Source organism: Periplaneta americana, chromosome 12 (assembly GCF_040183065.1).
Source record: "Periplaneta americana isolate PAMFEO1 chromosome 12, P.americana_PAMFEO1_priV1, whole genome shotgun sequence".
NCBI lineage: Eukaryota > Metazoa > Arthropoda > Insecta > Blattodea > Blattidae > Periplaneta > Periplaneta americana.
The window spans coordinates 38,740,170-38,884,348 of NC_091128.1; the positions used below are offsets into that span (position 1 = coordinate 38,740,170).

General features: G+C 36.1%; 1 long non-coding RNA gene across 1 annotated transcript; it reads left to right on the forward strand.

Annotated features, from left to right (window-relative positions):
• The first annotated feature begins 15,261 nt into the window (after positions 1-15,261).
• Positions 15,262-91,003, forward strand: LOC138710029 (uncharacterized). Its single transcript, XR_011335025.1, has 5 exons — positions 15,262-16,346; positions 36,130-36,212; positions 36,576-36,683; positions 66,147-66,319; positions 90,468-91,003. It is a non-coding gene; the product is annotated as an uncharacterized lncRNA (long non-coding RNA).
• Positions 91,004-144,179: the final 53,176 nt, after the last annotated feature.

A 144,179-nucleotide genomic window follows, 5' to 3' on the forward strand; every position in this document is an offset into this window, starting at 1 on the left:
AGAAACTACAGACATTAAGACACATTTTGCAATAGAAATCCAGATATTTATAAAATGGTGGTTGGTTCCATATTGCATAAGTGCATCCAATTAATATGTCCCTCGTGCTAAGCACTGACTACTAATAGTTTAAATAAATTGAATATTTATTGCTACTTTGCGTTGTATTTTACAGAATGTTTACTGTAACCCTCATTACCCATTTTTGACTTACACCACTTCTGCTCTGAACGGCTCATATTTATGGTCATAATTAGAGCCGGATTTTATACAGTATAAAAATACAACATATGTAGCCAAAAATGGCAAAATATGTACTTGCTTACATACAAATGACTTTTAAGGAACCCGCAGGTTCATTGCCGCCCTCACATAAAGCCGCCATCGGTCCCTATCCTGTGCAAGATTAATCCAGTCTCTATCATCATATCCCACCTACCTCAAATCCATTTAATATTATCCTCCCATCTGCGCCTCGGCCTCCCCAAAGATATTTTTTCCTCCGGCCTCCCAACTAACACACTATATGCATTTCTGGATTCGCTCATCTCAAACGTCTGGATTTAATGCTCCTAATTACGTCAGGTGAAGAATACAATGCGTACAGTTCTGTGTTGTGTAACTTTCTCCATTCTCCTGTAACTTCATCCCTCTTGGCAACAAATATTTTCCTAAGCACCTTATTCTCAAACCAAACACCCTTAACTTATGTTCCTCTCTCAAAGTGAGGGTCCAAGTTTCACTACCATACAGAACAACCGGTAATATAACTGTTTTATAAATTCTAACTTTCAGATTTTTTGACAGCAGACTGGATGACAAAAGCTTCTCAACCGAATAATAACAGGCATTTCCCATATTTATTCTGCGTTTAATTTCCTTCCGAGTGTCATTTTAAATATGTAATAAATAAAAATATATGTAACCTAAAATCTAAGCTTTATTAGATATATTTTGCACACGGAAAAAGAATTACAGGTTCACATGTGATTGAAGCCCTTTTAATTATTGTTTGAGACGCAATTAACAATTAAATATTTTTTCCATATTTTCTGCGGTCATTGAATTTCTAGTGAACGGCAACCAATACGTAGGAATCGCGAAGTTAAGCTCTATTCGCTTCCATTATGGCAATGTAGCAGGATTTCAAATAATTTTTCCGTAGTGTTCATTCATCCGGAATACAGTAGCGGCCGGTGATCCAAATTCTCGGTGAGGCCAGATGCAACTAGTTTAAGTGCCTCCGATAGAAAATGTTTATTTATGATATTAATTATTATTGTTGTTATATTATTAATATCATTATTACTGTATTATTATTATTATTATTATTATTATTATTATTATTATTATTAGTCTATTATTATTACTACTAATGAAAAATAATAATTTCACTCACCAAATAAGTTGTTATGCTGCAAGTTTCAGTGATTGTTTCAGTGTGATGAAGCAACCCATATTATGTGTTGAAATTCCCCTTTCTTTCTTTCTTTCTTTCTTTCTTTCTTTCTTTCTTTCTTTCTTTCTTTCTTTCTTTCTTTCTTTCTTTCTTTCTTTCTTTTCTTTTTATTTTTTTCCTTTGACAGCAACGGACAAGGCCAACAGAGAAGTTTATTTTGCTCCACATTACGACTTAACCATTTATGTTGCCCATACCAGGATGCAATAGAAACTCGCGTTTTAAGATTATCTGTCAGAAAAATTGTCAGCGATGTCGTAGGTATCTCGGTCGGCTCTCTCTTTATTTAAAACTTCCTTTCTTTCAATATTATTTCTTCTCGAAAAAGGACACTCTAACAATGAATTAACTACACCAGCATTATTTCTTGCATTTCTTTCTCTTTATATTTTGCCGAAATACATAACAACATTGGCCGAGATTCACTACTGTACTACGAAGTACAATAGTACAACACCCTCGCTTAAGTCATAAACTAAGACATAAGAGGAGAGAATAGTGTGGGTCTCTGCCTGCCAAAGATTTTTTTTTTTTTTTTTTTTTACCTTGGGGATTTAGTGAAGTGAATTTTTAATGGCAGGCAGAGTAACTATCTCATGCCCCCATGTTTTAGATTGCTACCAGTGCACTTCATTAGAACCAGGTACCCAGCTTCGAAGCCGTTAGCCCTGTGAACTTACAATATATTTATGTTCCCCTATTATCATAATTCAGGGTTGGTATCTAAGAAATTAGCAAGTTCTTTGTGATAGTAGAAGAGAAAGAGTGGGGGAAGGGAAGTGGTCCGTGGCCCATTTCTTTTAGGCCTCATCCCGACATTTGTCTATTGCTCAGGGAAACCACGGAAAAACCTAGAGCAGGATGAGATGTCGTGCTGACGACAAGCCAATTGGCTATAGTGGGGTCAGAATATGTTCAGGTGGGAGGTTTTAGTTTAATCATGATTCAAAGTACAAATACATTAAAGGTACATAAAAATTGTTTGCAATAAGAGCAATGTGTCTATGCTGCCAATAACGTGATGACCCTGAAACAGAGAAATAACATTATTAGTGCATTAATAGACTTGCCTGTGTGTAGAGTCAAGTGGTTATTTAGTGTTCAAGTTGGTATTCGTCTTGTACGTTGTCGTTCCAAGCTAGAGGGTGGAGTACGCTCTTAGGTCTTTTGTGTTTGTCTAATGCAGGATTGTAATTTCCTAGTGAAGAAATTAGTGGGTTTGTGCTGCTGTACGACTTGGTGTACGTGTAGAAGGCTTGATTTGAAATAAATTCTTGAATTGTTGGAATTTCTAGTTCTTCATGAATCAATCTAACTGGAGTTACTCTAGGAAGTCCTGTGATGAATCTTAAAATTTTGTTTTGGAAAACTTGTAATTTTTTACGGACTGTAATAGGTGCATGTCCCCAAGCAGGACAAGCATAGAGTATTACTGACCTAATTAATGTTTTATACAAAGTTAGAGCTGTGTGTATGTTTAGATGACTGCTTTTATTTAATATTGGATAAAGCTCCACCAATCTAGCATTGGCAAGTCTGAGTTTTTGTAGTACGTGTTCGGAGAAGGTGAGCCGTCTGTCTAGTGTTACTCCGAGATATTTTACTGAAGTTTTCCACTCGATTTGTGATCCATTTATGGCTAATTTTGTGGGATTTATGCCCGGTCTATTGAATTTATTTCTCCTGCTAAATAATATGGCTTGTGTTTTTGATATATTTAATTTAATTCTCCATCTGAGGAGCCATGGTTCAATGTCACGTAAGTGACCTTGTAGCCTATTAATGGCAACATTTGGCTTCCACGATGCCGTGAGAAATGCCGAATCGTCCGCGTATAGCGCTAGAATGCTATTGTTGAAATTTTGATGAAAAGGTAGGTCATTAATATAAATTTGGAAAAGTATCGGTGCCAGAACGCTGCCCTGAGGCACTCCAGCGTTAATACCTCGCGACGTGGAGTGCACGTCGTTCAGTTTAACCTGGAACGTTCTGCCCCGAATATAATTGTCCAACAGCTTCACTAGGCGGCAATTTAAGTTGTTGTTAATTAATTTATGTATCAAGCCCGCATGCCAAACTCTGTCAAAGGCTTGTGTGTAATCTAGGAATATAGCCGCTACTGTTCGATTTAAATTAAATGCAGTGGTAATGAATTCCGTTGTGCGCAACAATTGCTGTGTGCACGAATGACCTGAACGGAATCCAAACTGTTCGTTTCGGATTAGATCATTGTTTCCGATTTCGGATTTCAATCTTTTTTGTATGATCTTTTCCGCAACTTTACCTAGAACATTTAGTAGACTAATGGGTCGATAATTACGTGGATCACATTTATTCTTTCCTGGCTTGGGAATTTGAATAATATGCGAGTGTTTCCAAATTTTAGGAAAATAGCCTATCCGAAAGATAGCGTTTATGATACTTGTAAGCAGTTTAAACGATTTTTGTGATAATTGTTTCAGTACTTCAGCCTGTATGCCATCGGGGCCAGGGGCTTTTTTATTTGGCAAGTGTCTAACTTGCCATTTTATCTCGTGAACACTAGCAGGACGGATCAGTGGTGCGTCGTTATTGTTGAGGTCCACGTTTTGTAGGTACGTAGTTGTGTCTTGTGTTATTCTGTCATGTATTTGTCTGTCATGTAAGTCTCGAGGACTTCCGCGAAAATAGTTGCCTTCTCCTCTGGACTATTGTACGTTGTCCCATTGTGCTGGATGGGAGGGATGTCACTATATGGCTTAGTGAAAAACTTCGTAATTTTCCACACTTCGCTCATATTGTCGGTATCTAATTTACTAAGTTTTTGAGTCCAGGCTTGGATAATCTGATCGTTTATTTTCTGAGAAATTTCCCTTTTTAAACGATTTATCCTTGGTCTTAGGCGAGGGTCCAGCGTTCTTTGCCAGGCACGTCGACAGTCATTTCTTTCCCTTATTAATTTTAAAGTATCATGTGGAAGTTCTAATTTCCCCGGAGTAATAGTTTTCGTTGGAATTACCGACATAGATTCCTGTATAGCATTCGTTAGCATTTTAGCAGCTTCTTCGATCTCAACAGATGATGTAGCAACCAAGTCATCTGTGAGAGCGTCCAATTTATCTCGAAAGAGTTCCCAGTCGGCTGCTTTGTAGAGTAGCACAGTTTTTGGAGGGGATAATTGTAGTTGCGCTCGAAACGTAATGATAACAGGTTTATGATCTGAATTTGCTAACGAGTCATGTACCGAAAGTTTGCTGTGAAAATTAATATTTTTGAGTAATGCAATATATAAAATGTCTGGTTGATGGTTAGCATTGTCTGGGATGTGTGTGGGTGTACTCGGGGCAGAAACAACATAGTCACTCCTAAGGGAGTGGCGATAAAGCTTACTGCCGTCCGAGTTGCCCACACGACAGCCCCAGACAGTGTGTTTTGAGTTTAGATCTCCGCCGACTACCATCTTTCGCCCAGTATCCATGAGGATGTCTAAGTCCCTAACCTTAAGTGAGTGGGGTGGACAATATACAGCTATAAACGTTACAGGTTCATTTAAGATCTGTAAAGTTATAGCGGTGGCTTCCAATTTTTCTAGTTGAGGGAGCAGTTGCTCATAGTGAGGAATTCCTCTTTGAATTAGTATGGCAGTGCCCCCTCCCCTGACTGCCGCGTCCTGTCCCGGATCGATTGAACGATCCGTACGGTACACTTTGTAATTTGTAATTCTAAACTTATCGGAAGGGCGGAGATGGGTTTCCGATATGAGCGCAATTTTTATATCTTTAGCTTCTAAATAATGCCTAAGCTCGTTTTTATTTGCGCGTAATCCTCGAGCGTTCCATATTAGGACGCGAAAATCACCATGGCGATCTCCTCGCGTTCCTTCTTCCGCCGGCAGGTCTACGTGGTCTCGTCGGTGTGGCTGTAGCCCTACTGATCGTCTGGGCTGCTTGGAATAGGTAAGGATTTTCCCCAGATACGCGCTCATTTGTTTCAATATCTGAAACATGAGAGACAGCGTAAACTGAGGGTCCCAAGTGGCTGCCTGCTGTTTGAAAGCATTCGCCCACTCTCGGTTTGTTTGAGGGAGGTTTGGGCGAGGTGCTGGCGGGGCGGTCGTAACCTGGCTAAAAGTCCGCCCGCTCTCATTGGGTCGCCTATAGTCAGTAGACGTACCCGGTTGAGAGGTGAGTATGAACACCTCTTTATCAGCAGATTTCTCTTTGGCTGCTGGTTTTGTGGCAGTAAGGGGAACTTTGCTAGTAGCAACATGTGCTACAGCGCGTTTCCCCTTCTTACCTTTGTTCCCGGCAACCTGCCATTCGCCTTCTGAGGGCGCTGCAGGAACTTGTCGGGAGGGAGCAGGTTCTGGTTCTGCGACCTGTGAGGGAAGCAGTACTGGAAAATTATCCAGGTTGTTAACCGGAGCAGGAGGGGGAGGGGGAAGTCGAGCAGAACCGGCAGTCTGACTCGTTATGCCAAGCCTTCTCTGGTGCAGATTTTTGTAGGCTACATATTCCCTGCAACCTCTATATGTTGCAGGGTGTTCGCCCTGACAGTTTACACACAAACGTGTGTGCGTCGGCATCATGCACGCAGATGTTACGTGCTGTCCGGCGCATTTCCTGCACCGAGCTGGTGCTTTACACTGTCTAGCAGTGTGTCCGAATCTCCAGCAGTGAGTACACTGTGGAGGAGTGGGCCTCTGAAAATACTTTTCAACCCTGATAGTCGTAAACAGTAGGTTAGTTAGGTCGAGAATCGATCTCGCCCTCTCATTGTCAGTGAGCTGTATCTGAAACATCCCGTTTTGGGCCTTACGGTAGTTGTCATACATGACAACTGTGTTCCGCACAGGAAAACCTAGCCGAGTCAGTTCTTGTGTCACGGTGTTGGGGTTCGTCCTAGGATGAAGCCCCTTCACCACGGCCTTAATGACCTTCTCGTTTCTGGCTTCCACCAGATGAAAAGGAACATTGTTCTGCTCTAGGAATTTGATCAGTGAAGCATAGTCACGTTGCGTGAAAGTCTTCACTCCGAATCCTGACATTAACCGCTTACAGCTAATGTCCATCGGATCATGCTCGTCCCGGTACGTCATGAGCATAGTGACCGGGTCACCATTGTAATCATTTGCGATGATTACAGGAGGAATATCATCCCTCCTCGTGGTCAGAAAGTCATTCGCAGCAACTTCGGGATTAACCGTCTCTGGCTGAGTGGGTGAGCGTGTTGCAGCTGCACCCGTCTCGTTGACTACTAGTGTAGATGGAGGCTGTAGAGATGGAGGACACACTAGTCCTCCTTGCTCTCGGGGTCTCACCGCCCACTGAGGGCGATGGTGGAGCCCCTATTGACGATTCGGAAGCTGCCGGTGAGGGCAGACTTTCCGAAGAGTCGGCAGTACTTGATGCCGGAGATGATCCCGGCGAATCAAGCTTCTGCCTCTGCTTTACCTTGACAGGAAGCTTTGTCTTTGTCTCTACTACAGCTCTGGACGATCTCGCCCTAGTCGCTGCGGGTGATGTCTTGAGTCCAACGCGGCCCTCCATCACAGTCTTCAACTTACGTGTGGTTCTCATTGTGATTTTTGTGATGCACAGGCTTACCTCCTGGCAGAGCACATGGTTTTGTTATAGGGATGTACTATGTAGTAGCCCTGAGAAGGGCAGACTACAGTAGCACTGCAGTTGCAACTGGCCCTCAGAAGGGCCAGCCGCGGACGATGCTCTTTTTGAAGTTGAGAGGGTGTTAGTCCCACACGTAAGTGAAGTAAAAAATTAGAAATCTATAGGGCGCACGCCCTGGTGCAGCTCAGCTGCTTACCACTCAATCGGCCCAGCCGGGCAGTGAGTGGCAGCTGCTATCCTAACAAGTCCCCCAGTTAACACCGCTAGGTGGCCGGACTTGTTAGAACACCGGTGGGTAGGCACACCGTATAGTTCCCTTCTTCACGCTGAGCCTCCTGGCCCAGCTAGATTCCCAAAACTGCAAGGCCTCCTCTTCGTTGTCGCCGCACCCAATAAGCAACACAAGCAGCGCCGAACCGAAGAACCGGCGAAGGCGGCAGAAGGTGCGAAGAAGCGGAAGGTTGTGGACTGGTGGCTCTGCTCAGATCTGCTCTCTCTGAAGTCCAAACAGCAAGTCCCGCCTGCCAAAGAGCTGGAATGTTTGTTATTTATGGCCTATTTAGGAAGACAAGTAGACCTTTATGCAAGACCTTTATAAACAATTTTAAGCTAAGTCGAGGGAAAATTGGTGAAAAAAGAAGTGTATTCTTTCAAAATATGCAATGTCCTTCAAAATTTATAACACGTGTAATGTATGCCATAATATTTATTATGCACCAGAATATGTAAAAATATGTAACTTAAAATTTCGGAATAATGATTCCTTTGGTGTGATTCCCCGACATTTTTGCTTTCTTTATAGCTACATATATAGGAACAGAATGTGTAATTGCATAAAATCCGGCTCTAGTCATAATTTAATGGACATTTTATGTAATGACTATAAGAAAATGGACACTACATTTTGGATGTTACGAAATTTACGAACTGGATCTCGTGTCTGTGTTCATTGTACTGTACATTATGGAGTTCAATGTTGGCATAGAATTGATAGTTTTCCATTTTATGTAGCCATAAATGTGGAATATCATGTACCTACTTTCTTGTTTGAACTCTAATTGTCATTCGATATTTTTGGGACTGCATTATGACTTTAACTCCCACCCGGTGCAAAGCATGTGAAGCTGGTTTTTCCCTCTGTTGACTGAAGTCAGAGCACAGCTTTCAGCATGCCTATAAGCAGTTGAATGAGATACGAATTCACATCTTCACTGTGTCAACCATAGAAGAATGTAAATCTGCTAATGGGTATTTACATTCACTTCAGAATTATTTTCTTTTTGCAGTGATTTATATATTTTTTCTTTGATGCTGCTGTATCTATTCTATTGTGTACATTAAATAGTGTCTTTTATTTTGCTCCGACTTGAAAGAAGTTTCCGGGAAATAATATTATTAGGAAGGAAAGAAAGAAAGAAAGAAAGAAAGAAAGAAAGAAAGAAAGAAAGAAGTGAAGTGGCGTTCACATCAACGCGTTGCTGTGTAAGGGGAACATCGGCGTGGGATGCAGCAAGACCATTTATGCTTCATAAAATACTTGCTGATCAACATAGATAGATAGATAGATAGGTAGATAGGTAGATAGGTAGGTAGGTAGGTAGGTAGACAGACAGACAGACAGACAGACAGACAGATAGATCAACATACAGTAAGGAAAGGGCACATTTCTTACGATATATTGCATATGGGGTGGAAGCATTATTTGCCGAACTGCTAGGTTAGCGGCTTTCTACTTTGGAGACCCGGTTCAAATCGGAAAGAGTCCGAGTGAAATAAACTTGTTTGGTGAACAAAAATATCTACTTCTCTGCCTGTCTGTCTGTTTAGGTCTGTCTTTCTGATCTGTCTTTTCTTGTCTATCTGTCTGTTTTGGTCTATCTGTTTGTTCTAGCCTGTCTGTTCCGATCTGTCTTTTGTTCTGGTCTGTCTGGTCTGAATAATAATAATAATAATAATAATAATAATAATAATAATAATAATAATAATAATAATAACAATAATAATAATAGTAATAATAATAATAGTAATAGTAATAATAATAATAATAACAATAATAATAATAATACCGTCATGATTACCGTATCAAGAACTCTGCTCTATTCCACATAAGTATGGTCTAAAACATTAGAAGTGTATTGAGCTGTAACTAATAGTTACTAATAGAAATGTGTTCCGCAAAGGTTTCTTGTAGATTTGTACTTTATTTCTCCATACTTAAAGCAGTAGAAGCGATTTCTACTGCCGCGTTCCGGAATCTAATAGAAACTGCTAGTATTGAGTGTCCACAACAATGGAAAAATATTCTTGGCCCTTACGGTGCCTACGTTACGGAGCTATGTGACGAACGAATGCGATTGTTGACTTTTAGCCACATTTAGAACATTGTTTTATCGCTTTGCATATTACTTTACTTATACTGTACTTTTAACCTTTGTTTGTGTAATCGATAATAATAATTTGTTTGTATACTTACTTAGGCCCTACTTACTTACTTACTTAATTACTTACTTACTGGCTTTTAAGGAACACGGAGGTTCATTGCCGCCCTCACATAAGCCCGCCATTGGTTCCTATCCTGAGCAAGATTAATCCATTCTCTATCATCATATCCCACCTCCCTCAAATCCATTTTAATATTATCTTCCCATCTACGTCTCGGCCTCCCTAAAGGTCTTTTTCCCTCCGGCCTCCCAACTAACACTCTATATGCATTTCTGGATTCGCCCATACGTGCTATATGCCCTGCCCATCTCAAACGTCTGGATTTAATATTCCTAATTATGTCAGGTGAAGAATACAATGCGTGCAGTTCTGTGTTGTGTAACTTTCTCCATTCTCCTGTAACGTCATCCCTCTTAGCCCCAAATATTTTCCTAAGCACCTTATTCTCAAACACCCTTAACCTATGTTCCTCTCTCAAAGTGAGAGTCCAAGTTTCACAACCATAATTTGTTTGTATAGTTTAATTATTTTAATGCAAACTTGATGGATTTTCTTTATTTTTAATAATATCGGTGTAATATTGTAATAATTATTGTAATTCCATAGTTCTAATGTAGACCTGTAAAAGTTCTTTAATTTTTACAAACCCATCGTTTTTCTTTTTTTTTTTTTTTGCCTGACCGGTTTAAGCGAAGTCCAGCTTATCGGGGTCCGGATTAAAGAGGTTTTATTGTATATGAATAATTTAAAATCAATCAATATTAAATAATAACGTGAACATGTTATAAAAGTCGTGTTAGTATGTTTTAAAAAACTAACCTCAGGAAAATAGATTTCCACCTCGCCGTGTTTGCTGAAGTCTTCGAAAACGATTTAATTTCTTATCGGAATTTCTTTTGCAGCCAAGTGTACTGTACTACTAGCATTACTATTCATACTGTTACCACAAATTAATGTTATCAGTACTACTACTACTACTACTCCTACTACTACTACTACTACTACTACTGCTACTCCTACTACTACTGATACTGATACTGCAGCTCAGTGGCGGTCGGTTCATTGAAGCGAGGGAAGCTGAGCTTCCCTCCTCTTCCCTCCTCACCATGCACGATTATGTGCACAATAGTATAATAATTGTAATCTATTAAAAACTGCAAACGATTCTGTTGTTGAACGATTATGCTCTTGCGCTGGAGCCCGATCCGCCGTACATGAAGTGAGTGCTCACTAAGAACATTGCCGCTGTCGTATTACGCTAAAGATGAATGACAAAGAACTGTACAGCACACTCACAATGCTCAATATACACAATGTGTTTATTAAATCTATTAAATGAAGTTAAACAAAAAGTTGAAAAGTTAGAAAGTTAAAAATGTAGGCCTAACAATTAAAATATGTAATCTATATAAAATGAATAATTAATACATTTATAGATAAAAAGGTTTAATAATGATGGTTACTTTAAATCATTTTCATTTACATCATATTATTAAACGTGTGAAGTGTATTTTTTACTGTACCTATATATTTCAATTTTAGCACACATTTCAACAGTTTTTTTTATTACATAGTGCATGCATATTTTCAGGTCTTTATTGCATTAAGTTTCGTCGTATAAATAATAATAATAATAATAATAATAATAATAATAATAATAATAATAATAATAATAATAATTTCATCCTATTAGAGATCCCGAAAGGCTTTTGTTTGACGAAGTATTAAGGCTTCCCACCCCAAGAGACGCTCTGTGTGGTGACAGGATTGAAGAATAGTCCCAAAGTGCCCATGCATGTCGTAAACGGCGACTAAAATGGGTACCCAGTGCTAGGGGGTATAACCGAAAACATAAGTGTGGAGACCTGGTCCTCCAGGTTGGTGGTTGGGCATGAAGGTTGAGAACCTCACACCGTAAAAAGCCATTGTCTCGAAACTTCAAGGCTGAAACCCCAGGAAGAGATGGGAAGATGAAGTCAAACATGATGCCTTTAAACTACTGGGGATACGAACATGGAAACCAAAGTTTAGAGATAGTACTGTACTCTAACCAGGAGAAAATCTCAGGGGAATGAGACGCAGCGGGGTGATGCTCTGAATGAATGTTGATGTCATAAGATGTCTTATGATCACACACGTGGGTACACGTATCTCCATGGGTAACTCTCTAAGCACAAACGATAACACTTATACCACATATTTATACTACTGTGGCGATGCTGATGATTACGATTATGCTAACGATAATTTTGAATACACTCCTATGATTATAATCACGACTATCATAATCATGATAATGATGCTGCAGATTCTAATGTTAAAGATGATGATGGAGCTGATTGTTCTACTAATAGGTTAATTGTAACTACAACGGCAATGTTGACCGTGACTATGGCAATGACAATGTGGAATATAACTATGGTAATGACGATGTTCTTGATGCAGAGTCCGTTTGTGCTATGACTATCTATTGTGCGATTATAATATGCTGATTGAGAGTGTGAATTCGATACCGCTAGTTATGGGTATGATACTGATGGTACTGCCGCTCATTGTAAAGGTGCTGATGATTATCAGTAGAATGCTGCTGATTACCAATGTGATGACGTCGATCACGAATGTGATTCTGATTAGAAATGTGACGACTGCGATTACCAATGTGATGAAGCCGATTATGATTGTGATGACTCCGTTTATGAATCTGATGACGCCGTTTATGAATCTGATGACGCCGTTTATGAATCTGATGACGCCGTTTATGAATCTGATGACGCCTATATCGAATGTGACGATGCCGATTACGACTGTGACGATGCTGATTATGAACATGATGACGCCTATATCGAATGTGACGATGCCGATTACGACTGTGACGACGCCGATTAAGAACATGATGGCGCCTATATCGATTGTGACGACGCCTATATCGAATGTGACGATGCCGATTACGACTGTGACGACGCCGATTATGAGTATGATACTGATGGTACTGCCGCTCATTGTTAAGGTGCTGATGATTATCAGTAGAATGCTGCTGATTACCAATGTGATGACGTCGATCACGAATGTAGTGATTCTGATTAGAAATGTGACGACTGCGATTACCAATGTGATGAAGCCGATTATGATTGTGATGACGCCGTTTATGAATCTGATGACGCCTATATCGAATGTGACGACGCCTATATCGAATGTGACGATGCCGATTACGACTGTGACGATGCCGATTATGAACATGATGACGCCTATATCGAATGTGACGACGCCTATATCGAATGTGACGACGCCTATATCGAATGTGACGATGCCAATTACGACTGTGACGACGCCGATTAAGAACATGATGACGCCTATATCGAATGTGACGACGCCTATATCGAATGTGACGATGCCGATTACGACTGTGACGATGCCGATTAAGAGTATGATACTGATGGTACTGCCGCTCATTGTAAAGGTGCTGATGATTATCAGTAGAATGCTGCTGATTACCAATGTGATGACGTCGATCACGAATGTAGTGATTCTGATTAGAAATGTGACGACTGCGATTACCAATGTGATGAAGCCGATTATGATTGTGATGACGCCGTTTATGAATCTGATGACGCCTATATCGAATGTGACGATGCCGATTACGACTGTGACGATGCTGATTATGAACATGATGACGCCTATATCGAATGTGACGATGCCGATTACGACTGTGACGACGCCGATTAAGAACATGATGGCGCCTATATCGAATGTGACGACGCCTATATCGAATGTGACGATGCCGATTACGACTGTGACGACGCCGATTATGAGTATGATACTGATGGTACTGCCGCTCATTGTTAAGGTGCTGATGATTATCAGTACAATGCTGCTGATTACCAATGTGATGACGTCGATCACGAATGTGGTGATTCTCATTACAAATGTGACGACTGCGATTACGAATGTGATGAAGCCGATTACGACTGTGACGACGCCGATTATGAGTATGATACTGATGGTACTGTCGCTCATTGTTAAGGTGCTGATGATTATCAGTACAATGCTGCTGATTACCAATGTGATGACGTCGATCACGAATGTGGTGATTCTCATTACAAATGTGACGACTGCGATTACGAATGTGATGAAGCCGATTATGATTGTGATGACGCCGTTTATGAATCTGATGACGCCGATTATGAACCTGATGACGCCGATTATGAACGTGATTATGCCGACTGGTTAGAAATTAATTTATTATCATTTATTCCTCTAATATCAACTAATAAAAATGTATACATAACAGAAGCCTCAATAAAGTACAAACATAAAATATACCAATTAATAAAAGTAAAGATGCCAATAAAGTGTAAAACAATAAATAAATACCGGACGGTTTGCGTGCTGTTGCTCAAACAATTTCCTATGAAGTTAGATTAGCTTTAATTTTGTTATCTTTTGTATTTTTAGTGGGGATGAATGTGATGACTCCGATTATGAACGTGATGACGCCGATTATGAACATGATGACGCCTATATCGAATGTGACGATGCCTATATCGAATGTGACGACGCCTATATCGAATGTGACGATGCCGATTACGACTGTGACGACGCCGATTATGAATATGATGTTACCGATTACGAATGTGATGACGCCGATTATGAATATGATGACGCCGATTATGAACGTGATGACTCCGATTATGAACATGATGACTCCGATTATGAACGTGATGACTCCGATTATGAACGTGATGACTCCGATTATGAACCTGATGACTCCGATTATGAACGTGATGACTCCGATTATGAACATGATGACTCCGATTATGAACGTGATGACTCCGATTATGAACATGATGACTCCGATTATGAACGTGATGACTCCGATTATGAACGTGATGACTCCGATTATGAACGTGATGACTCCGATTATGCAGATTATGAATGTGGCGACTCCGTTTATGAATGTGATGACTCCGATTATGAATGTGATGACGCCGAATACGAATGTGATGACTCCGATTACGAGTGTGATGACGTCGATTATAAATGTGATGAAGCCAATTATAAATGTTATGAAGCCAATTATAAATGTGATGAAGCCAATTATAAATGTGATGAAGCCAATTATGAAAATTACGACGCCGATTATAAATGCGATAACGCCGATTATGAATGTGATGACTGCGATTATGAGTGTGATGACGCTGATTGTCAATGTAATTTCACCCGATTGTCAATGTAATGGCTTCGATTACTAGTATGATGCCGCCGATTACGAATCTGACGACAGATTATAAATGTGATGACGCCAATTAAGAATACAATGCCACCGATTACGAATGTGATGCCGCTAGTTACGAATGTGATGACGCCGATTACGATTATGATACTGCCGATTATGAATATCATGCCACCGATTACGAATGTGATGCCACTAGTAACGAATATGAAGCCGCCGATTCTGATTTTGATGCTGCCCACTATGATTATGAGCCCGCTAATTATAGATATGTTACTGATTATTACGAATGTGCATGTTGTTTATGGTTATGCTTGTTATGATTGAAATGTTAATTACGATTAAATTGCTGTTAATTGTGAAGGGTATTTTCATTTCATTTCATTTCATTTTATTTCATTTCATTTATTATATTGCATAAATCTTACATTAGCAATGAAGCTTTACGATATGGAACAAGTCAAAATTTTACAAGATTACAATTACAATTTTACAAATTTTTTACAATTTTTAATTTTTTTACACGTTTTACAATTTTACAATTTTGCAATTTTCTACAATTTTTTGGCGAGATGTATTGAGTTGAGGACAGTGTTAATTAGTATAATACTCCTTTTCAACCTTCCAATTTTCAGACCACCAACTCTTAATTCATCGTACGTTTCTCTTCATTAATTTTCCAAAATATATTCCACAGAGTGGCGTAAGAATGCCGTGTCATATATATAGCCATCCAGATATGGTTACCTATCTATCGAATTAATATTGTATTTAGAATTAATATTATATATTATTAATCTGTATTGTATTCATGGAACAAGCTGAGTCTGGTTATCACGAGGAAATGAAGTCGCCCGGCTGAGTAATTTATAGTGCACGTGTATAAACAATCTTAAATCACGCGCAGAGGGCCACAATAACATTAACTCTCTCATCACAAGTAAGACGGTCAGAGTAAACAGCACTCATGTGATAAACTTAAAAGATGTTATCCATACATGCCTACTATTGGCTATTAATGACCTCATGGTTAAAAATACATCTACCCCCAATTGGCTGCCGATGACCTTATAGGGTGGAGTTTTTCATTTCCTCGGATAATATAAGCATGGAATTCATTACCAGAGGGGCCTTTTGCCACTGGGAGCTCTACAGTTGAGTTCAGTATTTGTATTTTGTATATATTATAATAAATATACTCTACAATTTCTTCGAGTCATCATTTCGGGACTTAGGTTCCGAACGAACCCTAATATTTATAGGTTATGTGACTACACCACATAAACCATCTTGGTGGCAGCGACGGTGTGATGATGATCGACATATTAACAACTAATTCATCGTAGAGGGTATTCTTTTCAACACTTTGCTGTTTTCATCGATCCTGGTTGTTCCACGACGAAGAAGTTACAACAGCCCTAGCTGCGAGCAGGTTGTTCCTGCTTCAGCTCTTCCTCTTCGGGGTGCCCGTCACTCATCAAGGTTTCCGGCACTTCCAGCCGTTGGCGACCCGCGTAGCAGCCTCACTGGACGACTGCCCTGACAACCGAAGTCCGAGGATCCACGTTCGATGGGAGCGCGCCTTCGTTCAACAGTCACTAGTTACTGGGTGAGTTTTGTCTACTAGTTCCGAGGAACGTCGTCAATCCTTCATATATCTTCCTAAGATTATAGTATATATCACAGAATACAAAGGGCCCGTTAGATCTACAACAATGGCAGAACCAAATAATTTGATACCTGAAAATGAAGAACGCATAGCACTTCTAGAAGAACAAATAGCAACTTTGTTAAGACAACGTCAAGTAACAAATGAATTCTCTATTACTGCGGCAGCTAAATTATTTGAGAAAGGTTTCTCAGGCGAACCTTCTACCTTAAGTGAATTTATTGACAATGTAGAGGCAGCAGAATCACTTGTTCATGTTGATCAAAAACCTATTTTAGTAAAATACATTTTGGCCAAAATTACTGGTAATGCTAAACGTACTTTGAACATTCGTCCATCCACTATAACGTCTTGGGCTGAAATAAAAGATAAACTTGAAACTCATTTTTCTGTTCAAAGAACTTTTGCTTACTATACTACTCAATTGTGTCAAGTGAAACAAAACCCAATGAAAGCATAGGGGCTAGAGTGGAACAGTTGATTCAAGCCACAATTGATAGTACTGCCCGTTTTACAACAGAGTGGAGTAATGCAGAGAAACAAGGAGGACAGAATATTATTATTAAACTAGGTAGAAATGTATTCATAAATGGAATTTTGCATGATGCAGTAAGAGAAGCAGTTAAAATGGTATCGGAGAAAATGTCATTGAAAGAGGTAATAGATAGAGCAGTCATTGAGGATTGTGACCGTAGATCTAACGTAAAAATACAGGATAAGGGCATGAATGCCGTACAGAAACGTTTCCCACAGAACGTTCAAGGAAATAGGATTAAAAGAGAAAATGTTCACATGGTGGACACAAAGGGATGTTATAAATGCAATAAGATAGGACATTTAGCGAGGGAATGTTCCACACCAGTATGTGACTATTGCAAACGCATAGGGCACAATACAAGGGATTGTAGATCAAATAGGGGTGGTCTACGAGGAAACCGAGGATCTTCCAGGGGAAGTAACTCAAGTCAGGGAAACTAGATATCGACACACCTGAGCAGTCGAGGCTGTGTTGTTGTACTACGCAAGACTGTCAACAACAGCACGAATTTCTAATAAAGTTAGAAAATAAGGACATAAAGGGGATATGCACTGCATTAATTGATACAGGGTCTGGTCTTTCATTCATACTAGTTGACAAAGTACATTCACATATTTCAACTAATGTTGAACCCATGGAAGTGAAGGGGATTACGGGTAAAACTATGAAAATAAAAGGATGGGTTAGTATGGAAATAGCGGGAGTTAAGACAAAATTATATGTTATACCAAAATTACCAAATTCAAACATTCATATGATATTAGGTAGAGATTGGATAAGGCAATCCAATAATGAAAGAATTCCACAAACATACCTAATACCTAAAATGAGTGAAACTATTATCGCATTTCATACCCAAGAAATAGGAGACAGATATTGTCCTAAACAACAACTTAATGACACAGTGTATGTCGCGGAACGTATAGTATCTTGCACGGATAATACATTTATGGTCTCTGTAATTAACTTGTCAGAAGAAACCATAACGGAAGTCCCAGTACTAGAGAAATTATTGTGTAATACTCATCTTAAACCGCTATATGGAAACGACCGACTAAAACATTTACAGCAAACTATCAGACTAGCACACGTGAAAGAAGGGAAAGAGGAACTATTATCTTTATGTCAAGAATATAATGATATATTCAGATTGCCAGGAGATAGATTAACCGAAGTAAAAGGTTTGGTACATACTATTCCAACTCCTCATATTAATCCGCATAAACCTCTGACATTAAAGAATTATAGGTTAACAAAAGCCCATCAGGATGAAGTACAAAAACAAGTAGAAATTATGTTAAAACAGGACATAATCAAACCAAGTCCATGGAATTTTCCACTGTTAATAGTACCGAAGAAAATAGATGCGTCGGGGAAAAGAAAATGGCATATCTGTGTTGACTTTAGACAATTAAATAACGAGACGATAGGGGATAGTTTCCCACTGCCAAATATTCAAGATATTTTAGATAAATTAGGAAGGGCACGATACTTTTCTGCCTTAGATTGTGCCAGTGGATATTGGCAAATTCCTTTAGCAGAAGAAGATCAGTGCAAAACAGCATTTAGTACAACGAGCGGACACTTTGAATTTAAGAGAATGCCGTTTGGATTAAAATCGGCTCCAGCCACATTCCACATGATAGGGACACGTTGTTTTGTTTATGTAGATGATTTCATAATAGCTGGAGAAACATTAGAGGAACATCATACACGATTGCGATCTGTATTTGACCTATTCCGACAGTACCAAGTTCAGATAGAGCCAGACAAATGCGAATTTCTGAAAGAAGAATTAAAATATTTGGGACATATTATAACCTAGGAAGAGATTAGCCCTGATAATGATAAAGTAAAAGTAATTCAAGAATTCCCTACACCCAAGAATGCTAAAGATGTAAAGTCGTTTTTAGGACTAGCTGGGTATTATCGAAAATTTATAGTGAATTTTAGTAAAATTTCCAAATCTTTAAATGATCTGTTAAAGAAAGGTAAATCATGGCAATGGTCTGAAGAAGAAGAGAAGAGTTTTCAAAGACTGAAACGAGCACTATCGGAAGCTCCCGTTCTTCAATTTCCTGATTTTACAAAACCATTTGTATTAACTACGGATGTTAGTAACGTGGCAATAGGAGTTATCTTAAGTCAAGGAATACTTGGAAAAGATAAACCGATAGCTTATGCATCTAGGACCTTGAATGGAGCAGAATTAAATTATAGCACAACAGATAAAGAGTTATTAGCCATAATATGGGCTTGTAAACATTTTCGACCAAATTTGTTAGGGTCTAAATTTACATTAGTAACTGATCATCAGCCCTTAAAATGGATGATGAACGTAAAAGATCCAGGTTCAAGAATATTACGATAGAGGCTTTTGTTAGAGGAATATGACTTTGAAGTCATTCACAAAGTAGGAAAGAGAAATGTGAATGCCGATTGTTTGAGTAGAATAACTTTCAATGTAGACGTAGAAAGGAAAACTTTGGAAATGGATGAGGACAGAAAATACAGAATAATGAAAGAACTTCACGAATGTCCTATTGGTGGTCATCAAGGAGTGCAAAGGACTTATGAACGAATTAAGTTATATTGTCCTGATATGTTAAAAGACATTACTAACTATATCAGAAACTGTAAAACATGTTAAGTAAATAAAACAACAGGTTATTCCCAAGGCACCAGTGCAAATAACAGACACTCCAGAAAACGTTTGGGATAAAATAGCACTAGATATTGTGGGTCCTTTAACACAATCACTGGACGGTAATAAATATATATTAACATGTCAGGACATGTTAAGTAAATATATTATAGCAGTACCTATGATAGACATGACAGTAGAATCTGTAACTCAAGCTTTTGTAAATAATATAATTTTACAATTTGGAATATGTCATGTAATTTTAACAGATCAAGGAAGCCAGTTCATGAGTAAGGTATTTCATGAAATATGTAAAATTCTTAAGATTGACAAAATTCATACCAGTGCATATCACCCTGAGTCAAATGGAAGTCTCGAAAGAGCTCACAAGGTGTTGGTCGAATATTTAAGATGTTATTGTACTAAGAAACAGGATGAATGGGACAAGTGGTTGCCATTCGCAGTATTTACTTACAATACTACGCCCCATAGTAGTACGAAATATACCCCCTATGAAGTAATGTACGGAAGGATAGCAAATATCCCAGGGAAGTTACAGAAAAAGGCAGGGATTCTGTATAACTATGACGATTTTGTTGTAACGTTTAAACAGAGAATGAGAATAACATGGCAAGAAGCCAGAGAGTTATTAATCCAGAGTAAGGAACATAGAGTTCAAGAATTCAATGGGAAACAAAAGGAGATAAAGATAAAAGTAGGCATGAAGGTCTACGTTAGGAAAGAAAACAGGAAAAAACTGGATCCTTTGTGGAAGGGACCATACGAAGTAATGGGTTTACAAGGAGTAAACGTGGAACTGTGTAAAATAGGTGGAACAGGTCGTAAGAGGTCTATAATGCATATTAACAGAGTAAAAATATGTAAAGAATAACACAATGGGACCATATGAAGTAATGGGTTTACAAGGAGTAAACGTGAAACTGTGTAAAAATAGGTGGAACAGATCGTAAGAGATCTATAGTAGATATTAACTGAGTAAAAATATGTAAAGAATAAGACAATGAGACCATATGAAGTAATGGGTTTACAAGGAGTAAACGTGGAACTATGTAAAATAGGTGGAACAGGTCGTAAGAGATCTGTAGCACATATTAACAGAGTAAAAATGTGTAAAGAATAAAACAATGTTATTTTGTTTGTTGCAGAGCATCATGTGGATGACTCTCTATATAGCAATGATTCTAGGATACATGGGCGTAAGTGAAGGTATTCGAATACCTTACATGAAAATAACGTAACAACCAAAATTAATTTGATAATTAAACATATACAACTAGGATATCATGATTGCTTTGAGTATTACACATTGCTAATAACAATGGTAGTAAATGGAAGACAATGAATCATTCAACCGCAGGTAATAACCTACGTAAAAATTAAGAATCTTTTGGCTAATGCAGTTCCCCCTGAATTGCAATTACCACCTTTTTCAAACGATCAGGTTGACCAAATTCTAACTACAACAATTTTCAAATCTTCTACGTCGTTAGTTTATAGGGTAAAGGTACCACTTGTGCAAAGAGAAAAATTCAGTCTATATGATATGATTCCATTTCCAATAAAATTACCGAATAATAAAACTTAAAAATTTATTCAACCTCACACGGAATACATAGCTACAAACGCTATAAAGACAAAATATGCTTATCTAAATCAACGACAAATTGATCAATGTAAGAAGGCAGGACTACAATATTTAGTATGCATTGAAAATATATCCATAAACTTATTCAATACAAGAGACTGTATTACAGGGCTCATACATCCCTCAACTCAAATTTATCCTGAAGAATGTATAAATCTAGAACAATACATGATGTTAAGCGAAACCATTTGGATTCTTTTGGCAACAAGTAATGAATGGTTGTATGTAACCTCACAAGTAGATGATATAACTTTTGTGTGTGACGATGAAGTGAAGGAAAAAGTGAAATTGTATAAGAGAGGTAAATTGGTACTTCCCATACAGTGTAAAGGAATAACGTCAGTTGGAATGATATTTCCAATAAAACATGAAGTGATGAACCACTCAACAACAGACATTATTCCTCTTGTACCAATGGATATAGATTGTTGTCTCACTGAAATGGAAGAAGAGGTTATTCCAAAAATAAAAATGTCACTTCCTTATCCAAATATCCTTTCATCAACCTCAGACTTTAAGTACATGGGAATAAGAATAGATGACATTCAACAACAAATTAAAAAGGAGGAAGATAAAATAGAATATCAATCATTCTGGTATTCATACTCTACTTGGTTTTACTGTAGTACTGTGTTTGGAATTAGTATTGCATTATGCTTGTGTTGTTGTTCTAGTTGTCGTAAATGTGGGTTATGGTTATTCAGATATTGTAATTGGCAAGATGCAATTAGGGACTGTAAGAAAGGTTGTTCATCATGCTGTAGGCCTATTATAATTAAAAATCAACAGTATGGACAAAATACTACTGTTTGTCAAAAGATTCAGATACTAGTTCGGAAGATGAACATGAAAATATAAAATTAGAACTAATACCAAAATCAAAAAGACAAGACCCTGTAATAATGCAACCAATTCGAAACGAACAAGTATCAGAAATATCATAACAGATTAAAGCTCAATCATTAGAATCACTATCATCAAAAACTCAGTCACGTAGGATGACAAAATTACTTCAAGATCCAATTCACTGGACAAAAAGAAAAGTTTAACTTCACAAAGATTGTAAAACTTTTAATAAGGAGGGGTGTGTCATATATATATATATATATATATATATATATATAGCCATCCAGATATGGTTACCTATCTATCGAATTAATATTGTATTTAGAATTAATATTATATATTATTAATCTGTATTGTATTCATGGAACAAGCTGAGTCTGGTTATCACGAGGAAATGAAGTCGCCCGGCTGAGTAATTTATAGTGCACGTGTATAAACAATCTTAAATCACGCGCAGAGGGCCACAATAACATTAACTCTCTCATCACAAGTAAGACGGTCAGAGTAAACAGCACTCATGTGATAAACTTAAAAGATGTTATCCATACATGCCTACTATTGGCTATTAATGGCCTCATGGTTAAAAATACATCTACCCCCAATTGGCTGCCGATGACCTCATAGGGTGGAGTTTTTCATTTCCTCGGATAATATAAGCATGGAATTCATTACCAGAGGGGCCTTTTGCCACTGGGAGCTCTACAGTTGAGTTCAGTATTTGTATTTTGTATATATTATAATAAATATACTCCACAATTTCTTCGAGTCATCATTTCGGGACTTAGGTTCCGAACGAACCCTAATATTTATAGGTTATGTGACTACACCACAGCCGGTGATGACGATTATGTGTATTTAGTCAGATTACTACTCGACTCAAAACCAGGTGTCGATGATTTAAACATAGCCGGATTATAAAGCCAGATGATCTTTGTTTTTCCGCTACATGGGAAAAATGTCTGGTACTTCCAGCTCTGCAAATTCGCCCTGCTGAGAGTTCAATCATTTCACACATCCTTTCAGAGACTCATAAGCATTTAGCCTATGATGAACTGTGATTTTAGTGCAGTAGGTCTTTCCTCCTCCTCCTCCTTGCAGGAACCATTACTTCATTAAAATGGATCGAGATTTTATGTGCACTCTGTATTGTGAAAGGTGGAAGTATTCATAAAGACAAGAAAAATCTAATAAACATGGGTAAAAAATTAATATATTTGAAGAAACAAGCACTGTGAAATTGGTATTCTAACAACTGCATAGTTCACCGCTGTGAAGTAACGGTTAGCATGTCTAACCGTGAAACGAGCGGGTCCTGGTTCGAAATCTTGTTTAGGACAAGTTATCTAGTTGATCCATTTTGAATCTTGCGTACACTACTTTTAACACTTGAATATAAGTAATTGATTAACTAGCGGACTTCAAAATATACAGAAAACCAACCATCACCACCACACACATACACAACACATCTAACCACCCCATACAACACAAACATGCTGCATTCAGGACAATGGTACACAGATTATTCAACATACCCGTGAACCAAGAACACTACAATGAAGAAGTGAACACAATCAAATACATAGCACAAGAAAACGGTTACAATCCAAACACAATAGACAACATCATAAGAAAGACAAAACAAAAATTTAACAAACACAACACAAACTCAAGAACACAACAAATACATCACACTAACATATGAAAACAAAAGCACACATAAGATCGCATCTTCATTCAGAAAGCAGAAATACAACATAGCATACAGAACAGAAAATACACTACAAAGACATCTCAACACACAAAAAACACAAACAAATAAATACGACCACACAGATGTATACAAACTCACATGTAATAGTTGCGACAAGTTCTACATTGGACAGATAGGCAGATCATTCCAAACACGCTACGAAGAACACATTAAAGCAATAACCAGAGGACACAATACATCTACATACGCCGATCACATAACCAATGCTAACCATATATACAATAACATAAATTCGGACATGGAAATCCTACACATACAACCCAAGAACCAAAAACTCAACACACTAGAACAATATGAAATATACAAACACACTAAAACACACCCTGATCAAATTCTCAACACACAGATCAATTTCAGTACACACACACACACACACACACACACACACACACACACACACACTATTTGACTCCACTTTCCAACACTTTTCAACAATCAAACGCATCCACACAACAGGCAGAGAAGTTCGAGATGACGCCGAGATCTAGTAGGCTCTGAGGATGGTGTGATGAAGCACCGAAACAGCTGTAAGCAGCACAGACTTACATAATTAACACGAGTAAGTCCACTAGTTAATCAATTACTTATCTGGTTGAGACATTTTCTGGGGTGTTCCCACAACTCATTAAGAGCAAATGCTGGGTCATTTTCGGGTCTGGTCCCTGGACTCATTTCGCTGGTATTACTACCTTTATTTCACTCTACCATCGTAGTTAATAAACCAAATAGAAAAACAACAGCATATCGTCCAATGTGAATTAAGAAAAAGGGGTTTAATATTTTGAAATCTAAAAAACATTGGTCCTAAAATTAATATGGTTGAAGAAACAAGGCCTGTGAAATTGATATTATAACAGCAGCCTATTTTCTAATGTGAACTCTTGCTCGTTTCTTCTTGTTGTACTGTAAACAAAAGAGTAAACAGGCAGATATAACACACCCGAAAATAAATGAGCAAACAGCTCACATTAAAATATATGCTGTTGTTAGAATACCAATTTTACAGATCTTGTTTTTTCAAATATATTAGAAGCCATATTTATTAGACTTTTTTCCCTTATATTTAAGAATACTTCCTCCTCTCACAATATTATATTCTTTTTATAAACGTTGTGTACATTTACTAATCATGTCATAGGTTAAAATAAAGGCAGATTTATTAAGCATAAATTTTCAGGGCATATATATATATATATAGAGGGGAGAGTCGGGTAGTATCGGACATCGGGTAATATCAGACAGTGAGTTTCTTTCATCTACCACACGATGATAGTACCTGATTGACGTGGTTACGTTTCTGTGATGTCGCATAGAGAAACGTAACCATGTCTTTCAGGTACTACCATATGGTGGTATATATGGAAGTCGGCCTCGGTAGCGTAGTTGGTATAGCGCGACCTTTATACTGGAGGTTGCGGGTTCGATCCCGGCCCAGGTCGATGGCATTTAAATGTGTTTAAATGCGACAGGCTCATGTCAGTAGATTTACTGGCATGTAAAAGAACTCCTGTGGGACAAAATTCCGGCACATCGGCGACGCTGATATAACCTCTGCAGTTGGGAGCGTCGTTAAATAAACCATAATTTATATATATATATATATATATATATATATATATATATATATATATCAGTGGCGGTCGGTTCATTGTGCACGATTGTGTGCACAATAGTATAATAATTGTAATCTATTAAAAACTGCAAACGATTCTGTTGAACGATTATGGTCTTGCGCTGGAGCCCCGATCCGCCGTACATGAAGTGTGCTGCTTGTGCCTTTATTCCAGCGTAGCCGGCGCATACCCTGCCTGCCAGCCGTCTGGCCGTGCTTGCGCATTTGAGTGACAGTTGTAGCGCTACTATGCAGTGAAGCTAAGTCAGGTTGAGATTCCGTATGATTCCGAGAGAAAGTTAAATATTGTGTATTTTTATGCGTTTCTTCCTAATTGGTGTGGGTTATTGAGTTGTGCAGCATGTTATTATGAATTGCAGATTGAATTACAAAGTATATATTCCACCGATATTAATGTTATTTTGTTATAAGTCCAAATAGCCTTCCATAATGAATTATTCGCCTAGCACCTCAACTTCAAGCGATATGCGTGAAGCTATTCCTAACACTGGTTCCGTTCTCCACGAACATCCTTCGGAAACCTCCGGCGGTAGTCGCGATGTGGCTGATGACGTGAGTGTCTCTGTTTCTTCAGCGAGTTCAAGTGCATGTTGCATTATTGATAGCTTAAGAAAAGTGTCGTTCGGATCACATAATTTTGAAGATAAAAAACTAATAATTATAAATGGTAGGCCTATGCCGAAAATTGATGATTTGAAGACAAAGACGAAATCATGTTTCAAACATTTTAGAGCAGATGTTTATTATGATAAATTTAAATGGCTCACTGCATGTGCAGATTCAAAGAAATTGTATTGCTGGCCATGTTTAATATTTAATACGAACAAAAACGTTTGGAACTCCCAGGGATTTTCGGACATAAGCAATTTCCATAGATCTGCACATCGCCATGAGATAACCCAAAGTCATTTTATTTCTATGACGAAACTTAAAACATTTAGGTTAACAAGAATTGATTTACAGATAGACGATCAATTGAGAGCTGACGTTTTAAAACACAATGCCTTAGTGAAGCATAACAGAGAAATTCTTGCACGCCTAATTACTGTAACATGCTTCTTAGGAAAGAACGAATTGTCATTCAGGGCTCACGATGAATCAAAAGAATCGTGTAATAGAGGGAATTATGTTGATTGTTTGAATCTATTAAGTGAGTATGATGAAAAATTGGCGCAACATATGAAAACCTCTACTTTTACAGGGCTGTCCAAACACACGCAAAATGATTTGATAAATGCGATTGAGGAAGTTTTAATTGAACACATTAAATCAGAAATTAAAAGTTCTCCTTTCATAGCAATTATGCTGTACGAATCTACAGATATTGCATGCAAGTCACAACTAAGTACAGTTATGCGCTATGTGACAGAAAGTGGTAAAATCCAAGAAAGATTTTTAGGATTTACAGACGTCAGTGCAGACAGAACAGCAGAAGGGCTTGCTAAGATAATTTTCAAATGTATTGATGAATATGATATCGGCAGTAAACTAATAGGGCAAACATACGATGGAGCGGCAGTTTTTGCAGGACATGTTAGGGGGCTACAAGCAAAAGTAAAAGAAAAATATCCAGAAGCAAAGTTCGTGCACTGTTACGCCCATAGATTAAATCTTGTATTGTCGCAGGCATTGTGTGCAATCAAGGTTTGCAAAATATTTTTTCAAACGATCTCAGGATTTTCATCCTTCTTTTCTAAGTCAAGTAGAAGGACCGATGCCTTGGATGAAGAAGTAAAGAAAAGATTCCCAAAGGTAGCCCCAACCAGATGGAATTACAATTCTCGACTAGTTCATACCATATATAACAAGGAGGCCCTTAAAGATTTCTTCACTCACATTCGAGAAAATCCTGATAATTGGGATCAAGAAACATTCAATGCCGCCCGCGGATTTCTGTCAGAACTAAATGATTTCAACTTTAATTTCATGCTATTAGTATTTGCACAATTATTTCCATTGACAGACGCATTATTCAACATTCTGCAGAAGAAATCCTTAGTTATTGCTTACTGCTCATCAAAGGTGCAGCAAATAAAGGAATTAGTGAGAAATCAGAGAGATAAATTCAACGCACTTTGGGAACAAATTGACTCGAATGAAGAGCCACTCAAAAAAAGAGCCCGCTCGTCTGCAACTGAAAATGATCGCGACGTTTATAGACGCCTCTACTATGAAATTATTGATAACATTTCTGAACAAATGGAAAGTCGTTTTCTGGGCCTAGAAGCATTATCTTTTTTTGAGCTCTTGGATGTAAGCAAACGGATCACTCATCGCGAAATGTTTCCTGAAAAAGCTTTCACTAGTTTGAAAGATGCCTATCCCAGGCATTTTGAGTTTTCTCGCTGAAGAAGTGAACTGACTGCAATATTTAATATAGACGATTACGCAACCAAATCTGTCAGTGATCTCTTGAAATTTTTGAAGCAATTCCAATTAGACAGTGATACATTCCCGGAAGTTTATAAACTGTGCACACTTATTTCAACGCTTCCTGCAACTAGTGCTTTGTAGAGAGATCATTTTCGGCAATGAAAAGGATCAAAACATACTGCAGGAATATTCAGGGGCAGGAACGACTGTCGGCACTTGGACTGATGTCGATTGAAAAGGAGCTTCTGGTGTCCTTGAAACAGACTTCAAACTTCATTGACAATGTAATAGACATTTTTGCCAGGAAAGGAAGGAGAATGGACCTTATATACAAATAAGCAATAGAGGTGAGATTTTTGTTTTGCTAGCATGAAAATAATGTAGTAAATTGTTCTTTTAATGAATTTCTGCTCATAATTATAAAGTAAAAACGCATTTTGTTATTTACTCGTATTTTGACAGTATTCGGAAGATGTGAAGCAATTTACTCATCGCTTGTCCGATAAAATTGTATCATTTTGATACCTGTGATGTTGTTCTTCTCAATACTGTAAACTATTGAATTAAGGCGCTACCCCAACATTTGTTTAAAGCAGTGGTTTCCAAACTTTTTGAAGCCGCGATCACTACAGTACCAGTTCTTGACTCCATTTCAAAAATAGAACTCCCTGTAAAATTTGAAAAACTGTAAGCAATATTTTCTTGCGTATTTTCCGAAAAAAAAACTCAAAACAATCACGATAGCCACGGATGGATACTAAATCCGTTGCTTTCAACTGGCTGAAATTCTAAAAAAAAATATGTAGGATAAATATGATGGGATGTTGAAACTATAGCCTTTTTCGCAGAGCTTGACTAGTTTTGCATGAAAATAATATCTCGAGCTTGCAAAAGAAGCTCTTATATTTTTTACAACATTTGCAACACCTCATAATTCATGGCAATTAAGTTTCTCGTCTATGATTGCCATCAAAACAAAAGCGAGAAACCTCAAATTTGAAAATGATATCACTGTGTGTGTATCCAATACATAGTCTAGATTTGAGAGGCTACGTTCTGAAAAACAGGCACAGTTAAATAAATTATTTTTACTTTATTATTGCTGAGGCTTTTTTAATTTTTATATTCAAAGTTGTTTAGGTTTATAAATGCAAAATAATTGTATGTTAATAAGGCGTTCTTTTTATTTTGTAAATCATCTCGCGAGTCCCATCACTCTTTACACGACCCCCACTTTGGGAACCACTGGCTTAAAGTAAGTGTGGAGGTCACCTTCTGTTTCTTAAAACAATGCTTTTTTAGTAGCTTCCCTAGGATCCACAGTCACCGACCGCCACTGCTGCAGCTACTACTACTACTACTACTACCGATAATGCTGCTACTACTACTACTACTACTACTACTACTACTACTACTACTACTACTACTACTGATACTGCCGCTACTACTACTAATACTGATGCTACTACTACTACTACTAATACTACTGCTACTACTACTACTCTTACTACTATTACCACTACTACTACTACTGCTGCTGCTACTGCTACCACTGCTGCTACTACTACTACTAATACTACTGCTACTACTGCTACTACTACTACTACTACTACTCTTACTACTATTACCACTACTGCTGCTACTGCTACTACTGCTGCTACTATTATTACTGCTGCTACTGCTACTACTGCTGCTACTATTATTACTGCTACTACTCTCACTACTATTGCCACTACCACTACCACCATCACTACTACTACCATTACTACTACCACTATTACTATTACTACTACTACTACTACTACTACTACTAAACCACTTTTATTACCATTACTACAAAATAGCTAAAAAAAGTACCGGTGCCATGCTCTACTGTATGGGCCTATCGAAGAAACCTGTTTATCCGCTTAATTTCAGACAAAAAAGTCCAAATTTAGGCTAATTAGAGATCCATATTTTACTTAACAACAACTTTGAAGTAAAGAGGTTCGCATGTTGGTATATCGATGTCTGAGAACTAGACTGTTCTAAGTCCATGTTTTTATAAGAAAGAAATCTGTGTTTCATTGTGTTCCAGTTCTTGCCTGGATGTATGAAACGAACAAAATTATAAATATTCCTCTCCATAAGGTTGTTATGAAGCTATTTCAAATTTTTTCATGAAGCTATGAATGTCAGGAGCTTAAAATAGCTGTCCTGAAAAAAATAGTAAAATAGACTTGGAACAGTCTGGTTCTGAGCCATCAATATATATACAATATAAATACAGTAGACCTAATGATGGGATGGATTTCTAAATATACATCGAAAGACATGGAGACATCCTGACAGCAGGGTGCGAATTAACGGGGGGATGGGGGGGATTTCTCCCTCCCCTGTTGGAAAGTTATCCCGCTCTCATAAATTCATATTAACATTCCTGCAGGGATAACTTCTATCCCCCCTCACAAAATATAATTGTTTTAATACGAGTGTACTTTGTAAACTACAGTATAAAGTAAGCAAATAAAATGATATTGATGTATTACCATCACCGGCAAGCTGACAACAATCAATAACTTAGGAATTACACATCTTATCTGAAGCCTGCTCATGGATATTATTATTATTATTATTATTATTATTATTATTATTATTATTATTATTATTATGATCAAGATGCAAGACAAGCAACTCAGCGCGACCAAACGTTGAGATATATCGAATGAGGATAATAATAATAATAATAATAATAATAATAATAATAATAATAATAATAATAATAATAATAACCCGTGGCGCTACAGTCCACGAAGGGCCAAGACCGACCAGCCGGCTGCTGGCCTCACGGCCACATGCCGAAGCAGAGGTGGACGATCACCCAACCAGAATGAAGGTATCGTGTGGTTAGTACGATGTGCCCCCCCAGCCGTTATAGCTTGTTTGCGTAACCGCATTTCGGTACCTATTGTAGCTCCCCAAGTTCATCACGATGCTGGGTGGGCACCGGTCCCATACACTGGCCGAAATTTCATGAGAAAATTTCTTCCCCCATGAGGACTCGAACCAGCGCGCATTCCGTAACGCGAGTCCTATGCAGGATGCCTTAGACCACGACACCACGGCGCGGGACATCGAATGAGGATAATAATAATAATAATAATAATAATAATAATAATAATAATAATAATAATAATTTTATGTGTGGTATTCTCTATATAGGATTCTTTCCCTACCTCATTAGAAATCTTAATTCGCACCCAGCCTGAGAGTAGTTATTGATTTGAAAACCATACATGCTGGGTAACTTTCGGTGATGGACCCCGGACTCATTTCACCGGCATTATCACCTTCATTTCATTCAGACGCTGAATAACCTAGATGTTGATACAGCGTCGTAAAATAACCCAATAATAAAAAAAATAGAAAACCATACATTTTATACACAGGAAATAGGTCTTAGTTTTCGCTATCATAATCTTAATGTATCTCTGCACTTCATGTAGCCTACATCAACAAGTAAAAGCAGTAGTTAAATATGTTATATTACATACCTATTCTGTATTTATATTTAACGATGTTATTAACTATACGCCTTATTGGGCATCAGTATGACGGAAATGGGATTTCAAGGAATAAAAATGCTCGAATAAAACTCTTGCATAGAAAATACAGGAATTAAATTACGGTTCCTTTATTGAATACTGAAACTGATGCATTATAGAGGACCCACTCCGAGTATTCCATAGTTTCGATTATATATTGTATATTTTATATTATTGTATCAAGTATGCCATCTTAACAAAATTAAATACATACTACAAGTATAATTTAATAAAACCAACAACAATGAAATTAAGCTCATATTAGTCACCTTTGTTATACATTATATATTATTCAAAATAAAGTTAAAGAAACAAACCAAAACTAAACTTGAAAACCAGTGACATTAAACTTTCAAATAATACAACATTGGTATTAATACAACAATGAATTTTAGTTCATATTTGTCATCTTTATAAAACATCATAAAATACTAATTTCACTCCATTTATGCTGCATTTTTGGTCCAGGGAGTATACTAGTCTTTCACAAAAACTCTTGTATTTTCTCTGGACCAAAAATTTATATAAAAAATTGGTATAAAATTAGCATTTTAACATTGAAGATGTTCCATTTTCTTCGTTATCCATGTGACTTCACAGAGTGCTACGATTCGACGTTCCTCTGTTTATCATTTAATACCTTGTATTTTCCGTTGACATCACCACATGAGTCCATTTCGTTTACTTTTACACTTCTTCAAACTCATCCCAGAATTACATGTTTCGCAGAACATTTCACTCCTAAGTAAACAACAATCACATAAAAAATATGGAACATATCTGTATTCATGGATAAAGAAAGTAAAAAGGTTCTATTTATAATTCCATAATTTTCATTTCTAGGCTTACATTTTAAACCAACAGGAAGAATTTGAGCCACTCCTTTTTTATATTTAACTATAGCATTCGAAATTGCCGCCATGATTGTGATCGAACTAATTTCAAGCAATATTACTGTTCGCGCAACTTATCTGGGCAGCTAAAAGAGCGGGGAAGCGGGGTGTAGCGGGGTTGCTTGTAGAGAGAGAGAGAGAGAGAGAGAGAGAGAGGGAAGGATGTTCTACTAGGCGGGTAAAATACATTTGCTTGCTTAGTGTGATCTGTACTTACAATAATTTTGCTTTCTGTGAAGACATATTTATGCAATGGCGGGAAGTAATACGAGATGCAACAAGATTATACGCGCCTTCTGTACTCGAGATTGCCGGTTCGATCCCGGCCGAGGTCGATGGCATTTAAGTGTGTGTAAATGCGACAAGCTCATGTCGTAGATTTACTGGCATGTAAAAGGACTCCTGCAGGACAAAATTCCGGCACACCGGCGACGCTGATATAACCTCTGCTGTTGCGAGCGTCGTTAAATAAACCATAATTTAATTTTAATATAGCGTACACAGTAAGTAGAGGGAGATAATAAGGTCAGTGGTTGTTTGTTGCGATCAAGAGGCAAAAAAGAAATATCTTACTTACTTACGGCTTTTAAGAAACCCGGATGTTCATTGCCGCCCTTACATAAGCCCGCCATCGGTCCCTATCCTGAGCAAGATTAATCCAGTCTCTACAGTAATCATATTCCACCTCCTTCAAATCTATTTTAATATTACCCTCTCATCAATGTCTCAGCTTCCCCAAAGGTCTTTTCCCTCCAGCATCCCACTAACAGTCTATATACATTTCTGGATTCGCCCATACGTGCTACATGTCCTGCCCATCTCAAAGGTTTGAATTTAATGTTTCTAATTATGTCAGGTGAAGAATAAAATGCGTCCAGTTCTGCGTTGTGTAACTTTCTCTACTCTCTTGTAACTTCACCCATGTTAGCCCCAAATATTTTCCTAAGCACCTTATTCTCAAACACCCTTAACCTCTGTTTCTCTCTCAAAGTGAGAGTCCAAGTTTCACAACCATACAGAACAACGGATACTGTTTTATAAATTCTGACTTTCAGCTTTTTTGAGAGCTGACTGGATGACAAAATCTTCAACCTAATAATAGCAGGCATTTCCCCTATTTATTCTGCTTTTAATTTCCTCCGAGTGTCATTTACATTTGTTACAGTTGCTGTACTATGTTCTAGTCACGAGACGTAATCATATACTTTGTCTTTTCGGGATTTATTTGGAAACGAATCTCTTTACTTGCTTTAAGTGTTTTCCCTAATAATTTATGGATTTTATAATACGTCTAGACGACACCAGCAGTGATGACTATGATGATGATGATGATGATGATGATGATGATGAAGGGAAGAGGAGGAGGAAGAAGAAGAAGAATACTGATAATGACTGTATGTGAAAATGAACTTTTTGGAAACCCAACAACACAGACCTGTGCTTCTAGTTAAAGACTTCATGCATCGCTTATCATCAGTAGCTCACGGCCAGATACGAATATTGTAATAATTGGAGTTGTGATCATACTGTATAGCACACAGAAGAAGGAAAATGTAATTTATTTATGTTTGTTATTTTGTGAAACCATATACTTTCACCAACCATATCCAATGGAATGGACTGAAATTAAATACCGAATGATGTTTTTGTAACTGTACGTACAACTGAGGCAACGACGGTCAGGAGCCAGCAGATAGCTACAGGGCAGCGAGAGAGCACTAGGGAACCCAGGTGCCTAGATAAGTTGCGCGGACAGACAAAACAGGAATACAATATCGACGGCCGAGTTCGAAAGTGAAACAAATCAACATTTAAAGTTTTGAGAAACCTGCATTCTGAAGCTTTAAGTAGCTGTGAAGATTCCAAGGATCACTGAACTAAATCCAAATTTAAATCATGTGTTATATATGCCGTAAGTTTCACATTAGAGTGTGTTAATTGGAATTTTCACAGCAACATGAAGCTTTGAATTACAGATGTACATATTATTCTCACTGATTATTGTGATTTTCAGTGGTTCAAATAGATACAGTATTATATATAATAACAGTTTTATGTCTCTTCTGAACATTTTGGAAAAATCACAAACGTGATACTAGATCTAGGCCATCGATATGCTAATTTGGGGCTTTATGACACAAACACTGAAAATATGCTACATTGAATGCTGAATAGTCCGTTATATACAGGAACGCCTGAAATATGCACAAATATGTAGGTACAATTAATTTTGACTATTCGTCATTACAGTCGTTCAAAACATTAAAAAAAAAAAAAAAAAAAAAAAAAAGATTTTGTATCACTTGCAAATGGACAGCAAAAAATATACAGTTGCATACGAATCCTTCCTTTATTAATATGCCATTCACTGAAAGCCAGTGATTGCAGTGACACATGCTTAACGATCAAGTTTTTTTGCTTCTTGTCGCCAACTACCCAGAGGCCTTTCGAGCTCCCATGGCAGCATCCATAGGTCCCATACCAGCACCATCATTCGAAAAAGAAGAAGAAGAAGAAAAGGAAAACGAGGAAGATTCCATGTTTGCACTATCATTCGTCAAAGAAGAAGATAAGAGAAGTGCGAAAGGTGACTGCTGTCCCTGTTTAAATAATGTATTTCGTAGGTTTCGTCGTCTTTTTAGACGTAAGTAGTTACAAATTGTAGGCCTATGTCACAGAGCCAGTTTCAGATAGATCGTCCTGCGTGTTTCTGTGTTTCCTTCCCCACTTGAAGCAATTCTGTTGCAGTAATAGTACATTATGTGCAGTCCTTAATGTTACCAACCATTAAAACTTTCGTTTTGTTTGGCGGCCTTTTTCTTCACGTGCTAAAAATATGTCTGAATCTCACGCTCCGTCCCTTGGCTCCACTCAATGTGGCGATAATTAAGCGCGTGTGGTCGCATTTTTCATTTAATTCTTTTGTATCCCGATAGGCACATCACGCCTAGAAATGTTTGGAGCTGTAATATTATGAATTAATCATGTTTATGGCCATGTAACAGGAAAAGAGTGTACCGGTACCTTTTTTCTTGGTTCGTATTTTTTTCACACTTCCGTCCCAAGAAATATCTATTTTCTTGCTGCCACTAGAGTGCACTGAAATTAATGTGTGAATGGCAACAGACTTTCTGCAAGCTAAGCTCATGCATTTGCTTTGTTTTCTTCAATGTAGTCAGTAATTACGAGTGTTCTAGAATTTTTAAAGATTATGTGATACTTTGTCTGAAACTAGATTAACAACTCTGTCCTAGCTTGCCGTTTAATAAGGAAACATGACAAAAAGTTTGAAATATATATATATTTTTTTTACTCAATGTTTGGCGGTAAAATCATTACCACTTAACCAACCCGAACAATCGAGTGCTCAGACTAACAAGGTTCTATCTACTCCTTTGTAAATTTTACCGGAGAGCATTTTTAAAGTTTGTTTAGAAGTAAAATGAAAATGGAAAACATTTTTAATGATCGCTCTGATCTGTTCGCTTCGTAAATGACTTGTTTATTATTTCGAGGACTTAAAATGTCCGGAATAATGTATTTTTTATACTGTACTGAGTTGAAGGCTAGATATGCGTTATAAATAACTTTACTACGTGCTTAACTTTTGATTCCCTTTCAAACTTCACTTTTATGATTTACTTATTGTTAATAGTTTGATGACGTACATATTGTCTACTTACTTAATATACTCCTATTTATCCTGTTCATCACATTAGCTAACAATCAGTTTATTACGACGATTTAAACTCAGAATTATGTTGCATTTTAGGTGGACACGAAGACAGCGAGACGTCGAGCAGTCACGACAAGGACAAGAGAACATCAAGCATAGTCACACCAGTCGCTATGAAGGTACAGTAATTGTTTACATCCTGAAGTGTTGGCGCTATAATCTACGAACAAGTTCAATTTTTACTGTAAATAAAAGAATAAGGATAAATTAATTTCATTCTTTAAACGAAATTTAAAAAATATTCATGCTTTTATTTCATTTAATTTGTTTTCTTTAAGGCTATATGTGCGTTAGAAGTAACTTTACTACGCGCTTCAACTTTTGATTCCTTTTCAAGCTTCAGTTTTATGATTTACTTATTGTTAATAGTTGATAACGTACATGCTGTCTACTTAATATGCTACCTATTTATCCTGTTCATTAGGTTACCTAACAATCAATTTATTACGACGATTTAAAATCAGAATTATGTTGCATTTCAGATATGTCCAAACGGATTCACAAGGAGATGTTGCATGAAGTCAACCCGACGTCGAGCGGTCACCATCTGGGCAGAAAAGCAAGCACGATGACTTTGAGCAGTGAAGAAGGTAGGCTACAGTAATTGTATTGTTTACTTCCTGAAGTGGTGGCGCTTTCAGCTGCGCACAAGTTCCATTGCTGGTAACGAAGAGCAGATTTATAGAGAAGTGCCATTCAGCCAGTTGGCCCAAACCGCTTGTTAAATTTGTCACAGTTCGTAGAACCTGCTGTTAAATATTTGAATTGAGTTCTTTACAGAAAGGAAGAACATTAATTTAATACGCAATTCTCTAGCTTTTAATATGGTAGTAAATGTAATGCTAAAATAAACGACAAAATGCAACTAGAAACGAATGATATTTATTATTACATTTCCTATTCAAGTGTCCAGGCAGTGAGGACAGGAATGTGATAGCCTATTATGCCTGTAGCCTTGAAACACACTTGCGCTTATTTTGGCTGTCGTTTACACCTATACTTTCAACGATAAAACCGCATACACAACAATGAAACGTAGTAAGTCATTCAAAAACATAATTAAAAATAAACAGATTTCCAACTACAAAATGGACTATTGGGGACCGGATTTGTAGGTGTTTGCCTTTTTCTTTTTTTTCCTTAGTTCTCAACTCCTAATCTCTAATACTTTTCCGAATCGTGAAAGTAGGAGTCGTATATGTGAATTCTGTTGAACCTCAAAAAGCCTCAATCGGACTTTAGTACCTAAAATAACCTAAACCATTGTTGATAAGCATTATCTTGCATTTACTGCGTTTTATATTGACTTTTTTTTTCAATTTTGAGAGAAATATCAATACATTGAGAGAGAGAGAGAGAGAGAGAGAGAGAGAGAGAGAGAGAGAGAACACCCTCCACATGGAGGAGGCTGCCTCAATCCCTAAGACAAAATCTGTACTTAGCAGCGACAACATGTATGGCTCCCTTGCTTTCCTCAAGGTACATTTCAGTGACCTTCCGAAATATATTGAGTACTTGGAATCTTCGTCGCCACAACTGAAAGATGCAACTAGTGTCTACAGAAACTAGTACCGTGGGTGAAGCCGTGACTTTAACACTGAAGAAACTATTGCATAGGAATCCAGTTTATATAGAAGAGCGCCTGAAATATTCAAAAATATGCACGAGTAACTTCAAGTATTCGTCACTGCAGACGTTCAAAACATGCATAAAATGTTTTTGCGTGGCTAGCTTACGAATCCTCGCCCTATTACTACGACATTCAATGCAAGCCAGTGAATGCACGCTTAACGATCAAGTTCATTTTGCTCTGTGCAGAAATACTGTTTGTGGACTACGAAGCAGAGCAGAGAAGAAGGAGAAGAAGAAGAAGAAGAAGAAAAAGAAGACGAAAAAGTGTGGTATTTTCTTTAACCTATTTTGTTGTTGTGTGTGTTTGTGTCGTTTCCCTATTCTCCCCGTAATCACCTTCTTCTCTTCCAATTCCTCATGTTCTCCTCCAAGTAGTAGTAGTGATTTTCAAGTGTAGAGGTGTGGCAATTAAATAACGATACTCGCATCTGCTATCGCGCAGCCATATGGGAGGAGGCTGGTACTGGAATGTAGTTGACTTCGATCCTTTCGGAGCAACTATGTTTCATTTCGTCGTTGTGTGTGTTGCCAATTCAGCGATTTTCCAGCTAGATCTAGCGTTTTTAAGTCACCAGCCGCTACTGAACAGCTGTCCGGTATTATTATAGTAAGGTATTTGTTGTACTCTCAAATGCAGGATTCTAGCAATAGAACGTGATGTGTGTGCTAACCGGTATAAAGCTATCGTTTGTCTACAACAGCGCCGGGCATGAGAGCGGCTCCCTGTTGCCAGCCAGAGCTGCTCTCGCTCCGCAAGGCACTTCAATTCCAAGTCGGAGCAGAACGCTCACGCAGTGGCGGACTCACATTACAGCTACCTTCCTGAATTAATGTAACAAGAGCCACGGTTGTTCTATTCATTCAGTCTGTCAGTACATAATAGTTTATAAGGATATTATATCAATCCATTGTACAGTACAGACTTTATAACACTCTTATTAATTTAATGAAATAAACTTCACTTTAAACACATATACACATGGACACACATATCATTAGACTATATGCACAATGCTTTAACAATTACATAAAGGTATTGATAATATAAACATATGTGATAAACGATTTAAATCAGATATCTACTGTCCTTGTAAATTTAACGTTATATTATTGGCTAAGACCACACCGTACATGAGCCTGGCTGTTACGGTAGTGGCTAGAAACACTTTTGTTTTATAAATTTAATTTGTACTCACTAGCTAGCTAGTTAAATAAATAAAATAAACACAATAACAAAATTAATAATAAAAATTCTCTTACACTTTTTTTTTGTATGAATAAACTATTGTAACAAAATCGTACTTCTATCAATCTGAAATCAATAAATATTTGCTATTGAAACAAAACTTTTTCAAACTCAATAACCAAAATAACTATGTGGTTGTTTACCGAGACTTATGAAAACGTTTCATTTGCAGAAGTCGTTTAATGTTTGGAACAAACGAATTAGCCATGTTCAAATTATAATTTAGGTTTTCGTCTGACATAAAGCTTCTCTGGCGGGTGCATCTTCAAAGTTCGCCATCCTACTGCAGAGTCAACCACTGCAATGACAGCAAGTGACGTAGAGTATGCATACGTCACACCGCTCGGGAGAAATGCTCTTTAAAGTAAACAGCGCTCATTTCTCAGAATCACATAATGTGCCCAGCCCTGGTCTACAACAATTAAAATCGCCGCGTTCATCGTCAGAGTGGTTTCTTTACCGGCGAACTTCGTAGGGATAGTAATTTGTTTTATATAGTTGACCATGCCTGATCAACTGATAAGTGGATGATGACATGAGAACGTTATAAGTTTTGCCTTAGTACGGACCTTTAAAGTAGTTAATGTTATGTTTAGAAATAGATATACAGAGGGCTCTTTTAATTCATTGATATTGAGACATCTTGAAAATGATCCCACCAATTTTAAGGAATATTTCAGACTTCCTCCCGAACAATTTCATTTTGTTTTAAGTTTAATTGAAAAATAATGATATTGTAACATTATACACGAAATTTATTCACAAACTAATGAGCCCAGCTGAAAGCTAAGCAGTAACTTTAAGGTAAAAACCAATGACATAAACATTTTATTATTACTTTTTACAATGTTATTTTTTTTTAATTTAAGAGCATTTATTTAGGAAATAAACTGGTCAACAAATTTTAAGAAGTTGTATCTATCGGAAGTAAAACCAATCAATTACAGTGTAATTTGACCTCCTAAATTCGAGAGTGATAACGAAAATGCTTAGTTTAGTAGTATTTTAGTATTATTTATTAATAGTTCAAAAGTACATAAACTTAATCTTAAAACTGATACATTCACAAATAATGATAATACACAATATTTACACAATTTAATAACAAATTTTCTATCATATAATTATTCAACTTATGTTGGTTTAACTTACACTTACTTCTGGTTTTAGTGCAAGTTTTCACCCTATCGCATTTATTTTACACATTCAAAACTTGTTTATTATAGAATAAAAAAAAAATGAGAATTTCAATCTTAGCATGTAAACAAGTGTATATAAATCGTCCCTGCTGCTATATTCATCTAATTATCTTTTACCACAGTCATATTTATATTTAAATTTCAGTTCCTCGTTTACAGAATACTTAACTATTTCATGTAATAAATATCGCATAGAGGTTAGCAGATGCCGACAATATGAGAGCAAACAGAAAAGCTGAATCAGTGCATTCTATGCGTATATGTAGGGCAGTGTCTAACCTCGTGCTTACGCTTGTCAGCAAAATCCTCGACGTAACCTCAATACAGCTGTCAGCTTACTTGTTTAAACACATTATTTGTCAATCTAATTACATGATAACATAAATTCCACTTTAATCAATTCAATCGCATGCACTCATTTACATTCATTGTTATTATGTTTCTAATAAATTTATAACTTAGTACCATCCTGTCAAATTTAAAGAATAATATTTACCAATTTATAACGTCTTAATCTTTTTATCACTTTTTATCAGCTATAATAATTTACGCCGTTATTACTTAATAAATTCATAAAAGTATTATTTTCAATTTTATTTATTAAAACTTCGACACTAATAAATCTTATTTTTAAATGTGTCTATCATTCTTACTTAATTAATTATTAATTTTTCTAATGACAGGAAAGTTTATTCGTTGTTGCTGCCTATCTCTTAGCGAGTAAATTCTTTCAGGAACTATCTCCTTATTCGAATTAGATTGTTCATATCTATTTCTATTAAAGTTCCTATCTGTCATTTTACCTCTGAGCAAATGTTCGTCACCTGCATCCACCTCATCGTTTGATCCAGCAACGCTTCTCCTTACAGTAGACGTTTCACTTCCTCTCAAGCACCACGAACTTCCACCAGACTGTGTCTCCAGATCTTCACTTGCGCTGACCTCATTAGTTGCTCCAAAACCGCTCCTTCTTGCTATACATCCACTCGAGCCCCTCGGACTACCCTGGTAGCCTGTGGTACACCTCCCCTAACAGCATCCTCTCTGGCTCCTTTAACTTCTTCCAAACTAGGTTTTCCTTCTCCACTCTTGTTTCGTCTGTCGGGATTTCTGTTAACATCGTTCTCACTTTTATCTAAGTAGCTTATTAACTCCTTCGCTCCTGTAAGCCCATCCATTCTCCAATTTGTTATTTCAGATTGCTGAAGCCTATTAGTAGCATTACTTATCTGCTCAGTTCTCTCTACACTTCTAAATTTTCTATTTCGTGACCCACTTCTTCTTCTGTTTGCGTGATGTGGAGAGGATGATCTATTTCTATCTGTCGCCATTTTCGTATTTCTATTATTTTTGCAGCTGCTCAATACATCCTCAATATTTTTATCTTTGAGGAATTCTAGGTCGACTATATTCCCATTTATCTTTATTTTATCATTCACTAAGCTTGCTTTAAAGCCTATAAAGCGGGCTTCTTTTAATAATGGTACTAATTTCTTTCGTTTCTCTCTTATTTCTTTCGAGAAGTCATTCTCGATGTAAATCTTAGATCCTTTAAGTTGATTCGTGTTAGCCATAATGTGTTCTTTGATGAAATAACTGTTTAATTTCACGACAATTGGTCTATTCTTTCCTCCCCCAACTCTATAAGCATTATTTATTGCGCTTACGTCCAAGTTAAGTCTGAAAAATTTAGTTAATAAGTCTAACACAACGAAACAAGTGTCACTTCCTTTTTCATAATTCTCCTCTTCCACACCATAGAAAACAATGTTATTTCTTCTGCTTTCAATTTCCCATCTTTTCACTATTGTTTTTAACACCACCTGCTAAGCCACCGGCGTGGCTCAGTCGGTTAAGGCGCTTGCCTGCCGGTCTGAAGTTGCGCTCGGGCGCGGATTCGATCCCTGCTTGGGCTGATTACCTGGTTGGGTTTTTCCGAGGTTTTCCCCAACCGTAAGGTGAATGCCAGGCAATCTATGGCGAATCTCGGCCCCATCTCGTCAAATACCATCTCGCTATCACCAATCTCATCGACACTAAATAACCTCGTAGTTGATACAGCGTCGTTAAATAACCAACTAAAAAAAAACACCACCTGCTCTTGAATGACCTCTTTTAACTTATTTTCCACTTCATTATACCTCTTAACTAGTATATCTAAGTCATTTGAAACTTTATTTAGTAGAACACTTGCTTTCTGTCTGTCTTCTCTCGTTTCTTTCATGTAGTTTATCCATTCTCTTTGAAACACTTCATCACTGTTATCTCTTCCTTCCCTAGAGCCAGGCCCAGGGTTTAACTCCACATTTCCAATAATTAAGAGGATTGATAAAACAGCCGCGGTCAGAAATATATTGAATCTATCTATCACTACAGCATTTTCACATTTTGTATGCCTGTGGTAATGCTCTGCATTATAGCCTCCGATACGCGCTCTTTAGGAAACTAGGTCGTCACCCATAACTTCTTCCACACGCTAACCTACTTATAGACACTGTTTACCACTCGACCGCTCTCTACGACTGCACTTTGTGAACTGAAATGCTTAGTTGGTTCTTGTTTTTAAGATATTTTGAACTTCATAACATATTATAAATAATTTTCTCATTCGCCAACAAATAGGAAGTATTTTTTTTTTCATACCTTCGAGGTCAAGGTAGCTGATTCTTACGGAAATTGATGTGCTGATTCCGAAAATGCCATTGGATGTTTTCTACCGGGTCTTGTTCAAAAGATATTCAAGAAAATATATTCAATAAAAACCAGAAGTCTAGAAATTTGAAATATTATGTTCATACCTTACAGACTCAGACGAGGTTTTTTAGCCTTTCTTCTATATTTTAATTATGGGGCATACCTTATTACTGACAAGCAATCATCGTAGTGCTTCATGTTAATCACTTACTTTTCCGAGATTGTCAGGGAAGAAGTCCAAGTGGAGTGGATGAAATGTATTTTGTGCGAGATCGTGCGTATTTGCTTGGTTTCCGCACAAAACCAATCCGCGGAAAGTCTAAAATTCCACATTCAGTATTCCCAACCTAACACACATAACAATTTCCCTCTTCTTACCGCTTAAGTGACATATTGATTTTACTGCTTTAGGCTTTTAACATATTATTTTTAGAGACGTTCAGTATAGTAATAATTATAAATTGGAAACTTACCACTGCAATTTCACCTAAATTGCACTGTTAATTATTGTTTTTAAATATTTGCAAAAATTAAGTAAACTCTACAACTCCATAAAGTTACTGCATTCGTGATGCAAGTAACATTAAGGAAGCCGTGAAAAAATCAACAAGATTCCAGATATACGTATATCACGGCCTGCTGGAGTATAGTAAACACGGAAAACATTTTAAAGCAACAATGTTGAAGATAGATATTTTTGTTTTGCACATTTGCCGTCATTGAACAGAAACCAAGATGGAGATTTCATTGCAACTAATTAGAAATTCCTCTTTCAGGTATGCAATAAACGATCTTCACACAAAATAATGCACGATACACGAGCGGTATGTTTTCTTTCAATTCTCGGAAATTAAAAAAGCTCAACTACGTTTCGCTTTTTCAAACTTTTCCTCGAACATGAAAACTTCAACATACCGCTCTTGTAACGCATATTACTATTGAGAGACATGTTGCACCCCAGTCTATTGCATGCGATCGGCATATTGTCCACTTATTTCCTGTAATTTGTCACTTTGTTGTTTCCAAGAAATTTATGTACAAGTGGAATGATTCCCAAACGATTTTCTCCTTGCCTGTTAGAAATTCATGAAAATGTTCATCAAGCATTAACTTTCTAATTTGTGGGCCTCTTTGATTTTAGGATCAATGAGTAGTGGAAATTCATGAAAGAGTTACTTAAAAGCTCTTTTCATACCCTTTACATAGTTTTTCATAAGTCCCAGTTTAATATGCAACGCTGGTAACGTTATTTTGGTCTCATTTATCAGTGGCATACGAATAATATTTTTAATGCCTGGTTCTAACTTCTGCCTAAGGGGCCACAACATAGTTGATAGTGTATCTCTTGCACGACTATCCCACTTACACAAAAAGCAACAGTATTTTGTATAACCCTGCTGAAGACCAAATATTAACGCAACTACTTTCAAATCTGAATACACACCACTTGTATTTATCATAATTAAAACAGTTAATTAATACCTTAATGTCAGCACATGTCACTTTCATGGATACTTTTTTTTAGTACGTTATTTTACGACGCTGTATCAACATCTCAGATTATTTAGCGCCAGAATGAGATGGTGATAATGCCGGTGAAATGAGTCCGGGGTCCAGCACCGAAAATTACCCAGCATTTGCTCAGATTGGGTTGAGGGAAAACTCCGGAAAAATCCTCACCCAGGTAACTTTCCCCGACTGGGATTCGAACCCGGGCCACCTGGTTTCGCGGTCAGACGCGCTAAGCGTTACTCCACAGGTGTGGACTTCACGGATACTGAATGTCCGATGGAATACTTGGTAATTTATTGCCATTATGCAGTAATACTGCTTTAAGACTGGCTTTGAGTGAGTTTATAAAAAGGCGCCACTCTGCGATGTGTTGAATCCCCATGGCATCCATGAATCCATCAACATCATTGCAGAATACAAGATTATCCTGCACAGAAAAAAAAAATCTTTCGAGGGGATGCTGACAAACTCGAAATTCGGTAATTTTAACATTTTTTTTCAAGATAATTAATTCAACTGCTTAAGTCGTGACCGTAGTAATTCAGCCTTGTTTTTAGGCAGATCTAAGTCCATAACGAGATCATTTAGTTCAATTTGAGTCATTCTTATTTTAGGAAGGCTTACTTTTATAAGAAATAGCCTATCTCTCGTTGGTTGCTAAGTTGTTAAATAGGGCATATCAGTAAATTTTGTAATTGTGTGATAACTGATTTACAAATGTGTACACTATATATGGTATGGTATGGTATGGTTTATTCTCACTCAAACTTTTGGTCCTGCTGGCCCTTCACATTACAGTATTCGGGCTAGCAGTCCCTTCCATATACTATTTACAACTTGCACAATACTCTATGTTAATGACCGACTTCTCTTCATCATTTAATGTTCACCCACTAAGTCTTTCATGTTCATTCACCACACTTCCTATATTTCTGCGTTTATTAAATATTCCTTCTTTCCCTCTACTCCTACCTTCTGCTATTTCCTATTCCTAATAACAACGTAACAATTACTTTTCTATTCATCATTTTCACAGACCAACTTGTTTAACATATCACTACAATCATTTTACTGTACTATAGTCTTAACTAAGCCTACCCTCTATTATTTGCTTTACATCTATCTATATTACTTCTTTGTCGTACTGATACCTATCTAGTCTAGTCCTACTTTTAGCTCCTCTACTCTTCCTATATTTACAATACATTACTCATTCCTACTAATTAAATAACTCATCATGACCCTTCTCATACTTAACACTATTCACCCATATTCACTGCACCCTTAATTAATCCTTCATTCCACTGACACACCATTTCCTTAGATTGTATGCTGGTTTATCCTTGCTGCTCTCCGCCCTATTTCCTCTATCTGCTCTATTTACCTTCTCTATACTTTCACTTCTTACCCCTAACCCCTCTTTCTTATCCCTATCGTCTTTCTTTTGCACATTAACCTTTCCCAGCTGTTGGTTCACGTTGCCTTCATTTCTTTCGCTGACACCACACACGTCTACATTACCGCTCCTATTAGTTTGACACATTACACCAGACGTCTCAATAGGGTCTTCTCAGAGCACTTCCTCCTCTTTCTCTTTTTCAATGTAAGAGTGGAACAAGGTGCAGGAGCAGTTCGTGTATCTCCGGATGACGTCATTGACCGCGACGTTTGAATAAACATCTGCAACCGCTACGATGTAACAGTCAGTCATTGTGTCCATCTCCGAGGAAAGAATGTCCTTATTACCGCAAATGTATGAAGAAATAAAAACTTTCATAGGGGAAGCGAAATTGTGGGAGACTCAAGTTTCAGTGGGTAACTGTTACCACTTTATTGATCTAAAATTGTTACCTGATTTGAATCAAGACCAGTGTAACAAATATAATGAAATACTCAAGGACTTGAGAAAAGAATTTCAGACCAGATTTAAGATTTGAATAGTTATAATTTAAAAAAATTGCTTGTGAATTTCTAAGATGTTTAGGTTATTTTTAATTATTGAAAACATTACGAAATATATTATTTAACTATTATTGTAATTAATATATTAATATTAGAGTAACGTAAGAATACTTACTTTAACAACCAACAAGTTTAATTGTAATTTTATTATTATTATTTAATTGAATTTTATTTTATTAAATATAGTATAAACTTAAAAAAAAAGAGCGATACCAAAAACCTTTACTAGAAATGAAATATTGTTATTGTTTGGTCAACTGTCCGAAGACAGGTCTGAACCTCACAAGTGATACCAACAAGGCACCACTTATGAGTCAACTAGGCCAGGAAATAATGGAGTAAGGTGGCCAGTTCCTTGTGCTTAAATAATTACGTAACATGTATGGTTCTTCATGCTTCAGATGTCTTCTTTTTACTCATTGATAGTATATAATTAGAAAATAAATGTATTATTATTATTGTTATTGAAAACTACTTAAGAAATTCCTTCCGAAAACAACAGTCTATTGTGACAGTACAACTCAAAAGTGCAGCTTTGTGGCATTTCTCCAGCGACAGTTACAACTTCGCTCGCTCATGCTTGTAACATTAATCAGCGATCGGCTATCTTCGGATATTGCGCTTATCTCTTCAGCTGACTATGTTATCTATACTCGCTCTCTGTGACAACTTTTATGCGTTGGCCTTGAGACGCCTGTATTACACTCTTGTTGTGATCTTGTGGTGACGTCACTACAGATTTCTTCCATACGTTCATGCCACTTTTCCCCTCTCGACTCCTCACGGTCCTCCCTCTATCTTCATCTTTCGTCATCCACCGGGCCGGGGTCGTTCTGCCCATGGTGGAAACATAGTAAAGGTGTGGGATTGCGCATGCTGTTGCGATAGCGGCTGAGGCGGGTGACGTCATCTTCACTGCAGACAGCGATCGCAGCTCATTGCGTTGAGTACATTTTCTTTAATATATACCTAACTAAGACATTAATTACAATACTTAATGAGTTATTGTGCAGTGTACGGTTGCAGTAATCATTGTAGAAAAACCAGAGGCATTAATATTAAATATTTTTCATTCCCGAAAGATAAACATCTTCATGAAAAATGGGAGAATTGTTGCAAACGCCAAGAAGCTCTACCAAAATCAGACGCTCCACATTAATTGAAATTACACAGGAATCACTTTCTAGATCATGGTTTCAACTTGAACGGATTGAACATGTCATCAGAACCCATTCATGAACTTTTACATCCATCCCCGTCCTCTCATGCAAAATTAGCTTACAAGTTAACTCCTTTACACTTGAGTGTCCGTGGTACCCAAAGACAAAAAGTTAGTTTGGCAGCACAACTATTTTCGAACAGGGTAGCAAAGGATTTGAAATGGTATGGTGAAAACGAACTGTTGAAATCAAATGAATGGAAAGAAACTTCAAAGGCAATAAAATTAAATAATGATTGGTTTGATTTATTTAATACCGTTTCTAAATTCGGTACCCACCGTGGGCTGCATAGTTACGGAATAAACCTTCAAGATCAGAATATGTTGTTGTTGTTTTCTAATGCCAGGCGTTTGACAATAAAGTCATTTGATCTCTTGCACTCCAATATTTTTCAAAGATATTATCATGACCAGCCACTGAAGAACAGATTTTGAGGTGTTCCGAATCCATTTCTTGGTTTGAGTTGCACAATGGACAGTTAGGGGACTGATATATTCCAATTCTATGCAGGTGTTTGGCCAAACAATCATGGCCTGTTGCTAATCTAAATGCAGCTACAGACGATTTTCGTGGTAAATCGGGAATTAACTGTGGATTTTGATGCAGAGAGTTCCATTTTTTCCCTTGGGATTGTGTTATCAAATTTTGTTTGTTGAAGTCTAAGTATGTAGATTTAATAAATCTTTTCACAGAGTAATACGTAGATTTAGTAACAGGTCTGTAAGTAGCAGTGCTGCCCTTCTTTGCTAAAGCATCCGCATTCTCGTTTCTCAGGATTCCACAATGGGATGGTATCCATTGGAATACAATTCTTTTATTGAGTGATATTAATTGAGAGAGCATTTTAGTTATTTCTGCTGTTTGAGATGAAGGTGTGTGTTTAGAGACTATTGATAGAATAGCTGCTTTGGAGTCTGACAATATAACTGCATTATTACATTTACTGATGTGGCATAGAAGATTCCTGAGACTTTCAGTTATTGCAATGATTTCTCCATCAAAACTTGTTGTTCCATACCGAAGAGATCTATAAAGTGAGAAGAGACAGCACGTAGCACCTGCACCGGCACCTTGTTCTCTGGAGATCAAGGATCCGTCAGTGTATAAATGAAGCCAGTTTTGTGGAGGGTATCTAATATTAATTGTCTCTAAAGACAATTGTTTTAGTATTTGAGTGTTTACTTCTGATTTTAGTATTTCTTCTGTTAAATTTAGATTATATTCCATAATTAATAGAGTTAAAGGGTTTGGTTTAATTTGTAGGTTTTCTTTTAAATTCGGGATATTGATTTTCTAAGATCAGAATATTATACTATCAGAAATGAATGACTTCATGACCACAGTTAAAGTAGGAGGAGCAAACAGGAAATTACCTTACCAGGAGGGGATTCTGATAAATAAATCATTAACAGGATTGTATGAGGCAATGAAGTGCAAGTACAAAATTGGATACATCATCACAAGAAAACTTAACCAAGATTTGGGAGAAAACTTTTTTTCGGAAATTAGAAGCATGGGTAAAACAAATGATCATCCCTCTGCTTTAGATTTTAAACATAGACTGAAATGGTACATACTAGGTCGAAATCCATTATCTCAGTTTTGTGAGAACAAAAACACCTCCGATTTGCTTTCGGAAGAAGAGGCATTAATAGTGGGTCCTACTACAAGCCAATCAGAAGTCAATGATAATCTGCAGAAATAACTGTGTGCAACGGCAGAATTTCCTAAAGGCATTGTGAAACCGGTTAAATTTAGGCTACCAACAATGGAGATTCTGAAGAAAATATAGGTCTCCCAGAAAAAAATATGTTAAATCTCTGCAAGACAGCGGATATCCCAGGAAGGATTAAAATATATTGCAAGATATAATACCCGAATCTTGGAATTCCCACAAAATTGCCAACTTCTGCTAATCAAAAAGACTGAATTACTACAGTGTCGCGTGGAAACTTAATTCTCCCTTATAAGGATCTACAATTGGTTTCCATGCTTGTTGACAATATATTCTCAGATGTACACGGAGATATTCCGTTTCTCATGAGAAATATATATAATAAAAAGACTGTAAATTTGGTTAATTCTGCCATGAAAAACGAAGCAGAAATCAGTTCTCCTCTTCCGCCAGAAGTAATTACGACATTGGTTAGAACAGGAACATTTATTAGAATTAAAGAACTTAATAAAACAATAAAAATGTCTGGAATTTCAAAGAGAAATATTATAATGAAAATTAAAAAGATTGCATAAGAATAAGTATTTACTTAACAGAGTGGGATTTAGAATAGTGAAATTATATTATGTCGTGAGTGGAATAGTAAGGTAAATAATGTAGTAGAATATAATATATTATATCTCCAATAGCCTAAATATATAAAAATATTTGTTTACTATATAATGAGAAATTATTCCAAGAAATGCATATAGACTACATATACGTCAATGAAGGTTCAAAAGTATTTGAATTCATGTCTAAAATAATGTACTATGTTATAAATAACTGTATAGATCTAAATACGTAAATATTTATTGCACATTGTATTGTAATTTAGTACCTCAGTGGAATAACGGCAGATCCCAACCCGCCGTCAAAATGCATGTTTCACTAGAATTGTACACTGGTACGATCTAGTAACATATTGAGAAACGAGTTGTTATGTTTGGATATGTCGTTCGGCTGTAATCTGTACTCTGCTTCTGCAAAACTGCTTGCCGCGCTCTAGCCTAGTGGAAGATCGGCATATCCCAACCAATCTCAGAATGGCGTCCGTAACGAGTAGAGTGGCTAAGTTGCTGCTGTGAAAGCTAGAAAACGATCACGAATTTCCCAGGATTGGGTGAAGAATAAACGAAAAAATATGTAGAAATAGAGGGGAGGAATATATAAATGCATCGCACAAGCATGTGTTAAAAAAGTGTAGGGTGAATTTGGCCTCGTGTTGTCGAATGTCCGAGTCGGTATGCCAATACAGTAGCCTTTTTATTATTATTATTATTTTAAAGTTAATACTGATTGTGTATATGTATTCAATCTCTCTTTTTTACTTTATTATGTTTATTATTTTTAAGTTAATATTTATGTACCGGTATGTATTTTTCTGTATGTGATTTGATCCTGGTTCAATGGAAGGGAAGGTCTGATGGCCTTAACTCTGCCAGGGAAAATAAAACTATTATTATTATTATTATTATTATTATTATTATTATTATATTATTATTATTATTATTACCACCGAACAAAAAGACACGCTCTTTATAGAGTTCTGTGATACGGGGGACTACAACAGACAAAACACCTAACTTTTTGGCCTTATTGACAAAGGTGTGAAGAGGAAGGCTTGTAAAAAATACAGAGTGAATCCAGACTATTCGCAAAGAAACTGGACTTACAAGTACTGTGTTCCTATTAACAAACGGCGAGTTCCTGTATGCCAGAAAGCCCTGTTGTCAGTATTTTGTGTGACAGTACGGAGACTGCGAACAGTACGAGGTACGCCTATTATTATTATTATTATTATTATTATTAATATTATTATTATTATTATTATTATTATTATTATTATTATTATTATTATTACCACCGAACAAAAAGACACGCTCTTTATAGAGTTCTGTGATACGGGGGACTACAACAGACAGAACACCTAACTTTTTGGCCTTATTGAAAAATGTGTTAACAGGAAGGCTTGTAAAAAATACAGAGTGAATCCAGACTATTCGCAAAGAAACTGGACTTACAAGTACTGTGTTCCTATTAACAATCGGCGAGTTCCTGTATGCCAGAAAGCCCTGTTGTCAGTATTTTGTGTGACAGTACGGAGACTGCGAACAGTACGAGGTACGCCTATTATTATTATTATTATTATTATTATTATTATTATTATTATTATGATACGTGTTTCCTGTGTGAGTTTTACGCGGTTTCCCCGTTCTACGTGAAAATATTAAAACGACACCAACGTCTCCAAAGACCTTCGCAAGATCAGCGAGTTAGGCATACACGTCGGCCACACAAAGTCAAAGATGAGGACAAAGAAGCGATCAGGAAACACATAGGGTCATTTCCAAAGTACCAATCACATTACAGCAGATCAAGAACCCCAAATAAGACGTACATCTCAAGTGTCTATTCAGGAAATGTTTAATTTGTATGAACGTCTCTGTGTAAAGATGAGCCTGAGATTATTGGACTCAGTTATACGTATGGCCATCAAGTTGAGTAGATAAAAGTAAACACAAAAAGAAGGGGTCGACAAGCAAGCACAGTGATCACTTGCAACCTCAGGTGTTTCCTCCTGTTTATCATGACTTTTACAGAAATGTTAAGACTGTAAATGACACAAGTACGGGTGAAAACATCGAATTTATTGATGATGAGACAGTCATATATATGCCTGTAATTCTATCTTCAATTTTGAATAGATACTGATACACTATGTTTACATCTAAGGCACTACCGATTTGCAGTCGTATTTGTACATTTGTCTTCTTTCCTCTAAACCAGGTTTGATATATGTATGTCCTGTACATCAGTAGTAATTTACAATAAACTTTAACTGCAATTATCTCACAATTACTTTGAGTTGGGATCTGCCGTTTTTCCACTGAGGCACTCAATTATTATAAAAGCATGTGTGTATTACAGAAGGCAATTATTAATAACACACTGCCATATCACATTGTTTCTTGAAACTTGGTTTAATATATAATACATCATAATTTTATTACGTTATAATTTCAAGGTAGTCCCTATTGTACTTGAATTCATGTGTAATATAATGTGTGTGTTATATGGGCATAATTTTGTGCATATTTGTAGCATAATATATTACAATTATTATAAAAGTACGTGTATATTACAGAAAGCAATTTTATTATTAACGTTGCACTACCATATTACATCATTTCTTGACTCTTGAATTTAATTTATTGTTCACTATTTTATAATGTTATCACTTCAAGGTAGACCCTATTATATATACTGTAAATATTTACTGAATACACAAACCATGAGTTTTATTTATTCATTTAAATCTATGGACGCAGATCTAACCATCAACAATCTGTTATGTTGACTGTGTCATTCGAGTGCGGCCTGCAGTGAAGGTGACGTCATGCGCAGACTGAACGAAAACACGCACAGCTTGTCCCACACCTCTACTATGTTTCCACCATGGTTCTGCCGCATGCTTCTCTATCGGAATTTGCTGTCCTTGACAAAACTCTGACTTCCGCACTCTCTAGCATGTCAGGTTTCTTGCTCTTCACGCCTTCGTTCCTCGTACTAAATGAGTTTTCTTTCACTATCCCCATTACTTTATCCTTAAGCATTTTTCTTTTTTCTTCGCCTATATTTTCACCTATTCCAGATTTATTTAGGCTGTCCAAACATAACTCTACGTCGAAAGTCTCGCCATTAATTTTTAACTTGTCCTTCACTAGCCTCACGTAGTGACCGTTTGCCCTTGCCGTTTTCAAAACAGGCACTAACACTTTCCTCCTGCATCTCACTTCATAATCAAAGTCACTATCGATGCTAATATTAGAGTCTTTTAACTCACTCTTTTTGCCCATTACACTATATATGTATATATTTCTTACTGTGTCCTTACACTATGTGTTTATCGACATACATGTAAATATAAATAATATATAAAATGTAAATAAAATATCATCTCGAGAAAAATCGAGAAATTCGAGCAAAAATACTATGCAAAATCGAAATGAGAACTAATCCACAAAAATGAACGTCATTTTCGTTTTTAGCACCCCAAAATTAGTAAGAAATGACCAATTTTATCTCCGATAAAAAATAACGTGAGAAGGAGGTTGTTGCACTTCCCCCCTTTGCACGGCATTCCACTTCACTCACTATTTTACACTCAAACTTTTGCTTCAGTACCTAGCTAAATCTGCCGCATGGTGTGTGTCCTTCAATTATGAATCATTTTACTCAATTGTATTAACAGTTCTGGTTGTTGCAAAATATGTTGTTGTTGTTGTTGTTGTTGTTTTCTAATGCCAGGCGTTTGACAATAAAGTCATTTGACCTCTTGCACTCCAATATTTTTCAAACATATTATTATGACCGGCCACTGAAGAACAGATTTTGAGGTGTTCCGAATCCATTTCTTGGTTTGAGTTGCACAATGGACAGTTAGGGGACTGATATATTCCAATTCTATGCAGGTGTTTGGCCAAACAATCATGGCCTGTTGCCAATCTGAATGCAGCTACAGACGATTCTCGTGGTAAATCGGGAATTAACTGTGGATTTTGATGCAGAGAGTTCCATTTTTTCCCTTGGCATTGTGATATCAAATTTTGTTTGTTGAAGTCTAAGTATGTAGATTTAATAAATCTTTTCACAGAGTAATACGTAGATTTAGTAATAGGTCTGTAAGTAGCAGTGCTAACCTTCTTTGCTAAAGCATCCGCATTCTCGTTTCCCAGGATTCCACAATGGGATGGTATCCATTGGAATACAATTCTTTTATTGAGTGATATTAATTGAGAGAGAATTTTAGTTATTTCTTCTGTTTGAGATGAAGGTGTGTGTTTAGATACTATTGATGGAATAGCTGCTTTGGAGTCTGACAATATAACTGCATTTTTAAATTTACTGATGTGGCATAGAAGATTCCTGAGACTTTCACTTATTGCAATGATTTCTCCATCAAAACTTGTTGTTCCATACCCAAGAGATCTATAAAGTGAGAAGAGACAGCACGTAACACCTGCACCGGCACCTTGTTCTCTGGAGATCAAGGATCCGTCAGTGTATAAATGAAGCCAGTTTTGTGGAGGGTATCTAATATTAATTGTCTCTAAAGACAATTGTTTTAGTATTTGAGTGTTTACTTCTGATTTTAGTATTTCTTCTGTTAAATTTAGATTATATTCCATATTTAATAGAGTTAAAGGGTTTGGTTTAATTTGTAGGTTTTCTTTTAAATTCGGGATATTGATTTTCTGTTTTAATTCTTGAACAATGGATATTAAACTTTTTTGAGTTTTCAATCTACAGAGAGGACTGTATGAATGCCAATTGTTTCCTGGTAATCTAATAAGTTTTTCATATTGAATCAGTGCATTTTCTTCTATTGTCATTTTGATGCTGTTAATATTAATGAGGAATCTCATAGAATCTATTGGAGTTGTTTTGATTCCACCAGTAATGAGTCTGAGAGCTTGGTTTTGAACATATTCTATTTCGTTTATGAAAGGTGAAGTAATTAAAATTTCTTCGCAGTATGTCAGCACTGGTTGTATAAACATTTTGTATGTAGTGTTCAAAGTATTCCTAGAGCATCCCCATTTCTATCCTGCTAGTCTTTTTAGAAGGGAGAATCTTTTACGAGCTTTTTCAGAGATGTATTTCAAATGGTTGCTCCATGTTAACTTACTATCGAAAATAACTCCAAGATATTTGGATTCATAAGTCCTAGGAAGGTGTTGGCCATTGTATTGGATATTGAATTCTCTTTCTTTTTTACCAAGTGAAAATATTTGGTAGTTACTTTTGCTTAAATTGAGTGTCATCAAATTTGATGTACAATGCAAATTAAGCTTTCAGGAATAACTCCATGTAAAGTTAATTTGAATAATTTCGAGGGAAAAATTTGTCCGGGGCCGGGTATCGAACCCGGGACCTTTGGTTAAACGTACCAACGCTCTCCCACTGAGCTACCCGGGAACTCTACCCGACACAGATCCAATTTTTCCCTCTATATCCACAGACCTCAAAGTAGGCTGACAACCGTCAAACAATCAACATTTGAGTGCACACTAACTCTGTGTGACTTTAAATTGTGGTTTTCTGTTAGGTACAGTGACGTGTATTATGCAAATTAAGCTTTCCCTCGAAATTATTCAAATTAACTTTACAGGGAGTTATTCCTGAAAGCTTAATTTGCATAATACACGTCACTGTACGTAACAGAAAGCCACAATTTAAAGTCACACAGAGTTAGTGTGCACTCAAATGTTGGTTGCTTGACGGTTGTCAGCACACTTTGAGGTCTGTGGATATAGAGGGAAAAATTGGATCAGTGTCGGGTAGAGTTCCCGGGTAGCTCAGTGGGACAGCGTTGGTACGTTTAACCAAAGGTCCCGGGTTCGATACCCGGCCCCGGAACAATTTTTCCCTCGAAATTATTCAAATTTGATGTATTCCATTCATGTAGTTGATTTAGAGCTTTAAGAGCAGAATTTTGAATTTTATCTCTATGTCTGTAAGATCCGGAAGTCCACAAAACTATATCATCTGCAAATAGTGCTGTTTTCATGTTTGATTCCTCTAATAGGGAGTGTAAGTCATTTATATAAATATTGAATAAAGTTGTGCTGAGGACAGCGCCCTGAGGTAGACCTCGATATGTTTGTCTGTAACTAGAAAGTGATTTATTGAATTTAGTGGCAATGAATCGTTGACTAAGGAATTCTGATATCCATCTGAAAATATTGCTGGAGATACCCAATTTCTGGAGTTTTAGTAATAATTTATTTCTCCAAACAGAGTCATATGCTAGCTGAAAGTCAATAAATATTGCCAAGGTATCTTCTTTCTTGTTAAAACTGTCTTTTATTTCTTGGCCGAGGCGTATGACTTGTTCATTGGTAGAGTGTAGTTGTCGAAAGCCTTGTAGTCTTGGTGATAAAAGATATTGGGATTCTAAATACCAAGTTAATCTGTTGGAGATCATGGACTCCATGGTTTTTGCTATTATGCTTAATAGTGTTATTGGTCGATAAATATTAACATCATGAGCAGGTTTTCCTTTTTTGTGAATTGGTACAATGATTGCTTTTTTCCAAGCTGCAGGAACTGAGGTTTTCCATGATAAATTGAAAATGGATAAAAGTACAGACTTGGCTTTTCCCCTCAGATGTTTAAAAAATTCGCAATGAATGATATCGGGGCCAGGAGATTTCTTGGTTTTTAAATTTTGTAAAGCTAGAGTTAATTCTTTGGAAGTAAAATTTTGATGAAATATTTCAGGTTTTGTACTAGTAATATTGTTTTTATTATTTTTATGTAATTCTCTTTTGATAAATTTGTCAGTTTTTTTGGTATTGGGATGTAATCTGTGAGAGTTTGAGAAGTGTTTATTAAATGCGTTTGCTATATCTCTACTATCTGTTAGTGTTTTGTTATTATGAATAATAGGTTGGCTAGATTTGTTATTCTTTACGTTGGTTATTGTTTTTGGCTCATGTCGAACAGGGATTTGTGTTTAGAAACGTAATCAATTAATATCTGGTCTTCATTTGTGGAGAAAGTGCAGAAAGATTTCTGTTATACCGCCATTATGATATGTATAATGTGTAGATCACATGATATTAAATTATTTAGTTCATGACTTTGGCCTTAGAAATGGATTATTGGAGACGATCAGCAGGCATTGCAAGAAGAGATAGAATTAGGAACGATATAATCGGAGAGAAAATGCAAGTTAAGAATGATATTGTAGAGGATATTTTCACAAAACAACTAATATGGTATGGGCATATGATGCGAATGAATACGGAAAGATTACCAAGGTTGGCATTTGATTGGACCCCATCAAGAAGGAGGAAAAGAGGAAGAAGACCTATGACAACATGGAAAAGGGCATAGGAGAAGACCTATGAAGAGATAGAGGGGAGTGGTACCTTGCAGTGCGACACATTTATCAGTGACTGTAAATTAATATTTGGCTGTCAGAAAATGTCAAAAGGCATTGTAAACTGACTAATATATATAGTTCATGACCTACTGTAATTTTACAATTGGTTTCTCGGCGATGATCGCCAAGTTTTTGATTCGAAGGCAAACTCCGACGATGTTCGTCCAGCCCAGCGATGTTCGTTGACGTTCATGGCTGTAAAGAAACCATGCACATTCAAATCAACGGGACAGAATCCCAGCGAAGATCGTCGGCGAAGATCACAGTAGACAACATGGAAAAGGGCATAGGAGAAGACCTATGAAGAGATAGAGGGGAGTGGTACCTTGCAGTGCGACACATTTATCAGTGACTGTAAATTAATATTTGGCTGTCAGAAAATGTCAAAAGGCATTGTAAACTGACTAATATATATAGTTCATGACCTACTGTAATTTTACAATTGGTTTCTCGGCGATGATCGCCAAGTTTTTGATTCGAAGGCAAACTCCGACGATGTTCGTCCAGCCCAGCGATGTTCGTTGACGTTCATGGCTGTAAAGAAACCATGCACATTCAAATCAACGGGACAGAATCCCAGCGAAGATCGTCGGCGAAGATCACAGTAGACAAACCGTTGCTTAAATGTAGTATGATAAAAACTGTGAAATTTCAACTGTCTACTTTCACTTGTTCCGGAGAAAATGGGGACACATCCAAAGAAAATAAATGTAATTTTTTTAAACCCAAATACACAGTCGAACATGTGAGAAGAACTGTGTTTTCTTAACTGCATCGTCGCACAGTGGTCCGGATCGCTAAAAAGCCGGACAAAAGTTATTTTTCGAACTTCATATTAAAAACACAAAATTACCTCAATAATAATCCTCAATAGTCATTCTAATAAGACCAAGTGTTTTTCGAAGAATACTTCAAAGGTTCTGGTCAATACTTACGGGCAAAAGTGACACAAATCTTTCCTGATTAATTCTGCATTTTTATAAGTGATTTCTGAACATTGTGTATGCCTTAATTATGCAAAGTAAAATGCTAAGTATATTTTTTGTGAAGGTGTTATGGTCTTATGTATTAGGAAAAATTACAGTTTTCAGTACTTTTTGTTTCTAAGTACTGATAATAAATCAAGTTTCTATTGCTCTTGTTTTGGGCAAAAAACAAAATTGTTTTAGTGTTTTAAAAAAATGTTCACCAGTGTACACTGTGAAACTTACATAATGTATATTGGTAGGCATTTATAAGTGTGTCACTGAAGGTTGTTTTTTTTTTTTTTAAAAAGCTTCTCCACTTTATAAGCGGTTGACTTGGATTCTCTTTTTCCATTCTTCTCTGTTATTCAAGGATCCATCTTCCAGGCCTCTAGCTCTCATTGCTTCTATAATTCTCTCCCTCCACATATATCTAGGCCGTCCTCTTTTTCTTCTTCCAGGTGGAGACCAATTCAATACTTTCTTGGGCCACTACTCGTCTGACATCCGTTGCACGTGTCCAAACCATTGTAGTTGTCTTCGTTCCATACGGTCATCTGCAAAACCCTGCAACTCTGCGAATTATGACCTCTGAATCATATCTGTGCGCCTGGTCCGTCAACACGTGTCGCGCCGTACGCACTTACCGAGAGTTATGTTTGATTACTTAAAAGACTGAGGAGTGATTTGTTGGAAGTAAACAACAAAGGCCCTTAATTTTTTCCATATTCAGAGGACTTTTGTTGATTTCAGGTCATTGTATAATGTGTGCATAATGTAGTGCGTAAAAATGAATTTGTGTTAGTTGCGAAGAAATTTACAAGAAAATTAAAGAAAAGGGTAATAAGATTCTTGTGCAACATAAAGAATATGTTGTGTAATATATAAAGAATAAATGTGAATTAAATTTGGACAGTCATAGCACAAATTCACTAGAAAGTGTAATAAGAATGTGGTTTTTTCTTCAATATTATCAGCGTTAGAACAAAATTAGTCACCGCAACGAAACCACGTATCTTCGTAAAAATTCAGACTGATTATACCAAGAGAGTTAGTTACCATTTACAGACATTTCTTCTACTTCTTATTCTTCTGAAAAGTGTTATCAATGATAGCAAGTATAATAATAATAATAATAATAATAATAACAATAATAATAATAATAAAATGGCTTTATTTAACTTGGCAGAGTTAAGGCCGTAAGGCCTTCTCTTACACTCAACCAGGATTTTTCAAAATGTCAATAGGCCTACTGTATGCCACCCAAGTAGGCCTGCATGGGTCTGTAATTGTGCCGGCAGCTCAGTTATTTTATCGGTGCAGAATTATTAGAAGATGCCACTGAGTCTAGAAACTAAGATGTGACAACATTTCGAGACGTTTTATTCGAAGAATTTCAAAACGAGACGACAATTTAGACCTCTTTATCAGATTAATGTTGACTTCCGACCCATTCATTTCCAGTTTGAATAAACCACCAAAAGAAAATAAAAATTAAATATATCTTCGGAAGTGCTTGGTCTTTTGGTAATATCCGAAGAAGAGAAGGGGGAAGAAGACGACGAATTTGAAACATCAGCTTGCGGGGACGAGTGACAGGCTGGAGATCTAAGTTCCTCTTGAAATTCTTTACTTTATCACGTAAGAATATTTTGTCTTCCTTTTTCTAATTCGAATCACTCTTGGTGTAATAATCATGACGAAGATCTGGAACACATTCTTCTATACTGTCCATCCATAAACCATAAAAGAAGTAAATTAATATCATCAGTACCAGTTGCAGAAGACACAGCCTTGCAGTACAGTATATATTGACTACACCCCAACTCTGGCTACTAGCAACAGGAATTTACAATGAACAACGATCAAATACCCCTCATTTCTCATGAAAACAAAAACTGAAAAGACTACAGTGGACTATAGTGGACTTTATGTTGTCAGCAAACAGCTGGATACATTAAGAAGATTGATTGATTGATTGGTGTTTGAATTGCGACCTTCAAACAGTTCTGTATTTCAACTTGTCTGCATTTACAACAATGAAACTAGTCAGTGCACACCTCTCAGATGCAAATGCTCAACATCTTTGTATCAAAATGCATACTTTATTTCTGCTTAGCCATAAACTTCGTAACAAAATGTATAAACAGGTAGATATTCTTATATAATTTCGCACAATAATATAATGGAATTTACAAGTGTGCAAGTACATACAAGTTATATTACCAGTAGTATTAAATGGTACGTAACATTTTGGATACCTCTACAAAACTATGAAAATATTAACGGGTTATTTATGTTACTAAATGTGATAATGGTCCCGCGCCATGGCGTCGCGGTCTAAGGCATCCTGCCTAGGACTCGCGTTACGGAATGCGCGCTGGTTCGAGTCCTCATGGGGGAAGAAATTTTCTCATGAAATTTCGGCCAGTGTATGGGACCGGTGCCCACCCAGCATCGTGATGCACTTGGGGAGCTACGATAGGTAGCGAAATCCGGTTGCGAATACCAGCTATAACGACTGTGGGGATCATCGTGCTAACCACACGATACCTCCATTCTGGTTGGATGATCGTCCACCTCTGCTTCGGCATGTGGGCGTGAGGCCAGAAGCCAGCTGGTCGGTCTAGGCCCTTCACAGGCTGTAGCGCCACGGATTATATAAATGTAAGAATGTACTTACCCACAAAAATACAATCCTTAATTGAATTTCGATTATAACTTATACAGGTTATACAGGGACATCGTTTTATTTTTACTAACATTTTTAATATTAACCTGTCTATACCTTTAGAAAACCGGAAGCACCGCTTGCTCCCCCCTCCAAGACTGGAGTTCGATGATACTGGCGTAAAACACAAATCACTCGACTAGGTATAGGAAGGAAGAAAAGTAGTTCATCCATTTACATAAACTAGGAAATATCGCGATTTTGAGTTTGATAATTTTCATTAGGTTTTTCTTTAATCAAAGTACAGTACTGTATTAAGAATAAGTGTTTTTACTCACGAAGTGAGTTATCCATGCGAACGTATTCATTATGCAGTGTATATTATACTGTCTACAGCACATTAGCGTACAATATAGAGAAAGAAGTTAAATTGAAAAATAATCATAATATGAATATTTAAACACAATTTTGAAAATGGTGGCCGTTCATTTCGATACAGGCTTCAGTTCTTTTGTGCATATTATCGCACTATAGACTATTGCATCTAATTCCAATTGCCAGTTTCGTCCTTCGTACTAGTAACTCATGTTGAAATAATTCTGTGCCTACTCTACGTACTGTAAATTCAATCTTCACTTCTGCCCGACCCGAAAATATAAAATTACTCAGACATGCTATCTACTGTCCGTCCAAGTGGTTATGCCGCAGGATTGTAGAAAGGGAGGAAATCACGTAACAGTTAATTACTTAACGAGGCTCTTTTATTTAAGTTAAATTAAACAGCTGTATAATATTACGTAAACTTCCAATTCCTAAGAGAAATAAATGTTTTCAGATAAGAGCTAAGACAGCCCAGCTATTACAGAGGGGCGAGCAGAAGCAGGTGGGGGAAATCGGGATGCGACGTAGGCAAACGGACAGTACCTGTGCGAAAATATGATTCAATATTGAAAGCTCTTTCGTCACTGGAAAACGCGAACATATTTCTGGAACGTACTATACTCAGTAACTCAGTACTGCTTACTATCTGCGGTCTTGGTTCTGTGTGGAGTTGGAACTTCCTTAGTAGAAGGGGTGGGAGTGAAGTACATTAAAAAACTCAGGTATATAATATATTGCATTTATCGAGTTTTGCAATAAAATAACAGCAGTGTGATAAAAATATCTAATTTGGCCCTTATTAATGAACGCATAATTATCTCACCCCTCAAGAGGGGTAGTTATTCATTTCCAAATGACATTAAAATTTGCACACGTTAGATACATGTTATTAGTAATAAGTGTTCCAAATTTCAAGTTAATATGGCTACTTGAAAAGAAGTTATTACTTTTGTCCGGGTTTTAAGCGATTCGGACCACTGTGCGTCGCAACATTAAGCTTCATCTCCTAACTGTTATGAAAACGCAGCCAGCATAGTAAGAAGGAAGCTTCAGATACAAAATTAATAAACGAATAGGAAGAACATCTCTAAGCTAAAGAGTTTTGAAATTAATATTCTCGGAAAGAGTAAAGATTTGTGATTTTTATACTGATAAGTAACAAGAATGCAGTACGTAATTGCATCATAAAATGTACGTTAGATCAATCTTCAGAAAACTTAAAAATACATTTGAAATATGAAAACGACAGAATTTAAATTCCCTTGCGGCCGGTTGACTACATTTTAAAGTCAGATCGGAAGTTCTCAACCCAAGTAGCCTACTATCAGTTTCCTTATCTACAGCTTCTATTCACTGACGATAGTTCCATTTTTTCATTCTCTATGGAATTCGTGTTCATCGTTCAACGCGTAACAATGCCGTCTTCAACAATGTAAATAACATATTGGACCGCCATTATGATTTTTGGTTTCAATTAAAGCAAGCAAAGATAGCGTTTTATGGAGAATATGTGTATTGTGGAGCTCGGTTCGATTCCCATGGGACAACTAGGATGAATCACTTCCCACCGAGGTAAGATTTCTTAGTTATAGTAAGATTTCTGTTTGAAAACTGCAACAATAAGTGGGGAAGTAAAACATTTACGTTTTGTAGCGTCTATGACAGTTCTAGGAATAAATTTAATGTGTGTACTGGGGGCTTAGAGTTAAGATTCGACTAGAAAGGTACATTTAAAACACTACCGAACGCGCGACGCAATTTAAAAATTACTGAGGACAATGAGGTGTTACGGTTTTAATACATTACGTTGTTTTATGGCCATCCTTCCTTCTCAATAAATACAAACGAAATAAATCGTATAATGCTATGCTTATGAAAGTTTGGAATTCTGTGAATGGTAAATTATATTTAAATACTATCTTAAATTTGGAGAATACTGCAAAATGTATACAAAGTCACGAACATACGAATCAATAAAAAACATGAGACACCACCAATAATAATTAGGCCTATTATGATATAATCGTAATATTAAATAAATAATAATTATTATATTTAATTATTATTCATGTCATTAATACTATTAAAGATCTAAAAAGCATGAAACATAATCAATAATAATAATTATTATATAATCGTAATATTACAAAATAAATATTAATAATTGTATTTTATTATTATTAATATCGTTAATACTATTAAAGGTCTAAAAAATAATAATATTTATAGTTTCATAACTTATCTGGATTCTTGCGTATTTATCCATGAAAATAGATGAACGAAACAAGCTAAATGCAGAAGTAGAAATGGGGCTACAGCTTTCCGCCCTAAAAGCAGATAATTATACAAAAAATGTTCCTTTAAAAAGGAACGTAATTATTCAGCCCACCCACAGAACAATTGAGGACTGAATATGGTGACCGATGAAAGTACCGCGAAGGAAAAGTTTGGGAATCTTGCCAATTTCCCATAATTTGCACCTCATCATTAGCTAAGTCTTACCACAAAAATTATACTAAACCAGATGGATCTAGCATTTTCCACGTTCACCAGGTTACAAAGCACGGCACGCAGGCTACAATCGTTCCAAGCGAAGAAGCGGAAATTGAGATTTGTGACACTTTCCGTCGTTTGCCATATTCAGTCCTCAATTGACTACTAGATTTTATATAATAACGTGTGTGAATAAATACTATCAAAACATATTAACATTTATATAGCTGGTGAGGATTGTTTTCTTTTTTATTCTTTTAAAAATCTTACAAAGTTCATAGTAGGCTTACTGATTACAGCGAATGTGCACTTTAAACTGTATTGAAAATGCGAGTTTTTGACCATTCATTCATTCGTTTAGTGTTCTCCCCAAGGGCAGGTCTTTCACTGCAAACCCAGCTTTCTCCAGTCTTTCCTATTTTCTGACTTCCTCTTTGTTTCCTCATATGACCCATATATCTTAATGTCGTCTATCATCTGATATCTTCTTATACCCCGGTCTCTTCTCCCGTTCACCATTCCTTCCAGTGCATCCTTCAGTAGGCAGTTTCTTCTCAGACAGTGACCCACCAATTCCTTTTACTATTCCTGATCAGTTTCAGCTTCATTATTTCTTCACCCACTCTTTCCAACACAGCTTCCTTTCTTATTCTCTTTGTCTACTTCACACGCTCCATTCTTTTCCATATCCACACTTCAAATGCTTCTATTCGCTTCTCTTCACTTCGTCGTAATGCCCATGTTTCTGCCCCATGCAATGTTACACTCCATACAAAGCACTTCACTAGTCTCTTCCTTAGTTCTTTTTTTCAGAGGTCCCTAGAAGATGCTCCTTTTTCTATTAAAAGCTTCCTTGGCCATTGCTATCCTCCTTTTCACTTCGTGGCAGCAGCTCATGTTATTGCTTATATAGTACGCCCCAAGTATTTGAATATATTCACTTGCTCTACTGCCTCAATTAGAATTCGGAAGTTTCCCTTCTTTATCTTTCTTCCTATGACATGAGCTTCGTGTTATTTGCATTTCAAAATATCCATATTTTTCTTCTTGTCTAATCTAGTATAGCCAGCAGTTCTTCTTAAAAACTCCATTTCATTGGCAGTGATTCGGTGTTCGTCACATTTACGTATGGTCCTCAGCCTGTCCATAGGCTAAAGGTGGCAACCCCCCACTAGACTTGCTTTCATCTCTATTTGTACAACATAAGTTAAAATACTAATTTTTACAAAATTGCAATGTAATAATAATAGCAATAACAATAACAATTACTTGCTTATGGCTTTTAAGGAACCCGCAGGTTCATTGCCGCCCTCACATAAGTCTACCATCGGTCCCTATCCTGTGCAAGATTAATCCAGTCTCTATCATCATATTCAACGTTCCTCAAATCCATTTTAATAAATACCCTCCCATATACGTCTCGGCCTCCCCAAAGATCTTTTTCCCTCCGGTCTCCCAACTAACACTGTATATGCATTTCTGGATTCGCCCATACGTATTACATGCCCTGCCCATCTCAAACGTCTCGATTTAATGTTCCTAATTATGTCAGATGAAGAATACAATGCGTGCAGTTCTGCGTTGTGTAACTTTCTCCATTTTCTTCTAATTTCATCTCTCTTAGCCCCAAATAATAATAATTATTAATAATAATAATAATAATAATAATAATAATAATAATAATAATAATAATAATAATTGTATTTTTGCGAGTGTTGTAAAGGACGAGTATTTTCCCTAGGCCAAAAAAATAAAATACAAATTAAGGAAAAATTACTATTTTACCGTGGACCTACTGAAGCTGTTCATTTTAATTCCTGAGGTTATTCTGGTGGTTAAGAAAACAAGGAGACATGCAATAGCGTTTCTGTGCTCATCATTTACTCACGTTTTTTCTCCTGTGTTTCTTAAAATAATATTTATATTCCACCTTAATTTTTTATTTGTTTTTGCTTACAACGTAAACAATGATACAGAATTAGGCCAACACAAAGAATTATCTTCATAGGTTAGGCCTACACAATCCACGCTATTGAAATTGGATTGGATTGATTTATTAAGTGTAGTATCCAAGACTGATTTAGAAACACGTTAATGGGATTATTCTTGCACCAAATGCATGCGTCATGAACTAAAATTATCATATTCTATTATTTATATACAAGTTAAATTCGGAAACATGTTGAAGGATTTATTCTTGTCCAAAGATGGATGCTGCATGGACCAAATAAGGGCTATTATGTTTTTATTATATAATTATTTCATAAAGTTTGTTCCAGCACGGTTCAGAATCGATTCTGAACTGCCTACTTATGCGTAGTATAGGATTAAATTTCACAACACTTGTTCCATTTAAGATATGTTGATTGTTACTCCATTACCATCATGTGCTTCTTTGCCATGAAAACAGGAAGTCACTGCAGCAGACTGGGCAGGAGTAGTGACTGACGTCAAAAGAAGAGGCATGGACGAAAGAGGGAATATTGGATGAGTGTGTCGAGGAAGTAATTAACTCCCTCAATTCCGGTGATTCCAGCTCTGAAGATCACGGACTCATCACTTGGTGCAGCCCCTTACCATAATGTGAGTAACTATAATCACTATTGTTTTGACACTGCAGTCGCACATTAAAATTTAAGTACCGGTAGTCGCGTGTTATATGTTGGTTTGTATTATTTTTACGCTGTTGCCCAGCTTATCAGTACCTTCCTTAAAGGTGTCGGCAATACGACTACATGATAACTTCCAGTTTATCACTGTCATTTGTTGCGTTAATTTAAATTTTCTAGGCTGGGAGTTCTGTTGACCCCACGCGACTACTAATATCATAAATTAGTCCACAAGTAGTATAGTATTATTTTTGTAATTCTATAAGTGAAATCTCTTACTCTAGAAGATTATGGCAAGTAATGATGCATATGAGTCAGAGTATTTACATTCAGTAGAACCAGGATATTTCGTATTTTAATTCGTGTTTTTAATTGGGGGTCACTCTAACCCCCACGCGACTACTAATGTTACAAATCAGCCCACACGTATTACAGTGTATATACATGCAAATTATTACTGAAGAACATTTTGGTAAGTAATGACCCATAAGAAAATATTCTGAAATTAAAGGATGAGGAAACTAAGCAACGTTATCAGGTTGAAATTTCAAATAGGTTTGGTGCTTTAGCAACTGCTGACGAAGCTGAGGAAGAGTTAGATGTTAATAGTGTGTGGGACAATATCCGAGATAATATCAAAATTGCAGCTGACGTCAAAAGAAGAGACATGGACGAAAGAGGGAATATTGGATGAATGTGTCGAGGAAGTAATTAACTCCCTCAATTCCGGTGATTCCAGCTCTGAAGATCACGGACTTATCAGCTGAGCAGAGCTGAGAGGAAAGTTCAGGATAACACAGAGGGTTTGGAATTGAACGGGTTACATCAGCTTCTTGTCTATGCGGATGACGTGAATATGTTAGGAGAAAATCCACAAACAATTAGGGGAAACGCGGAAATTCTTGTTGAAGCAAGCAGAGCGATAGGGTTGGAAGTAAATCCTGAAAAGACTAAGTATATGATTATGTCTCGTGACGAGAATATTGTACGAAATGGAACTATAAAAATTGGAGATTTATCCTTCGAAGAGGTAGAAAAATTCAAATATCTTGGAGAAACAGTAACAAATCTAAATGACACTCGGGAGGAAATTAAACGCAGAATAAATATGGGAAATGCCTGTTATTATTCGGTTGAGAAGCTTTTGTCATTTAGTCTTCTGTCAAAAAGTCTGAAAGTTAGAATTTATAAAACAGTTATATTACCGGTTGTTCTGTATGGTTGTGAAACTTGGACTCTCACTTTGAGAGAGGAACAGAGATTAAGGTTGTTTGAGATTAAGGTTCTTAGGAAAATATTTGGGGCTAAGAGGGATGAAGTTACAGGAGAATGGAGAAAGTTACACAACGCAGAGCTGCACACATTGTATTCTTCACCTGACATAATTAGGAACATAAAATCGAGACGTTTGAGATGGGCAGGACATGTAGCATGTATGGGCGAATCCAGAAATGCATATAGAGTGTTAGTTGGGAGGCCGGAGGGAAAAAGACCTTTGAGGAGGCCGAGACGTAGATGGGAAGATAATATTAAAATGGATTTGAGGGAGGTAGGATATGATGGTAGAGACTGGATTAATCTTGCTCAGGATAGGGACCAATGGCGGGCTTATGTGAGGGCGGCAATGAACCTACGGGTTCCTTAAAAGCCAGTAAGTAAGTAAGTAATGACCCCATAAGAGCTAGAAAGGTTATGTGGAACAATGAATTTTATATTTTAATTATTCGTATTTTTGCTTGGAGGTCACTTTGATAGTTCGCGAGTACTTAGATGTTGAACGAGGAGCTTCGTTTCAAATCGTATTAGGTACGTCCAACATACAATTTCTTTACACGAATGACGAAAAACTGAATTACTCGTAAACCGGACAATTTTTCAATACACTACACAAAACCATTTTTAAGAATTTGTTTCACAGTTTACAAATATGGCGACTTGGAACCATCAAACTTCACAACATGAAAGATAAAGGAATAGAAAGTAACAAATTTAATTTCGTACACTGGTGGACTTAATACGTGGTCATGAAATCACTGAACAATATGGATACAAATTATTTATCAGAAAATCTGCCGTCTTTATCTGCATTAGCTTTTGCTGATAACATAACTTTGATCAGTAAACAACAATGCTCAATGTGGCAGAGAGCAGTCTGCAGAGTTGGGTTGACAACTAATCCTTCAAACAGTAAAGCTTTAGAACTAAGGAAAGGGAATTTAACACAGGGAAAAATTACAACTTTACAAGGTTGAAAAATTGATTCAATAACAGATAAAAATAGATATCTTGGCATTGATTTTACTGATGAAATTTCAATTGACAAAATCAGAACTTTTAAAAATCTAGCATCTGATCTTAATGGCCTTGTACAAATAAAATTACTTAAATCTGAGCAGAAATTAAAAATTATTAATGAATATGAGTGGCCTAGTCTCATATATCCCTTACAATGTGCGCCTTTAAATCAATTATCCACCGGCTTCTTAAGAGATCTTGACAAAGTAGAAGTGCTGTCAAAGAAATCACGATGTTGCCAGACGACACTCCAAATTCTTTGTTATATTCATCTAAAAACGTCCGTGGACTGGGTATACTGTGTGCGGAATGGGAAGCCAGTATACAGCATTTAATATTAATATTGTAATCGTCTTCAGCCCCTTCATGATCCACATTTACACCACATACGGAATCTTGAAGAAGAGAAAAATGCGACCCTTGGAAAATTTAATTTTACTAAATCGTCTCTTTCTCCAAAGACAAGTGGGAGGGAACTTAGAGAAATTCTAAGAACGAGATCTTTCCAGGCTTGGCGTCAACTGCCACATAAAGGGAAAGGAGTGATTATGTATGCTGAGTGCCCTAAAGCTAATTCATGGCTGTCCAAGCGCTTCTGGCCGCGAAACCAGGTGGCCCGGGTTCGATTCCCGGTCGGGGCAATTTACCTGGTTGAGGTTTTTTCTGGGGTTTTTCCCTCAACCCAATATGAGCAAATGCTGGGTAACTTTCGGTGCTGGACCTCGGACTCATTTCACCGGCATTATCACCTTCATCTCATTCAGACGCTAAATAACCGAAGATGTTGATAAAGTGTCGTAAAATAACCTACTTAAAAAATCCAGCAAAAAACCTCTTTCAACATCTGAATACGTCAATGCGGTGAAGGTTGCTTGCAATCTTATTCCTGGAAGATCCGTTCCTGGCAGATCCTTTAATACAACCCGTTGTAGGCATACTGTCTGCAACGAGGCAGAAACTATCGGTCATGTATTGGGAAAAGCGAGCTGCTACGGAACAACAGACATCACAGAGTGAGGACAAGTATTGCAGAAGTCCTAAGACACCTTGGTTGGGAGGTTCACGAAGAGGTTCATTGCATTTCGGCCGCAGATTCCAACAGGCGCACAGTGGTCTAGAATGCAAATTTAGTGGGACATATTAATAACTTTTCAGCTACCTAACAGATTTTTATGAAATTTTACACAGTAGTTACTGGTAGCATATAAGTTTTGTATGCAAGCTCTCGTTACGTTGGTATAAAGGGAACTACCCCTTATAGGGGGGCGCATTTAGACAAAATTAGAAACTTTTCTCCTATCTGACAGATTTTTATGAAATTTTACGAAACAGTTACAAGTAGCATATATGTTTTGTATACAAGCTCTGATTACGTTCGTATAATGGGAACTACCCCTTATAGTGGGCGCAATTAGACAAAATTAGTAACTTTTCTCATATTTAACAGATTTTTATGAAATTTTACACAGAGGTTACAGGTAGCATATATGTTTTGTATACAAGCTCTCGTTCCGTTGATATAAGGGGAACCACCCCTTATAGTGGGGGCGCAATTAGACAAAATTAGTAACTTTTCTCCTATTTAACAGATTTTTATGAAATTTTACAAAGCAGTTACAAGTAGCATATATGTTTTGTATACAAACTCTGATTACGTTCGTATAAGGGGAACTACCCCTTATAGGGGGCGCAATTACACAAAATTAGTAACTTTTCTCATACTTAACAGATTTTTATGAAATTTTACACAGCAGTTACAGGTAGCGTATATGTTTTGTATACAAGCTCTCGTTACGTTTATATAAGGGGAACCACCCCTTATAGTGGGGGCGCAATTAGACAAAATTAGTAACTTTTCTCCTATTTAACAGATTTTTATGAAATTTTACAAAAGCAGTTACAAGTAGCATATATGTTTTGTATACAAACTCTGATTACGTTCGTATAAGGGGAACTACCCCTTATAGGGGGCGCAATTAGACAAAATTAGTAACTTTTCTCATATTTAACTGATTTTTATGAAATTTTACACAGCAGTTACAGGTAGCATATATGTTTTGTATACAAACTCTGATTACGTTCGTATAAGGTGAACTACCCCTTAAAGGGGGCGAAATTAGACAAAATTAGTAACTTTTCTCATATTTAACAGATTTTTATGAAATTTTACACAGCAGTTACAGGTAGCGTATATGTTGTGTATACAAGCTCTCGTTACGTTGATATAAGGGGCACCACCCCTTATAGTGGGGGCGCAATTAGACAAAATTAGTAACTTTTCTCCTATTTAACAGATTTTTATGAAATTTTACAGAACAGTTACAAGTAGCATATATGTTTTGTATACAAGCTCTGATTACGTTCGTATAAGGGGAACTACCCCTTATAGGGGGCGCAATTAGATAAAATTAGTATCTTTTCTCATATTTAACAGATTTTTATTAAATTTTACACAGCAGTTACAGGTAGCGTATATGTTTTGTATACAAGCTCTCGTTACGTTGCTATAAGGGGAACCACCCCTTATAGTGGGGGCGCAATTAGACAAAATTAGTAACTTTTCTCCTATTTAACAGATTTTTATGAAATTTTACAGAGCAGTTGCAAGTAGCATATATGTTTTGTATACAAGCTCTGATTACGTTCGTATAAGGGGAACTACCCCTTATAGGGGGCGCAATTAGACAAAATTAGTAACTTTTCTCATATTTAACAGATTTTTATGAAATTTTACAAAGTAGTTACAGGTAGCATGTATGTTTTGTATACAAGCTCTCGTTACGTTGGTATAAGGGGAACCACCCCTTATAGTGGGGGCGCAATTAGACAAAATTAGTAACTTTTCTCATATTTAACAGATTTTTATGAAATTTTACACAGCAGTTACAGGTAGCATATATGTTTTGTGTACAAGCTCTCGTTACGTTGATATAAGGGGAACCACCCCTTATAGTGGGGGCGCTATTAGACAAAATTAGTAACTTTTCTCCTATTTAACAGATTTTTATGAAATTTTACACAGCAGTTACAGGTAGCATATATGTTTTGTATACAAACTCTGATTACGTTCGTATAAGGGGAACTACTCCTTATAGGGGGCGAAATTAGACAAAATTAGTAACTTTTCTCATATTTAACAGATTTTTATGAAATTTTACACAGCAGTTACAGGTAGCATATATGTTTTGTATACAAGCTCTCGTTACGTTGATATAAGGGGAACCACCCCTTATAGTGGGGGCGCAATTAGACAAAATTAGTAACTTTTCTCCTATTTAACAGATTTTTATGAAATTTTACAGAACAGTTACAAGTAGCATATATGTTTTGTATACAAGCTCTGATTACGTTCGTATAAGGGGAACTACCCCTTATAGGGGGCGCAATTAGACAAAATTAGTAACTTTTCTCATATTTAACAGATTTTTATGAAATTTTACACAGCAGTTACAGGTAGCGTATATGTTTTGTATACAAGCTCTCGTTACGTTGATATAAGGGGAACCACCCCTTATAGTGGGGGCGCAATTAGACAAAATTAGTAACTTTTCTCCTATTTAACAGATTTTTATGAAATTTTACAGAGCAGTTGCAAGTAGCATATATGTTTTGTATACAAGCTCTGATTACGTTCGTATAAGGGGAACTATCCCTTATAGGGGGCGCAATTAGACAAAATTAGTAACTTTTCTCATATTTAACAGATTTTTATGAAATTTTACAAAGTAGTTACAGGTAGCATGTATGTTTTGTATACAAGCTCTCGTTACGTTGGTATAAGGGGAACCACCCCTTATAGTGGGGGCGCAATTAGACAAAATTAGTAACTTTTCTCCTATTTGATAGATTTGTATGAAATTTTACAAAACAGTTACAAGGAACATATATGTTTTGTATACAAGCTCTGATTACGTTGGTATAAGGAGAACTACCCCTTTTAGGGGGCACAATTAGACAAAATTAGTGACTTTTCTCCTATTTAACAGATTTTTATGAAATTTTACAAAGTAGTTACAGGTAGCATGTATGTTTTGTATACAAGCTCTCATTACGTTGGTCTAAGTGTAACTACCCCTTATAGGGGGGCGCAATTAGACAAAATTAGTAACTTTTGTCCTATCTAACAGATTTTTATGAAATTTTATACAGTAGTTACACTTAGTACATTTGTTTTGTGTACAAACTTTGTTTACGTTGGTATGAGCAGAAGTGCCCCTTACAGGGGGATGCATTTAGACGAAATCTTGGGGGGGGGGGAATGTAACATTTTAGGTGCTATTGCACCTTTTGGACTCTCGGAAAGCTTATTTGGTACATAATTAACAAGCTGTCATCTTGAATTTCCTGAATTATACTGCGGAAGCAGATTCGGTTCACAGATATTGAAATAACTGCAACCGAGAAAAATTGCACTACTGCACCTCGAAAGAATAGTGCTCATAAATTATTACTTCCGCAAATCTGCGCACCTTAAGACTAGATTTAAAATGGAGGTAAATAGTAGAGAAAGTGAAAAAAAAAATCATTTTTGGACGAACCAAAGGGTTTTTTTTTCTCTACCTTAGCAAAATCTGCACTCAATGGTTATATTTATATTTTGTCCCGTGTCCATTCATGCTAATTTGACATGCTATAATAACATTAAATGTAACACAAACAAACAGTGTTACATACCTAAAGAACTACTTGACATGTTGATACCAAATATGAATGAAATCGTCCACTTACAACAGAGTTACAGAACAAAGGTAACGGCAGACTCGCGGCGCTTGCTGAGTAAGAATGCTGGGTGGTGAAATGTGGCATGTTACCGGCTTCTTATCTCGCTATGCAGCCACCTCCGCTGATTAAGATTATCAATTCAGTGTTACTCAGTTATATAGGAAAAATAATTTAAGGGTTTAATTTCATTTTTTTACATGTCATTTTTCTCCATTTGTCCTCCTAAATATGGATTTTAGACCACTGTGAGGCGCGCGGACATCATAGCCATCGGCAGGGTTAAGGATAAGGCCATGGTATTAGATCCAACCATCCGCTTTGAGAGAAACCTCTCAACAAGGAAAAACAAGAAGTAGGCCTACACGAACCATGCCTACCTTTCCTCTCTTCTAAATATAACATACCTGTTAATCAGTGGGTCGTCAAAGGTATGTTATTTGGAGCGAGAGGTTCCCTTCCACAGTCTGCCTGCAACTAGGCTATTAGTGAAATTAAATTCCAAGTCTTTGAAATACGAAACATTTTATTATAAATTCTTAGGGACTCTTTACATATCATTCAATATCATCTATATTTTCAAGAAAGATAATTTTGTCAATATCACATTTTGGCATCAAGCGCATCTCAAATCCAAAATTTAGTATTTTTTTAATTAAACGATTTAAAAAAAACATAACTGTTCTGTATTCTGATCTTTGTGGTCACCCTCACTGGAGAGCTGATGATTTAATCAGTTCCTTCTCTGATGCACTTTTTTCCATTTTATCTTTACTTGCTACTTTCGTATATCAACTCTAGCCAAATGTGTAAGAAGTCTTTGCACATGTGTCCAAGATAAAGAAGCTGTAATGGCAGATAAATATGATCCCTCTTTCACAGTATTATTCATTTCCTTGGGCTTACAGCCGCAAATGTAGCATTTTTGAAATTACATAACTATTACACGCTACACATTGTTGTGTACTATTGTCATAAGGAATTTTAGATTATGTGTACTTGTGTCCTCTGTCAATTAATATCTGGTACCTAATTGTATTTCAAGGCTTCTCACTTCTCTCATGTTTCTTTTTCGTGAAGCAGTTTAATAAGTTTCTGATGGTGTGGAAAAGAAGGCCTGATAGCCTTAACTCTACCAGAGTAAATAAATAAATAAATAAATAAATAAATAAATAAATAAATAAATAAATAAATAAATAAATAAATAAATAAATAAATCTTGCAAAATCTGGCTGACAAAAGCCTTTACTTTTTTCATTCCACATCTTTTTCTTTTTTCTGAATTTTTAAAATATATTTGCAAATATACTGCTAATATTATGACCTTATATTTTAAAATAAATACAGGATTGCTACAACATGTTAGTTCAACTTCAAAATCTTAACAAAACAATTCACATACAGTGGGCACAGTCCCGGCACACTGTGGGATCGAGGGCAACGAACTGGCAGATACACTTGCCAAGACAGGCACAACAATAGGCTACAGCAAATGAAAACGATAAAATCTCCCAATGGCTTCAGTAAAGCGCCTGATCAATTCTGAATTCTCACAGTTTCATATTGAGGAAACAAAAAAACATGCCGAAAACAAAAAATGGAACACCCTAATCTTGAACCCAGAAGTAATCCCAAAGCACCATGGAAAACTGCAGTTGTAGCCTTCGGGCTGATTGCTTGGCAAGCCACTTACATAAACTACAAATCGTGTCCCCTGTGCAACAGTCAAGAGCCACGTGAAGACCTGCAATGCACTATCTGCAGAAGTATTGGAGAGCACAATGCTAATGACTTCGTTGCTAGATGCAAGGCATTGAAACAGCAACAAAATATTTAATTAGAAATATTTGCCTACGAAATTTTTGCTTATGCTACATTATTCATTTATATCTGAAGTCAGGAGTTCTGCCGAAACGATTTCCTATCCTATTCGTTGCGGAGGGCGACGGCCAACTGATCTACTGCGTCCATTCATACTACGTTCATGCAACCTTTACGAGGTTCATATGAACCTTGGTCCTTACATTTATGTCCATTATCATTTATATCCATTATAATATCCATTTATAATAATTATTATACCATGGACAAAACCCACAGTTTGCCTTTCACAAATTAATTTTGTTTCGACAATGATTAGGTTTGAATATATTCGTATTTCTTTGCTTCGAGTCTGATATACTTCGTCAGATCTACTTTGATGACGTCATGAATGCTTTCTCTGGGAAGAAAGCGAGAAGGAAATCGTTATAATTCATAAGTAAGACGCATGTATTTTGATTCCAATAATTTATTGTTTTCTGAATTGTAACATTTCATTTAAAACTAATTTATACTAAACATGACATATACAGGGACATCATTTTATTTTTACTTCAATTTTTATTGTACCTGAGTTTTTTAATGTACTTCACTCCCCACCCCTCTACTAGTAAATTTGCAACCGTCCTTCACACAGAACCAAGCGTATGCAGTCAAAGTCGCCTTACGGTCATAGTAAACACAAACAGTACTGAGTTAGTGGGTATAGTACGTTCCAGAAATATGTTCGCGTTTTCCAGTGACGAAAGAGCTTTCAATATTGAATCATATTCTCGCACAGGCACTATCGTCCGTTAGCATACGTCACATCCCGGTTTCCCCCACCCGCTTCTGCTCGGCCCTCTGTAAAGTCTAGTGGCTGGGCTGTCTTAGCTCTTTTCTGAAAACATTATTTTATGTTAGGAATTGGACGTCTACGTAATATTATACAACTGTTTAAAATGATTTAAATAGAACGGCCTCGTTAATTAAATGTCACGTGATTTCCCTCCTTTGTACGACCCTGCGACAAAACCACTTGGACGGACAGTAGATAGCTTGTCTGAGAAATTTTATCTTTTCGCATCGGGCAGAAGTGAGACAGACAGACAGACAGTAGGTTATTTTACGACACTTTATCAACATATCAGATTATTTAGCATCTAAATGAGATGAAGGTGATAATGCCGGTGAAATGAGTCCGGGGTCCACCACTGAAAGTTACCCAGCCTTTGCTCATATTGGGTTGAGGGAAAACCCCGGAATAAACCTCAACCAGGTAACTTGCCCCGACAGGGAATCGAACCCGAGCCACCTGGTTTCGCGGCTAAACGCGCTAGCCGTTACTCCACAGGTGTGAACGGCAGAAGTGAAGATTGTACTTACAGTACGTAAGGTACTCTTTTATAGAGTAGGTATAGAATTATTCCAACATCAGTTACTAGTACGAAGGACGAAACTGGTAATTGAAATTAGGTACACTATTCTATAGTGCGATAACATGTACAAAAGAACTGAAGCCTGTATCGAAATGAACGGCCACCATTTTCAAAAATATGTTTAAATGTCCATATTATGATTATTTTTGAATTTATCTTCATTCTCCATATTGTACGCGAATGTGCAATAGACAGTATAATGTACACTGCATAATGAATATGTCGGAATGGATAGCTCAGTTCATGAATGAAAACACTTGTTGTTAATACTGTACTGTATTTTGATTAAAGAAAAACCTCATGAAAATTATCAAACTCAAAATCGCGATATTTCCTACTTTACGTAAATGATGAACTACTTTTCTTCCCTCCTGTACCTAGTAAAATGATTTGTTTGTATTTTACCCCAGTATCATAGAACTCCGTGGAAAGGGGTAGCAAATAGTGTTTCCGGTTCTCAACCGTTAATCCAGAGGTATAGCCAGGTTAATATTAAAAATGTTAGTAAAAATAAAATGATGTCCCTGTATAATAGCTGCTCATAAACTGTTTGTGGGAATTGGGGGCAGTAAATTTTAGCACTGTCTAGGGGCGGCACTATACCTAAATCCGGCCCTTGGTTACTGTAGTCATGGTAGTGCAGAATAAGAAATGCATATGTGTATTATTTACAGTTAAGGCCGTAAGACACACCACCAGGCAAATTTGTACAAATTAATACAGTGTTTTCATCATCGTTGCAATTTTATTATGCTCAATGTTCTGTTTCATTGTTTACTGTGACTGTGAGAACGATTTGGTTATACCTATCTCGCTAAATTTATCTAGTCGTAGAAAGGAAAACCTTTGTTATTGTGCAAATTCATACGGCAGGAATGGGCAGGAGAATGGAAATGTGAAAAGAGAGGTACTTATAATGCAATTTGTACAGGAACATCCGAACCTAAAGCTATTAGTTATCTTGAAGGTAATATGAAAATGAAAAAGCAGAAGACGACGTCTGGGTAATTGATTAAGTGGACATAAAATTTGTAGATGGACTTAATTAATTGGACATTCATGCAGTGGACGTACAAGTGTGGACACAACATTTGTGTTTTGGACAAAAATAAAGTGGACATGTACTTAGTTGGCCATATATTTATGGTCATAATTAGAGCCCGGATTTTATATAATATGAAAATACGACATCTGTAGCCAAAAATGGCAAAATATGTAGATCTAGATAAATATGTAATAAATAAAAAATATGTAACTTAAAATATAAGCTCTATTAGATATATTTTGCAAAATTACAGGCGCACATGTGATTGATGCTCATTTAGAGACGCAATTAACAATTAAATATTTCTTCCGTATTTTCTGCGGTAACCCATTGCATAGGAATCGACAAGTGAAGCTCTAATCTTTTCCATTGTGTCAATGTAGCAGGAGTTCAAATAATTTTTCCAGAGTGTTGATTCATCAGAGTTGCAGTATTTGCTTAGGAATGCTTGAAACTCTGGCACTCCTAGTTTATACCACAGTCTACTATATACAGTCACGAAGCTTGAGTTTTGAGGGTGCTAGAAACAATAGACTGTGACGGTACTATTTTGCATTGCCTGTAATGAGGCGATATTAGCGATCCTAGTGGTAAGCAACTACCTAATGTTTGCATATTTACTACGTATTGAGCTTCGCGACTGTATATACTAGACTGTGGTTTATACCCCTTTGCAATGCACAAATCTTTATTAAATTCACTGGTAGAAGGTTGCAGCAGCACTTGTGTAAGAAGAACTTGTTTTTTCGACGGAGCACGTTTTTTATTTGTAACAGTAAGATTTTGTACGGAGCGATTTTGCCGTCACTATAGTGACGGTCACATAAGAACACTTCCTAAACAGCAAATATTGCCGTCTTGTCAGTGTTGCCAACTGTTACCAGATATCAGACGATCCTTCGTACTAAATGACTTACTTGCTTACCGTTGGAAGGTTATTCTAAAAATTCAATAACTTGTAACATATTTTTGTAGGCAAACTATGCGAGAAAGGGATCAACATGTCAAGTATTTTGTCTAGCAATACGAAATTCATTGGTTTGACTAAACAATTCACTTACGAGACCTAACCTAAAAATGTGTTTTGTTTGACCACATGAAATTATTAGTATTAACTCCGAAAACTTACCTGACTACAGTCTTGAATTATAACCACAACGCAACACATAAAATAACTATTATGCATTAATATTAATACTGATATTAATTAATTATTAATATGTTCAAATTTCACTACTTTCCAGTAATAGACTCAGAAATCTAGTACAATTTCAATTTCATGGAACTCCAATATACTAGGTACAAAATCACTGTCATTTGTAGTATTTGTCAGTATCGAGATTCGAAACGTAGTTGGCAAAAGAAAATTCAACCTGCAAACTAGAAAGTCACCACAATCCACTAGCATATGTAGTAAAGGGGGAAAAGTGGTTAGGTTTCACCATTAGGGTATGAAGTAAGCTGACCCGAACCATAGTAAAGGCATCGTCAATTTAACTGCGATCTTTTAACTTGGATGCGACTGGCGCCATAGCAGTAGACTAGCTAGCTGTCATCACCTGATGTCAGAATAAGCTTCTCAAGAAAACTTAAGACCTACTGTTTTCTTTCAGAGCAACTGATTGGGGGTGTTTGTGGCAAACGGTAGCAGTACAATGGCCCATCCCTCGCATTTTTATTTGTTCCTACTTTACCGTTACTTCCTAAGGGATACATAAAATGTTAACATGGCAAAGGGATGTCCATTTTTTGACAGAATGCATTTTTAATTATTAAATTATTTTTATGCACTAGAGACGAAGGAAAAAGCTTTATAAACAACTTTAAAACGTATAACTTATGAGCTAAGTCGAGGGAGAATTTGTGAAAAAGAAGTGTATCCTTTCAAAATATATAAAATGTGTAATGTATGCCAAAATATTTATTATGCACTAAAATATGTAAAAATATGTAACTTAAAACTTCGGAATAATGATTCCTTTGGTGTGATTCGTCGACATTTTAGCTTTTCTTATAGGACCAGAATATGTAATTACATAAAATTCGGGCTCTAGTCATAATTTAATGGCCATAAGAAAGTGGACACTACATTTTTGACTTTACGAAATGGATCTCGTGTCTGTGTTTCGTTGTACTGTACATTAGGGAGTTCAATGTTGGCATCGAATTGACAGTTCTCCATTTTGGGTGTGAAATATCATGACGTATTTTCCTGTTTGAATTCTAATTGCCATTGCATATTTTTGGAACTTAATGCCCACCCGGTGCAAAGCATGTGAAGCTGGTTTTTCCCTCTGTTGACTGAAGTCAGAGCACAGCTTCCCGCATGCCTATAAGCAGTTGAATGAGATACGAGTTCACATCTTCACTGTGTCAACCATAGAAGAATGTTGTTGTTGTTTTCTAATGCCAGGCGTTTGACAATAAAGTCATTTGACCTCTTGCACTCCAATATTTTTCAAAGATACTATCATGACCAGCTACTGAAGCACAGATTTTGAGGTGTTCCGAATCCATTTCTTGGTTTGAGTTGCACAATGGACAGTTAGGGGACTGATATATTCCAATTCTATGCAGGTGTTTGGCCAAACAATCATGGCCTGTTGCCAATCTAAATGCAGCTACAGACGATTTTCGTGGTAAATCGGGAATTAACTGTGGATTTTGATGCACAGAGTTCCATTTTTTTCTCTTGGGAATGTAAAACTGCTAATGGGTATTTACATTCACTTCACAATTATTTTCTTTTTGCAGTGATTTATATATTTTTTCTTTGATGCTGCTAGGCCTATATCTATTCTATTGTGTACATTAAATAGTGTCTTTTATTTTGCTCCGACTTGAAAGAAGTTTCCGGGAAATAATATTATTAGGAAGAAAAGAAAAAACGAATGCAGTTGCTGCGGCGCATGTGTTTGAAAGCTGCGAGGTCTAGGTGAAGCGGCGTTCACACCAACGCGTTGCTGTGAAAGGGAAAACATCGACGTGGGATCCAGCAAGACCATTTATGTTTCATAAAATACTTGCTGGTCAACATACATTAAGGAAAGAGCACAAATTTAACTATATATTGGATATGGCATGGAATCTTATTTGCCGAACGGCTAGGTTAGCGGCTTTCTACGTTGGAGACCCGGTTCAAATCGCAAAGAGTCCGAGTGGAATAAAATTGTTTGGTGAACAAAAATATCTATCTCTCTGCCTGTCTGTCTGTCTATCTGTTCTGATCTGTCTGTTCTGGTCTGTCTGGTTTGTTTCTTTTGGTCTGTCTGTCTGTCTGGTCTGTGCGTTCTAGTCTGTCTGTCTGGTTCGTCTGTTCTGTCTGTCTAGTCTGTCTTTCTAGCTTTCGAGCTTTTTATTATTTCTCTATTTATCTCTCTATCTTACCTTCTCTATCATTACGACATAATCATCATCATCATCATCATAATTCATAGTCATCATCAATATAGATACATTTTCTGTTGTACACTATGATCATTATTATGACTGCAGAGTGCTGTATAGTTTCGATGTATTATTTCTAGAAGGGGACGTTCGAGACCAATTGTTTGTTGTTTAGTCAACTGTCCGAAGACAGGTTTGAACCTCATAAGTAACACCAATAAGGCATCACTCATGAAGCAACTAGGCCAGGAGATAATGGGGTAGGATAGTGAGTTCCAATGAACAATAACAAAGTCGCCGTTGAAAGACTTCTTCTTCTTCTTCTTCTTCTTCTTCTTCTTCTTCTTCATATATTAGGACTGTGTCCTATATTTTTCCATTTTGCTTCACTATGTGTCTGGTGACCATATTCCTTGCCACCGCCTTGATGCCGCCGTAATGGTCGTGATGTATTTGGTGTGTTTGATGGCGATTTAGGTAACCTGTCTTCAGCCATTTCAGCCATTCTGCATACATGGTTTCTCCATCTTTTTCTTCTCTTCCTGATTCATTTAATTACTTCGTTGAAAGACAATATTTTGTGTAATTTTTTTTTTACTTTGAATCGCAATGATAATTCTTCTAACTTGGCACGAAAAGACAAAGATTTATATGAAGATTTTGCCTTCAAGTAAAAAAGAAATTATATTAAACTATAACTCTCCCATTTATATTAACATCCGCCCTTGCTGCTATATACACGTACTTACAACTACAATAATAATAATAATAATAATAATAATAATAATAATAATAATAATAATAATAGCCATCATAATCATCGAACCTTAACAGTTAACTCAGACATCTGCACCAATAGGAGAAATCTCGTGAACGTTTGTCATATATCTGATTCTCATTCGGTTCAAGTTGAAACATGATTAGGGGTTGTAGCTTGGCTTTCTGTAATGGTGGCAAGAATGATTACGAATAATAGAGACGTGCTGGAAATTGTTGGCAGTAATGGAAGTACTGTACTTCGAGAAAATCTAGTTAAAAATTGTAATAAAATTTCTCTATTATTGGAACTACATAGGAAGATACATAAAGCTGTCTTATGTCGTTTTATTAGGAGTGCATCACGTAAATAATATGCGACATTTTGAAACATATTTAGCATCTAAAAGCGGAAGAAAAGAACTGATGGAAATTTAGGTCATATATAATCTATAATCGAACTTCATATCGTTATAGAAAGCATCTTCTTTTTTTTTAAGGGTATATGTACGTGAACGACCACAAATAATATTACAATGTGCAGAACCTAAATTTCTAAAATTTTACAAGAAAATGAACTCACAAGTGGACAAAAATTACAATGTACCATAAAAAGAATTATTAGAACTTAAATAGCTGATAGAAGTATAATAAAAAGTTACAACAATGAAATTTAGTTGATATTAGTCATCTTTATAAAACATTACAAAATACTAATTTTACTCTATTTATACTGCATTTTTGGTCCAGGGAAAATATTAGTCTTCCATAAAAAAAACTTTTTTACTGGTATTTTCCTTGGGTCAAAAAATTGGTGTAAAAATTAGCATTTAACTGGACCTCACTGGAGATGTTTCGTTTAATTTTCTCCGTTATCCAAGTGATTTCACAACGTGCTACGATACGGCGTTCCTGTTATTATCATTTAATACCTTGTATTTTCCGATGACATCACCAAATGAGTCCATCTCGTTTACTTTTACATTTCTTCAAACTCATCCCAGAATTACATGTTTCGCAGAACATTTCACTCCTAAGTAAAACGCAATCACATAAAAAACATAGAACATATCTGCATATATGGATAAAGTAAGTAAAAAAGGTTTTATTTATAATTCCATAATTTCATTTCTAGTCTTACATTTTAAACCATCAGGAAGAATTTGAGCCACTCCTTTTTATATTTAACTAAGCCTATAGCATTCGAAATTGCCGCCATGATTATGATCAAATTAATTTTCAAATAATATTGGTTGGTTGGCAACATAATAAAAACGATACATATCGATGAATTAATTGATCGAAACGCTACTTCCGTTCACCTTTTTTGCGGTTTTGCATATTCTTATATAGCGACATCATTTTATTTTTATATTATCTTAATGTCATCTATCATCTGATATCTTCTTCTGCCCGGAACTCTTCTCCAGTTCACCATTCCTTCCATTTCATCCTTTAGTAGGCAGTTTCTTTTCAGTCAGTGACCCAAACAATTTATTTTTCTCTTCCTGATCAGTTTCAGCATCATTCTTTCTTCACCCACTCCTTCCAACACAGCTTCATTTCTTATTCTGTCTGTTTCACACGCTCCATTCTTCTTCATATCCTCAATTCAAATGCTTCTCCCCTCCCCTCCCCTCCCCCTCCCACCTCCGTCTCCCGCTTCCTCTTCCTCTTCCTCTACCTCTTCCTATTCCTCTTCCTCTTCCTCTTCCTCTTCCTCTTCCTCTTCCTCTCCTCTCCGTTGTAATATTCATGTTTCTGCCCCATATTGGTCTATTTATTTGAAGCTGTTTTTCGAAAAGCTAAACATGAATAAAAATATAGTTTCAGGAATCATTTTGAGATTACGTTAGAGTCCCAATTATTCGGACTTCGATTATCCGGCCGTCCCTGTTACCCGGATTACTTTTTTTAATTGCAGTAGTGTACATTATATACATCACTAAAAAACACAGTTTTTTAAGTTAATTACATGCTGTATTTTTAATAATAATAATAATAATAATAATAATAATAATAATAATAATAATAATTCTTTATTTATACTGGCAGAGTTAAGGCCATAGGGCCTTCTCTTACACTCTACCAGGTCACAAAGTATACAAGCAGTTAGAATTAAAAAAAAAAAGGTGAAAGAAAAGAATACTGACATATTACAAAAAAATAATAATGGCATAATAAAATCGACACTAAACAACATGAAAATAATACCACAATAGAAAAAAAAGAAAGTAAAATACATTGGAATATAATGAAAGCAACTCATTTAGTACAAATGGTTAATATGGAAAAACGTAAGGACGAATATATCAAAATGGAATGTATTACTATGTTATGTAATAAATGTATTATTATGAATAAACACGCTTTTATTATGTGGGCCTACATGTGAGTAACATCTTTCTACATTACTGGGTCCTACCTTCGTCCCTTTAAGACTCGAGATTTTTAAACTAAAATCGGGACATGTCCCGCCAAATCGGGACATCTGGCAACCCTGCCCTCGGCCCGTATAGTCCGGATAATCGGACTGTATTATACAGGGCTCCTACAAAAGATCTTTCCGTTTTCGAACACATGTAATTTATGTTCTATAAATCTGAGGTGCTTGAAAATAGTACCAATGGAAAGAGAAACTCAAAAACTTTACTTTCTTACCTTAAAGATGTTCAATGTGTTCCCCCTTGATAACACGACACACATCAGTCTCTAGTCAAGTGTTCCACGTAGGTACGAGGATTTTCCGATCCCCAGATCCTGAGGTTATGTCTGTTCTCCTTACCAGAAAGATGAAAAGTGGCTTAGTCACAAATCACCAAGGAACGAATCAACTCTCCATCGTTTTCAATTAAAGTCTGCATACTTATGCAGTAGCAGTTTGTTCTCTGGTTTTAGGGCTAGCAGCCAGACAACACACGCCCGTAACTGCCTGCGTCAGGCTTGGCTTCCGGCGCAGCTGCATAACAGGTTAGAATTTAGACTGGCTTATTCAGCCCTGGTTTTATAAGCCAAGTCCAGGCGGGACCCGTGAAAGCCTGCCTGTGTAGTCGTATTGTAGGGTGACTTGCATTCAGATATCCATGAAACAGTACTAGTTTGAAATCTAAGTTCGTTGGCTATTTAGTCACTTCGGAAATCTGTATTTTCTAGTAAAATACGGCAGAAAATTCTTTATTAAAGTAACATAGTTTTACAATTTGTTTCACTACAGAATTTAATAAAAAATAATATAAATATTATACATTTTATTTTCCTGCAAAGTGTAACTGACTCAACTAAATAGTAACATTTCTTAACTTGTGACTATTTAAAAAAAGGAGAGGAAAGGAAAGGAAAGGAAAGGAAAGGAAAGGAAAGGAAAGGAAAGGAAAGGAAAGGAAAGGAAAGGAAAGGAAAGGAAAGGAAAGGAAAGGAAAGGGAAGGGAAGGGAAGGGAAGGGAAGGGAAGGGAAGGGAAGGGAAGGGAAGGGAAGGGAAGGGAAAAAAGATGTTGAAAATACATTGTAACAATTATTGTGAATATCAATATCTATTACAGTAAAAAAAATTCAATTTTAACTTTTTCCTTATCAGAAATTATAAACCTTATAAAGACCTGTAAAATGTAAAAATGTTTTTCGTTCTTCGGAATATTCATTTGCTATTTAACTTCTATCGAATAGATTTCTTTTTATTTATAAAACTTAAAGTTTGAAGAGTTTGCATTAAATTTATATTACTATGATGAAAAGGAAAGTGTAAGTAATTTATAATAGGCCTAACTGTTGGGATTTAATGTATATTATGCTGACGAGAAATAGTTTTCTTTATATTAATTACGTTTCAGAAGACGATAAATTAAGTTTTCAATAGTTTGTCTATATCTGTATTCTTCCTGTCGGGTTTGGATGAGACTTGGTTGATATTTATCCTGCACCTGAAAGCAACACAGTCTGGCGCAGGTCTGCGGAACAAAACCGTCCTTTCTGGTCGCTATTAGGACTGTTTGGGAGTCACGTGCAACCACAAGCCTGCCTGCTTGTGAGAAAAGGTTGACGGCAGGCGAGCGATACCCATGGCCGTGTGCACCATTCTCGATCATCTATCCCGTTTATTAGCAATCACGGAAACATGGTTAATTCTTGACAGTGATCAAGTTACAGATGAGGTGCACCGACATTTTCCCTCGATCAACTCAGTACCGTCAGCTGACGGTACGCTCGCTTGAGAAGAATCATCTGAGCGCTAGGTTACCGCGTGTAAAACAGCGAACTCTGTCAATTATCGCTTCGTTTTTTGTCGGACTGCTTTCAAACATCCTCGCTGTTTTCAAATAACAAGTTTCAATAATCATGGGAGAAAAAAAGAAAAGAGCACCGAACTTCTCACAGTTCGAAGTGGGAATTCCTTTAGAACTCGTCAGCAATTATGCATCCATATTACAGAATAAAAGTACTGACGGAAGTTCTCTAAGAGAAAAGCAGGCTACCTGGTTGGATTTAACCTCACAATTCACATGAGTTATACGTGTTTACATAATTCCACATAATTTGTAACGTAATTTATACAGTGGTTATTTCATATTATTGATAATAATTGGGGAAATTTCAGTATACGGATACCTCACTAACAATTATCTTGAAATAGGCTACTAAAAAGAGCAGATTTGTATGTGTTTGTCGAATGCTCATCATCTTGCTTACGAAAAGACACATTTCAGTGTCAATAATGGGAAAATTTCAGTATACGGATACCTCACTGACAATTATCTTGAAATAGGCCACTAAAAAGAGCAGATATGTAGGCTATGTGTTTGTCGAATGCTCATCATCTTGCTTACGAAAAGACACATTTCAGTGCAATAATTTATGTGGGAAAATTTCAGTATACGGATATCTCGCTAACAATTATTAAAAAAAAAAAGTTTGTGTATGTCGAATACGCATCATCATGCATACGAAAAGGAAGTTTTTAGTGCCAATTTATTTTGTGTGCACAAGGTTGGAATTTTGGAGTAAAAGGGAAAGGAAAGTATCCTTGTTCTGAAATTTATCCATTTATTTTGTGTTCACAAGGTTGGAATTTTGGAGTAAGAGGGAAAGGAAGGTATCCGTGTAATTTCTCTTAATTCAAGCGTAAATAGCCTAATTGTCCAAAACGTCATGTAGGTTTTAATAGTTTCAAACGGCAAATCTATAGCTGATAAGTGATAATCTCGCATTCTACAAAATGGTCATTTAGTTTTGCTATAATATTACCGGCATAGAATAACTACTTTATTATTATGTTAACAAAATTGGACAATTAGGCCTAAATAATATTTTGTCCTCAAGTAAAGTCCCGATCTTCCAAAGCAGAAACATATATAAAACATTAGTCTAGTTTGAGAAAAAAGAACATTTTTATTATTCATCTACAAACTTACTCTTTCTACAATAACACCAATTCTGTTATTTCCGCAGTGATTTGCATGTTCAAGATAAATCATTTCATCTTCAATTCCATCAAGTACGTCAAATCGTGCCGCCATTTTGGTTTTCTCGACTTGACCATGTTCAATTCAAGATAATCGGTCCCACACCCGTGATCAAATTTGATCATCATCAATTCGCTTGTTTAACTTTGATCGAGATTGATACTCCGCAAATTGGCATTGAAGATGGTCAAGTGCCGACTTAACCATGGTCAAATTTTAATCGAGAATGGTGCACACGGGCACCAGTCACGAAGGTAAACAGTTATGGGAGGTCTGAATGAGATTTTGCCTGTCTCCGCTAGCAGCAACTGTAGTCGGTAGGGATTATTATGAACATACGGTAACCATTCATATTCATTAATAAATTTGTAATAATTTTATTGTCAATATTATTTAATACAAAGATTCACGACCATTAAGTGGCATTATTCAGCTATGATACTTGTTACTTGCATTTTTTTGTTTATTTACAGGTATTACATACTTTACAAATTGCTTCATTCGAATTTTTCTTAAAATCTGTAGCTTCTTGAAGCCAGCCTGAAAACATTAATTTCCTGCATTAGGTGTGTCTGTAGTCTAATGGTGCCCAGGGCCGCTTCTCCCACTCATTCTACTTTCTGCACCTCTCATATTTCGGCATCTTCTACATAAACGTTATCACAGTTAGAGAAAGTAACCAAGTGAAAGAATCAGCTAATAGGCCTATGTCCAAGGTAAATTGCTGATTTCCCGCTATTATTAATTAACGGCTTACTGCTCAACATCGTATCTTATTAATTATCAAAGTTTAGAAATTAAGCATAGAAATGGATTACATGTATTTTAAACTAAAAGTTTAATCGGTAATAAAATCCACTTATTTAATCCATTAATGTAATACATTTATAAGCATTAATTCCGTTATTAAAGACATCGTTGTAAATCACAGATCCCCGTGTCATTGCCTGGGAAGCTTTCTATGCAACCTTGAACGTTAGTCTGCCATCTTTTGAAAATTAAGGGGAATGCAATAACTGACGAATATTTATGTTCTGAAGAATATTACGTACAAGGGATCACAGTCACTCTTGTGAAAAAAAAAATGTTTTAATTAAATTATTTTTATAATTTTAACATTAAAGACGCCAGAAAAGTAGCCAGGTCGCCAAGTGGAAATTTTCGTCACCACAAGGAACATAAAAGGCGCCAGAATGGCGACAGTAGCCACATCTGGCAACTGTGGTAGCAGCCATTTCGCCTCAACAATGAATAAATTTGTTTATATGAGCTATTATAAGACAGTGTTACCAGCTAGGAAAACAATGTTGACACAAATAATCTTTCTGAGTTTCTCTTTCCATTGGTGCTATTTCACGCATCTCAGATTCATAGAACGTAAATTACGTGTGTTCGAAACCGGAAAGGTCTTTTTTAGATCTGTATATAAAAAAATCTTATTGTAACACATTGTGCGATTTCAATTTATGAAACGAATTGTTGTAAATCCACAAGCAAGACTTCGTTACATACGATAAGAGAAATGTTAGAGCTGATGTTATGTTACTTATCACAAAACGTCTGTTAAATACCATGATAAACTGAGATGTAATAGACTAATATGATGAATGCTCAATGGGAAAGTTCTATCATGTTTTAGAAATTATGAAATAACAGCAAACCTACTTCAAGAGTTAGGGGTTGCGTTGAACTAAATTAATAGGGAAACGTGAAAGGCCTAATTGAAAGTAAAAAAAAATAATATTGACAAATATATAGCATACTCAGGAAAGCTCCCCATTAATTATTACAAAAAATGAACGGCATGAAATTGGTTTGTTACATCCCCAGCGAAACAAATGCATTTCTTTGAAGATACCTTATCTTGGCCAACAACTGCTAACGTTGAATCACGGGAAAAAGACTTCTAGATGTGAAAAACTAGAAAGTTAAAAAATACTGACTGACTACTGGCTTCACAAAATATAAGAAGGAACTGTAAGAAATTCGACATCCCGTTCGCAGCTCTCTTTATATTGTCATACTTATTTGTCTGTAGCGTTAATATGATCATTATATTAGTGTTAGTGAATAATTCGTTTACAAATACTTTATGAATACTAATGTATTTGTAAGTATTATTCGTATAGGCTAGTACAGCGACTGCGAGCTGGCACTCAATGAGTGCATAAGGTATTTCCCCTCCATTACCCCTTCTACCACTCGCCCCGCTACGCTCACGATTTACGCAACATTACATAGTTTTGAAGTAGTCAGTTATGTACCACAGTCTTATATACAGTCACTAAGCTTGAGTTTATGAGGGTACTAGGAACAAAAGACTGTGCAGGTACTATTTCGCATTGTCTGTAATGAAGTGATAGTAGCGATCCTAGTGGTTAGCAACTATCTATGGATGCATATTTACTACATATTGAGCTTCGTGACTGTGAATGTACTACGTTACCTAAGGAATATGGCACAACCAAAGAGAAAATATTCTTTCCGTAAGGATTGGGAATTAGACTATTTTTGTGGTGAACAAAATGAAAAAGCGTTTTGTTTGATATGTTGTGTACCAATTTGCTTTATTGCACATTTTAACATCAAACGACAGTTCAATACGAAGCATACCAAGAAGTATGGGAAAAGTATAATTTCAGATATTATTTACGGAATGTCATTTCTGTAGAATTATTATAAATTTAATAAAATAAACAAGTAATAAATTACTGAATTGACTTATCAGTTAATATTTAGCTGCGTCAAATGACTGTTTACTAATAAATTTAACGATTAGAGTAGTGTAATTCTACACGACTTTGTATCAACGTTAGAATTTGTTCTCTATTATAGGGGACGAGAGAAAGTAGTTGTTAGCAAATCTGAAAAGGCAAAATACTGAAAAAATCGCACAAGATAGTGAACAAACCACAGCATAAAATTTGGTTCGTGCCAGCTACCGCATTTCAAAATATATTGAGGATAGAATGAAACCATTCGCAATGGGGGAGATTGTTAAAGACTTTAGTGTTAGCTGCAGAAGATGTTTGCCCTAACAATTCAAGTGCATCAGTCTGTCTCCTCACACAGTTGGGGCAGAACAGCGGTACTTAGTTCTGATATAGGGGTACAATTAATGAATAAAATACAAACTATGAAGTGGTACTCCGTGGCACTAAATGAAAGTACAGTTAATAAAGATATTGCTCAATTAACAATATTTAATGTCATTGACTTTTCAGATAATAATGCTACGCCACTGATGCAGACTGTGACTGTGCTGAAGTGGAGCGGCCGTTCATCGACTCAGTGTTGTGTACACGAACAGAAAGTGGAGTGAGGTTGCCATTGAGTTTCCCCTTCAGTACGAGCTCCCTAGGCTAGTATCATAACTTGTTAAAAAAAATGTTATTATTTCTTATAAGTATTAATTGTCACATTTATTATGGTATTAGTATAAAATAATATATGTATTTGAATATCTATTTATGAAAATATTATTTCTGTCTCATTATGTCCCAGCAGATAACATTGTTTGTAGTCCTCAATGTCAATTTTGTTCCAAAAGGCAACATCTCCAAGATACATATATTTACATATTTAAGAGGTTATACCAGGTTTGCAGAACAGGGCGACAATTGTGGCGTTGCGTCATCACTCATCGGAAACGTCACGCATCCCTTCCTTCTACCCCCGCGTCATTGCCTTGGTAGGGGAGGGGATTTGTATTCAGTGTCTGTGTTATGTGATTGCGTAGGGGCGCAGTGACGTCATTCAACCCCAGTGTTCTGTGGGCGGGGAACGAACGCTTTCCACTCCTCTCTTGTCAGTTCTGTAACCCTGGGTTATACACTTAAAAAGAATTTAGGCACATAAAAACAATTCATATTAGTCGCTCTTTATATTGGTAACCTCAATTTGTGTATGGTAATGTGAATTCTGAAAAATACAGTTTTTTATTCTCCTGTAAAATTTGATTTTATGGAGAAGTGGCCTTTTCGAAATAACCGATTCAATATTTGATGTCACCCTTAAATTACTGATACCAATTAGAGATGAGACAGTGTTGCATCAATGAAGTAGACCTAATGGTGGAGTGAGAAATGTTTAGTGAAGTACTCGTAGGGAAATCTGATTCACAACTAATTTGTTTACAAGTCTCATGGTCCGTGTTGAATTTAGAAGCCTTGTCCCTTTGGTAATGATTTACCTGTAGTTTAGTTGCTTCAACTTCACCTTTTATCGTATGAGTATTTTATTTATACCAAACTTGACAAAGGATTGGCAATTCGATACATTAACTTCAATTCTGTCACATTCGAGAACTGACCAAGGTATCGTCACTTACATTTCGACTAATGAAAAAAGTGTGAAATAGATGAAGTGATAAGTAAGAGAATGAACACGGAAGGACACAGTATTGAATAAAGAAAGATAAGTGCATGAGTCGTCCACTATCAAGCAAACGTTCTCATGGGGGCAGATAAAAAAGTTAATTTTTTTTCCTTCCACCATGTTAATAATGTCAAAAGAAGTGCGTATACAAATTCTGGTCACTCAACCGGAATTACAAGATCGTCCAGAAGAGATTTTCTCTCTGGCCGCTCACAGAAAAAAAAGCACAATTGCATGCAAAGATTTATTGAAACAGATACAGCAATTGTTGCGCTATTTGTCAACATATCCCCCACTGGAACTGAGACATTTGCCATACCATGGGATCAATTTCTGTAACCTTTTGTCGCAGAAGTTAGCTACTGAGATCGGAACCAGCGTTTCACAGCCGTCTGCAACTCTCTGTCGCTCCCATGATATGACAAATATCTCAATTCCAGTGGGGAATATGGGGCGTTCAGAGCACAAGGGAATCAAGTCACAAAAATAAACTTTTCAGAAAATTAGACAAAGTCTTTATGTATAGTTAATAACCAATTAAAGGTGAGTATGATTTTAAACATCTGTACCATTGCGAAGATTGTGAGGACATGATTCTTTTATGCTCTGAAAGTATTCCCATCTAAGCTAAGGTATGTACAGACGAAATATATCCCAATTGACCAAAATTGGACTTGATTCCCTTGTGCTCTGAACGCCCCGTATGTTGAAAAATAGCTCAACATTGCTGTATCTGTTTCAAGATAGTTTTCCAATAGGAATTATGTTTTCTTTCTGTTAACGGCCCCTGGGGGACTTATTTTTACGGCCCTCGTAATTGCGGTCGAGTGGCCAAAATTTGTATAAGCACTTTTTTAACATGATGAAAGAAAAAAAAACTTTTTTATCTGCCCCCATCAGAACGTTTGCTTGTAAGTTTAAAATTGATGTAAGTAATGTAAGATTGGGAACGCTGGCCCGAATATAGTAATGTGAAGGGACAGCAGGACCAAACACTTGGGTGACAATAAATCATATCATATCTTATATCTTATGTGGATGACGAATTGATTGATTGATGAATATCAAATTTGATTATTAAAACGTCATCGTAAGCTACAGTTTATCTGAGTTTGTATTTTCTGGAAGAATTTCTCTGTGGGAATCCTGCACTGTTGCTCTCTTGGAAATATGATACAATGGATACGATGCAGTTGTTGTTTCCTATTGCTTTCTATACCGGTTGTAAAAATGATAGTAAATTAAGCAGAAATGCGGAACACTTCCAGAATAATGTAGGCCTATCTGAACTACCACGAATTCGACATGTTCTTGCTGGAATCCTAAGCCAAAGAGATTAAAGAGGCATTGATGTTGATGTCGTCTAGATTCAAAACCCTCCATAATCCTCATACATGATTTTATAGGAATTTCAATGTTTTATAGTTCCATGAAAGAATCGAGTTGTTTCTAGAATAACGGTTTATGAACATTATTAGGTGTCAGGATGAGTTTTCGATAAAGAATCTGAATCATACATATGATACAGTACATACCGGTATGATATTAACATGAGTGTTAGTTCAGCATTTATAAAAAAATTTACAGAGTTGAAATTTGAAATGCCAATTGGCTGTAATTTTGAAACGTGTCTGGGTTGCATTCTTCTAATCAAATAGGCCTAAAGGTACATGATTTTAAACATCCTGAACTCTGTCTGCTTTCAAACCTAAACCACCAAGAAAAGAATTTCGACACACAGGAATTAGGGAACCTGTATAGTGTATACGAACAACGAACGTTGCATTTAAATGTTAATCCTCGCTTTGAATTTTGTACAGCAGTAGTCTTTACTGCAGGGGCGGTTTTTCGGGTGAAGCTCGTGAAGCGGCACTTCACCTGTTTACTAAGCGTAACTTCACTTATTTACAAGTATTTTAATATTTCTATTTTATTTCACATCAATTTTGTCTTTTACGTTCTACGTTGTGATATGTTCTGCACTTAGGTATTCTGCATTATGGAACACCAGTCCCATAGTCTTGCCGCAGAGTGGGGAAGGGTGACAATTGCAGCTATAGCCCTCTTTCAGAGATAGAGCTTCTCAATTTGCGGGTTTACGGGCAACCATGGCAACGAACCCTTGTAAGATTTATATAGAACCTGTCTGCGAGGGTACTTGAATCGCTGACAAAACATTTCCCTTGTAGTTGCAAACACCTTATAGCTTCCTGGCTTGGCTCTTTTGAAAGGAAAATAACGGCACGCGAATACAATGAGATAAAATTCCTTGTCTTTCACAGTGTTCACACTTCTTTGTACCTGTTAATTTCAGTTTGTGAGACGTGTGAATAGAGTGACTGTGTTATGTCTTGTGGCTAAAACGATATATTAGAAGATTAAGTTAACTAAGCAGTTATTTATTTTTAGTGATAGTTTTATAATTATTTTTAAAAGTGGTGACTCATATAATTTTATTAACAAACAAGGAAAGTATCCTATAAAGGATATAATGTGTAGCGTGTTACAGACACCATTTTCGCGATGGACTGAAGGTGATGAAAGAGATGTATTGTTAGCGGGGAAACCACCGGCGTGGCTCAGTCGATTAAGGCGCTTGCCTGCCGGTCTGAAATTGCGCTCGGGCACGGGTTCGATCCCCGCTTGGGCAGATTACCTGGTTAGGTTTTTTCGAGGTTTTCCCCAACTGTACGGTGAAAGTCAGGTAATCTGTGGCGAGTCCGCATCATCTCGCCAAATACCAAATACTTTCACCAATCTCATCGACGCTAAATAACCTCATAGTTGATACAGCGTCGTTAAATAACCGACTAAAATAAAAAAAAATTGTTGGCGGGGAAACCAACACTTGTTATTAATATATCGGCAAAAAAGTTGAAAAGGAAAGGTAGCAAGATCTTACACCAAACATTTTAAAAGTGCGTGGTACAGTGAATATCAGTGGCTGTGCAGTAGTTCTTATTTGGAAAAATTGTTTTCTTGGCCCTGTTTGTTAGCTGGAATAAAAAATTTGGCATGGAACTCGGATGGATTTTGTGAAAACAGATTACGTTTTCGTCAGTTTTTTGAAGAGGCTAAAGGAAGGAGTAAATTTTCTGGGCGGAAATATGTTAAGCTATCAGAAGGTGAACTTTTTCAGAAGTACAAACAATTATTTTTGAAATATTTGACGTCATATTTATGCAAGTTAACACTAGGTATCAAGATATTGAACAGCTTCAGTTTTGCTCTTTTGCTAGTACTTTAAAATTTCTTCAGTATTCTAATATTTTTCCTTCTAATGCTCTTGCCGCTCTACAAAAGAGTTTCCCAAATTTGTTCAATGTAAGTCGTTTGAAAACAGAACTAGAGCTTCTCTATGAAGATCATGAGTACCAGAACATTTCCCCTGATACAAGCACTAAAACTTGTAAGAGAAAACAAATGCGTATTGAAGAAACCTATAGGCTCTTTTCCCTTATTGTGACATTACAGTCAACAAGCGTTGCAGTGGAGCGAAGTTTTTGTGTTTTTTTGTGCACTCAACCGCATAAAGACAAATCTTCGCAATTCAATGACACAAGCGAGATTAACATCATTGGCATGCACAAGGACTTGCTACATGATCTGAATGAGAAGCAGCCATTTCATGACGACATCAGTGACAAATTCTCCATTTGTAGAGACAGACGAATCAACTTAATCTACAAAAAAATAGGTAAGTCGTACATCATGTCCCTTAATAAAAGAGCTTCACCAACTTTTGAGGTTGCGAGCCGCCACTGCTTTACTATAGAATACTTGCAATGTTGTAGAATAAAATTATTCTGATATATTTTGTCTTTAGACTGATAAAATACCTTACGGAACTTCATTATATGAGCCGTTCAGAGCAAAAGTGGTGTAAGTCAAAATTGGATAATGAGGTTTAAAGTAAAAATTCTGTAAAATACAGCGCAAACTAACAATTAATATAGCCTTCTTGCTATCCACTGACTAGTAATAGTTTAAATAAATTGAATATTAATTGCTATTTTGGGCTCTACTTTATAGAATGTTTACTTTAACCCTCATTACCCATTTTTGACTTACACTACTTCTGCTCTGAACGGCTCATATCAGTCATTCGTGATGTTGTACTTCGGAATATTTTCGTCTTGTGCTTAATTTAGAAAATGTGTGTGTAACAATTAAAATGCCAATAATTACCCTATCGATGTTGACTGCAAAAATAATACGTAAAAAAACTTGGAAGCTGTGTTAAAAGGCTAAATTTAATTACCTTTCTTGGCCCATTAATTTTCTCTTCCAGCATCCTGTTTGTCTTGTTTGCTTTCTGGATCTATACGGTGGACAAGAGAAGCATGTGCACTAAATTCGCTCGTGTTTTACTGTGATTTGCAACGAAAAACACAACTATGTTTTCACAACAGGACCGTATTTGAAGGGTTCAAAGCCATAGTGGGCCAAGCGTCATTTATTAAAACGGAGAAAGCAAGGTTTAAAGTTAACTGAATATAATAGTTTAATGAAGACTGACATGCCATTTAGTTTTAATGTTCATACTTTATATTACTTGCTATATGTTTTTATTAAATTATGGTAATTACTTAATTTTAGCCCTTGTTTTCTTCGTTTTTAATATATGGCGCTTGGCCCACTATGGCTCTGAACTCTTCATTTAAGCTACAACAGAATGCATGACCCCATACTGGCACATGACCGATCCTCATCACCGATTGGCTCTTTTGTTGATAGAAAATTTTGAATCTAACAATTTTGTAAATTTTACGCTCTTCAGGGTATTTTGAAACTAAACCCAATTTTCATCACTCTATTTCAGCCGGATTGGGTTGGCTTTCAACTTCAATATTTATACCATGGTATAAAAACATGAAAATGTGCAAAAATTGCGTTCAGAAGGTTTTGAATCTAGACGAATCTTATATTCACTCTGCCTTTCTCTTTCATTATTACGTACGCCTGCTCTTCTTCCTCCATATAATCCGGCTCTGTTGTTACGATTACGACTATTATCAGAGTCTAGTATATACAATCACGAAGCTCAATACGTAGTAAATATGCATCCATAGATGTTGCTAACCACTAGGATCACTACTATCGTCTCATTACAGACAATGTGAAATAGTACCTGCACAGTCTATTTTTCCTAGTACCCTCTTAAACTCAAGCTTCGTGACTGTGCTATTATTATCAAACTGTCACAGTGACAAATTTATCTTATTCTGCCACTGATTAATATCTCGACAAAAAGTCTAGACATGTTTTAAAATTATTATAAAAATTCCTAACGTTTAATTCCGCTCTCTTAGTACCATCGCCTGTGAGTGCAATTTCATTCATCTCGTATAGCAAATAAACATACAGTGAGTGCGCGTGTGTGTGTTCATACGTTCCAGAATGCCAGAACTTCTTTGAGCATAGTTAAGAGCATTGATAAATTTTTCACCAATAAAACACCGGCGTGTGCGTGTGGTCGCCAGATGTCCCTCGCAGCACTTGGGAGTACAGCTTGTTTGTTCAGACTTCCAATTAAATTCCACATGAGTTGAAAGTTTCAAGAAATGCTCCAAGTTTATGACGCTCTTCTCCTGTGTGAAAGAAAGAACAAAGCAAAGATTGCGACATTATTGGGACAATAATACGCTATCTTATAATTTTGTTGTTTTGACTCACGTAGGGCCGATTGTATAAACCATTTAATCTTAGATCAGAGGTTAAATTGATTCTCGTTCTAGCTGAACTTGGAATTTTGTGTTGTATAAAGTCTAATCTGAGATTAATTTGTCTTAAACTAAAGTCAACTTTGACTGAAGAAATTTCTCCGATTAAGTTAGATGATCCAAGTTCAGTTATTTATTTTCTGTTTGAAATATACGAGTGGCAGACTGTGTAAAAAGAATAACCATTATTATTAATATTAATACATATGGTAGTTATATATATATATGTTTTTTTTTTTCGATTTCCTGCCTTCATACAGAAACAGACTTATATTTTATAAGGCTTTACCGTGTTCAGCAGTATCAAATAACATAACCTATAATTATATTATGTTTAAACAACCATTAATTATTAATGGATATGATAGGTACATTCATAAATTTTCAATTAACCGTATTACTAAACTAATATTGTCGTTTTATAAAGCTTTATTATGTTTAGCAGTATCAAACACCATAACATGATAACAATTTGGAGAACAATAAACCTTGTTATTGTCCGCCATTATTTACAATGCACGAAACAAACCAGTGTCTCCAACCGAGTGTACGGAAAGTCGCTAGATTTCTCATTATCAACAAAGAAAGATTACGTTTTATCACTATGGGGTGCTAAAACGGTCGCTAAATCCCTATTTAAGCAATATAAAAGTTATAAGAAATTGTCGTTGAAAAAGAGTTAAAGTCACTCAATTGGCAACACTGAACAAACTTGTACAACATGGCGTGCGCATCACTTACTTCACCTGTTTATGCGATGTTGCCACATCCTTTTCACGTGAACTTAGATTGCATTTGAACCAAGGTAATTTGATCGCAGAAAAGTTTTATACAATAGAAGAAGTGTCTGAACTCAGTTCACTTTCCGATCTTTAGACAGGGAGGTTTATACAATTGGGCCGCATAGTATCGCCGAAAACTCGGGTTCAAGTTTCTGTGAGTTCAAGTAGAATTTAGTTAAGAATTCCAGTATTGAATAGGTTTTCTCGTGGTAGGGTTGCGGCCATTCACTTACTTATTTTTTTAATATTTAGTTACAAAAGGCTTTTTAGAGAACTCGGAGATTCATTGCTGCCCTTACATAAGCCACCATCGTTCCCTATCCTGAGCAAGATTAATCCTGTCCCTAGCATCATATCCCACCTCCTTCAAATTCATTTCAATATTGTCCTCTCATCTACGTCTCTGCCTCTCCAAAAGTTTTTTTTTTCCCCCTCAGGTTTCCCAACCAACACTTTTCTTCCTAATAAACTAAAATTAATCCTTGTACAAACACCCGTGATGCCACACTTCGACTACTGCGATATTATATTAAGTACCTAATCTAAATGAAAATTTGATCAGCAGGTTACAACGTGTGCATAATGCGTGCGTCCGTTACTTTTGCAATATTCGTAAGTATGATCATGTTTCCCCGTTTTTTCCAAAATCTGTCTTGGCTAAGGCTAAGCCAGGTATGCTCAAAATTGTAAAAGCTCCGATTACACGGATGATGCTGCACTGCATAACACACACAGTGTACGGACTGGGCTCCGCAACTACTTTGCAGCATCGCCCGTGTCATGGCTCTCATTCTCTAACAAATACGGATAATAAACTGAATTTGAAAAAAGGAAGGAGTAGCCTATACACTGTAATATTCAGTTGTTACATTATTATTTTATTATGTTTAATAAGTTTAATTTTGCATATCTGATTCCCTAACCGTTTCTAATGTGTATCATTTACCTTTTAGGTGTGTTTCCAAATTATATGTAATACGCTTTGTCAAATTTGGCAACCTTTTCATAAGGAAAGCTAAATTTATTTATTTATTTATTATCATATATGTAGTGTTATTTTCATATTCCACCATACATTGCGCTGCAATGCACAGCTGACTCAAAAGATGCTCATCTGTTGATAGGGATCTATGTTTGGATTCAGTACCTTCATTCTCGAAAATAATTGTTCGCACACATATGTCGAGGCGAAGGTAGCTAACAAAGTGGCAGCGAATAAGCTCATCTCGGGATATTTCCTTTTGTTCATTTTTTTAACACTTCTATTCTTGTCAAGTCATATTTTCTGCATTTCTGAATTCTATGCCACTTTGCAAATCAATTAACGCATCCTGGATCTGCAGTCTCACGGACTGTACATTTACTATGAAAGGATTGACAAAAAGATTAATATCACTCTCCATACATCTAAAACCACTAAATCTATATTCTGTGAATTCACATTTGAACTGTTCCAGTACGCAGACATAATTAATTATATTTTATTCAGGCACTAATTGTTCGACTTTTACAATGTTTGACCTTTCATGAAGTGCTTTCAATTCTTGAAACTGTAGTGCACGTTGCACCCCTGAAAAAATTATTTTATCATAACATGTATTTCTTTTGGAATAAAATCAAACAATAATAGTAATAATAATACTAATAATAATAATAATAATAACAACAACGTTGGTATATGAATACATATTACAGAAAACAGCTTCCCTGTCACTTCGGCATGTTCTGGATGGCAGAGCGTATTATGTCGTTTTATGTTACTCAGTAGTATTCCTGACAGTACCTTACAACATAGTAAACAGTTCATGCTTTCACCGAACGCACAACAAAAATAGTCTTCCTCCCACACTATACGGAATGATCATTTTCTTACAGAAGCTGTTGACTGTGTCATTGTCCTGTAATGTTCGTACTTTTTACTAAGTACTTGAACTGCCTTCCGCAGCCATCCGTCGAGCTTCGAACGAGGAACAGCACACTCTACATTCGAAGGTTGTGGTTACAGAACGTAATCGCGAGTTAGGGAATGAGCATATCTGGGCTAAGCGATCGACGAGCCCTGGATTCTCTTATTTCAAATTCTGCGCACCGCTACCCCAATCTATATGGCTTCTCGTTTTCAAAATTTATCCGCATATCATCAGCTAAGTACCAGGTCTCATCATAACAATTTACTCATACCTTACCACAAGACATCTTTATATTCTTCATCCTATACAGTTTCAGTGGCTAGGAATTGGAACTCGCTTCCGAGTGATGAAAGGGGTTGTTGGACAATAACTTCATTTAGGCCAAAATTACATAAATTCTTACTTAACATATTAATTACTGATTAATATTTGTTACTTATAATGAAACTAACATCTGTCCATTCTTATTATTACCATTAATTTCTCTAAATATAATACAAAACCTCTAATGGCAAAATCTCATTAGGCCTACATTAATATTCTCATTATATCAATATACTTTAGATTTATATTTTTCTCCGTATATCATAGTTCTTGTAAACTTAGCCTATATTAAATGAATTCTCATCATTTTTAACCAACTAGCTATCTCAACTTAACTGTAACTTTTTACATATTGCATATAGACTGAATTGAATTATATTAGCTCATAAATTAAGTTATTACTTTTTCTTATAGATTTTATCTCAAATTTAAATAAACATGTACTAGTCTTTAAAACTTAACTGAAGAATAGTGCTGGAGAATCTTTTAAGTGTATTGTAAATATTCATAATTTTAATATGTATGTAACTATTGTATTGATTAAAGCTAGTTGAGTGGAAGAGAAGGCGTTATGGCCTTAACTCTGCCAGCGAAAATAAAAATTCTATACGCATTTCTGGATTACCCATACGTTCTACATGCCCTGCCCATCTCAAATGTCTGGATTTATTGTTCCTAATTATGTCAGGTGAAGAATACAATTCGTACAGTTCTGCGTTATGTAATTTTCTCCATTCTCCTGTAACTTCATCCCTCTTAGCCTCAAATAGTTTCCTAAGCACCTTATTCTAAGACACGCTTAACCTCTTGAGATGGGCAGGGCATGTAGCACATGTTAGCGAATCTAGAAATGCATATAGAGTGTTAGTTGGGAGGCTGGAGAGAAAAAGACCTTTGGGGAGGCGGAGATGTAGATGGGAGGATAATATGAAAATAGATTTCAGGGTGGTGGATATGATGCTAGGGACTAGGTTAACCTTACTGAGGATAGGGACCGATGACAGGTTTACATGTACGGCAATGAATCTCTGGGTTCTTTAAAAGCCTTTTGTAAGTAAGTAAAAATTAATTATACAAGATCGATGTCCAAAGAAATGTCCAATGTGTTTTGTGGCTGCTAAAATTTGAATCTTGAACTCTTCTATTCCTTCGTACCTGTTGTCTCGCTTCCCTTAATCATAATCTGAACACACGTTCTCGCCATGAAACAATACTAACAATGCCATCCCATTGCACCTCCTCATACTCAACCTCTTTCACAATATCCCTGCCAAGACTCTGGAATTCACTATCTACTAGCATCAGGGATTGTGGAAATAAAATTGAATTAAAAAACAGACTTACTAGGCACTTGGTCAGTAATTGAGACTCGTTCAGACATACCTTCTAGTATATAGTTCTCTTATTCTAGCATAAAATATTTCAATCTCCGGTAATTTTATCCCTATATAATTATTCTACGTTTAATTTGTACTTCAGTGAAAAAAAGTGTTCTTTTTTCTTAACTTCTACAATAAACTATCTATGTTTATTAATCAGGTTATCATTTAGTACTTTGATTCTTATTGTAATTGTAAATGTAATACTAATTGTAATTACAATTTTAATTGTATTCTTAATATTGTAGCTGTAATCTCCTGGTAGAGGGGAAGAGAAGGCCTGATGATGACCTTATCTGTACTAGGTTAAATAAAGAAATACTGTACTAGTAAGTACTAAAGTTGGGTTCGTGACCGTGGCTTTTATGTATCGTCAAATCTGCGCACTATGCCGTTGAATACATCGCGGCCAGCATTGTGCACCTATTTTCTACAAGACTTGTATTTATGTAGCCTGTTAGCAAGACAAGTCGGGACTTCTGTCTTCGACCAAAGAAATTAAACACTTCAGCAGCGGTTTCGTACCTGCACGAGAGGCGCGTGCCACCGCCACAGCACGTAGAACTCTGTCACAAAAGGATGCAGGGTTTTATTTTTGTCTAACTAGGAAAACGTTATTGATTTATTACTCCCTGCACTGTACCTTCACTTCCTAGTATCTCTACGTAAAGAACACAAATGTTCCCAGAAGTACAGCAATAAGAATCCAGCTTTTATTTATCTTTCTTCCAGGCATGGATTGGTCTTTTTCGTCTCTTTCGGTCTTTTTATTATAAAGCTGGAGAAAGCCTGCGTTATAAAACCAGATATCAAACTTTGGTGACAAAACCTCTTCAAGTTTCAAGTCAGAGTTACCGAACTCACTGGTATAATGTTGCGTTTCGTAACTTCGGGTCATTGCAAGCATTCTACATTACAGGAAAAGTGGTCTAGTGGCTAGAGCGTTGGATTTCCCGAGTTCGATCCCGGGCGTACCCACGACTTATATTGTATTTTGGGGTTCACGTAAGATTAGTTCCTAAAAGGCTAGTATGGCCATCTTTTCAATGTTGCCAGCTGTTACCAGATATCACCAAAGCAGGTAAAATCACTATGCTTTGTACTGAAATAATAATAAATATTATCTATTTATTTATGATTGATCTAATATAAAAACATATTTTATCTCACAACACGAAATTCATCGATTTAACTAAAAAATAATTATGGTTCATGAGACCTAATCTACAAATTTATTTTGTTTGACCACATGAAATTATTAGCACGAACTCCGAAAACCGAATATCACTTTAAAAATAAAATACAAGTTGGGTCAAAAGTCGCTTTCCCCAATATTCGTTCTTAGGTTTCATGCTTCTACACATATACAGATGTCATAACTTGACCACGAATAGCTGGTGAGTTGGCAACCATGTTCTTCCATCAACTGTTTTTCCGATGTCATGTCTTGGGAACAGCCCTCGTTTTACCGATATGACAACAGGATGGAGCACCACCTCATTTTGGTGTAGGACTGAGGGACTTCTTGAACCATCAATTCCAGGAATGGATGTGCCGTCGTGGCACAATAGAATGGCCACCCAGATCACGCGACCTGACACCATGTGATTTTTCGCTGTGGGGTATCCTGAAAAACGATGTTTTTGCTCAGGAAATGCAGGATCTACATAAATTGCGACAGATGATCGAAAAGTAATTCGTGAAAATCGTGAGTTATGTTGTGCCATCTGTAAATTAGTTATGAATTGTGTATCGAGAAACAGGGCCCTCCATTTTGAACAAAATCTGTAAAGGAATGTAAATTGAATGTAAGAAAGTGTTTTAACCCACTAGGTATATGGTGTTTATTTATTATTACAGTATTATTTATTAATAATATTAATATAAGTATTAATTACTTTCAAATTAAAAAAAACAGGTTAGTAACTTTTGTTTAATGAACGTTGGCATTCTACAAAGGGAAAAGATTCTCTTAACGTTACATCTAGAAAGTACATGCCAGTTGTAGTATTTGCCAGTACCGAAGTTCGAAACAAAGCGAAAGAAAATTCAACCTGACAACTAAGAAGTCACTATATTCAAATAGCACGTTCATGCCAAGTGATGCCCATACGAGCAAGCGCGATGTCCAATTGTAACTCGTACGAAGCAACCCGCAGCGCATAATCTTTAAGGTCGTTTTTCCTATTTTATATGAAAAGTTATTGACCTTAGCAGAGCATGTTTGACATGCAATCTGGTTCTATAGGCGTTTGGACACCCATGTTCTATTCCATTTCTACAAACATAATTTTTTTCTCTTGTACGGAGGAGGGGACCGGAAGTCTTACATTGCAGCCTGAGGCTTATTGTGCTTACCAGTCCTATTCTGTGAATTATTGGGTAGCGGAACCGCCGCGCTTTTGTACAAGTACAACACGCCGCACCGTGAACTTAACCCGGGCTACTGTATGAATGATAATTTTTTTTTTTAATTATGGTTTATTTAACGTCGCTCGCAACAGCCGTGGTTATATCAGCGTCGCCAGTGTGCCGGTATTTTGTCCCTCAGGAGAGTTCTTTTACATGCCAGTAAATCTACTGACATGAGCCGGTCGCATTTAAGCAAACTTAAATACCATCGACTTGGACTGATATCGAACCCGAAACCTCGAGCATAAAAACCCAGCGCTATACCGACTACGCTACCTAGGCCGACTGTATGGATGGTGATGATATGTGAATTAATGGTGGCGAAATGAGTCCGAGGTGCTATTCTCCTGGAAGTGGTTGAGGGAAAACCCCAAAAGAAACCAGAAAACCCTCAACCAGGTAACTTGTCCCAACTAGGATTTGAATCTGGACCTGTTCGTTTCACGGTCTGACGTGCTAGCCGTTACTCCATAGTGGCGGACTACAAAAATACCTTAGAACAAAATTTAAATACAATAAAAGCTACAATGTTAAAAATAACGTTTAATTGGTTGAGATTTTAAATAAAACTTTAACAGCAGACTTGCCTCGTTTGTACACAAATATTCCGGCCAACGAAACGATAGAAATAATACAATAAAACTTAAAAGATCAAAATAAAAGCGATACAGAAATTGAAGAATTTACTAAATTATTACATATTTGTAACAGTCAAAATTATTTCACAATAAACGGGAAAATTTATAGACAGAAAGACGGATTATCGATGCTTCCTCTCGATTTCTGTTCTTTGAGGGATAATGGCAGACAACTTGGAGGAAATAAATGTATTACTTGTAAGAAGAAATATTTATATTACAATAGATAAGATATGTAGACGATACCCTGATCACATATCATAATTAGACTTCGAAATTGAGGTTCCAGTATGAGAGATACAGGAAACAAAATAATAATGTGAATAACGAATGAAACGCACATTTCAGACGGAAATTTGATTTAATAACACTGTAAAATTTCTCGCCTTCTTGCATTTGAATCAAATTTGTTAATTCCTTTGCGGCCAGTTGACTACATTTCAAAATCAGGTCGAAAGTTCTCAATCCAAGGACTATCAATTTTCTTAACTACTGCTTCTACTCTCTGACGCTAGATCCATTTTTTCATTCTCTATGGAATTCGCGTTCATCGCTCAACACGTAACAATGCCGTCTTCAACAAAGCAAAAAACATATTGGACCGCCATTATGCTTTCTGATTTCAATTAAAGCAAGCAAAGATAGCGCTTTATGGAGAGTGTGTGTATTGAGGAGCTCGGATCGATTCCCACGGGACAACCAGGATGAACCTCTTCCCACTAAGGTAAGCTTTCTAAGTTATATTATGATTGCTGCTTGAAAACTGCGAAAATAAGTAGGGAATAAAAATATTTACGATTTGTGGCGTCAGTGACGATTCTAGGAATAAATGTGTATATTGGGGGATAATAATTAAGCCTCGATTGGACAAGCATATTATTTTAAAACACTACTGAAAAAGTGACACAATTTAAAAATTACTGAGGAGAATGACGTTTACGGTTTTATTACAGTACATTGTTTTATGACCATCCTTCCTTATCCATAAATACAAACAAAATAAATCGTGTAATACAGTGCTCCTGGAAGTTTGGAATTCTGTGAATCGTAAATTTTATTTAAATAGTATTTTAAAATTGGGGAATACTGCAAAATGTATACAAAGTCACAGAAATACGAATGAATAAAAACATGAAACATCACCAACTTACTGAGGAGAATGACGTTTATGGTTTTAATACAGTACATTGTTTTATGACCATCCTTTCTTATCCATAAATACAAACAAAATAAATCGTGTAATACAGTGCTCCTGAAAGTTTGGAATTCTGTGAATCGTAAATTGTATTTAAATAGTATTTTAAAATTGGGGAATACTGCAAAATGTATACAAAGTCACAGAAATACGAATGAATAAAAACATGAAACATCACCAATAATAATATTATTATGATATATCGTAATATTACAAAATAAATAATAATTATTATATTTCATTATTATTAATATCATTAATACTATCAAAGATCTAAAAGGAAATATAATATTTATCAGTTTCATATTAGGATTCTCTGCGTATGTATTCATGAACACAAATTACCTAAGAAGGCTAAATGCAGAAACAGAAATGAGACTATAGCTTTCCGCCCTAAAACCATATAATTGTAGAAACAAGTGTGTATCCTTTAAAAATGAACATATTCATCCCACCCAACAAAACAATTTAGTACGAGATTTTATTCAGGTTTAACCGTAAGTAATGTCATTAATTTCAAGGGGTTATTCTTTGAGATATTTGAAACAAAATAGTTTAATACCGTTTTGCTCGTTTTTGCTTCCTTTTTGAGAGAAAAAAAATTGTATATGAATGATTTCATAGCGTATTTGACAAGAAGGTAAAGAGAAAACTAACTATATATATATATATATATATATATATATATATATATTGGGAAACAGCATAGGGTACCAGTCAGTGCCCAAAGTCGAGACAGTTCTGCAATGTAAAAACACCGACTTCAGTGTTTCTGATGATTCTTTAGCAGCAGACGTTGGTCACTTCAAGTATGTGTCCATGACGTCAATTAAAGTAGAGAAGAGTTTTTCAATATACAGGAATGTATTTCAAGACAACCGGCGATCCTTCAAACCTGAAATTCTACGAATCATCATTCCTATTATTATTATTATTATTATTATTATTATTATTATTATTATTATTATTATTATTATTATTATTATTATTATTATTATTATTATTATTATTATTATTAAGCATTTTGCTGTGATTTTTAGGTCATCAACTTCCGAGCCATAATTATAAATAATTATAAAAAATATATCCTCCACCACAATGCACTGACTTCTAAGTGAGTTAAATAAGCATTTATTATTTATGCAGACTTGGCTATTTGGGTTATTATTAGGCTTGACGTTGAAGTAAAGTTACAAAGGTTAGCGGTACACAGTTACACAGTTCATCAAACGAATTAATTTTGTCCATTTGCAACCACTTAATTTGTTGCTGCTCAAATCTCTGAACGTACCTACTTCTGCCACCTATTAGCAGGGTCCATTCTTGTTGAGGAATAAAACTGTCTAATCGTTCCGGTAAATCTGGAAATATCCTTTTTTTTTTTTAAGGAACATCTATTTCGGGGGTATTCTTGCACATTTTCTTCTCCGTCTCTAGAAACATGTACTAGATACAAATCGTTTACTTCAAAGTATTTAATATACACGATTGAATGCTTTGTTGGCGTGAAGACATTTCGTGGTATACGAAAGCTTCTAGCCACATAATTTATCCTTTTCAGTTGGAAATTTGAGAACTGTAACATAGCATTGTCATTTATAGCACTCTGAGAATTGCTTGAACACACAGGCATACAACATTTAGAAGTCATCTGTAAATAAAAGAATATGCATAAATTAATTTCCTTTATTTCATTTCCATCAATTTATTTTTCTTTGAAGTTATACCTGCATTAGAATAATTGTTATCACGTGCCTCAGTTTTTATTCCTTTTTTTACTTTACGTTTATGACTCACTTACTGTTATAATAGCTTGGTGACGTACATGTTGTGTTGCTACGTCCGTCCGAGTAGTTATATCACACGGTTCTCAAAACGGGGGGAATCACATGACAGTTATTTATTTAACGGAGTCCTTTCTTTTCAATTATTTTAAACAGTTGTGTAATACTGCGTAAACTTCTAACTCTGTAGGCTACAGCAAATATTAGCAGAGAAGAGCCTAACAGCTCAGCCACTAGCCCTTACAGAGAGGACAGGAGAAACGGGATGTGATATAACCATTCGGCCGGACAGTACCTACAGTATTTATCCTCTTCATAGTTAGCAATCAGTGTATTACGGAGATTTTAACTCAGAATTACACTGCCTTTTAGATGAAGAAGAAACAATTGGCCACCCAGACCTCCAGCAGCGACTACTTGGAGGAGATCGACAGGCAGAAGGAGATGATCAGGAAGGAGGGGCTGATGCACCTGGAGGTGCATCTGTATAAATATGAAGGTACAGTAACTGTTTACATCCTTTCTCAAGCAGAATCCGTGGACACGCCTTTTAGATGAAGAAGAAGCAATTGGCCACCCAAACCTCCATCAGGGACTACTTGGAGGAGATCGACAGGCAGAAGGAGATGATCAGAAAGGAGGGGCTGATGCAGCTGGAGGTGCATCTGTATAAATATGAAGGTACAGTAACTGTTTACATCCTTTCTCAAGCAGAATCCGTGGACACGCCTTTTAGATGAAGAAGAAGCAATTGGCCACCCAGACCTCCAGCAGCGACTACTTGGAGGAGATCGACAGGCAGAAGGAGATGATCAGGAAGGAGGGGCTGATGCACCTGGAGGTGCATCTATATAAATATGAAGGTACAGTAACTGTTTACATCCTTTCTCAAGCAGAATCCGTGGACACGCCTTTTAGATGAAGAAGAAGCAATTGGCCACCCAAACCTCCATCAGGGACTACTTGGAGGAGATCGACAGGCAGAAGGAGATGATCAGAAAGGAGGGGCTGATGCAGCTGGAGGTGCATCTGTATAAATATGAAGGTACAGTAACTGTTTACATCCTTTCTCAAGCAGAATCCGTGGACACGCCTTTTAGATGAAGAAGAAGCAATTGGCCACCCAGACCTCCAGCAGCGACTACTTGGAGGAGATCGACAGGCAGAAGGAGATGATCAGGAAGGAGGGGCTGATGCACCTGGAGGTGCATCTATATAAATATGAAGGTACAGTAACTGTTTACATCCTTTCTCAAGCAGAATCCGTGGACACGCCTTTTAGATGAAGAAGAAGCAATTGGCCACCCAAACCTCCATCAGGGACTACTTGGAGGAGATCGACAGGCAGAAGGAGATGATCAGAAAGGAGGGGCTGATGCAGCTGGAGGTGCATCTGTATAAATATGAAGGTACAGTAACTGTTTACATCCTTTCTCAAGCAGAATCCGTGGACACGCCTTTTAGATGAAGAAGAAGCAATTGGCCACCCAAACCTCCAGCAGCGACTACTTGGAGGAGATCGACAGGCAGAAGGAGATGATCAGGAAGGAGGGGCTGATGCAGCTGGAGGTGCATCTGTATAAATATGAAGGTACGATAACTGTTTATATCCTTTCTCAAGCAGAATCCGTGGACACGCCTTTTAGATGAAGAAGAAGCAATTGGCCACCCAAACCTCCATCAGGGACTACTTGGAGGAGATCGACAGGCAGAAGGAGATGATCAGAAAGGAGGGGCTGATGCAGCTGGAGGTGCATCTGTATAAATATGAAGGTACAGTAACTGTTTACATCCTTTCTCAAGCAGAATCCGTGGACACGCCTTTTAGATGAAGAAGAAGCAATTGGCCACCCAGACCTCCAGCAGCGACTACTTGGAGGAGATCGACAGGCAGAAGGAGATGATCAGGAAGGAGGGGCTGATGCACCTGGAGGTGCATCTATATAAATATGAAGGTACAATAACTGTTTACATCCTTTCTCAAGCAGAATCCGTGGACACGCCTTTTAGATGAAGAAGAAGCAATTGGCCACCCAAACCTCCAGCAGCGACTACTTGGAGGAGATCGACAGGCAGAAGGAGATGATCAGGAAGGAGGGGCTGATGCAGCTGGAGGTGCATCTGTATAAATATGAAGGTACGATAACTGTTTATATCCTTTCTCAAGCAGAATCCGTGGACACGCAGAGTAGCGCAATCAGCTAGTTGGCCGCCATTGTTATTCCATTTCAACACGCTTGGGATAGAAACATTTAAAGCAAAACTCAATTTAGGCCATTGTCCGTGGCCCTTGTATTTGATTCTGATTTAAGTTACATTTATTCCCTATACACTGTATACGACAAATAGCGTGCGCTGGAATAAAAGTGGCTGATTTGTCGGAATTTCCGGTGCAAAGGATTGCGGTACTCACGGACTCCGTGCAAAAGTTCAGCAGACTTGAATTCTTACTGGTAGCGAATAGGGCATTTATCCTGGGGTGTCATTCAGCCAGCTCACACCAATCGCCCGATTCACTTGTTTGAAGTTAAAACAAATTAGGTTCTCGATATAAATGAAGAACATTAATATATTTAACATTTTAACACGGAATTCTGTAACTTTTTAACATGACAGTAAACATAATCATATCACATTATTAAATCGTTCTTTCTTACCTAAGCGTGGAGGCAATCACTTGACTGAATCTAATGTTATTGCTACAGTAAGTAGGGAAAAAAAAAACATTTACGTTTTCTAGCATCAATAGCAATTCTATGAATTAATGTTTATATTGGCAGGTGATAATTAACCCTCTATTAGACATGCACATTTAAAATCACTACCGAAATCGCGACGAAATTAAAAAGTTACTGAGGAGAATAATGTTTTATGGTTGTAATACATTACATTGGTTCATGGCCATCCATCCTTATCAATAAATACGAACAAAATAAATCGTATAATGCAGCGCTTGTGAAAGTGTGGACTTCGGTGAATCGTAAATTATATTTAAATAATATTTCAAATTTGAAGAATAGGCCTGCTACAAAATGTGTACAAAGTCATGAAAATACGAATCAATAAAAATATGAACCTTCTTCAGTAATAATAATTATAACATAATTGTAAAATTACAAAATAAATATTAATAATCATTATATCTCATTATTATTAAAGATCTAAAAAAAAATAATATTAATCAGTTTCATATCTGGATTCTCTGCATATTTTTTATCCATGAAAACAAATTACCGAAACATGCTAAATGCAAAGGCAGAAATGAGACTACAGATTTCCGCCCTAAACCCAGGTCATTTAAAAAAAAAATTGTATCCTTTAAAAGGCAACATATTAATCCCATCGAACAGAATAATTAAATACTAGATTTTATATAGTCACGTGTGTTAATTATTAAATACTATTAAATTATATTAACATTTATATTGCAAGGATTATTTTGTTTTGTTTTTCTTTTAACCATGTTATAAAAGTTCAAAGTAGGTATATTAATAATTATAGTAAATGTGCACTTTTAAAATAAATTGAAAATGCAAGTTTTTGACAATGTGGCTACGGTATGTGCGTCATTAACATAGATTCAATTCAACATTTACACCCACTTCAATAAATAATAATAATAATAATAATAATAATAATAATAATAATAATAATAATATCATCTTGATGTTAGAGATACAGGGGAAGGTTTGACTAAGTTCCTTTCTTCCTTCAATTATTCACGGAAATATTAACCATTTCATCACAAAAAATGCAAATTTTGATTTACTTCCTTTCTGAAACTTGCGATTCAAATATACAGGTGGTACATTATAATTACAGAGTAAGATACACATATTTTATAAAATAATTACATATTTGGGTAAACCGCGGTAATATATTCTTAAAATCATATTTGTTCCTCATAAAATACTACTTTTTACTAAATTTTAATATTATTATTATTATTATTATTATTATTATTATTATTATTATTACTGTTATAGCAACAATATTAATAATATATAATTACAAATGGCTTTGAGAAAACTCAGAACTTCATTGCCGCCCTCACATAAACTCGCCGACTCACAGTTTGCAATTTTCTTAATTTAGCTGCACATAATTAATAACTTCTCTTCTATTTGCAAATTAAGCTTTCAGGAATAACTCCCTGTAAAGTTAATTTGAATAATTTCGAGGGAAAAATCGTTTCGGGGCCAGGTATCGAACCCGGGACCTTTGGCTAAACGTACCAACGCTCTCCCACTGAGCTACCCGGGAACTCTACCCGACACCGATCCAATTTTTCCCTCTATATCCACAGACCTCAAAGTGGGCTGACAAACAGTCAAGCAACCAACATTTGAGTGCACACTAACTCTGTGTGACTTTAAATTGTGGTTTTCTGTTACGTACAGTGATGTGTATTATGCAAATTAAGCTTTCAGGAATAACTCCCTGTAAAGTTAATTTGAATAATTTCGAGGGAAAGGGAATAACGCTAAAATTATGTTTTAGAGAACATTTTCTATAACCGTTCCCCCCCCCCCCCAAGAAGACAAACTGTCTCCCAAGTAATGGTTCGTTTTTTTATATTTTTGAGGCAGGTCAAGCCTAATAATAACTGATAGGATTTGGGCAATAATTATTCCACTTTCTGTTGAATAAACTGAAACATCGGTCACATGATTCTGTAAAATAAACTCCATTTTCGAGTTAAACAAGAAATAAAAGTCACTGCGCCCAGGCTCGAATCCGCTCTTCCCTGCATGATTCGCACATGTCTGAACCAACTGAGCCGAGACAGAGGACTTCACTTCTGCGTCGCCTGTCAGTACCCTCACCGAGCTCTGAACATGTTGTTGTTGTTGTTGTTGTTTTCTAATGCCAGGCATTTGACAATGAAGTCATTTGACCTCTTGCACTCCAATATTTTTCAAAGATATTATCATGACCAGCCACTGAAGCACAGATTTTGAGATGTTCCGAATCCATTTCTTGGTTTGAGTTGCACAATGGACAGTTAGGGGACTGATATATTCCAATTCTATGCAGCTGTTTGGCCAAACAATCATGGCCTGTTGCCAATCTAAATGCAGCTACAGACGATTTTCGTGGTAAATCGGGAATTAACTGTGCATTTTGATGCAGAGAGTTCCATTTTTTCCCTTGGGATTGTGTTATTAAATTTTGTTTGTTGAAGTCTAAGTATGTAGATTTAATCAATCTTTTCACAGAGTAATACGTAGATTTAGTAACAGGTCTGTAAGTAGCAGTGCTGCCCTTCTTTGCTAAGGCATCCGCATTCTCATTTCCCAGGATTCCACAATGGGATGGTATCCATTGGAATACAATTCTTTTATTGAGTGATATTAATTGAGAGAGCATTTTAGTTATTTCTGCTGTTTGAGATGAAGGTGTGTGTTTAGAGACTATTGATAGAATAGCTGCTTTGGAGTCTGACAATATAACTGCATTCCTAAATTTATTGATGTGGCATAGAATATTCCTGAGACTTTCCCTTATTGCAATGATTTCACCATCAAAACTTGTTACATATCCAAGAGATCTATAAAGTGAGAAGAGACAGCACGTAACACCTGCACCGGCACCTTGTTCTCTGGAGATCAAGGATCCGTCGGTATATAAATGAGAGCTCTGAATATAGTACACTATATAGACGTCCAGTTCAAGAGGGAAACAAGTCAAAAGTTATGAGAACCAGAATTTTAAGCTTCATGTTGCTGTGAAAAATCCAATTAACGCATTCTAATTATTTGAAACTTATGATATAACTATATGAAACATCATTAACAGAATTCTGGAGTAACTGGTTACTCACACAACATATTGCTTTAAAATGCAGTGTTCTTAAAACTTTAAATTTTCAGTCGTTTCCTTCTGAGCTGAGTCGTTCATATAAATTACCTATACAAATCCATTTTCTTCGTATTTTCTCAAGTGCGTTTCAGAACGGTTTACGACAGCACTCGAAATAGAACGAATGCTCCATGTCTCTGAGCATGCGCAGTTGCTTGTATCTGGAACTTAGAATAGTCAAAGGCCCATTACTTTTTTCTTATAGTGTACATAATCACGGCTCCCTAAAAATGATTTACTTATTGTTGATAGTTTGATGTACACGTTATCATTCTTACCTAATAGGCACTCTTTATCTTGTTCATTAGCTAGCAATCAGTGTGATAACGACGATTTTCACTCAGCATTATTGTTGTTGTTTAGCCTACTGTCCGAAGACAAGTCTGAACCTCACAAGTGATACCAAGAAGGCACCACTTATGAGGTAACTAGGTCAGGAGATTATGGGTTAGGGTGGCCAGTTTCTTTCCCCCTCCAGAGAATACAACGCCGGCTAGCTACATATTACACTAGTCAGATTTCAGATGCATACAAACAATAATTGTTCCTCCTCTGACACATATCGTCAAGTGAGATGTGCTGCCTGATAACACTGAATAACAAAAAAACACTTTCGGTGGATGTCTTGGTATCCAACAAGCGTTCTAAGACAACTGGAACATGCTGATTCCGAATATGCAAACCATTTGTCTTATTACCCACCGTTCTTGAGATATACGACATCAACCATTATGTTTAACAACTCACAGACAGGAATTTCAGTAGAGCATTTATTGCTACATGGAGTGAACTGCAGGTGCAGGTGTTACGTGCTGTCTCTTCTCACTTTATAGATCTCTTGGATATGGAACAACAAGTTTTGATGGAGAAATCGTTGCAATAAGCGAAAGTCTCAGGAATCTTCTATTTCACATCAATAAATTTAAGAATGAAGTTATATTGTCAGACTCCAAAGCAGCTATTCTATCAATAGTCTCTAAACACATACCTTCATCTCAAACAGCAGAAATAACTAAAATGCTCTCTAAATTGAGGACATCACCCGAATAAGAGTGTATACAGCAAAATGTAGTTCTGATATAAATTAATTTCAATGTTTGTAAGCTGTCAGGTTCATCATAGTTGCGTCGAAAAAGTTTTTCATTACTGTTAAATAGTTTCGAGGATATTTAAAACAAAATTATTGAAACATAACAGCAAAAAGTATGTTCTGCTATTAGTAAATAAATATAATATGGAACTTTGTATACGCCCTTTTTCCGGCGACAATATGTTTTAGTACTGTTTTTAATTATTCTGATGTTCTAGGTGACTAACTTTGCATGAAAATTAATTATATATGGGAACATCTCGTACTTTAATAATAAATAATTTTATTAAAAAAAAGTAAAATAAAATAGATTCAACGAAATAAAATATACATTTACCATAACATAGTAAATAAAAATATTGAATAATTACACAAGTAGGCCTACAAAATAACATTATATTTTTAGTTTATGGTTTTCTTGTTCTTACGTTTTTTTCTTCTTTATGCATCATCTATTGTTGCTACAGTCATCTTCACCATTGTGTGATGATGTCCCGACTTTATTCAGCATTTAGTTCAGCCAACTTTGGCCATCTTCATCTAAAAACTGTAAGAGGTCTCTCCGCCTTGAAGGATTTCAAAGGCACTGGGTTCATTTGTGTTGGACTCAAAAGTTTCAGCTGCCACACTTCCATTCCCGCCTTCCAAATGTTGAAGGAAACAAATGTGCAGATTATGAGGTTCAAACTGAAAATACCCCTCATGTACTGTATTGCACTTGTTTATACTTTTGCATCATGATTGTATGAGGACGATTTAAGTGTGTACCCGTTTTATCATCGAGGATGTCATCTGAAACCAGTTTTTTCTGGACTGTTGTTAATCGTTTCTCTGAAATTTGCAATAGACTCAATAAAAAGTTTCGACACATCAAATTTTTTACCCTCATTACAGAAAACACTATATTTCCACACATTAACCATATTCTTGAAAGACTGAAGCTTCTTAGTTTTTAGATTCACTCTTTCAAGGCAAGAAGTAATAAAATGATATTGTTCTAATTTCGAACCCATGTCCCAAAAGCGTTTAAAAATAGAGAGTTGATCATCCTTTGAAATTTCATGTGTACACATTTTCATACATCATCTTCTTACCGGTGTAATGACTTCTTTTCCATTTCCTTGCCTGTACAAGTTGTGTATAACTTGCCACTGTTTTTATTTATTTTTCTTTCTTCGGTTTTCCATTTAGTTTTGTCACAAGCTTTCCCCCCCCCATATTTTCGGTCATGATACACTACTGCAACTGACGACCTGAAGTAAGCCTAAACATCGAATACTAGCCTACTACAGAATGGCTTGCAACAGCACGTGACTGCCGCTGTAGTAGGTGCATCCACTTGTTCAACGTAAACATGTAAAATTGTTTCCTGTGTTACGTATTGAAGCTAGACTTACGAAAATTTACTACAGTGTACTATACGCATTCAACTATCTAATCCCTTGGTCGTCGGAAGACGGGCGTATAAGGGTATACGCCGTTATTCGGGTGATGTCCTCAATTAATATCACTCAATAAAAGAATTGTATTCCAATGGATACCATCCCATTGTGGAATCCTGGGAAACGAGAATGCGGATGCTTTAGCAAAGAAGGGCAGCACTGCTACTTACAGACCTGTTACTAAATCTACGTATTACTCTGTGAAAAGATTTATTAAATCTACATACTTAGACTTCAACAAACAAAATTTGATAACACAATCAAGGGAAAAAATTGAACTCTCTGCATCATAATCGACAGTTAATTCCCGATTTACCACGAAAATCGTCTGTACCTGCTTTTAGATTGGCAACAGGCCATGATTGTTTGGCCAAACACCTGCATAGAATTGGAATATATCAGTCCCCTAACTGCCCATTGTGCAACTCAAACGAAGAAATGGATTCGGAACACCTCAAAATCTGTGCTTCAGTGGCTGACCATGATAATATCTTTGAAAAATATTGGAGTGCAAGAGGTCAAATGACTTTATTGTCAAACGTCTGGCATTAGAAAACAACATCTCTTCATAGTAAAATGGTTATCACAACATGATCCTCGTGTTCGGAATCCATTTTGTTCTTTTGTCTTCATAAAGATGTGATAATTTATTTTTGATTATGGTTGTACAGATTTTATAACCTGATTTGAGAACCTCTATAATTTTCACATTGCTTTTTGTTTCCTTTCTTATAGATGGGTATTATAATAACCTTTTGCCAACTTACTTTCTGGGGGTTTTGATCCTGCCCAAATATTGTTTAAGAAGCATAAAAATCTATAAGTAAATTCTTCTCCAGCGCATTTAAAAAGCTCTGTATTTAAACCATCTTCACCTGGAGCTTTTCCGTTTCTTTTAGCGTTTATATAGGTCTACTTCAATGAGTTCGGCTTAACTAGGGGGCGGATGTTGATGAAAAGTCATCTTCGTATTTCTCACATTATGACGATGCCTATTAATATAGACGTCCTTTCTATGTTAATATCAATGTAAAAAATTAATTTCTTTTATTGCATTTTTGGATTTTTTTACGTTTCTGAACTAATAGGTCAGTTTTACATTTCTTTTCGGCTTTTTCGGTCATTTTTAATATCTTGAACAACTTTTAGATCATTTTGAATGCATTTTACTTTCTTCTCTACATATAGGCCTGGTAAATCTTTTCTAAGCAAACAGTTCAGTAGTAGGCCCTAATAGTAATTACCTACTGAATAAGTGAATGACAGTGAAGTTTGGTTTCGTAGTTTGAAACAAACTCTAAAGTCCATTACTTCTTTTATGCCATGGTGATGTTATTCTAATAGGGGATACAACTAAATGAAAATCCGTCTCTAATTCGTTTACTCCAAAGTGTTTAAGTGAATGCTTTGTTGACGTGAAGGCATTTCGTGGTATATGAGTAGCTTCTAGCCACGTAACTTATCCTTTTCAGTGGACATTTGAGAACTGTAACATAATACTCTCATTTATAGCACTCAGGTAATTGCTGGTACACACAGACATACAACATTTAGGAGCCATCTGTAAATAAACGAATATGGGTAAATTAATTTCATTTTTTAATGAAAGTACAGTATAAACTTCCTTTATTTCAGATCCCTGAATTTTTCTTTGAGATTATACCTATATTAGAATTAACCCTTATTACGTGCTTCGTCTTTTGAATTCCTGTCAGACTTTTCTTTTATAATTCACTTATTGTTAACAGTCTGGTGACGTGCATTTTGTCATGCTACTGTCCGTCCGAGTGGTTATGTCACATGGTCGTCAAAACAGGGGAAATCACATGACAATTACTTAGGCTAAGGGGGCCTTTTTCTTTAAATTATTTTAAACTACGTATACTTCCAATTTGGTATAGAAAATAATTGCAGAGAAGAGCCTAACAACTCAGCCACTAGCCCTTACAGAGAGGACGGGGGAAACGAGTGTGGCAAACCGGGATGCGACATAACCATTCGGCCGGACAATACCTATTTATATATACTCTGCATAGTTAGCAATCAGTGTATCATGAAGATTTCAATTCAGAACTACACTGTCTTTGACCTCGACATGAAACAACTGCAGGTGACCTGGCAACGACGATGATGGTAGACGCTCCCACACAGACTGGCGAGAGCAGCGTAGACGCTGCCACTCAGACGGAGGAGAGCATGATAATAAATTGTTAATTATGATTAAAACTGATTACATTAAAGTCCACACCTGTGGAGTGACGGTTAGCGCGTCTGGCCGCGAAACCAGGTGGCCTGGGTCTGATTCCCGGTCGGGGCACGTTACCTGGTTGAGCATTTTCCGTGGTTTTCCCTTAACCCAATTTGAGCAAATGCTGGGTAACTTTCGGTGCTGAACTCCGGACTCATTTCATCGGTATTATTATCTTTACCTCATTTAGACGCTAAATAACCTAAGAAGTTGATAAAGCATCATAAAGTAACCTACTAAAATAAATAAAATAATTACATTAAATCGTAAAAATGAATAGAGTGCTTTAAAAACAAATATAATGAAATATAATGCATATTATTTAAAATTTAAAATAATATAAAAAGTTTTGATAGATAGTTAACAAGAAATAGCTTGAATTTAGAATGGACAAGTATACACTTTAAAATGAACATACTGCATCGTGTGTGACCTGACGTGAACTCGACGTGGCGTGATGTTTGCTTATTGTTTATGTCTGTGATTCAATAACTATTTTTATGAATAATTCATATTGATATATTGATATATTATATTAATCAAATAAAATGTTTTTTCTTGGATAGCTTTGTCATTCAAGTTATGAGGATTAATAGTTTTATCTTTATGTGTTTCTAAAGATTCTAAAAGGTTGAAAGTTTTACTCCTATAATTTCTATGCAGAAGTTTCATATAGAATTTTTTTTCACTTGGTTACTTAACGACGCTGTATCAACTACTAGGTTATTTAACGTCGATGAGATTGGTGATAGTGAGATGATATTTGGCGAGATGAGATCGAGGATTCGCCATAGATTACCTGACATTTGCCTCGGAAAAACGCAACCAGGTAATCAGCCCAAGCGGAAATCGAACCCGTGGCCGAGCGCAACTCCGGATCAGTAGGCAAGCCCTTGATTGTCAGAGCTACGCCGCGCGGTGGCAATTTCCGTATAGAATTTATGTCAGTGAAATAATGTTGGCAAAATTATATGATCCCTGAAAGCAGAATGTGAATTATCATGGTGAGTATTTCTGTATCTAATATTAAAATATCTACTTGTCTGTCCTATATCAGGTAGAACAACGTTCCGGAAGTTGACAAGTTAATTTATTCCTGAAAGGTTGAATTTATCTGTATAGCCTAATTATTATCAAATCTATTGAACAAAAATTTCCCAATGTTATTATTAGTGCTATGTTGAAGTTAAGTTTTTTGAAGATTGTAGTAAAATTACGTACATATGTATATATATATATATATATATATATATATATATATATATATATATATATATGTTATTGTTGTTTTCTAATGCCAGGCGTTTGACAATAAAGTCATTTGACCTCTTGCACTCCAATATTTTTCAAAAATATTATCATGACCAGCCAATGAAGCACAGATTTTGAGGTGTTCCGAATCCATTTCTTGGTTTGAGTTGCACAATGGGCAGTTAAATGGCAAGTTGTAGCCGATTTAAGTGAACACCATATTTTAACGTTTTGGTGGCTACTTCATTCACACACAACCCCCAGAATGTCTGGAGGACCACACCTGCTGTTGGTGGACGGGTCCATTGGACCTAGCTGGGAGATCTTGTTGATCACCAGCTTTCCCTCCTTAAGCCACTGGAGGACGATTTGAGTGCCATAGCAGGTCAGCACTAGGAACAGAAAAGTAGAAAGAGGAGGAAGGAAAGGGAAATGAACCCCTAGGCCTCGAATGCTCTAATTCCGTCGGGATCGAAGAAAGTAAGAGTTCAGTCAGAGGACTGGATAGGAAAGGGTAAAGAGGGAATTAGGTATTGGAAAGAGGAAAATTATACCAAATTCAGTCATTAACTCATCAAGCTGACCAGTGCTAATTGATGAGTAGCCCCTCCCTTTAGTTCAGCTTGTAAAATTATGCTTACTAACAACTGCACCACGGGAAAGCAGGGATGGGACATTGGGCATTTGTCGAGGTTGGTTCCTTAAAGCCTTCAATGGGAACAATTAATGGCTCTCCCCCCTGTATCCGACAGATACCCTTTTGCAGCCATATATATATATATATATATATATATATATATATATATATTCATTATTGTACGTGAAAGTAATGAACTTTTTTTTTCTTTTCATCTTGAACTAATTTAGTATATGTTTTCTGGTTTTGGCTTTTTCGAACACGTTTTATGATATTGTCAGCAATTTCAGTTTGGTATAAATTTTCTGCTGCTTAGTATATATTAACTGTAATTCATAGTGATAATCTAATTTTGACATTAATGCATTAATAAGTCTGTTAACAAGGCTATTTAATCCTGCTTTTTATATTGTATTGGAAGAACGGCATGAGATAATTATGTAGTTCGAGTAGGTTTTCTGTAAATACTATGTATACTGGGAATTATAATCTTTTCTTTCTATTGTTTTGTTCAAAAATTAATTTTATTATCTGTTTCATCTTCTTTCGTGAATTGAATACCAGAATGTAGGGTGTTTATATTCTCTAATAAATAATTGTTGTGAGGTAGTATTCTGATATGTTAATAAAGTATCATCAACGTAACGAACCCACTTGACTATTTTAGTTGATTAAACTGTATGAATTTCTTTTTTTAAATTGTTTACAAAAATCTCAGTTAAGATGCCAGATAGTGGTGAACCCATTGGAAGACCTTTGTTTTCTTTGTAGTATTTATTATTGAAATAGAAATAGTTTTGACTGGTACAGATCCGTAGTACTTTTATTATTTCTTCAATTTCCGTTCTGTTTATATTGTGTGCCCTTAGATTGGATTTTATTATTTGTATCGTGTCGTATGTTGGTGTACATATTAGTAATATCGAAAGATGCAATTTTGCAGTTTTCGTTTATGGATAATTCTTGTTACCTATGTTACATTTGAAGAGCACAGGAAAAGAACGTGCTTTGTCCACTTTTTTCAAAAATGAGTTATGCATGCTATGAGATGCAGGATTCCATGTAGTTTAAAGTTATTAATCGACCAATGTGATAATGTGAATAGTCGAAGTGCTACAAGAGATTTTAGATTTGGCGTACAGGGAAAGAACGTGCTAAGTCCTCTCACTACAGGGAAATAATGTGCTCTGTCCACTGTTTCTGTGATTTAATTTTTAGTTTCCTTACGGATTGGCATGCATGTTATAACAGGAAGAAGGGAATTGGAGTAAAAATAAAATTCCATTGTTTTTCATTATTGTTATAATGAGAAAATTCGTTCTTCCTGCATAAACTTTATGTACAAGTATAAATCTTTTTAGTTTGAGAAATTCAGTTTAGAAGTATAAGTGTTGTAAATTTGTCACTTAAGTTTTAATATTATTATTAATATTATTATATTATTGAATGTTGAGTACTTTATCTGAGGATGGAACTCAGAGACCTTCGACTTCTAACAGTGTTAAGAAAAAGAAAGTACGAGGGAGAATGACTGCAGTCATGAAGAAATTAAGGGTTCAATCACATGAAGTAGGAGAAGACTGCAACTGTTAGTTAAAGTGTTTCGAGGAAGTAAGTGCTGAAGAAAGATCAAGTATTATAAGGCAATTTAATGCTTTAGAAGACTGCAATCAACAATCATTACATATGACTGGGCTCATTACAATAATTCCAGTTTATCGAAAGCGATCAGTCATTACAGCAATGGAAGGACCAATAAATTGTATCTCCCAGAAGAACTATCAGTGAAAAAGATGTATGAAATGTTCAAGAAAAAATACCAAAATTTAATAATTTCATATGAAACATACAGAATAATGTTCAACACCAAATTCAGTATAGCATTTGGATATCCAAGGAGTGATACATGCATATGTTAAGTACACAGCTGAGATGGAAGTGCTGAATGCAAGACTGACTGAAAATAATTTAGATGGCAACATGAAGAAACAAGTTTTGGAATAAATTAATAAGATCACCAGTAACAACAAGGTCCATCAACTCAAAGTTGAAATATTTTATACCAGAAAGAGGAATGCTCGTTTAAGAAGTCGGAAGTTTGAAGAAACAGAAGCAATTTTCATGGACTACGAAAAAATGTATGCTTATCGTACATTAGTATCAATGATGTCTATTAGTATTACAGAAGGCAATTATCTGTTTACTCTTTCAATATTCATCAAATTTCAGATGAAACTTCAGTGTTTTTTAGTTGTACTGAAGATAATGGTAGAAAAGGAGCCAATGAAGTCGTATCCTTTTTAAATCACTTTGTGACAGGAATAATGGACAACAAAGCGGATATCTTGAAAATTTTTATGATTCATGTTCAGGCCAGAGCAAGAATTATATTGTTCTGAAGTATCTTAATTATCTTCTGAACGAATTGAAACTTATGAACAGAATGAAACACTCGTTTATGGAATGTAATAAAATATAGGACTAACTAATACAAAAGCAGTAGCAGAACTTCCAATGGGTTGGGTGCGGATCATGGTACAAGCTCGAAGTAAACCTACGCCTTTTGATGTTGTGGTGTTCAATCAAGATATGATGGGAAGTTGGGGGTCATTTCTGCAGAAGAAATATTTGAGGAAATATTCATTTCTTACAAGGCCCATCAGAGGGGTAATCATCACAAAAGAACACCCTCACCTCATTCAACATCGTGATATGTGTAATGGAACTAGGATTTCATCGGTGGTGAGAGCTTCACTGCGATTTCGAGAGCAGCAATCTGAAGAATACCCATGTCCTGCTTACAGAGCCAGAACGCAAATTATTTTGAATAATTTATTTTATATCCGCTAATAATTTAAATATCGGTAACATTATTTCTAACAAAGAAACTTCTCTGGTAATATCGAAGGAAAAGTATTAGGACCTCCAGATTTTGAAGGAATTTCGTGGACACGAAGATCGAGTGTTTTACACAAACCTTCCATACTAGACTGGGCTGTGCATTTTGGGTCAAAAGTGATTTTTATTGTTATTAGGTCCTGTGCAGTTTGGAACAAAAGTGATCATTGTTATTATTATTATTATTATTATTATTATTATTATTATTATTATTAGGCTCTGTGCATTTTGAGTCAAAAGTGAGCATTATTATTATTATTATTATTATTATTATTATTATTATTATTATGTCCTGTGCATTTTGGGACAAAATTGCACAAAAGTGATCTTTATTATTATTATTATTATTATTATTATTATTATTATTATTATTATTATTATTATTAGGCTTTGTGCATTTTGGGACAAAAGTGATTTTTATTATTATTAGTTCATGTGTATTTTGAGCCGAAAGTGATCTTTATTATTATTATACCTTGTGTGTTTTGGGACATAATTGATCTTGTTTTATTCTTATGAGGCCCTGCGTATTTTGTGACAAAACTGATCTTTATTATTATTATTATTATTATTATTATTATTATTATTATTATTATTATTATTATTATTATTATGCCCCACTCCACTTCATTACAGAAAAAGTTAAAAAAGGAAAGAGAAAATGTTTAACGTTATGTTATCATTTAAAGGTTTGTCAATCCCTTGATTTTGAAATTCTGAATATTAATTCAAAATTTCTATACACACAATACGCACAAACAGACATACGAACACGTTTCCGGAAGAAAACAGCTTTACTTGTAATATTTAATCTAAAATTAATTCCTCCGTACATAAGAAGCACGTTTTTTCCCTGTAACTTACGACATTACTTTACGTAAATGTCAATAAAACTACAATTTTCAAAAATAAGGATGCAAACTTAAATTCAAATTCATTCAGATAACCTGTTCTTTCATACTGACTTAAGTGTTCATTAATATCTCCGTTAGTATCCATGGAATTCGGTTTCAAACTTTGAAATTACTCTCCTGAAAAATTTGATAAAGTGGACAAAGCACGTTCTTTTCCTGTGCTCTTCATTTGTGTTTTTTATATTGTGAAATTTAAAACTTTTCTCTAAATAAGTTTGTAAAAATTTTGCAATATGGTAGCCTACGTGGGAGCTGTGCGAAAGTTTATAATGAGTCTAATTGGAATATTTCGTTTATGTATTTTAGGTAAGGCTTTCAATTTAGGAGCTGAAGGATTCATTTGATTTAATTTACGTTTTTCTTTACTAGTGATAGTAAATTCAATTGCTTTAACCAAGGAGGGTAATAAGATTGTCCCACTGATGACTTTTCAATATTATTTTAATTTTTCTCCACATTTATTTTTCAAATTTCAGGTATTTGCCCGTTTTATGCTTACTAACATTTTAAAATAAGAAAAACAGAAATAATTAATCTGCGTTAAGAAGTGATCGGCATCATTCAAATGGGGTGATCCCCCTTGGTAGTCCGTGTCATGAAAATTCCAGGATATGAAATTCAATTCGAAGCCTAATTTACTATATCTTGAGTTCCAAATTATTGTATTTTATGTTATTCACATCATTATTCATATTTTATTCTAATTTTCATGAGTATCTTTACCTCTGGTTTCAATGTTTTAAATTATTATTTCTGTGTGTTATGGTTATCAAAAAAGTGATTTTGTTAGAAATAATAATTAGTAGAACAATTTTCCAAGATGTTCATTGCATAGGTGTTGTTCGAATATTTGAATTTCAATAACAAAAAATAAATAAATTTATATTCTTAGATTGATAATTTTATTTATTCATTTGTAGAAGTGTTTAACGATTTTCAAGCATTTTATTTTATTATAAACGAAAGTCTTGGAGACGTTCTCGTTTGTGTAAATGGTAGACTATTGGAATATTTAAACATCAACAAATATCTGAAATGATTTTCAATTTATTTTATGACTTTCATTGCTTGTAAATTTGTTGTCCAGCTTGTCAAAACTATGTAGTATTGAAGAGTTTGCCTTGAAATCAAAGAGATGCAAGTTCAACTTTATATAAGTTTTCTCATATTTGCACCAATAACATACAGTACCGTATTTTCAAGTTCATTGATCTTGGTATAGTACATTTTCAAGAAAATTCAACAGGCCCTTTGAATCAGCCTGTATTTAAAAAAAAAAAAAGCAAACCTATTTGACATTTTCTGAGGTCCGTAGTCAATAATATATACATTTATAATCAATTATTCCAAATGCTTAACGAAGATTGGTATACGATTTTGATTGGTGTAATTGTATTACCTCCCTCCGTGGTAGTAAAACACCTTGGTAGCATGAGGGTCAAACGCATCCTTTATTGCTCTTTGATAGTGATTTATGTGGTCTCTTTTTAATTTTTCAAATTGATTCTCAGAAAGAAAATTTTGTGTTTTACTAATATAATCAGTTTTATCCAATGTTACAGTAGCATTTCCTTTATCAAGTTATTATCTGAAATTTTGTTATCGGTATTAAGATTCTTTATTAATTTCATATTTTGAGGAAATTGTTTCTTGTCAATTGTTATTCATTTGTAATCTATTTATTTTCTTGTCTATTTCATGTCTAACTATGCTTTTTTCAGGTTCTTCAAGTTTTTGTAATGCAATTTTGAATCTATAATAATTTGTTGAATTGATTTACTTTTGTTTTTTTCTTCCTTCGAAATTGTATTTTGTCTTTTCTTCAACAGTTCTGTTTCTTCCTGATTAAACACAGTGTTTGATAAATTTACAATTCTGTCATAGAATATATGTTTAGTTTTGAAATCATTATCCTTTTTCAGAGATTCTTTTGTTTGAGTTGATCTGAGGTTCTGAATTTTCTTATTAAGTTTAAGACATTGAAAACCAATCTTTCTACTTATACGTACGTCGAAAGATTTCTTCTCGTGTAAATTGCCATTCAAAACTAAACATTGACATAACAACATTAGAACAGATGAATATATTCTTGTCTGCTCCTAAGAAACACAACATGGTTTCCTATTCGTATCCTTTGAGTGCATATAAGTGTGTGAAATGATTTTGAAAAGACCAATTTAACCTCTTCCCTTACTATATATTTTACCAGTTTTGTGAAAAAAAGTGTCATATTTTTTTTTTTTCGTATAGAGGTAATTTAATATTGCAGAATCACTGTACATCACTAATTTTCTTACATACTTAAAAAATCACTATGAAACAGACATACATTCATACCTGAATTATTATCCCGAGTTATCTTGTGCACCTTGATTCCAGCTCTGGTAGTTTTCCCACTTTGATTTTCTCCTCAACTATTTACCAACTTATGTTTTTTATGGATTAATTTATGAGGTACAGCTGTCAAAAGAAAAAGTGGCCGCTCTCCTGAAACAAAGTTCCCTTCGGGTATCTTCGCTACAATTCGGAGACAGGCGATGTTACATGTTGTTGGACCACGTTGCCTGATATCTACAGTTATAATTGAAGTATTCTGTGTGTTATTCAATAGCGTAATGGTAGCGTTCAGGCCTCTTATTCATGAGCTCCTGCGTTCGACTACAACCTCGTGCTTTTTATGTTCTTTTTTGTTCTGTTTTTGAGAGAGACGAACTATACATAATGGCTCCTTTCTCTTTTACGATTATTTTAGTAATTAACATCAGGTTCATTAATATATTATGCCATGACTTTATCATTATGATATTGTGGCTGCAAATGGAAAGAAAAAAGATTTTATTCTCAATAAAATATCTTTCGTGGCATAAACAAAACAAATTTACTGGCGTCGGCCTTAAAACATTCAAACAATTAAGCGTTCAAAGAACAAAACAAAAAGCCACAATTCAATATTTAGTCTATCTTCCTCTTATCTCGATCATCTTGCAGTCGAGTGGGCATGGAATTGACTAGTCTTTGCAAATAGCGACTATTCTTAGACACGATATTCCAGGCATTCTGAACATACATACATAAGTGTTCTGTCCATGGGCAGGTCTTTCATTGCAAACCCAGCAATCTCCAATCTTTCCTATTTTCTGCCTTCCTCTTAGTCTCCGCATATGATCCACATATCCTAATGTCGTCTATTATTCTTTTCAACCAGAGACCCAACCAATTCCTTTTTCTCTTTCTAATCAGTTTCAGCATCATTCTTTCTTCACTCACTTTTTCAAACACAATTTTATTTCTTATTCTGAATGTCCACTTCACACGCACAGTTCTTCTCCACATCCACATTTCAAATGCTTCAATTCGTTTCTCTTCATTTCGTCGTAATGTCCATGTTCCTTCCCCATACAATGCCACACTCCACACAAAGCACTTCACTAGTATCTTCCTTAGTTCTTTTTCCAGAGGTCCGCAGAAGATCCTTCTTCTTCTATTAAAAGCTTCCTTTGTTCATGTTTGCAGTTTTTCTTGGGAAGGATATGTCTAAATGCAGTAACATCCCGTTGCTTTCCGCACACCACTATCTCTTTCGCATCTTATTAAATTCCAGGGGCCCAAGCGTGGAGATGAGGAGAGTGGATTTGACTAATTGGGCCCTCCGGACTTCACCGAAAGTCACGGCAAGGGTAAAATATTAATTTTATCAGGATGTTTGACCCGGTTAGAGACCGGGAAATGTCAATTAGCCTTTGCCCCCCGCATCCTGGACTAGCTTCTTCGAATCATCAGAAAATCTTAGAGTGTGATTGGGCTAATTTTTCCGAAAATGTTTCCACACTTTTGCTCTCGTAGCTCAGCGGACGAACATCGGAATTTAGATGTCAACGTCTCAGGTTCAATTCCTCGTTACTCCTTTTCATTTTATTGTGGTTCAAGATAGTATGATGTAATAATACAAAAAGAAAAAACTAATACCAGTGTTATGCAACTGGATTTTTCCAAACCTAATATTAAATTTATGTTATTTATATCGCTAAAGAAAGATTACAATACAAATAACTTGAATATTATTTATACAGCATCACTAAAGAACGATAACAGAATATAAATGACAAATATCGGTTTGTTTAATTAATATAAGATATTATATAATATGTATTTAATTATCTAAATAAAATAACCTATTTTACAAAGAAAGATGGTTATTTGTTTTATAATAATTACTTACATAAAATACAGATTATTTATATTGCGAAAGAACAATAACAATGTAAATAATTTCAATATTATTTTATAATGCTAATGAAGGAAAACAGAATATAAATGATAACTTAAATATTATTTATATCGCTAAAGAACGATAACAGAATATAAAAAACGTGAATATTATTCATATCGGAATTTCACAGATTTATTACAGATGTATTTAAGAAATTGTAGAAGAATAGTAATTAGTAACAGTGTCCTATTTATTCTTCTTGGAGCCAAATTTGTAACTTTTAAAAGTGTGGTTACTATGTTGAAGTGTATGTATTACAACGGATGCTTGATTTGTTATGTATGTGAGTCAGTTATGGGATGCTTGATGTTGTCGCAATGTCGTAATTATAGTTTGATTGTGTTTGTGTGACTATTGTGTATTAATTTATGATGTATGGTACGGAAAGCTGCATATTTGTGTTATAGAAGTGTTACGTATGTGTGTTGTTAATGTTTTTGCATGTTTCAAATTGATAACTGATATTTGTTTTGCAATCGCAATGCCTAATTTACGGATTGTTTATGTTTTTGTTTACATCGCGTAAGCTAATTTAATTTTCTTTTCCATTTTTCTTTATGCTTATCATTTTTGTGTATAAAATTATAGCCCTAACATACATATGTAAAATAGGGCTAACCCCCATCGGAGATACAATAATAATAATTATTATTATTATTCATATCGTTATAACACGATAACAGAATACAAATGATGACTTGAATATTATTCATATCTCTCAAGAACGATAACAAAACATAAATTGCGTGATATCCATAAAGAACGATAACTGGATATAAATGATAATTTGAATATCCTTTACATCGCTAAAGAACGATTAAAAAATAAAATGAAAACTTGAAGAAGGCCCGAACCCACAACCTTTGACTCATTAAACAAGCACTCTACCGCTGGTCTACGAGGCGCAGATATGGAACACTTTCATAGTTCCGGAACTGCTTGTACAAGCACATGCATCGTGTAACATCGCCGCGACCCGAAGTGGACTTTGAAAATATTCGCTGTTCACGAGTGCGGCCACTTTTTTTTTTTTTTTTTTTTTTGACAACTGTACAATACCAGTGCTGTTATCAAGGCGTTAAATGTTGCTTGTCGTATGATAGAATCGAAAGCAGGGTATTAAGCACAGTGGCACATTGCATTCCGCACAGTAGTATCTGCTCTTGTGTCGAATTTGATTGTATTTTGAGTTTCTCGCAATACTACACATGAAACACTGTCTGGTTGGTTGTTCTTCTTCAGAGTTCGTGAAATAACTTCTGGAGAATGTCTACCTGTAAGCCGAAGTGGGTTGGGCGATTTTCCTGGCCATCCTGTCTTGAGTGATAGGACATTCGGGGTGTATTTTTCGAAAATCTTACGAATTACCACCATTCGATAGTCCAAGGGTGTATTCTTGCCTTCAGATATCGTATACAAAACGAAGGAATTCCACAGGGCCAACTCGAGAAGATGAAAAAGATATTTTTATAATATCGCTCTGCACTATTTCGCGGAACAGGATAATCTGCCAAGTGCTGGTGTACCTCGTCGACTCCTCCCATTGAGTTGTTATAGTCCCCTACCATTTTCGGCTTCAAATCATCCTTGATGATGACCATCTCAGCGCTGTGTATTGTGCTAAGAAGCACCACATCTTTTTTATCCTTCAACCTGAGGGTAATGTTCTTGTCCCTCTGGAAGGGAAGGCTGCAGTTTCTTCACCTTTGTTCTCTTCATTCCTGGTGACATCTCTTTCCTACTCATTCTCACAGCCCCGTAAGTGTCTGAAGTGTGTAAAATGCATGTTGGATAACTGGGGTGACGTGTAAAATTGCCAATTGTAAGACAATAGTCCCGGCCAAGTAAAGACTTTATGAGTGTCATGACTACTTGTCTAGACATTGAAATATCCTTGTAGTCGTTGTCAAGAACGGTTCCTTTTCCAGTGTATATTATACTGGACTAAACGTACCCGCTCTTAGATTCACATAGCATATATGTTATGTCTTTATCCCAAACCTGGCTCGTTTTAGTGATATATACTGTACCCACCCTAGTCGCCCCTTTATAAATCAGCAGGCTCTCTCTGTCGGGAGTGTATTTGTCTTCAAGATTCCGAAAAATAGGCCAGACTTATTAAATTTCAGATTTCAGATTTGGGTGGGTTTCTGGGCCGTAGTCCTCATTGTTGGCGAAGTGCAGGAATTTTTCAATTCGACAAATCTCCTATATGAGAGCGTTTTGGGAAGAATGGTGTAGCAGTCATTGAATATTTGTACCAATACATCTGTTCTTCAGGTTTGTGAATAATGTTCTGCAGTATCACTATGCCCAAAAGTACACGTATTTCAGAGTCTGTAGTAGGCCGCCACGAATTATTTTCAGCATTCTGTGAACACTTATTAGCATGCCGAATCGTCTCCCCGAATATAATGTTGATGAGGTCATTATTAAAGAATAATTTTAAAAATTGAGAATTATCTTTATCAGAAACAAAGTTAAAATTTCAGGGAATGGGGACCTCGGAGGTGCAGAAGAAATGGTGCCAGATGTCTTCTATTCAAACCACTGTCGAAAAGACGCGACATCAACTGATCTGAATTTGTTTGTTGGTCTGTAACTTCGTCTTCTGATACCGATGTTTCATTTCCTAATCTTCTACAGGAATATATTCCTGATCAAAGTTTCGGAATCACTAACTTGATCCATCTTTACACAAAACAGCACAAAAACACTAAACACAAACAGAAACCGCCAAAACTAAGTAGCATCTACTCACTACTGTGTGTGAATGCTATATGAGCATAGAATTCCACTCGCAAGGAAGAAGTACAAAACACACCACCAGATGTATACCTTATTTTATTTCATGGAGTGCAGTTTCATAGAAAGGACTTTGCCGACAGACCTTCTACTGCCCCCTACTAATTGGTTGTCATAAATAAATGTCTTCCTTACTATGACGGAAATCTTGTCTCCTCCTGTCAGTAACCAATCACAACCTTCGTTCAGAAGAATTGGCAGTCTCCCGTCAAATCCACGTGGAGGCAGAGTTGTCGCATCTTTTCCGAATTCCAAGAACCCCGTCAGTTTCACTGCATAATTTTCGAGGGTCATCAGGATTGTGGCAACTGTGCAATGTTGTGATGAGGGGACAGGATGGAATTGTCAGAGTTGTTTGTGTAGGAAGTCATAAATCTGTAAGTGAGTGTTCAAAGGAGCCACCGAACTGCACTCCTTGAAATAAAATAAGGTATAGCAATATCACTAACTTCTGTAGCCATCTAGTGAGGAAAAGGTTAATGGAAGGATGGAAACGTATATATTCGGAATATAATCCTTAGCAGCGAAAATGGGACCCAAACGAGTTAACTCGGGTTAATAAATTTTGACACAAGTTAGCAACCCGAGTTAACCCGGGTTAATTAGGGAAGTGGTTAATAAAAGACAAATTGAAGACAATCTAAATCTATAGCCACAATGGTGATAAAACCTTAAATATAGGAAGATAGAAATATTATCAAGTTTCAATGCTGTTAAATTATAATTTCATTTTGCAGATAACATTAAATACTTTGGCATATTATAGAAGTTGCTGGTTGTGATGCGGCATCTTGCTAACCGAGAATTAACTGCATTTAGCTGCTGCTTGTATTTCTGTAGCTAAAATTTCCCTCGATTCCATACGGTTCTATTCATTAATGTTGTAATTCTTATTTAGATAGAATGTAAATTACTGTACTTCTTTGATAATAATTAATGTGTTAGTGTTATTTTCTTGAAAATTGTATTGCCACATACATCCTGGAGAATGTATTAATTTTTCTACGACAATACTGAAACGAAGTTATTATGCAATGATCGTCAGTATCGAAATGAATGTCATTTCGGTACAGGTTATCATTTCGATATAAATTTCTTATTTCAATAAATATCATCGATTTCGAGATTTTAAATGCTTTAATCAAACTGCAATTAAGTAGAGTGAACTCAATTAAAATGATAAAAACTACAAAACTATACATTTCGTGTTTATTGATATGCATATTACGAACAGTTTTATATTTCAGTTAACGTTAAAACTTACAAGAAAGAACTGTGATTTCATTTATTTATTTTCGTACCATAGGCAGGTGCGAATTAAGACTTCTGATGAGGGGGGACAGAATCCTAGATAGAGAATACCATACATAAAATAATAATAATGGTAATAATAATAACAATAATAATATAATACTTATTAAGTATTATTATTATTATTATTATTATTATTATTATTATTATTATTATTAATCCCCCATAATGCTCATCCTGCAAATAAGAATCACTTGCATTCTTTTGTTTCCCTCTGTCTCAAAGCATATTCATACTAACATATTTTCAATATAAAGAAGCAGCCTATGTATCTAAACATTAATTTCAAATTTTAATGAATTAGTGAATTTTTGTTTAACCTTACTGTAGGTAGTAGAAAACAGTTATATGTAACTCTCATACAATGGCTGTTGATGCACTCGCTTACGTCTGAACAGACTCCGGCACTTGCGTCTCGGTGGCCATCATTATGATCGCTGCATAAATAACTATTAAGTTGCTGCAACCCAGCAATGTGTCATTACGCAGTCAGTGTGTGAATTGTGGTCTTACCAACAACTGGATCTTTAATACATATTTTTATTCCTGTATTAAAATTGTAAACATTTCAAGTTGTGGCAGCAAAGGCACTGGCTGCATCAGTTCTACAGCGGCTACTGAGTGGACAGAAGTGCAGACAGACGTGCAATCAGATATCGCCAATTCATATTAATGTTACGCAGCTCATGAAGTAAGAATATATAAGTACCGGAAATTCCATTATGTTAATTGAATCTTTTGCCAAGCTACATTTGAAAATCGGACGTGCGCTTATGCGTGGGTTCGATTACCGCTTAGGTTGATTATCTGTTCGCTATAAGACGAATATCAAGTAATAAAATGACGAACCTCAGGTCTCACCCGCCAAATACTATCTCGCTGTCACCAGTTACATTGGAGTGAAGTAAAACATTCAACAAAATGGGTCGTTTACTTTCTGTGACAGTTTAATAGTTACAGCTCCTTGAAAGATAATTATTATAAGTAGGCTTCGAGACTTTGGACCCGATGCAATAAGTTTACTGTGCATGCACTACAGGTTGTTGACTCGCTGCAGGTAGATAGAGATGTGTTGAGGTAACAACGTTGCTATTTAGAGTAGAGTACGGTAATATGGGGAAACACACATATATACATTCTGAAAGTAAATATACGTACATTACACAATGACAATGTCAAAAGAATGTGAAAAGCATTTATTCTCCTGTCTTTTATAAGCATTTCTGTTTAATTATACACAGTGATAATGGTGGAAATAAGCATGTAGCAATTTTAATTTCTTCATTTATCCTATTGGTCGTCTTTAGGAAGTGCAATTACAGTACCGAATTGCAATGTACCTACTACAAGATACATTCTCAGTGTCTCAAACGTAAATCTTTTTCTGTTACCTGCCAAAGTTTGTACTGTAGAAAGCTGCGCTCTACGTCGCATAACGTGATAGGAGCAAAACGAAAAACCCTAACATCACTGCAGTCTCTAAGAGACAGTCCTTTATTCTCGCTTGACTCTATGTCCACTAATTTGCTGTTTATGTTTCACAATGTTCCATATCCGTTATTTTTACATAAAATTGATTTCCACTTCTGTTTTACACGTTCAGTAACCGGTGTACTTGGTGTCTCATTAGTTCTCTGCATCATTTTCTAAATTAATTTGAGGGCTTCCGGCATCTCTTGCTGTGACTTTTCTAACCGTGTAATAGTTTCAAACATAGTTCGTATGAAAACCAAATTATTCGTCAGAACCTTCAAATCCAGAGCTTTTTCCTTTGCGTATTTGTTGGCATTCATTCTACAGTACCCCTACCCACTGTACGCTTTACCACTATACTCAGTACGCCATTATGCAGATTTCCCACTGAACTGCTCTATTGGGTCCGAAGTCTCGAAGCCTGATTATAAGGAATCATCTGCGTATCGAAGCGCCGCCTGAATGCTCTGTTGTCTAGTTAATTTACCCCAGATGCACATGAATCATAATAATTTTATCAATAATTAATAAATCCTTACTTGAAATTAAAATACAAAATGGCTATCTACTGTGAGACACTTGAGAAGATTTCGTCATGTAAAATCATCAGTGACATTTCATGTTATTCTTATGAATCTACCACTTTTTACGACTTTAAGTGGAGTTTCTTGCAGTGTAATTATTGACTATTTCACTTCAATTTCAGGCATTTTCTTATGTACAGCATTGCTCACTGCATTGCTGTGTGGCATATCAGCTGCCTGGTGGCCCGTCATTTGTTGAACTGGACTTCTCTTCGTGCATAAAACGCTAAAGAGGGTTAGGGAACGGATGCCAGAACAAGTGCAAACGTTTGAATCGATTGCAACGTCAAGTACAAGTAGTAAAAGGGTTCTGAATCCGCTTCATTTACTGCGTTCCTGATTTCTTACTAATTATAATAACAGCCGTGTTTCTGATGCGTTTATGAAATCTCATTACATATGAAGGCCTCCCTCAAAGGAGGTTGTATATCGTATGAAATACTATATGATATACAACCTTCTTTGAGGGAGGTCTTCATATTGTCACCGATATTGTCCTGCTCTACGGCTAAATGAAGCTAGGCTTTACCGGCAGTGGCTTGAAAGTGATGTTAGTGAATGGCAATAATGGTAAAAATATTAATATTAATAATAATATTATTATAATGATAATAATTACAAGGTACAAATCTCTTTCAGTATATTTACCCGGTGAGTTGTCGTCACATTGCTTTTATGAAGGCATTGCCCCTGTAATGTAGACAACCCGTTGTCCTCTTCTGTTTGATGGGTTTTCTATAATCGTTCTTAAAACTGAACAGATCGACCACCTGGTATAATACTCTCGGTATATCTTGACCGGTAGCGACTGTTAGATAGAAAGTGGTTGGTACCTACTGCGCATGCGTTACATTTATATCTAAAATAGCTACAATGCTTCAGTTGTAGTATGTACTATTTAACTTTACAATATGTACTTGATGATAAGCTGTTAGTAAATTAAAATGAAAATCGTCGACTTCAGTATAATCTGTAGATTCTTTGGATGTGACTGCGTGATCGATAAACCAAAACGTCTAATGCTTTCGTTTTCACATGGGCAAGCAATAGTAAAATGCACAGATAACATCAAATAATGGTCTACAATTCCGCTCTCTAAATTATTTCACCGAACGTCTCTCACTGCAATTTTATAACATAAAACATTTGCTTCTCTAAATTTTGAGGAATGACTTGAAGAAATATCATTACATATCACACAAATTTAATGATCTTATATTCGAGAGCAATTATTTTTCTCAAGAAATATATTGACATAATAACGGAAATTAAAATAGGATATAAAATTGAAATTGTACCCAACAGAGATGTACACTTCACAAAATAATATACAACGTTGAAATATTAAACAGTTGATAATTTCTTGACTTGCACCATCGCAAAGGAAACTTTAAACTTTGATATTGAATCTCTATGATGAAGGATAAAATCTTAATTTCTAAAATTAGAATACATTGTACTAATGTTTGTAATGTTCAATGACATTTTATGTTACAACAATGTAGACATTTTAGATAATGCATAACACAAACGAACTTCAGAATAATAATAATCTCTTAAACGTTGCATTATTCTAGTTATTTGAGAAAGTTAGAACATCTAACACTGAAAAATCGTTCGAATTTTTATGTTTGCAATCGAAAATTACGATTCTTCTACTGTAACAGAAAACTTTATTAAACGTGTAATAAAACCGAAGTAGGACTAAACTGCAACGATGTCCAACGATAATGTGACTTAGCGTAGAGTGCAAGTGAACTCTGGATGGAAGACAGTCGTAAAACAAAAAGAGACGCAATTGCCTTATTCTAATTGGCAAATAGTGTGAACTGCGTGGAAAGACATCTTTATCGCCTGAATATAACAGACTCTGAAAATAACTCCTGATATATTATTATGATGAGGACCATCTTGTACAGTACGAAGACCTGAATCAGTAGCAAGAACAACAGTGGTGTGAAAGGTGCGATAGAAAGTATTAAGACAATGCCAGAGAACATTACATGACGTAAAGCTTAATTTGACGGAAACTAAAAAATGAATAGTAAAAATGTACACCTCTAGGCAGACGAACAAATCTTAAAATTATATGTTTTATAAATCTAATAACTGCCAGCATATTATGGAAAGAATATATTTTGAGAAATCTTCACAATTCACATAGTGTAGACACTTATATAGAGGAAAGAATTGGGTGAAAACTTCGTAGATAATGTGGAATTGAAAATGCTATGCGTAATCACTGATGCGGAATGTAATCTTCTTCTTCTTCTCCTTCTCCTTCTAAATGAGGGTTGTAGATTACTGCTGTAACACTTGGGCACAAATGGTCCCTTGTGTACTCCATATACTGGAGATCAGCCCAGAAGACCGCAATGTGTTACCAGCTTTGCTATGCTACTGGGATTAATTTCATCAGAAGAGACAACATTTGATAACGAGCCTGATTTGGCTTAGACGTGGACAATGCAGCAAAATTTGAAGTGATAACTCGGCCTCCAACCCACATTTCCTACCTGTTGAGTCAATATGTAGGTGCTTATTCAGATGACAGTGTCCGGTCAACATTCCAGTTAACCATCTTAAAAATTCTCCTTTCCAGTACCAGGTGTAGTTCAGTTCAGTCAGGTTAAAATTCTCAATAAGGAGTTTAGCCTGTTATATGGCTGGTGTAGATCTCCAGGTTCTAGCAAACTTTTCAACAGGTTCTCCTTTAGGGCCTATTTCATTATATACTTAGAGATTCGAACACAGAGCTCCGGGCACAGCATTGAATGGAAGTTCCTTCCTTGGCCAATAGCACGGCTTGTTATTGTCAGACATTTCACTATGTCCTGGGACATTGGATAGACTTTCCAGGCCAGTTTTGCATTCTTCAACCAGCCTGGAGTCGACCCTGTGCGCACTTAGCACACCCTGTGTAGCCTGGCTATCAGAGGAAATAAAGATATTCAGGCCTTTGCATGATCTATTTACATTTTCTGAGTTCATTTTTTAAAGTTCCAATAAATCAAGTAATACATACAAAGGAAATGCTATTCAATCATGTGACTAATCTTTAAAGCAAATTATAAACTTACATTGTATTTTACATTGTCAACGTTTTCGCCATTCCATCTTTCTCCACAGCCACGTTTCAAATGCTTATATTCGCTTCTCTTCACTTCGTCGTAATGTCCTCGTTTCTGCTCTATACACTGCCAATCTCCACACAAAGCACTTCAATAATCTCGTCCTTAGTTCCTTTTCCAGACGTCCGCAGAAGATGCTCCTTTTTCTATTAAAAGCTTCCTTTGACATAGCTATTCTCCTTTCAATTTCCTGGCAGCAGCTCATGTTACTGCACTTAGCACACTCCAAGTATTTGAAGCTGTTTACTTGCTCTACTGCCTCATTCAGTATTCGCACGTTTATCTCCTTGATTTTTCCGACAACCATGGTCTTCGCCTTCTTTACATTTACTTTCATTCCATACTGCTCACAGCTTCAGTAGCATATATCTTTGTATTATCTTCTCTTCTGTTTACAGCGCCATATCATCAGGTAATCTTAGGCAATTTATTCTTCTGCCTCCTACTTTTACCCCTCCCTTGTTCTGAAAACAGTTCTTCACTAAATCCTCCAAGTAGATGTTGAACATGGTAGATGATAAAGGGCAAACTTGTCGTACTCCTCTCCCCATTTCACTTCCTTCAGACATTTCTTGTACTATTTAAGCTTACAACATGATAGTAAACGGCTAGTAAATTAAAATAAAACTCGTCGATTCCAGTACAGTCTGCAGTTTCTTTAGATACGACTGTATGATCCATAAAGGAGAGCGTCTAATGATTTCATTTTCACATGAACAAGCAATAGTAAACTGCACAGTTAACTTCAGATAATGCTCTACAATTCCGCTCTCTAAATTATTTCGCCGAAAATTAGGACATCTGTTACTGCAGTTTTATAATACAAAACATTTGTTTCTCTAAATTTTGAGGGATGACTTGAAGAAATCTCATTACATGTTACACAAATTTAATACTCTTGTATTTGAATAATTTCAAGGGAAAAATTGTTCCGGGGCCGGGTATCGATCCCGGGACCTCTGGTTGAACGTACCAGCGCTCTGCTAACTGAGCTACCAGGGAACTCCACCCGACACCGTCTCAATTTTTCCCTTTATATCCACACAACTCGCGTGGGATGACGAAACGCCAGACACCCACATAGAACAATTTTTCTCTTGAAATTATTCAAATCTGCTCTACAGGGAGCTTTACCTGAACGATTAGATTTGCATAATATATACGTCACTGTGTACGTTAACAGAAAACCACAATTCCAAGTCACCCAGAGATTGTGTGCACTCGATTTGGGTAAATATCCATTACTTAAACTAATTTAATATTAATTAGGGTATTAAATTATTATCAACTTAAACCGTAAATGTACCAAAAACATTATGCAAAATTATTTGTTGAAACTGAAAAGTGTAAATTAGACATGTTTACAAAATATATGTTTGCAAATGTGTTTAAAAAATGGGATACAAATAATCATATAATAGCTATTTATGCAACAATTTGCGAAATGATAGCTTTTTAAGCGCTGAAGATTGTCCTCTGACCGAAGGGAAGGTGTACAATACGGCGAGTGCTTGATACATTAGTTTGGCACGAAGATATTTTAGACAGGCGCTCAAGAACCATTTTTTCATTCTCTATGGAATTCGTGTTCATCGCTCAACACGTAACAATGTCGTCTTCAACAATGCAAATGACATATTGGACCACCATTATGCTTTTTGATTTCAGTTGAAGCAAGCAAAGATAGCGCTTTATGGAGAGTATGTGTATTGAGGAGCTCAGATCGATTCCCATGGGCCAACCAGGATGAACGTCTTCCCACTAAGGTAAACTTTCAAAGTTATATTATGGTTTCTACTTGAAAACTGGAATAATAAGTAGGGAATAAAAACATTTACGCTTTATAGCGTCAATGACGATTCTAGGAATACCTGTGTATATTGGGGGTTAATAATTAAGCATCGACTGAATGCGCACATTTCAAACGCGCAACGCAATTAAAAAATTACTGAGGGCAAAGAGGTTTATGATTTTAATACATTAAATTGTGTTATGACCATCCTTCTTTATCCATAAATACAAACAAAGTAAATCGTGTAATACAGCGCTTCTGAAAGTTTGGAATTCTGTGAATCGTATATTGTATTTAAATAGCATTTTAAATTTAGAGAATACTGTAAAATATATACAAAGTCCCAGAGAAATCTACCTGCGACGAATAAATTTTCAAAGAAGGTGAACTTTCAAATGTTTGATAGAATCCATTCATTCAGGAATAAGACTAATTTAATTGTGTCAATCTATATCAATGACAACCCACTTTATTTTTGTTCTAAAATGAGCCATATTACGGCATTTATAGCCCTTAAAACTTAACTATCATGGGTTGAAATCTCACCATTTATTATTCATTTCTGAAATTTTCTAGGAACAACTGGAGCCCATGCAGTGGGAGACATCGACGCCGAGAATGATATGCAGTCCAAGGAGTGGGAACCTTTAACTAACCCAGTTGAATATCTGGCTACATCGGAATACCAGACAATGGAATGGGATACCCAACGGAGGTAATGAGGGTGGACTAATCGTTTCGCCAACAAGGTGAGACCTTGCGCCTTTCATCTTTTCATTACGTCAAATAATTGAATTATCATGAATTATTATTCCAGCAATATTCCTGGTCCGCACTCCAGTAGCAGGAAACTGAGGTTTGAATATTATTTATCTCTAGAAATGTAAGGCTTTTGCTTTGAGAAATATTCATGTTAAATTATTGCATTTTGATAACGTTTTGAACGGCCAATTCTCCTTAATTCTTGAAATTAGTTTATAGAGATTTTTGATAGCTTGGATGTTCGAATGTGTGAAAATATGTAGCTTTTAATGATGATAAAACAGCTCGTTTTTCCGTATGTAATTTTGTGTTTTTTGGGGTTTAGGCAACACTAGGTGTAACTTTCTCCATTCTCCTGTAACTTCATCCCTCTTAATCCCAAATATTTACCTAAGAACCTTATTCTCAAATACCCTTAATCTCTGCACTTCTCTGAAAGTGAGAGTCATGTTTCACAACCTTACAGAACAACTGGTAATTTTATAAATTCTAACTTTAAGATTTTTTGACAGCAGACTAGACGACAAAAGCTTCTCAACCGAATAATAACAGGCATTTCCCATATATTCTGCGTTCAATTTCCTCCCAAGTGTCATTTATATTTGTTACTGTTGCTCCAAGATATTTGAATTTTTCCACCTCTTCGAAGGATAAATCTCCCATTTTTATATTTCCATTTCGTACAGTATTCTGGTCACGAGACATAATCATATACTTTGTCTTTTCGGGGTTTATTTCCAAACCTATCGCTTCAAGTAAAATTTCCGTGTTTTCCCTAATCGTTTGTGGATTTTCTCCTAACATATTCACGTCATCCGCATAGACAAGCAGCTGATGTAACCCGTTAAATTCCAAACACTCTCTGTTATCCTGAACTTTCCTAATGGCATATTCTAGAAAAAAGTTAAATAGTAAAGGTGATAGTGCATCTCCCTGCTTTAGCCCGCAGTGAATTGGAAAAGCATGTAACAGAACCTGGCCTGTACGGACTTTGCTGTAAGTTTCATTGAGACACATTTTAATTAATCGAACTAGTTCCTTGTGAATACCAAATTCAATAAGAATGTTATATAAAACGTCTCTCTTAACAGAGTTACATGCCTTTTTGAAATCTATGAATAACCGATATTCTGTACACCCTTATACTTCCATTTTTTCTCCAATACCTGTCGAATACAAACCTTAGCTGTGTTCGTCCCAGAGAATCAGTCCCATTCCGAGGCTTATTGTATGGTTTCGTAAGAAGCTGTGTTTTTTTTTTTTATTATTTTACGGAGATGGGTTGTTAGCCCTTCGTCCAATTCCCAAGCTGGAGGACCAGCCCTTATCGACTTTCCACGACTGCTTATTCAATATATTCACATCTATCTTCCATATCTGGAGGCCGTCTCCTCTATCCGCAGCCTGAGAACGCGCAATGCCGTGGTGATGGGGACCCACAATATATTGGTGTATTTCTTAGTAATAATGTTAATTTTACATTTGTAGTATTTCAGTGGCATAACTTTAATCTTAAATTATTCTGGAAGACTACCTTTCTTGGAGTCATGTTCGATACGTATCTTAGTTGTCTTAGACTCAAAAAGGGGGGCAAAGGCTAATTGGGATTTCCTTGTCTCTGATCGGGTCAAAAACCCTGATGGAACTGATATTTAACCCTTGCGGTGAATTTCGGTGAAGTCCGGAGGGCCTAATTAGTCAAATCCACTCTCCTCACCTCCACGTTGGGGCCCCCTGGGATCTTTTAAGATGCGAAAGAGAGAGTGGTGTGCGGAAAGCAATGGGAAGCTACCGCATTCATATATCACAAGAATAATTTGCAAGTATGTCATGATGAGTTCGTCCCTGGTAAAAAACTCCGGACGTAAACTATCCCCCCGATCGGATGTCCGGGTGGGGGATACTGGGGAAGGACGCTTCATGATGCAAGCCAACGAAGAGAAGAAAAGAAGACCGATGTCTACCGGATCGTGGAATGTGCAGACTTCAAATCTACCAGGTAAGTTGGAAAAATTGAAGGAAGTAATGAGTCTCGGAAGTTGATGAAGTATCATATTTTTTCTCAGACAACACAGACAATGCAGGATAGAATATAAATTCGTGTCACTTCACACGAACCAATACAGCCTGCTTTTATTTTGAGTTTATTTGCACTTTTTTTATCTTTTTTGGTTTACGGTTTTTTTTAGGAAATGTTCTACTTTTTGTTGCATTATTGTCCTTTTCTTCTTTTGAACAGAGTTTTTTTTATGGTGTAAACATAGTGTACATTCCAGAACCTACTGTAGATTGCGTCATGCAGAAATTTGCCTTATGGTTGCAACAGCCTTAACTCCTGATCACGTGTGTAACGTGATTGTCCCCATTCAACACAAAGCACAAATACTGCAGCCACAGTCCTCGCAGTCAGCATATGTATCTTACAAGTGAAGACATTATTGACAAAGAAGGTGCTGCTTCTATAGCAGTTTCTCAAGGCTTGCTGGCTGATTATCATCGTATCACAATCTCTTCACACGCATGCAAAATAGCCGCATACAAACCATACTAACCATACCAACACATAACACATAAGACATCATCGTATTCATCGTACACAATCTCGCTATCGCGCTTGTGGAATACTCACCCAGTGACATCAGAAATCTGTTCCTCCATTCACTGTTTCAGTCGCTTGAGAAACTTCTTGCCCTAGCAACTAAACCTTACCCTAGTACAAGCCCTAGTAATGCCGCACTTCTATTATTATGACGTTTTGTTAAGTGACCTAAGTTCTGAACTGTCAATCAAGTTACAGCGAGTTCAGAATATGTGCGTCAGATACGTGTGCAACATCCGACGATATGATCACATATCACCGTCCTTCGTAAGTCTTTCGTGGCTCCGACTTAAAGAACGTAGAACTTTACACTCTTTGTCTTTACTCTTTCGAATTCTGCACACCTCAACACCAAGTTACCGTTCGTCTCGTTTCTCTTATCTATACTCTAACCACAACGTAAATACCAGATCACTTAGCCTATCTGTGCCACGCTAAGTATACCTCTTCATAGAACATCTTGTTATTCATCATCTTTTACAGTATCCACTTCGCGACAATGGAATTCTTTGTCACAAAGTATTATGGGCTGCAAGAAAATAAACACTTTTAAAAACAGCTTAAAAGATAACCTTCTTAGCATTTAACTCCAATCATACTGATTTAAACTATCACTGACTACATTGTTACTTATTCCTTTAGACATTCATCCTGATAGCGCTTTTCAAAATTGTTTCATAATAATCTCATTCTATTATCTAACATTATTTGAAATATATTAACATTCTACGTATTTTAGCTTACTTCTGCTACACAGTTTGTATTTCAGTGCTTAAATAATAGTTCATAGTATTTTGTTGTTTAATTCGTAAATAACTCTTGCATACATGTAACTCTTATTTAAATCAAATTTTTGAATTGTTTGTAAGTTCATACATATGTATGTATACTTTTTGCTGGTTGAGTGGAAGAGAAGGCCTTACGGCCTTAACTATGCCAGCTAAAATAAATTGTTGTTATTATTATTATTATTATTATTATTATTATTATTATTATTATTATTATTATTATCATTACTGTCATCAGAGACTGTCGGAATTAAACAGTATTCAAAAATAAATTTAGTAAGCTATTCTTACTGGGAAGAGTACAATGCAGTAAACTGAGTATTCTAACTTTATTGTAAATGTTTCGCAATTGTTCTTGTTTCATTTCCATCAAAATCTTACTTATTCCAACCCGTCTCCCTCCAATACCGTTCATTCATCGTCGTCTCTACACATGTAATATTCCGATAATAAAACCTGTAGTATGCCAACACTGCCTTGTCGGTATAAAATATCTTATGGAACAGCAGAATTATATATGAGAGAAATTCTCTAATATTTATCACTGTATGAAAA